Source organism: Metopolophium dirhodum, chromosome 7 (genome assembly GCF_019925205.1).
Source record: "Metopolophium dirhodum isolate CAU chromosome 7, ASM1992520v1, whole genome shotgun sequence".
NCBI classification, from domain to species: domain Eukaryota; kingdom Metazoa; phylum Arthropoda; class Insecta; order Hemiptera; family Aphididae; genus Metopolophium; species Metopolophium dirhodum.
This window is the reverse complement of record NC_083566.1, coordinates 23,537,960-23,682,138: the sequence shown is the minus strand read 5'-3', so window position 1 is coordinate 23,682,138 and position 144,179 is coordinate 23,537,960. Positions and strand designations below refer to the sequence as shown.

Below are 144,179 nucleotides of genomic sequence, written 5' to 3'. Positions count from 1 at the left end.
TACATCTTAAAATACTCATAGTACCCTTTAAAACTATAATATAATAAAAACCCTATTGCCTAGATAATAATCTTACCTTTACATTTTATAAGAGGTCAATTCACTCTAATTTTTAAATTAACTGAGCGTCAAATTTGCAATGTTCTGGACTTGTAAGACGGAGACAACAAATGTCGGTGTAACGTCTTAAGAGGCCTCTGGATGATGTGAGTAATGAATATTTTATTATAAATATATGTTTTTACATATAACATTGTATTATGCAAATCAAATCGTTAAACAAAATTATAATATAAACTATACCCCCAAATTGTTAAGAATGTGAATATATGTTTAAAAAATTTAACGTTTACCTATTTACGATTTTTTTTTTTTTAGGAAAATAAAATCATTCTTTTCGGTAGTGAGATACATTGTTTTATTGACGGTTGCAAGTAATTCAGCTTCTATCATACTCCTGACATACCGGTTCATTGTGGTATGATCATTAGTTAAGTTTTAACTATAATATTATACTGTTAATTAACTATTAGATATTACATGCTATAGACAACGTAGATATTGACGTATTGAAACCCCTTTCGATACGAAATGTTTATGAGTATACACTATTACCGCCAAGGGCGTCCGCAGGGGGGGGGGAGGAAGTAGGGACAGTTGCCCCTCCCTTGGATTTTTCTGGGTTGATTATCATATATTATTATTGATGATTTTAATGTTTTTGAAAAACTAAAAAATGCCCCAAAAATTCTAAATAGTGCACTAAATTATTTTTATTTTTAATACTAAAGATATAAATTCTAATATACATTTTAAACTTTTAAATAATTGTAGAAATGTTTAACAGACAGAACTTAACATTTAGACTACTTATGTAATCTGAAAATTAACTATTTTTTTTCCGTAACTATATAGGTTTAGACTTTAGATCATATATTTATTATAAAAATCATATAAAAACATGTGCAAATTTAAAAATAAAATTTTTAATTTAAATTTAGAAAAAACTTCAAAATGCTCTAAAAATCTTTAAATGCAAAAATGACATTAAATTTAAAATCGTCAAAAAATTCAATGTAGGTATGTTATAAAACGAGTATCGCGTAGATTTGGAAACCAATGCATAGTGCATTATAATCCCAACCTCAATCATTACCGTTGTAATATAAAATATCGCAAAATAAACGTTTTTTAAATTAAAAATAAAAAATTTTTTTTTTATTTACGGAGTGAATTTTATTACTCTCGATTCAGAGTCAGAACTAAGAACGTTGCTTTATAGATTATGAGATGTAGTGGTGGTAGTGCAATACTGCAGTGTCAACCAAGTTTTTACTTTTTTGATAAAAAAAATGAAATGTTTATATATGGCATACCTACTATATAGCTACAACTTTTCAAGTTTGTGATATCATTGACTGAATAAGCTAGAAATATTTAGTTTTATAAATTACATAAAATTCTAAAACCAACGGTAACTTTTATCTATTAAAAAATAATGTAGGTATTTGATAATTAATTAATTAAAATTAATGCTGCAATCGAAAAATTGTATATACTTTTTCATATTAGGTATATGATAAAAAAATAACATTTACATTTATTATAAATTATAAAGTTCTTTGATAGGTACTCGTATTTTTTTTAACTATCGATGAGCTAGTTACTAAACTGACGATGAAGTTATCCACGATGATTTGTTGACTACGGTAAAATATCGTATACGACAAATTGACGCTCATCTGTATAGTATAAATTATACGTCCGTATAAATATTTTATTGATTAATCATAAATTCATATGTTTTTAAACGACTGAATTACATTGTACTATTATAGGTATGCTTAAAAATGGAACCGGATATATTCCTCACCCTACTTAAGCTCGGATCAACAATTGTTTATGTTTCTATAGAGTTGTATATTTATTGTTATCTATTTGACAACATGAACCGATATGTATATTAAGATTAATATTATTGACGTAAAACGACTTGGTTTGATGGTATATTTTATTTTATACAGAGAGAATTAGTCAACTATAGCATATACTGTTGCAACTGGACCCAGATGGATTTAAAATTTAAGAAGTTGTTATTATTGGCAATGCGGATGAATGATGCTAATAATTGGGTGATAAAAGCTACACCGAAAAAGATTGTCAACCTTCAAATATTCGCTTGCGTATTAACATCATTTTGTTTATAATAGTTAAGAAATATTACTTGAACACAATAATTAAATGTCAATATTTTTTCAGATAATGTCGATGTCATACAACGTTGTTTCCGTTATGGTGAAAATAACCAATACGAAAAACAACATTTCAGAATAGATATCAAGTGAAAACTGCATTACGCCTGCACTGTGCACTTTATTGAATAAAATAATATTTACTATAGGTATTGTACGGCTAAAGAAAAGTGAGCCGCCATCATTCATCACGCACTTATCGGCCGTTTTTCATCAGAGTTATACATAGGCTATACTGCTATAGATACTCTAATTTATTGTTTCCCTGCGTAAAAATAATTATGTAGGTAGGTATTATACCTAAGAAAAAAAATAATGTGTTCTCAGATGTTGACTCTAACTAGTGACTGTAGATATTTAAAATGTGTGCGTGCTGATCCTATTTTGTATAACATGCACTACCAATATATTATGATTTAAAATTTGTGCAATTCGTGATTTAAATATTTGATATTCGGTGCAATACTGTAATGGTGTTCAAAACATCCATAGATAATCTACAAACTAGATTACCTATGTATAGATAATAATAATAATAATAATTATTATAATATATCTATATTCAATATATATACTAAATTATAAGTTACCTCTATAAAACCTTAGGTAGGCGGGTATAATATAGTTTTTATTTATATTTGTTCTTACATCTTTGCTTATTTAGTTCTTCCTAACTACCTAGTACCTATCCTTTTTGAAAAGTTCATTTGGTTTTTAGTATTATAACATAAATTTATTAGCATTGCAAATTAAAACAGTAACAGTTGTAGAATATTATAATACATAGGTGTACTAGATGCCCAGATACCCATGTGACTGTATATACAAATACAATATTCTACAACCTTCTAGGTACCTACTACCTATGTCTTATACCTATTTCCTTATTGATTATTGAAAATGTTTCAAGTCAATTACCTATTTGTAAAGAAAAAAATATGATTTCTATAATAATATTTCCTGTAGGCAGTAGGTAATATTATGTGAATTACTTATTAAGTTTTTAATTTCACAACATCACAACTAAAAACAAAAATCCATATTTGACGACTAGGTATTTATGAGGGCGTCCTACACCCCCCCCCCCCCCCACTATCACTAATTTACAACGCACGTCGAGAATCGAGATTAAACAAGAGATTATTCCATATTATCTTTACCTACGCCGCATATTTCACGTGTGTAAAGAGTTTACTGTTTCTTAACTATTAATTAGGTAGTAGTACGCACTATACATAATATATTACGTTTGTTTGATAAAATGAATAAAACTCTCCAAAAAAATGTATAATCCACAGTTCTGTGTATTAAGTACGTAGGTCTTACTATTGTAAGAGTCTATTGTTTATAGGTAGTATATAGGGCGTAAGGCAAGAAGGTACACATCGTATTATATAATATACAGAAATAATAATAGAATAATACTATTAACATCAGTTACCCCATTAAAAAGTAAGGAGTACCTAGCTATCTAGTGCCTAAATGTATCTAAAGATTTTATCTCTGCGCCTGATGTGTAAATGCGTGATGAGTGATGACTATTGACTATGATGACTAATATTATAAATATGGGTAAATATTATATAAATCTAGTCTTTCAGATTCTAATCAGAGTGCGAAGTTATCAGTCTTACGCAACGATGACGTGTTTATTTTTATTTACAAGTAATTTGTACTTAAGGGTCTCGGTGCCAGTTTTTCAAACTTTCCACAATTCAATACAATTTGAAAATTAAATATTATATTTTAGTTTCCCCCCTCAATTATAAGACTTTTCCACTAATCTAATACCCGATACCTATTTAGGGGGGGTTGATTCTACAAGGCGGTATCGTTATTCCCGCAGAGTGTATTTTTCAGGACAAAATGGCATCGGCACCGGGTGCCTTAAAAAAAAATACTTTAATTAATAGTTTGTAATATAAGTAGGTTGTGTGTATGTTATAACTTTATATATTTATGATTTTAAAGGAAGAAATTCGAGTTTATCGATACGTATCGATTCAATATTGATCGTTCAAGAAGTTAAACTTGCGGTATACCATTTATAGATGCGTCATGCGTACCGACGGTAAATTAAGGTGTTTGGAAAATTAGCTGGACCCATCCTTGAAAAATTCCTAAATACGCCACTGGTGTACCTAACCTAAATCAGCTCCCCCCCCCCCCTAGCTGTATTTCTAAACAATTTTATACTATTAAAAACAAAATTACAAAAAAAAATAATCGAAATTGCCAGAAAATTATGACTTGGCCAGGGGGGGCAATGTCTCTGGAGCCGCTCATGACCTAAATACGCCACTGGTGTACTTTTGTCAAAATTCAAACTTTAAATGCCTATAAAAAAAAATTGTGCCTATGTATTTTTAATATTTTTCAACTGCTATTGTAATAATATATCAGGAGCCTTGCTTTAAATATTCATGTTTTTTTACCCAGAAAATAACATTTTATTGATATATATAGAAAACAAAACTAAAAAAATTGAAAACTGACTATGTCCGTAAACAGTTCAAAAATAGTCAAATTATTTTCAAAATTTTATGGTGTATAGAAAATGCTAATATAAACATTCAGTGAAATTTTCAAGTATCTACAGTAATTTGTTTTTTAATTACAACAAAATAATAAAATCGTTACATGAGATATTGAGTGAATATCAAATGTTGTAAAAATATAAATTTCAGACGCTCATAAAAATTTAATTTAAGTTTCTTGTAGACATTTTTTTTTTTGGTAAAGGTAGAAAAATTTATGAGTAATCTTATATTACATTTTCAAATTTTAGATTTAAAAAGAAAAATTTTTATGAATTCTCAACTCAAAATAATATGCTAATTTTCGTGATTTTGTCAAAATTTGAACTTTAAATGCCTATAAATAAAAACTGTGACTAAGGATTTTTAATTTTTTTCATCTGCCTTTGAAACAATAGCCTTCTATTAAATTTTCAAGGTTTTTTACTCAACAGATAAAATTTTATTGATATTTATAGAAAAAAAACTAAAAAATATGGAAATTGACAATGTCCGTAAACAGCTCAAAATATTTGGAAAATGTTATGGTGTATAGGAAATGCAATTATAAACATTCAGTCAAAATTTCATGTCCCTACGGTCATTTGTTTTAGAGTTACACCAAAAGCCAAAATCTATTTTCTCGAAAACAGATTTTGCATAAAAATTCCCGTTTTTCCTTAATTTTTCTTTTGTTTTTCACGTCGCTTTTGAAAACTACTGGGAAATTTTTACATTTGACTCCCCAAGGCCCAAAGTACCAACTAGATTCACTTTCCTATCAGAAAAGTTACTGTTGAAGAAAATCCAAGCACTTTTACTGTCCTAAAAGGTGATGACAGACACAAAAAATAAAAAAAATCACATCATTGTAAAATCAATACATTCATCGCTTCGCTCAGAATCTAAAAATTGAAAACTGACAATGTCCGTAAACAGCTTAAAAAGAGTCAAATTGTTTTCAAAACCTAACCTAACCTACCTTGTACTTGCTTAATATTATAAAAATATTATCAATTAATATATTTATATATTATATCATAATTAATACTTAATAACGATCGGTAAAATATGTTAAGGGTACCTCAGAATTGAACGTAGAATTACCCTACACGATGGAAATGAAAGCGATGGGCAAGGTCAAATTCAAGGTATCTGAAGAGTCAGCACGTCAATTACATGGTGGCCTAACGACTACGGCCCAACAGATTTCGATTTGGATTGACGAGAAGAGTAGAATCGTGTTCCCAGCATCGTTAATTTTATTCAATGCAGTATATTAGAGCCTGTTGTGGGTTTAAGGAAACTTTGGCGGCCTATGGAAATGGTTGTACGGATATTGACATCTTAAATGTTATACGAGAATTTCAAGGGGATATCCGTTGAGACTAGGTATGTCCGTTACAAGACACATCCGCAGAATTCTATTAAAGAAGAATGTAAATGGTAGGTAGGTACACCAATATTTTTGAATACTATTACCTTTCCTTGAATTTACCTAAGTTTAGCGATTTATTTTTTGTAAATTAATTTCAACTGTCAATTATGAAAACAATAATTTAATGTACCTACCAAAAACATTTTTTATAGACCCATCCTTACAAAATATCTAAAAAGGAACCTAATTAAAAAAAAAATAATATAAATACATAAAACACATATTCAAAAATAAATTGGCTATATTGTATTAAAATTATAATGGTACAAGATTTGTACTCAGAGTAAATTATTATATAAATACCAAAAACATTAAGTATAAAATATCACCACAAATGCTTGGAGTATGTATGAGTATTCAATTGGTTTAAACCCAGAAACAAATTATAACAAAATTGAATATATATATATTAATTAAAAACAATTAAAAAACTATATCAAATTAAGTTTAAAATAAAAATATTATCGCCGCAAAAAAAATAAAATGTTAGTGTACACGTTAAAAAAATATAATTATGACGTGTATTTTAATCAATACAACATAGAGCAATATTATGTACTAAAAATGCTGTACATCAATTAAAAGTTTGAACAATGCATTCACATGTTTATTTTAGTATAATATTCTCATTTAAAAGGTGGTATTAAACTAATATAGTTTTTGGTAGCACACATTTCATATGTATATTCAATACAGTATAGTATTTTAGTAGTCTTCAATAGGTTTTGACTTAAAAATATATATAACAGAGATAAAATTAAAAATTATTTAATCACTAAATGCAATTAAATGTATATTGTGTGTTTATAAATTGGCCAAACTATTTCACAGCACACTTTTATTCAGCAAATTGGTCAGTAATAATGTATAAATGTTGAGCAGTTTTTTGTGATAAAGTATTTGAGTTACTCTGCATTGGGAATGTTATCACTTGCACTAAAAGGAGTACCATCATATTTTCTCAAATGTATCTGAAAAATAAGTAATTATAATATAATATTATATTGTATGAGTATCAGTGTCGGCCTGGCACACCAAAGGCCCATGGATCAGTTTTTTAAGGCGCCCAATTAATAACAGCCTTGGGCCCTGTAAAGAAAAATTGAGCCTTAAAATTACATACAGTTAAATATTTTGCAGTCTCTACTCCCTATATAGACCAGAAACAAACCAAGCAAAAAAAATATTTAAGAAATCCTAAAAAAATAAATTAAAAAGGAGAGGCCTCAGCTGTATTTGCTTTCCAGCGGCTGTAGTCAGGCCGTCATTGATGAGTATGATACAGAAATAATATCGGCAATGTATATTTACCTGCAAGTGTAAATTAACTTCATCACTGCGACTTAGGTATGGAAAATTACCGCCAGACTTGAGTTGAGCCAGTTTAGCTTCAGGATATTCCTGATAAATTTTTTCCTTAATGGGCGAACCTAAGGCATAGTCATCAAATACATCCATAAGGGTGACACTTTTTAAGCCTCTCATCAATGATGTATTAACACGGCTATTCAAACAGTTCATGGTCAAACGAGATGCTAGATCAGCCTGTGATAATGATTCAATCTAAAATATAAAAGTATAATTATTATTTTTACAATATAGTTATGTTCTATAATCTATATAGATAGAAGCTAATTACCAGTTCGACCATAAAATCTATTGAATCCATTATCCGTGTATCGTAAAATGTTTCCCTTGATGAAAAATTTGATAACACCATTTTCCTAAGCACCATTGCAGGTAAAATCCAAAATCTAGAAATTTAAAAAAATAAAATAAAATAATTTATTAACAATAACATAACAATGAGCCTAAAAGAAATAATAACAACATGGTAAACTGAAATAATTGTTTTAAGTAAGTTATAAAAAAAAAATATAATTGTAATATAATAGTTATTTAACTGTTTAAGTAATAACTGATAAAAACTTTTATTTTTAAAAAATACATCAAGTGCATTAAGTTTAAGAAGAAAAAAACTAAATTTAGGGACATATTATATTGTATACATACAATAAATTAACAAATAATGCTTATTTTACATAAAGATAAAATTAAACTTACAAAACAGCAGCATCTTTATATTTGAATATTGATGTATCAGTAAAAGAGTTGCACAAGAATAGTGATACAACTTTAGGTTGATGTACAATTGTAGAAAACTCTACAAACTTTTGAGCCAAAAATCCACCTAAGCAAAATATAAAATTACTGAAAATACATCATTTATCTAAATGGCAAACTATAAAATCTCTACATGTTTATTTGTATTTTTACTTTTAGTATCTTTTAATCTTGTTAACAATAGCAAACAGTTTCTATGCTTATCTATGCTACTGTTATGTACATAATAAAAACCAGCCACCTGCACAAAATTGGTAACTATTATATGTTCAAAAGTGTACTAACTCGTAATGTGTGATGTAACTTTTGTTTGGACACTTAAAAAATAAATGGAGACTGAAGGTTTAAAAATGAAATCTCATAAAATAGGTATAGATTCAAGAAAATTTCTTATATTCTGGTTGAGGTAAGAAATGTATACATTAAATATTAATCATTAAGTATCAAAGTAATTGATTATTTTCAATATAGATTTTTCTAAAGGGGGATTTGTTAAATAAATAAAAAAAACAGATCGATTTTATATTTTTATTCTTTTAAAATATTTAGTTATTTTATAAAACTGACCGACTATACAAAAATATTATACGGTTAATTAGTATAAATTTTAACTTTTGAAACCGTTCTGTACTAATAATAAGATGTGAATAATGTAAGGAATAGGTGTGATGTTTTTAATATATTCCATAGATTTTTTTAATTATATTATGTATGATTCAAGTATTCTATAATAATTACTATCAAAGTTTAATATAAATAATTATGATTTTGTTTTTGTTAAAGAAATATTAGACATTTAAATTTATTTTATTTTATACCAAATATTTATTGAATCTTATTAGATTTCAAATAATAATAATTTTGATTATAAAAATAAAGTATCTTAAATAAAGCATGTCATCATATTAATATTATTTTAATTAAATTGTTTAAACTGAAATTGTAATTAAAACTAATTATGTAGTAATAATTTAAATACTAAAGATAAATTATTTTCATTTATTTTAAAGTAGTTAAATAAATTAGTAGTTATATTAATTAATACCAGGGGTATCTTTTCTGATTTTTTTGAGAAAAAGAGGGTGTAAAACCATAACATAAACCTAATTTTATATTTGAAACATCTACATCATAATATGTCATATACTTAAATGTGAGTGTTAAAAATCATTATTAATTGTATTCAACATCACTGTACCAAGTTATTTTTGATAGGTTAGTTAATACCATATTTTAATTAAGTGTTGTATCTCAGCATTATCTACTCTCTTAAATTATATCTCCAATTTATACAAATAATATTCGAGAACTAAAAAAACAAGTGTATATGTATTTGCTTTGTATGCATTTACAAACAGGCATTTTTATAATTCATTGATGGCAACACTTCTGAAATTTATGCTGTACATAGCATTTATGAATAATGTATACTCATTGTATCGACACTGCCACACTGGACACAATGTAATTATGCTACATCAACAAATTACAAGCTACATTGGCTGTAATGAAATAAGATGTGAAAATAATTTCTTATGTAGTAATTTCATCCATAAAATATACATAAATTATATTTTTAATTGTTTTAGTTGTATTTAGTTATCAACAATTAACTATTGTTTTCTCATGGCGTCGTTCATATTACGGTAAAATTGCACATATTTTTTCAATTACTATAATGGTTACTGTTTAGTATAGACAAGTAGAGAGTCTTTTAAGCTTATATGTTCAAAGAATTAAACATGAATATTAAAATATAATTTTCAATCATTGGACTTATAGAGGTATTAAATATTTGTTAAAAATAAATTTAGGATTATTGATCAGTCTGATGAATAACTTATATACAGATAAGAAACAATTAGCATGTGCTATAATTTTTTAAATTATTAACTATTTAATTACCTAATGAAGCACCAAATAAATGCACTTGTTTAATATCCATATGATCCAACAGTTGCATGAATCCCTCACACCATTCAGTCACACTCCAATAAGGTGGATTTTCAGCCTGAAAAAATAACAGATAGGTAGTCCATTAAAGAATTTTTAATCAGTTAATATTAGTCAAAAACTTATTAATACCACATACTGATATGACTCGATAGCCTTTTGAACTAAGCGTTAGCAATTGTTTGAAGAAGACTTCGGCTCGTCCACTAACTGGAAGCAAGAACACTAACGGGGTTTGAACTGAACGAGGACCCGTGTCATACACTCTCCATCCCTGCAATAGTTGGATTTCATATAATAATATTGTAAATAACAAATTACAGCTTAAAAGTTATAAGCACTTATCAACATTGTTGTTTGTAACTTTTAACATGATATTGGCCGTTACCTGTCATTGTATTATAATTATATTAAAGGTGCAAGTGATATCTAACAAAACAAACCTGTGAAAAGCGGCCATAATGTATAGTAGTAGAAATAACAATGAAAAATTATAGTAATAGGAAAAAGTGAAAACCTTATTCGTGCCGGTATCGTCCAATATGATTTGTTTGAGAGGCACGTTGCACCTGAAGCTCGTGTACTCCGGTGAACGGAATATCTGACTGGAGAAGCTCATCGTGTGTCGTTTTCAACAACGATAATTATTGTTTACGTTCATCGTAACGCTATTTGGAATAAAAAATAAGAAAGTTTTTACCAATCAGTATAAAACACAAGCAACGCAAAAAAACAACCTGTTGCTCAACTCTATCGCGGCGTCGAGAATAACAATAATAATAATAGTCGAAGTTATATCTATTTTGTGGTCGAAATACGTCCTATATATAATATACTATAGTAGACAGTAACTACTAACTAGTAAGCCAAGGTGTATAAATATTATTATATACCTAATAGGTATAGTATAAAAATATAAAATATACACCTTGCCACCTTGGTATCTCTTTTTTGTAACTATTACACTATATATTTATAACGAGTTTGAAGGGGGAGGGGGAACGACTGCGATACGAGAGTACGAAAAACGTAAACAACGCGTTGTCGTGTGATAAACTATTTCCGGTGTTATCGCGTAATAATTATAATAAGCCCGTAAAACCCCGCCGTTTCCGAAAAGAGATTTATTGGAATAAATTAATAATAATAATTAAAATAATAATCATGATCGTAGAATAAAGATTGTTGACGACGGTGGTGATACAATTATTACGGTTGACTATAAATATGTAAATTCGTAAGAAAATGCCGTACGCGCGTTGACGACTCTACCTGGAAATGGTTGTGTGCAATTTATTGTTTTTAACGTCCGTTTTCGCGCTCTCGTCACCCGATCGCTGCTGATTAGAAGACGTTTTCCATTGATAAAATATTCAAATATCCATCCGAAATCCAGTCTCCACTTTCTATTATTTTCACTCGCCAGTCCTGTGCGTGTGCGGGTGAAACATGAACTTCGTCGTCGAACTGAATAACAAGACAGCCGGCCGCGACAGAGTAGCGAGGTACTATAGTCGAATCGATATAGACATAAAGTTATCAGTTATTACCGCCGTCACTTGTCACTAATTGTCAGCGATTATATGCGGGTTGTGTGTTGAAGAGAACGCACGAGGGACGACCAAAAATTATCTAGAAAACACGGTTTTTAATTAAAAAAATGATGTTTCATAGATTGCACACTCAGCATTCTTTATTTTCAACTCTTTCGGGGATGTCACTGCACTATTGTTTTCTCTCTCCGGCCAACTCACAATATAGCAAAGTTTTGTTCAGCCTTATGTTGTTAGCTGTAGACTTAGGTATTAGAGTGAACTGGCATATTTTCAAACTTTAAGTTTAGAACGTTACCTGTGTCTTTACGTTGGGTTTTCTACGATGTTCCAATGTTTATACAAGTCTTGAGTACTTGTATTCAATTTTACAATTTAAAAATGCTCATATCACTCTAAAATTGAAATATTGTAAAAAATCCAAAAAAGCTAACAAATCAAGGTTGGTTCTGCTGAACGCGAATTTACTATGTTACACGTGGATTAGAGAAAGTAAACAAATTGTATGCTGAAATCCACTTAATATAATATTATTAATTAGTTGAATAGGTTAAATATTTTTAAAAGGTGTACTTATAGTTGCTATTATAAATTTAAATTTTTAATTACTACTTCCTTTACAATATTCTCTCCTCCTTTTATGGACGTGATGTGCATACAATATTTCCAGAAATTGTTAATGTTTGTTTCTATTCAAGACATGCTTCCAGCATAGACATAAAAGTGATAATGTCATATATTATGTCAACTTCCAGTATTAGGACTGGTGATTCAAAACTGTCCACTTAACCATAGGTATGATAGTGGACGTTACTACCCCAATGTGTTTTAAGCGATTTAAATGCTGTAAATTTACAAGCAAACTTCTACTACCATGATCACTCACAAATAAATTGTTATTTTACATTTGTTGCAACTTGCAACACATGACGTATAACATTAGCCATTACAAATGTAAGGTATAATACCAATTATTATATTGGTAAATACCAAATAGTATATATTATAATTGACGATGAAGACTGCTGTGGTAATACTATGGTTTTGTGATGATGGATCACAGTATATTTGAAATGGATATTAATGTGGTTTTTTTTCAGGTTTGTACAATATGGTTCAAAAACAACATGGCATTACATGGAAAAAAATGACTTTGACGTCAAATCAATTAAAAAATTCAAACAACTCGAACAGTCCTTGGCAGCTTTTCGTAAAGGTAAATACTATTTTGCTTGATAATTTCTTTTGCTGATATGTGTAATTTCAAAAGATTTATGAATTATATTATACCTTCGACTTTTTATAAGGTGTCTTCTTACTACATATTAGGTATTATGTTAGTATTATATATATATATTAGTAAGTGTGTTTAGGTTTGGATTATAACCCGTCCAGTTCATCTTAGCCATTGGCTGACGTCACAAACTACCGTCTACCAACACAGTTGGTATTACTTTACATTATAAGATAATAATCGTAACGATCACCGCTGGCCAAGATGAACTGCACGGGTTATATTTGTAGTTATTATAACAAATTAAAATGTATTAAAATAATCAAATTTGATAAATACAACATATTTTAAATAATATATACATGACATTTTGAATTTTAACATTTTCTATAAACTTAATTGTGTATTAATTGTATGTTAGTAATTATTAATACTTACTAATAATAAATAAATCAATTTAATAATAAAAAAAGTATCTAAATTGATACATAACTAATTACTGATTAGTTACTTATATTTAAAACTTAATTTATTTTTTTATTTTTTTTTTACAGTATTAAGATTTGGCCGCTTTGTTGATTCATTGCATACTGCATTGCGGACAGTTAATCATTCAGATAAAACTATTAGGTATTGTGTGACATTTTCAAAGATAGCTCATTCATTGTATTTGTTTTGCGACCATTGCTTATGGTTGAATAGAAATAACTTTTTACAAATAAATGCACCAAGATGGGGTCAAGCAGGAAATAGATATTGGCTACTATCTATAATAATGAATCTTGTCAGAGATGTTGTGGAGTTAAACAATTTATTTAAAGCAATCCTGAAAAAAAAAATTCTTAACACTTTGAATAGAAAAGTAGCTCCTAAGAACGACTTTACTGGTGAAGCAGTCCAATTTGTTCGTAGTCATAAAGATTTGTTAATCGATACTGTAAAAAATAGCTGTGATATAATGTTACCATTGTCAAATTTAGGATTTGTTAGGTTAAGTCCAGGTACAATAGGTGTAGTTGGTATGATATCATCAGTGCTCAGTTTGTACTCACTGGTGGACCAGAAAGCCAAGTTACCTTATACGTGAACGATTTGTTGTCATTTAAATTTAATTTTTGTTAATTCAACAAATACCTATCAATACAAGATTTTAATAAAAATAAGGGTATATGTTATAACATAAGTTTAATTTGTCAAATAAAATATATTTTATTAATTTATTTGTGTATTTTATACTTGTATAAATATAATAAATAAATATCAACTTAAAAATGTATAACTTTTATATTGTGTATGAATTTTACAAAAAAAAAATCTTATTATTTTTTATTTACTTTGTTATAAATGTATAATAATATGTAATTTATAAGACGTATCATCAAGTATTTTAAATAATTAAGTGATTAACAAAGTTATAACTTTATAAGTCTGTTAGAATAATTTTAAATTGTTAAAGGTGTTCAACTTTTGGATTCTATGGTATTTGGAGGGTTTGACCTTTTAAATAATTTAATTTATGTGGAACAAATTAATCAATATAAAGTCAAAAAGTGCTGTTATACTAAAGTGTTTTCCGTTTTTATTTATTATTTATTATTTCTAATTCTTAACTCCTATTCAACCAAGAGTGCATTATATTTCTTGTGTTATGTGCTAAGTTAATTAGATGTTTTAACTTTTTGTTATTGTTTTGATAAAACCTTTATTTTTATAAAATCCATTCATGTAAGCGGTGTATTGCACCAGTTATATGATAAAATCAATGGAAACAAACAGGAACTGATTTGTTCCATATCCATAATGATTATATATTCCTTATTAATAATTTTTTGCATTTGTATTATTCTTTCCTATTTAAATAAAGGTCAGTTTTAATAAATAATAATATAATTTTTTTAATTCACTGATATTAATTCGACACCCCAGTTCAAAACTGCAACAACTCAAAATATTGGTTTATTGGGTATAATGTGTTTTCTATATTGTTTCTCTATGTAACGTAATGTAAATTATAATATTGAAAATGCTCTCTTGTGGTCAATAATTTAAGTATATTTTATTGCGTTCTTGAACTGAAATTGTCATAAGATGGTGTACAAGACTCAGATTTGTTATATCTCGAGTTGTTGCAGTTTTGAACTGAGGCGTCAAATTAATGAAACATAATTTACCATACCTACATTGTCTGATTGAGGGTCAGATTCAACAGTTAATTTGTGCTAATTTAAAAAAAAAAACCACAACACCACTAATTAACACTATTAAATGTTATATTATCACAAAATACTATTATATCCACTATTAATATTGGACTGTGAATTATTAAAATAAATTGTTGAACATTGAGTGTTTTTTGGTACCTAAATGTATTATATAAAATCTGCACCTGCAAGTACAATACGAAGAACAGTGCACAAGTGATTGAAATTCTAACTTGTTGGAAATCATCAATAATTTGCCCAGGCTTTATAAATAACTTGATGGAAGAAGCTAAATATTGGTCACGCGTGACTTTTTATCTTTTATTTATTTAGCTTAACAAGTCTACACCGTTTCCGCTTTACGACTCCTGGAGGATAATCAGGAATTATATTGATTGATAAGTCTTGGATTACCTAAGGGGTTAGTGTGAGCCCCAAGACGAGCATGGAAGTGTTGGACCACTTGAAGTCATTTTTTGCTGAAAGTTTTCATATACCTACATATATCAGAGTGAAGGGTGTGATTAAAATATGTATACATAAATTGTATTTTATACCAGACTGGATGATCCTGTACAGCGTTGTAAATTAAATGCCTGTGGATTTACATCTTAAACTCCGTTGCATGTAACGGTTTTCCTTTTGAATCTATATACGAAAATGTTATGAAAATCTGTGGATTTGCATTAGAGTCATCCGTATTAAGCCTTAGATTTTTTTATAGTAGGTACCTTTAGACTGGTGGCTGATTTTACTCGGCCTTGCCCGTGACAAATTAAATAATTCCAATTGATTTACACTGTCTTAAATTTCGTTAAAAGTAAACTACCTACGTCGTACACATATTATTTTTTACACAGTAATTTGGGCGGTTTTAATTTAATATAAAATTGATACAGTTCTAAAATTATATAGGTACAATTATTATAATAGGTATTTTATTTTCTGTAACCAGTGGGCTACTATACTGGCAACTCTATACGTCATTATACGAACAAAAACACTTGCTAATTACATCACTAAAAAAGACCGAGGAAGTTGCTCTGCTGTATAGCACCGTTTTTAGCGTAAGTGTACCTGGTCAATGAGTAGGTACTTTACCGGTATAGCGTATTATAGGTCACTTTAGATACAATGGATGTGCTAAATTTGAATTGAATGTTAAATAATAATAATTTTATAAGAAAAACTATTCTGAGCGGAGACTATACAGCTTTACATTTTTTACTAGTAACAGGTATAACCTGTATAATACCATTGATTATAAATACTATAATTTCCTATACCTTCATAATAGGTTAAACTATAATTGTTGTCAAAAACAAATTGCAATATTTGCATAGGTAGGTAATATATTGTAATATATTAATAACCACTAATTAGATATTATAATAGTAATTCATTATATTATTATAATCTATGGCTGTTATTAGGTAGGTAGGTTAGGTAACTAAAACTTATAAGTCAGTACCGGGCGTAGGTAACCTACCTATCCGTATGTATAGAACGGTGTAAAACGTGAATAGATATTCGTTGTAGATATTAGATAATATTATTTTATGGCTATAATATTGGCTAATAGCATACAATTAAACTAAATAGGTTAGGGTACCTATTTCGAAAATTGCTTTGTGTAAGTACAGTAATTGATAATAAAATAAATTGGTATAACGTAAAATCTGAGAAGCTTCAATTCTGTACAAATAATATTTTTTGAATGACAATAAAATAAAAAAAATTGTTTGAAGAGAAGTGATTATTTTACCTGCAAAATCCAATGACGTCATACAAATTGTACGTGGCTTTACGTTAAACTATATTTTTAAATTCCACTAGAAAAGCTGACATTTTTATATATCCACAAATAGCACAAAAAGAGCCTAAATATTTTGAAAATTGGATCATATGTCTAGAGAATTATAATAATATAAATACTTGATGAAAATACAAGTCTATACAGTTACTTTTTTTCAAGTCAACAAAAATCGATTTTTCATTAAAACTGCAGATTTCACGTAAAATATCATGTTTTTCACTAATCGTCATTTTTGTTTTTCCAAATTGAGGTGTTTCTATGCAAAAAGTGTTATCTCCATTTTCAGTAAAATCGAGTTATACATCGATTCTTATGGGAAAAATGGCGATAAATCGATTAAAACTGTTATTTTTTGTCAAAACGTACTATTTTCCAGCTGAAATTAGGCTTAAGCTTTTACTTTTTTTTTCAAAACGTTTTATCTCCATTAGATTTTTTTTCCAAAACGTTCTATATCCACTTTTCTTCAAAACGTGCTAATTCCTGTACTAAATCATGACATACCTACTTCTCATTTTTTCCAAAACGTAGTATATCCATAATTTAATTCATAACGTGTTATTTCCATTTTACATCAAAACGTGTTATTACCCAAATTATTGATATAGCAATTAAACTACATTCAATTAAAAACGTGCTAATGCCAAAATGGTTCAATCCTTTAAAATTAAAATTATTTCATTAATTCGTATTAAAATATGATGTTGTTTAGTACAAAACCAACAATTATAAATAGAAAAATTATATGAAAATAAAATAAAAAGTTATATGATAAGCCTATCCATATCCACATGATTGTAATTTCCCGCCAAAGTTCATGATAGCTGCTTTTGGCTTCCTTGTGAGAGTACTATGTTATGTTTTTGTGTTAATAATTAATATACATAATACATTAAATATTAATGCTATTTTTCGGATTATTTCCATGACGAAAATATATTCTTTGAAATGTAATTATATTAATTTTCATGGATATTCCAAAAATATTTGAACTATTAGAAGCTATGTTGAAATCTAAGCAAGCCAAGCTTATGGCGGATAATATACATTAATATCTATTTAGCATGATCTCATGCCCAATGCGCATCTCAAGTGTTAGCTCTTGTAATGTCAGTGATTTTTTTCAGTGGGAGCAGAGACACTACGTGTATTAGCGTAATTTACTCTATTTTTCAAGACATCGTAACTCGCAGAGAACATTTTTCCGAGGCTAGCGCCAGCCAAAGCGGTAGGTATTGAATGAACGAAAAATATTATAGGTATTCTAAACTAATCTTAACAACTTAATATTTGAAAATGTTCTCAAATAACAAATTGGCGGGTATAAGATATTTTTACGTTGCACATTTTTATTTTATAGATTGGTATTATGTGTCTGTCTTTGGGTCTCTTCGCTAGTACCTACCTATTTTATTCCAAACATCATTACGCCGTTCAGTCGTTGTGCACATTTTGATTAGTATGCCGGGTCGAGTAGGTAACTAATGTTCATTTTTTCCCGCTTGCAGTGCACCCACTGACGACGGCGTCCAGAGTCCTACAATACATAGACACATCACACATATACATATATACATGTACATGTAAAAAGTATATGATAGCATGTATATGTAGGTAGGTACATGATATACATATATTATTTTATCCTATACCTACGTAGTATTGTATAAAAGAAAACTATACTTATTATCGATACAGGCCACGCCGCGGCCACGGCCCGCTGATCGGTGGTCCCTCTCGGATTTTTGCGCCTCGACTTTTCCGATATCGCGTGGAAAACCGCATGCAGTGACCGCGTGAACTGTATAATGTGATAACTAATAGGAGACGCACGTTTTCGCTCTAACTTATATATTATTATTTTCACCTTGTGTCCCACGACCATATCCTCCCCGCTATTCCCCCGTAACAATATATTAGGTGGGTAGGTATGTAGGTGTGTACACATATTATTCCCTCCCCCGCGCGTCGGCAATGGTCGCAGAGCAATAATAATAACGGTCGCCAGCTCGTGTAAACATTAATAGCACGACTGCAGAAGTAGCGTCGTGATAGGTTTATATGCTTTATACGCGCACGTGCACGCCGAAATTATTGTACACCTATTATACCATTCAGCGTCGCCATCGGACTGGAAACTACCCGAAAACTATATTATACATCACCTGGAAAAAAATCCGGAAGCCGGCACGACCGCTATAATATATAACGGGTTGTCGCCCGTGTTATATATATCATTATGTGTGTAATAAATGTATCGCGTATATTGTACAGTCTTGCTGCATTTTATACACCAACGGTGCCGCACACTGTTTTCGAAAAAAAGAATTACGTATAATATAATAGGTACATACTTTTTAACGTGCCACGCCGTTCGCAGCAATATCTATAGGTATAGGTACGCGCCCGTGTTGTGGTACAAAATAGTAAGCATTTTAATGGATATTATTATAAATCCAATATAGTCAAAAACGAAATTTCTCGCGTACAATTTTGTACGTACCTCTGCCCCCGCAATTCGCAATTCACACTGTAAAGGCTGAGCAGTATTTACGTATAATTATTATATCATGTTATACCATTGCGCCCAAGGCCGTATCCAGAAATTTTTTCGGGGAGGGGGGTCCAAATTCCAAAACATTTATATTGTAATATTATTGAATTTAGGTTTTGATATTTGGTAAAAATAAGACATATTGAATAAACTGGACCTCCCCCCCCCCAAATCCGGCCTTGATTGCACCTCCACACACACCCACATTTTATGCAACCTCTAAATGTAATTAATATTATATTATACTGTTATTTCGTTTTCAAGGACTAAAATCCTTGAACGTTTCGTATGCACTTTCTTGAACTTAAAATGTATTATAATATTTTTATTTCATTAAAATATAATAATTTATATAAACGTTTATTTTAGAAAATTGTTTCTGCTTCTTATATTGTTATTATATTGCATTGTTGATTATTGCCTATAATATAGCTGAATAATAAACACATTTAGTCAATTTTTTTCTTGTATAATTGTGCAAAATTATCATACCGTTTTCCCGATTAAATTAATAAAATATTAAATAATAATACTTGTTTCTTTACTTTTAACTATAGGTATCTACCTAGTACCTACCTACCTATACATTTCATAAATTAATTTCACCCAAAAATGTTGCCTATTTTCGGACACGCATGACGCATTTGTGCCCACTTGTGAACTCCCTTAATATTTGACCAATTTTCTAATGCCACCTATGATAAAATATTTTAGTCATAACGTAATCACATTAAAAAAACAATATATAATTATATTATTAAACTTGTGTCGCGTCTGAAACTATTACCGTCTACCAGAACGTTGGAGTATTGTAGACGTGAAATTTATCTTCGTTTTCCCTCGGGAAAAATGGTACTGTGGTCGTGGTAGGAGGAATGAGGATGTCATCTAAGATCACAATTTAAAACTAAACGAAATTACATAAATTCCCCATGTGGTTGCGTGTCTACCTATACAATAGTACCTACCTATACTTTTACTGTAAGCCGAGCACAAACGTGAACGGGTTTCCGGGCTTGAGTGGGCACATTTGGCGTGTTAAATTTTCTAGACGATAAATAAAATAATAATAATAATTCGTATCATTTTATGTATACAGTTGCTCGGTGCACGTTTTTTGACGTTTGAGTAAAAAGCGATTTCGACAGGCGGTTCATTTTCCAATTTTGAACTGTTTTATTCAACGGCCGGCAGACCTGCAGCTGCTACTTCCACTGAGATTTTCTATCGTTTGACACGCCTGACGAGTCTCATTAAATAATATTATGAGATTTATGAGTTAAGGCAGCGATTTTATCTCTGGTCATCACATTGAATCGTTGGCTTTGGTTTACAGTCACTTCGATCGGTTGGAATGAGATACGAGAAACGGCCACACAATGAATGGTGATATTATTTTTTCGACTAAATTGAGTCATTCTACTTTAATATTTAATCAATACTTTTTTTTTAACAAACTCTGAGGGTGGTGGTCTATTGCACCAGTCGTTCACTGGTCTTATAATAATATGTATATTCATATTATGGCCACACGCCCATAATATAGGTATAATGTAGGAAATATAGCTATGGCTATAAAATCATGTCTAAATATTTAAAATTTTTAAAATAAATAAAATGTAATTTCTAAACTAGAACATCATTCACTTAGGATTTGGGTGTTTTTATAGAAGATACCATATTTTTATATATAACACAATAACACATACGTAGTTGAAAACATACGAAATAAATAAACCCTATCGCTCACACACTACTATAGGACCTGCACGCAGAAAACATACATTTTTGAATAATTATAATCTATATATTTAAATATTCATTTTGTTTCATTAATACACGATGCTGGTAGTACATTTTGCGTTATACACTTATACCAATCAATGTTTCAATATGGGTTGGATTGGCAGATAGTATTTTAAAATTTAAATCAACTGCAAATAAACCAGAATATAATATAATAAGAATTTGCTTAAATACTTATTTATTACAAGGTTTCACCCATTGGCGCAACTAGGGATATTCCGAGAGGACTTGTGCACCCCCAAGTTTAAAATGTGCACCCCCCAAAAATAAAAGACTTTTTTCATTATATTTTGATTAGGTATTTTGAAGTAAAAGTTATCAATAAATACAAAAATGTTGTACTATACCTATATATTGTATATTGAGACATAAAATATGTAGGTACTTCGCTACTATGTTCCCAGCTATAACATAATATTATGAAATAATCTTTAGCTTATTTAATGTGTTGTACAGAACATGTCACAGATACGTAGTTATTACTTATTTGTGTAACAATAGTCATAAATCATAATATTATTATATTATCGGTTGACGAAATAACTTTGAACATAGGATAACGACATTTTATTTTTATCTTTGGCAGGATGAAATACTGCCTATGAGGCTATGAATGTGAGCGCGTTAACATTGTCTCCTTGTTTATAATTTGTCATTGAAGTGCGTATTGGTTATTACTTATTAAATATACTATTCTAATAGAAACATTTTTTTTTTAATTTTTTACATACCTACGCGTCTTACAAATGGGCGCCGCACTGATGTTTAGAAAAAAATAATTTTTTAATTTTTTAAATATGATTTCGTCATGAAGGGAAGCGTCCGAACACTTCTCCAGCCCCCGAGGTATCATAAATTTGCACTTAAACCACCTGTGATCTGTATAGCTCGAAAAATATATTTCTTTAATCTCTACCACGGTCTTATGTTGTACAGGTTTTTTTTTATCTTATTAGTATTTGTGTTACAATGTACTCGATGTACCTACCTATAGGATGACTGCAGCGTCGCGTAAGTTTCCAGACCACCTATTACCTATACTCGTTAAACGACATTATATCACATCGTCCATGTTGCTTTGCTTTGCTTTGCTGGGGCATTTATACTGTACCAGGCATTTTGCCTATACCGGTGGTTTAAATTATTTGAGTAATATTATGATTACTAGTTAGCTGATGCCCATTTTAGCGGACGTTATTTCGGGGTTTCGCATCGTGCTTCACTGGGTTTGTGGCCGAGGTATCTTATATGTGGGTACTTGGAGTATGAGTTCTTGTGAAACATCGAAGATACCTTGTTGCTGATGGTTCCCCTGATGGTTTTTAAGTCTGCGGAGCTGCGAAGAATATCATTCCTGACAAACGTGGGATTGCCCGTAATGGTGCGGAGGCCAATTGTTTGTACTGCCTCAATTCTTTTCCATTGGTGCTTAGATACAAGGGGTGCCCAAGCTGCACCTGCGTATGTTAATATAGAGATGACATACATTTTTAGGATCAGGATTTTAGTTTTTAGGGGTAATGGGCTTTTCTTGTTGATTATGGGGTATAACATGCTGTCCATGTTGTTTAAAAGCATGAGGTATTACACGGTGTGACGTGGTATGTTTTTTTTATTATGTAGGCCTAATCTACATCGCAAGCGAGAACACGCGAACGCCGGCCGACTACAATAATAATGCAATTTACGTAATAGATCGTGAAAACTGCACCATACTCTTGTATAACATTTTTCGTTATTTATACATCAATAAAACATATTTTTAAATAAATAAACAAATATCAAAATTAACGTTGAATAGATTTTAATTTCAAATTTTTTATTTTTTCGCAACACGGCATTCGCCTATTTTTGGCTTACTATAGCGTTGAATTTTAGTGTGTTTCAGCCACTGGAAAGGCGAGCTAGGCGGCTGGTGTCAAGGAATTTATATTTGTCACATAGCATTATAATTCAAAAAGAAGTAAAAATACAGAAGTTTTAAATTATTAGTATGATATCCCCCGATCCTTGTTTAAAATTCAACACTGTCCTAATATTATAACTATAACTATATTATTATTACTATTATTATTATATTTATCATATTTTTATTATATATATTATTATTTATTTATTTTTATTTAGAGATTACCAAAGTCATATTTCTAAGTCTCCTACCACTCACTATTCCTACCTGACCACTTTATTCAACCTGTTTTAAATATCGTGAAACTCATTCATAATCATTTTTTTACGGTCCAGGAACAAATAGCGTTTATTTTGTGTATGTAACGTCGGCCGGCGATAGTGGGTGATGTGTTTAGTGTGGATATGAAATGGTGAGGGAACGACAATATTAAATAAATACATTTTACAAAATACTTAATATATAAAATCGTCTCTCTTGGTTTAGGCATCTATAGTTTAGCTTACTTATGTGCCGACCAAGACTTATATCAAAATAATCCCTTATCGTAACTTGGACTTAGTAACTTGCGTCTAAAAAACTTGATGGGTGATGAAAGATTGTAGGTGCATAAAGATATTTCAGTCTTCAGATACCTATGTGGCCTGAGAGATATAATCCTTCGTTAATAATTTCATTCATTGTTGATGTGTGTGCGTCTATGAATTTAAAAAATGTAACTGTTTTATGTTGAAAATAAAAAGAACTAATACTTTACAAACGAAAAGAAACTTAAAAAATTTAAAAATAATATAGGAAAACTTTTAGAAAATAAAAATTATAACAGTAATCGAAAAAATATAAATATTATGAGCGAAAGTAAAAACTGATTTATTATATTATTATACATATTATATTATTATGTATTTTGAAAAAAATTAAAACGCTAATAACATTAATAAGAAAATTAATAACTAGGCAACATATTTATTAAATATGAATAACTTATTAGTGTACGTTTGTTTATATTGTGTTTGTAGCCAACACACGATAGTACGATACAAAAAATTAATACCAAGTAGATATAGCTCTCCACTAAGGCTACCCCTGTTTACGTCCATAAAACACATGTAGTATTAAACAAAAAAAAAAAAAATACTTAACAAGAAATTAACAATCTAAGTCTTCCTGTTAAAAGCTATTCTAATTCTAGTTCAAATCAGTCAGAGTTAAAAAGTACCTAATCAACTGAATAAAAATAATATTAATGGAATTATTGATCAGAGTGTAATTGAGATAGGAGAGGTACACCACGTAGTCCAGAAGTCTGAACTAGCAGTAATTTAAATAAATACAATTCACTGGCCGAAAATAATTATGTAGTAGTCACAAATCAAAATTTAGTATTTACTGTTACTATTTCACAAAAATATTAAAACTATATAGGTAGTACATAAGTCATAAATATACATTTGAAATTGTTGTTAATAGATATATAAGAACAGTGTTAAAAGGAAATTATACTGGAAATCTTTATAATTTGTGAACCCCTAAAAATATTGGTCTAGTTGCACCTATGGTTGCACCTAGCAAAGTTCTAAGGATTTGGATGTTCTACCGGTTAAAAAAATTGCCATTCTGTTCACTTTTAAAAATTTCAGCAAATGTTATGACCGTCTATGTATTGAGGACAAAAGGGAAAATAGACGGTATAATATCCCAATTGAATTTCCTGGCAAATATTTCGGTCAATCATATGTCAATCTATAAGACCTGTGTATTAATTTAACTCTATGCCATGTCAATATAAAAATAATATTCATTACTCTATAAATAATGAAAAAAATTGTTTATAGTTGGTTGTTTCCTTTATTAGTTTAAGTTGTACATTTGTTACTATGTTTATGTTGTATTGTTGTATATTATTTGTATATTTCTCAATTAATTGTTTTATTTTATCTTTTTTTTTTCTCTCTCTTGAATTTATTATGCTTATTATATATACAAATATTTTAGTTAAAATTGTATTACTTTCGATCTCTAACACAATTTTGAAGCTATAGATTTTAGCTTAAAAGATATAGATAATCATGTATAATTTTTATAATTTATTTTTTGTATGTTATGAAAAAAAAAACAATATATAAAATATAGGTAAGCTATCAATATAATATGTAGGTTATAGGTAGGTATTATATATGTAGGTACCTATTATACAGTTTGTATACCTATTGAGTTTTTACGCGTCAGACATTATTTCTCACTTCTTTCTCTTAACGTTGTTCACGTATTAACCATTATAGTTGCTCGGAAAATTTAGTTTTAGCTGCAGGTTAGTAGGTATAAAGTTTCGATTAGGATTGCCGGGAGTTTTAACATTGTTAGAAACTTTGGGTAATAAGAAAATTCAATTATTTCTTAATAAAAAGTCCGATATACTTGGTATATACGGGATAGGCCACCATAAGTCAGCCATGTTAAAAGTTATAAATACCTATATGGTTGATTTTATACTAGGTAGTGTACTGTTTAAATTAAAAAAACAATTCATATTTCATATATTATAACATTTTTACAATATGAACTTAATAATGTAGATTGTAGAACATTTTAATCTATTATTTTAAAGTGTTTGTTACTGTCTGAAATGTACCTAACTTAATTTTACGTTTTCATCTCTAAAAACATTTTTTTAAGTATAAAAATATACCAACGAGCTTATCAATTGTTAACAATGTAAACATAATATGTTTTAAAAATATTTAGGTATATTCACCGTTGCACAATGAATGCTATTTACGTATGATATCCGTCCAATATTGATAACACTTACCTACGTCTTACACAGGTACATGCATATAATATATTGAATATGAAAATGATACTACTATATTATAGAGAACATTTTTTCAAGTAGGTATTCATTGTAACAAAACTGAATCCAATAGTTTTCTTTGAAAACAAATTTTCATCTTAAGCACTCATGGATATTTACACTTTTAATATTACATAATTACTTTATGTGATATTAAATGCTTTTCAAATTGCATAACGTACCAATGAGTAAAGATATTATTACCCAGTTTTTTAATATATATTTTTACCATTTATTACTTATTAGATATTTGATTTGAAATTCGTTGACTATATTATTACATAGCAACCATGATACAATTGAAAAATAAAGGATATTATATTGTATAATAATATTAAGCAAAACGTATGCTATATATGTAAGCTTTATAAATTATAAATGTATATCGTATAGCCGTATAGGTATATTGTACGTAAGATATTAAACTAAATTGATGTAACGAAGTTAAATGACAGATACCTACTGCAGCAATTATTCGTTTATGACATTAATACCAAGACATTAAGTGAATGTGAAAAGGGTACAAAATATGAAATTTACCCTCCTACGGATCGTTTTAGGGTATATAATATGTATACTATGTAGCCATATAGCCTCATAGGTATATTTATCATAGGTAACCGTATTCGCTAGTAACTTATTTTTTTAAAGAACTGTACCTATAGCTAGAGCAAAAATAATTTTTATAAGTGCTTGGCTTGTATAGGTATACGAGCATTATGACGTTTGACAGCGAATATAAAAACCACAAAAATATATCGCCAAAGCTAAGTTTAGGTCCGGTACTAATGAAGGATAGGGTTGTTTTACTTTGTTGCATTTATGCTACGTATTGTGTTTGTTCATATATTGTACGTCTTATTATTATTTATCACAATAGTTTTAAGACCGTTTTTAAAACTTTTAGAAAGCACAAAAGTGTTGTTTGAGTTATAAAAAGTATAAAAAAAAATGTCATATATTATGTGGTGGTAGTGGGGAGAAATATTTCAAATTGATTTTGAGGGGAGAGGACTCTTCGAAAAACTGGTGAAAAAATTCACCGACCAAAGTTTTTTTGCTATTGGTTTCATTATACTACTGTTGGGTACGAGCAGTTATTATTAAATTATAAATAAAATCTCTATAATATAATGGATGTTAAAACGCCAATATGTTATAATATGGTAGTACGAAATATTTACGTGAGATCATGTCATATCAATTTCAGTAGGAATTTTTCCCATCGAATCTCTATTATTATTACTCTGCCGTGTATTATTGTCACATGTACCTATGGCATGTGACAATACTAACTTTTGAGAGTAATATTTGAAGTTTAAATCAGGGCTTGCATTTGAAAAAAATCTCTTCTTATGTTATTTACAATTAAAACGTTAAGTACACAATTTTTGCATTTATCGTTATTTCTTAGAATTAAAACGTTATTACGAGTTTTGCATTCATCGATATTCAGAATTAAAACGTTATACAAGTTTTGCGTTTATCGTTATTTAGAATAGTGTCAATACCTATTAATATTAATTACTATTAATAGGTAACTAATGAGGGCAGGTAATAATAATTGGCCTGGATACGGAATATAATAATATAATCCATTCTAATATGTTCGTATGCATGAAATAAATATAACTATTAAATAAATGGATTTTAAATTATTACGTTTTGTGTTATGTTTTGTTTTGCGGTACCTATTTAATTATTTTTGATTATCGCTTTCCATTATAATTATCGCTTTTCATTACGTTTACACCCGAATTTAGTTAAATCAAAACTAGATAACTGATAAGTGATATTTGATTAAACAATAGATTTAACTCATTTCTAAATTGATGTCTGAATAAAATGTCATAAAAAGTTTTTATTTTGGAACATTCTGTTACGGTCGTACCAAAAGGGTTAACAATATATCAGTTTACTTCTAAATGTGTTTTGATACTATATAGGTAGTATATTAAGCCTATTCAGTATTTACCCTTTACCCATTTCAAATTGAAGGCCGTCCCACAAAAACATTTGGTTATATCTTTAACACTGAGCACCGTTGTACAGATAACCACATTATACTATATAGATATACCTACTTAAATAATGTGAGTTACAAAAAAAAAATAGACAAAGATAGTTTTTAATATAACTTAATAAACTAAAAAAACTAAAAAAAAACAATTGAGTATAGTCCAAAATCCAGATTATTATACAAAAGATTATACGAAAAGTAAAACAAAAACTAAAATAAAATAAATAGTTTGTTAAACACAAAGCATTTAATGTTTGAACGATAGTAATTATCTAATTTATAAAAATATGAAAACCACACACATAATATTTCTTTCCTATTTCCCTCATAAGTTATTATAAAATTAATATTCCGCTTTGTAGTATTTTCCTACTATAATTAGGTTTTTGGGGGGTAGGTACCTAGTATTACTTACACGGTGTTACACAACATGATAAAATTATTGATACATTGGTTTATAGAACTTTATTCCGTTAAAGAATTTAAATGGAATGTATATTGTTTTTTTGTCATGCCAATAGTTTTTACTTTTTTCTATAATGACTTTTCAAATGTACCAATTTCTCAAGTTTATAATAACATTTGTGGTGTAAAATAGTAAAATGTTGTGCTATAGTATGTGTGGGTATTATTATATGGGTACCTTACTATATAGTATACGCAATTCAGTCTTCAGTGTTATTCAATTTGTAAGGAGAAGTCTATAGTTTACATATTTTTCTTTCATTTTAGAATATTGATACCTAAGTATATTTATTTTACCTTAACGTGTTTACGTGTGTATTTTTCTTTTACTTTGTATGGATTTTTTTTAAACTTATATCTGATATTAATCATATATTCAATCTCAAATATATATAGAAATGTACAATTAGCATACGTACATTTATGGTAAGGTAATTGATTTGAACATAAATAATTACAAGTTCAAAGGAACCATCCAGCAGCAAAAAATCAAGACGTTCAGCAGCATTCAGACATATATTAAGTCATTCAATTATGTACATTTTCAGATGGATACTCGAATTAGGTTAACATAAACTTGAATAGAAAAGCAAGACTTTATGTATATATATTCGGGTAATCCGAGCTCAGTATCGTTTTTCAAATACATATTTAATTTACAATAATATATTATTATTGTTTTCAAATGATCAACCTTTAAAGATATTACAATGCATAAAAGAAATGATTGACTGTTCATAATTTTATTTTATAGAATACCTATCTACATTTTTGCCAATATACCTAATCATATTGTAAAAGTATAACTCTATGTAATTGTATACATCTAATAAATATTATTTTTTAAGTTAGGTACAACTTTAGTTTTAACATTTTTTAAATATTTTAGTAGGTACCTACATAAGTTTAAATGTAAGTCAATATACATCATAAACATTAGGTTATACGTCACGTTATACTATTGTTTACTTGTAATGGTTGTAGATTATTGGGCCAACTTTGTAGTGCCAGTTTCGCGTAGGTCAAAATACTGAATATAATATAATCATTATTCATTTTTAATTAAACTATCCCGATAACGTGGTATAATTTTTTAAAACCTGGACATAATAATATGTATAAATTACGATTAGTTAAACATTTATCATTTATTGTACGATCTCTTGCAAACTGCACAAAACAAATTATCATTAACAACGTAAAATGAAAATCGATATCAAACTATTTATTGTGCAGTGTGTTATAATTTTATTCCTGTATTATTTCCTCAGTACCAACATTTCATATAATATGGTATTTTTCGTCATTGATTATTTTGCTCTGTTTTACTGTTTACAGGAAACCATATTAAACATATTAATATATTATGCATTCGATTTCAATATAGTAACACTAATGTTATAAAATATGTGTGTACCTATTTCGGGACTTGAAATGTTGTATATATAAATATTATATTATGTACTGTAAAATAACAGAACTTATAGAATATTATAATGTATTTGTATAGAAATAAAGTCAATAATTTTAGACGTGGGTAGAGCCGGGTAGTACTCCAACTGAAGTTAAATCAATTCTAATACTCCAGGTAGTAAGATTGAATTAAAAAGGTATATTTTATGAGGGTTCGGATAGTTATTTGTATACTTTGCAGAGTTACACTATAAGACGTATCTACAGTAGGGTTGCCATACGTCCCGGTACACCGGGACATGTCACCAGTTCATGACTTCGGTCCCGGTCGTCCCGCTAGACCCTACAGAAGTCCCGGTTATGTGTAAATAATATTAGTAGAAAAATTGTTTCCTCTTATAATTCAATATATTTCCGAAACAAAAGGTATGCAATTAAAATTAATAAAGCTTAATTCTTTGGAAAATGAAACTTCAGAGACTATACTACTATAGTGAAATTTTGTATAGATACATTAAATAATTTAAATATTTCTTTACATAAACTAATCGCGTACAGTGCAGATAATACAAATACTAATTTTGGTGGGAGAGACAGACATGGAACAAACAATGTTTACTTTAAACTTCAATCCAGATTATCTAAAGATATCGAAGGCATAGGTTGTCCAGCTCATATTTTACATAATACAGCGTCTACATCCGCTGACGTACTTTCTGTTGAGTTAATTGAATATAATAAAATAAAAGACGATGCTCAGCTTTTTGTTTCGATAAAATTATTCGACGAAGAAGTTGATAATTATTACAAAACGGCACGGAAGTATTTACAACAGTGGAGTAACCCTCTTATACAATTTGAGGTCTTTTCATGGATGGATCTTACTTCTTCGCTGCAATGGCAAGAAGTTGAAAAGACAATAACTTATTTAAAAGAAAAGGGAATTGATATCACGGATAGTTGCTTTGAAGAAATATTGTATCTTAAAAACTTCATTGACAAACAGAAATTTGATGAAGATTGGAAAAAAAAAAATATGCATGACAAATGGTTACATTTCTTTCAAAAAACTGATGTATTGGAAAGAAAACGTAATTTAATTTTGATGTGCCAATACTTATATGCTATTCCTGGTCATAACGCTAAAGTTGAAAGGATATTTTCACTGATAATGGCCCAGTAGACAAAAGAACGTAACCGTCTTCAAGTAGAAACTGTAGAAAGTATCATTAAATGCAAATTTAATTTCAAAATGACTTGTTCGGAATTTCATACGTATGCTATGGGAAAACCAGAGCTATTGAAACAGGTGAAAAAGTCAGAAAAATATAATATTTCAAAATAAATAAATAATAATTCATTAATCAAATGTATCTTCTAATTTAATGTCTTTCATAATTCAATACTATTATTATTTTATTCTATATATATATATATATATATTCATTACACTGTGTTCTAAATTTTAATATTAAAAAAAAAAAAAGGTTGTTCAAATTATTTTTGTATATGTCCCGGTCAGTACCGGTCATTTCAAGTTCAAATTTCACCAAAATTGAAAATTTAAATTAAAAATAACGATTTTAGTTATATCACACTGTAATTAAAAAATATTATTCGTAGGGACTTGAAACCTTTTGTTACAACGTAAATTATTATTTATTTATTTACCTACACAATGAAATTGTCTGAATATTTAGATTAATTTTAAGCTATTTATGTACGACATACCTAATCATACCGTCCTACGGTATGTCTGTACTATGTATACGTCATGTATACGTTATTAACAGCTAGTAATATTATGTATTTATGAAACAATATTGTAATGTATGAGATTTGTTTTCGGCAAAAACTAGTTGAACTTACGATATGACTAATCAAAAAGTAAATTTGTTATAGGTTTAATAGTATTTATAATCAATGCTAATAGAAATATAGATATAATATAATAAAATATCCTTAGAACTAAAGGCTGTCAATCTGACTCCGCTCAGTTGTTTTCGTACAAAATAATTTATCTTTGAATTTAAATATTAACACATCCATTACAGTGACCTACTATCCTTTTAAAGCCGAGGTGAAATCCACATATACAATTACAATACAGTAGTTCTTTGGTTTTTTATTTTAATATTGGATCATAAGAATTACAAAAGCTGCGTATTAATATTTCTATACTTTTAACACGCTTGATCTTTAGTAGATAAAATATTACTGACATAATATGGCCATTTGAACATAACCATAGTGGCCAATTGGATTATATTCTTTCGGACAATCATATAGAGAGGAATTCACCACAGCATGCTCATCCACATTTTCTCCTTTAATAATACATTTATTCAAATTCTGATTTTTGAAATTTATAAATACCGCACTCTGAGACTATATTTACAAATTCTTAATTTTTTTTTGTAATTTTTTAAGAGGTAGTACTAGGTGGTACAAATTTCTATTTTTCAAATTATAATTCCCGTCTTTTACTCTAAATTATTTAGTGGATAATTTTTTTGAAAACGTTGAGGTGCCTAATTCAAAATTTGAATTAGTGGTTTCTCAGTTATTAAAATGTTTATATTAAAGATAATATTCTTAAAATCGGAAGTTTTATCTCCACAAAACACTCCTAAAGTAGTAAAAAAATCTCAAGAATTTGAAAGTATAGTCTTTAAGTATATTTAAACTGCTGAATTTCCCTGTTTGTTCAATTTAATAATACAAAACGCATACTATAATATTGGTATATATTATATGGGTATAGTGAGCAATTACGTAGCGTCTCGTAAAGTTATGACTATATTAAATATTATATTGTATACATTATATTGTAATTCTTCGAATAATTAATTACCTATATACTATATTCAGTAATTGTACGTTTTATAAATCATTTTTGTCGTCGATTCATAAGCAGCAATTAACGGGAAAAAATTATACTAGTGCACGAAACTTTACTGAGACTGGAAAATATCAAATATGAATGTGTGTATAACGAGAGTCGAGAATTGAGGAAAATAATAAGTTAAGAATAAAGAGAACTTGTGACTGCATTAAAATCTATTAAAATTAAAATAGGTACCATGTTAAAGATTGTTCATAAATAATTATGCGTTTGAGCTCATACATTAATCTAACACGTGTTGCTACTTTGCCGTAGATTTATTGAAACGAGAAATATATTAGTAACGTACATTATTAGCAACTCGACAAATAATACTTAATTCCCTGAACCTCGAGAAATTTCTCCTTAAAATTCATTATTTTTGTTTATATAGAAAATATTGGTAAGTACGCCCATGACCCATGCACTTAGCGCATAATTAATAATACCTACCTAATAATTTGAATATTGTTTAAACATTAATATTTATTTATGTAATAAGTATAATATGAATCTTTAATATAAAATACAATAATTAAGCATACTTTTTGATTTAAAATTGATTAATAATTTACTTTTATCATTAAATGATTTTATGTAAAAAATAATATGTGGCCTACACTATATTGTGTCTGAAATCATTCTTCTGACTGTATGACATAGGTCATCGTGTGTATTGCTCTGACTGTAGTCCACCGAGGTATCTTTGGCTAAATATCGACTAAATTAAACTAATATTTCGTTCAAGCGAACATTTTTTACTACATTTAAAGCTTAGATATTTATTTTAATAGGCAGGTACTTAGAAAATAATATACGTTATGTAATGTTAGTTACATTTTGAATGTTCAAAGATAAATTATGATATTGTACATATACGAAAATATACGTAAATATTAATATAAGGTAAAACTCATCGTGCCCCTTTCCAAATCTCCCACACTCCCGGTCTCATCACTCACACTTCCAATCACATCTTATGCATCTATTACAAACTCCAATACTAATAAAGCTCCTAGCTCTAATCTCAAACTATTACTATCCAAATTCTTTTCAGATATCACTTCCATAATTATTTTTAATCCCCTCATTTCTCTCCTCACTGCTACTTTGCAAAAACAACTCATTCCATAGTGTTCTTATTCTTTCATAATATGAAGTTATCCTAGTACCTAATAAATTATTCAAATATGCCTTCATTAATCATTATGTCAATAATAATTGTTCTATCACTAATGTATCAAACATGTTATTAAAATTATTTTTACTACCTATCGGACATTGTCTTATAACTTTAATTAATACTATCATCTCATTATGTAATATTAGATATCAACATTTTAAATTTATCAATATCAGGTATAGTGTCACCATTGGTTGATTTCTGCCCTCATGATTTTCGTCTCATTTTTGTTCTTGCTTTTATCATATACGTTTATTCTATAACTTTGTATATATTGCGTATTATCTTGTTTAAAAAAAATATATTAATACAATTATAATCCATTACTATAATAATACAAACATTTATGTTATTTTTCTTGATAAAATAATTTTCTATTTAGATATATTTTAGTAAATTAGATAGTCATAATATTATTTTTTTTTTTTTTTTATCGGGTAACCCGCGGCAACATAGGCCATTGGGTGTGGGGAGGGCACTGTAGGTTTTTTAAATTGGGTAGGTTGGTATACGTGTGTGTTGTGTTTTGGCAGAATTTCTAATGGGCACCCGTAGGTTTCTGCCGTGCCCCGGGGGGGGGGGGATGGCGGCACTTGTTCTCCGGACACCATGACTTGCCCGAAGAAAAATGCCACCCGCGGCCAAGGTATCGAACTCGGGTCGGCTGCGTCGCAGCCGACGCCTTAGTCCGCTCGGCCACTCCGTCCCCCCATAATATTATTATATTACCTTAAATTGCTATTTAATAATTTAATATAAATAAATTTATATTTGTAAAACTATTATTTGAAATGTGTATACCTAATTTAAATATTTAATAATCATGTAAAGTAAAATAGGAGTACCTACATTATAATAAAAGTTCAATACAATTATTTATTATAATTTAGGAAGTTAAAAAGAACGCAGCAGTGGCGCCAAACTTTGAAAAAACTGGTCGATCACACACGGAAATCGAAATTCAACGGTCATTATATCCAGTACCGTGTAACATGGGGTCCGAGGCAATACATTAAATATGGGTGGATGGGCATTGATAGAAGGAAAATAACACTTACCTATACAAATTCAACATTTCATACATATACTATAATTGTTCATAATTTGCCTTCTGTTATTTTATCAAAAGAGAAACAAAAAAAAAATTCACAAATTAAAACGATTAGGTGGATGACATTGATATACCCCATCAACTATATGCAAAGAAAGTTTAAGAAACCGAATCCGAGAATTACTTATAGTTTAATGTAAGTATAATAGGCAATAGTACCTATATACTAATAAAGTAATATTATACTATATAGTTTATTATACTATTTAGTATTTTGTATTTATCGAATTTATTTTGTATTGTTACATAATATTATAACCATTCATTCTCGATTCATTTCTTCAGTAAAAAAATACTTCTTAAAAAAATACAACTTGGTTGTGAGGATACTATATAGGTAGGCCAGCCTAATAACCTAATAGTAACATAACTAACGTATAGTATGTTGTGCTTAATATATTACAGTTCAAGTGAGTTAATTGGTTGAGGTAATGTATTATGATATGACTATACTATATGGGTAGGTTTTGAGCCCATGTCAAACAATTATGTGGTTAAATATTAAATATAATATAATAAAATATTTCAGTTTTTAGGTGAGTCAAATTATGTATATTAATAGACAAAATATAACTTATTATGTATTTAATTACATTCTGGCAGTTAAATTGTATTATGATATGACTATACTGTTTGATATTGCTTATGTATAGGTACGTTTAGTAAATATTGTTTTTAAATAAGTAATTGATAAACAACAATAATTAATTTAGCGGCGTCACGTCGTTATTACTATATACAGGCTTGAATATATGCGTCGGAGGGTTAGATTCTTTTGAGCATTACGGTTTAAGAGTCATAGATTTGACATAATATGTTTCAACTCGATAGGTAGGTAGGTAGGTTTAGGCGTATGTGCGGATGACTTGCGGGTCGTAGTTTCGATGCCGGTCGCCGGGATTGTCGTTAATTTGCGGCGGCCTTATTTTTTTTTCGTTATTTACCTTTTGCTATCACTTCCGCCTATATTTTTCGTAATTAACGAAAATTTTAATATTTTTTTCAAAATTCGAGTTTTACCTCCTTTTCGGACTCCGTACAGTTCCGTTGAAACCTTATTCGCGTTCCCTCCTAGATGTATAGGCCGCTCTTCGTTTGCGACGAGTCCCGGGGGCCGATTGACATCGCGGAGAGCTCCGCCGTCGTGTCGCTATTACTATCTTATACAGGCTTGAATATATGCGCCCGAAATGTTTTGAATTTATTACTTCATTTTGCGTTTTCGGCGACAGTAATGAACGCTGTCCGCGATTCGACGCAGTCGGACTGACCTGCTAGACACCCTAAAAAGACAGCGGCTATATGATTTGCATGGACGCCAGAAATATTTTGAATTTTTTTTCACGTAATTAATTTTTGTGTTCTCGGTGATAGTAATGAACGCTGTCCGCGATTCGACGCAGTCGGATTGCATACCTGACGACGTGACCCAGCCGTCGCACATTGTCCGCTATCCAACGAAGTCGGATAGCCTACCCTTATTACTACGGTGAACGTCATTCGAGCTGACTGACCTGCTAGACACTCAAAAAAAGGCGATGGCTATATGATTTGCATGGACGCCCGAAATGTTTTACATTTTTTTTTCAGTAACTTACTCAATAACGTACTTCACGTAAAACTAGTACTTCACTACTTCACCTAAAACTTACTTAACAAAATAAGAAAATCGTTACACGATAAATCGAGTGAATATCAAATGTTGTAAAAATATGAATTTCAAACGCTTATAAAAATTTAATTTGAATTTCTTGTAAACATTTTTTTTTTGATAAAAGTAGACAAACTTATGAGAAATCTTGTATTACATTTCTAAATCTTAGATTTAAAAAGAAAATTTTTATAAATTTCTAACTCAAAATAATTTGCAAATTTTCGTCATTTTTACCTTATTTAGTCAATATTTGAACTTTAAATGCTTATAAAAAAAAATTGTGACTGGATTAACAACAAATAAAATTGTATTGATATTTATAAAAAAAAACTAAATAAAATGGAAACTGAAAATGTCCGTAAACAGCTCAAAACAAGTTAAAATATTTGGAAATTGTTATGGTGTATAGAAAATGCTATTATAAACATTCAGTCAACATTTCATGTACCTACGGTCATTTATTTTAGAGTTGCACCAAAAACCAAAATCGATTGTCTCGAAAACAGATTTTGCGTAAAAATTCACGTTTTTCATAAATTTTTTTTGATTTTTCATGTCGCTTTTGAAAACTACTTGGAAATTTTTACTTTTGACCCCTCAAAGTACCAACTAGATTCACTTTCCTATCAGAAAATTTACTGTTGAAGAAAATACAAGCACTTTTACTGTCCTAAAAGGTGTTGACAGACATACAAAAAATAAAAAAATAAAATAAAAAAAAAACACACACATCATTGTCACACAAAATCAATACATCGCTTCACTCACAATCTAAAAACTGTAGTAATATGAAATATTAATGTAATAAGGTATCACTTATTTATATTGTTATGATAGGTATGGGACCTGTGCAAAATAGCTAAGCATGTACTAAACATATTTTAATGAATCAATTGTGAACTTATTAACATAATAATAAAACACAGGTAATTTACTAGCTCATGATTGGTTCATTGAGTTAAAGTAAAAATTGAATTTAGTCAGTGGGGACCAGCAGGTATGAAGTAAAATATAAATAAGATACCTACATAATATTTGTAATAGATTTTTGAATTGGTTTAATCAAGTACATTGTACAACGTACTTCAGTAGCGTGGCGAGGCGGTTTTTTTTGAGCCGTGGCTCCGTTGATTTTGGGGGTGGTGGTGGCGTTGCCCAGGCATGGACTGGTTAGGTTAGTTCACCTTTTCCATCACCCTTTTTACAGTTCATCACCTTTTCCAGTTCAACACCCTATTTCCAGTTCATCACCTTTTCCAGTTTCCATCACCTATTTTCCAGTTCTTCACATTTTTTCGTAATTTTCAATCACCTTTTCCATCACCTATTTTCCAGTTCATCACCTTTTTTCATCACCTTTTCCAGTTTCCATCACCTATTTTCCAGTTCTTCACATTTTTTCGTAATTTTCAATCACCTTTTCCATCACCTATTTTCCAGTTCATCACCTTTTTTCATCACCTTTTCCAGTTTCCATCACCTATTTTCCAGTTCCATCACCTTTTTTTCATCACCTTTTCCAGTTTCCATCACCTATTTTCCAGTTCTTCACATTTTTTCGTAATTTTCAATCACCTTTTCCATCACCTATTTTCCAGTTCATCACCATTTTTCCATCACCCTTTTTTCCAGTTCATCACCTTTTCCAGTTTCCATCATCCTTTTTCCAGTTCATCACCTTTTTTCCAACACCCTTTTTTCCAGTTCATCACCTTTTCCAGTTTCTATCGCCTATTTTCCAGTTCATCACCTTTTCCAGTTCCCATCACCTTTTCCCAGCTACTCATATCGGTATTTATATACGATATACGATATATATATATGATATACGATATATATCAGCAGACCCCCCCACGGGTCTGCTTGCCCTTAATATATTCAGCCCCCCAAAGTCAAAAGTTGAAATTGCGCCTATGTATAGCATATTATAAATATGTATTGATGTTTATTTTAAGTCTAAAACATATTAAAATACCGTCAAACGGCCGAACTTGGGGCAGTTTTTAAATTATATTGTAAATAACTTGAGGATTAATTAATCTAGACATATTTTCAATGTAATGCATTTGAATCATACAAATTATTCCTTCTATGGTTTTTTTTTATTTTACTTTTTATTTAACTTTGGGCACTATGTTAAATTTTTAAAAAGTACTAGACAATTTTCTGAATTTAACAAATATATTTTGTACCTGGTGAGTATATATTAACATATGAAAAAAAATAAAAACATTCTTGTTGACCAATTAAATAAGTACTTATTATAATAAAAAAAAAAATTAAATAAAAAAATAATAACATTTTTGTCAGGTATTAAATAATAGGCCGGTAATTTTCTTGTTTACTAATTAAATAAGTAGGTATTATAATATTATGTAAATAACATTCAAAAATCAGGGTTGAATAACAGTGGCTCAAGTTGGGCTACTTGGACGAAATAAGGAAAACGAAATTTACAGAAATGTATGCCAGATTATAATATTTTACAATATAGAGTAGTAAATTTAACACACATTCGAACATATTCTTTATTATCAATTTTTATGTAAAACGTTTAATTCAATGAGTATTAGTGTAAGTTTTTGGACCTTTTCAAAACAATAGATATCAAACTAAAAATTAATACTTTCGTTTAAAATTTGATGCTGCAGCACTACCAAAGTGAGTTTAATTATTGTTAAGATAACAACAGAATATTTGTATCACATTAATTAATTGTAAAGAGTCCGTCATGGAGGTAAAATTAAAAGATAATATTTTTGGCCCCCATGTTAAACACACGCCCCAAGGTGGCCCGTTTGACGGTATTAAAAAATTAAAGTTATTTTTAAAGAATTAGTTAGTTATTTTTCCTTATAATAATTATAACTAAAATGATCTACATACATAATAATATACATAAAATATTATATTATAAGTATAACTGTTTATTTAACAAACCCAATATTGTTTTCTAAACATAATAAAATTTGTTTTTTAAAAACCTTGAATATTCTTATAAACTATTTTGTTACATAAATTATAATGATAACATACAAAAATATATAAATATTTTTCAATTTACTATACACATAGGCTTTTACTGCTTTTAGTGATTTAAAATAATTAAAAAAGTTACCTCACTAACTCACTTACAGGGAAGTGCAGGTATATTAAAGTGGGGGGGGGGGGGGGGGGTTTGTGTGTTACATTAGGTTTTTTGCTATAGAAAACTGTCAAATCCCAAAAGTAACAGTTCAATTAATAAGTGTGCGGTGTGTCCCCTGAAATTAGATGTATTTTAGGCCCTGGTATAAATATGGTCGACGATTTACGTAATTACTATAATATATTATACTAGATGATTTCGCATAAAAAAAAGTTCATCTCTAAATATAATAGATTTACCATGTAAAAAATTATTTCTTATTCGTTTAACTGTCGTTTAAATATCTATATAATTTTTATAATTTTATATTTTATATTACAAAATAACTTTGTTGAATATCTAAAAATTATGTTCATAAATTCTTCTAAATATGTTTTTCCAGCGTAATTTTTTTCTTATTTTTTATTTCAGTTAATTTAATTTGTTAAAACTCCAAATTTATACGAGTAATGAAAACTTAAATTATTTTCTGAAGAGGGTGGAATATTTAAAAGGGCCTTGGGGATCAGTTGCTCAAAATCCGGGCTTGCGTTCGTATGTTACGTAGTGCGTACCAATGTATATTGTATAATTATGTAAATGTAATGTACGTTATACGTTCGCGGTGCTCCGACATCCTCCAAAAGCGACGCTGTGGTTCTCGGCACTCAGCTGAACCATGCCCACGAGACACTCGACCGACGGGGTTTAGTTCCTAAAGACTGCAGTCGAAAGCTCACGCCGCCTGAGGATCCATCGCGTCGCCAGTGGTTCGAGCACCCTGCGCCAATTACTGACCGATCTGGGATCCGGGATCTCGTCCGGGATCCGGGTGGTCGGAGTCATTTCACAGCCACCACCGCTGCATTCACGCAAAATCGAAGACGACACAATTACGACGACGACAGCGTCAACGATAATTGAACGCAAATTTATAAAAAAAAAAAACTATACGGAGTAGTCTTTCCATTGTGTAATAAACTAATACATAAATATAGTATTAAATGTAATTTGTTTTATTTTTAAATAGTATTAATACACCAAGTATCCATGGTTACTGCAATTGCGTCGCTGTTATGGTCTTCGTTGGCAATTACCAAGGATCAATTAAAATACTAGATTTAGGTAGGGGATTCTCAATATTGTCATCCGTTAATTTTATATTACGTATCCAAAAATGGCAAAGCCAAATCTGGTGGAGACGCACCTTAAGATAATATTTTCAATGCGTTTTAGGGGCGTTACTTCTGCGTAGCATTTGCGGAAATTTCACGCTGCGTGGATTTAGTGTGTGGCGTTTGTGAGACCTAACACAACGGCTACATAAACACGGTGGCCATATTAACATGACAGCCACACATAGTAAAAAGTGTTTAGGCCATGAGATCGTCGGACCCGGCGCCACTGGAACGCAGTCACTTTTTATGTGATCCGCACATAGTAATTTAAAAAAGTAAATTACATTTTTTTAAACTGAGTTAAGTTAATAATATATTCCAAATAATATATTTTAACTTATCGAGTTAAATGTATATGATTTGTTAACTGTTAACTTCTAATATACTTATCAATCTTTGTTCACTTAACTTGAGTAAATATGTAATATTATGTAATATTTTCATTAACTTGCCCTTGCCCACCTTCGCTTCTCGGGCCATCAGCGTCCACGCCAATTCACGTTTGTAGGTTCCTAAATACCTATTTTATAGGAGGAATGAGCAAGAAATAATAAATAAAATTGTCAATAAAAACAATATTTCGATGTGTTTACAAAATTACGAACTGCACAAATTATGTTCATTGAAATATTTAATGTTTATTTACTACCTACTCACTCATTGACACAACCAAATGTACATAGTACATGTCATATGAATTGCCTGAATATTACTCCTTAAAACTTGCTACGCTCCAGTCGAAATAGTACATAAATTGATATCATAATATTTTATATAAAAATACATTTATAAATAATCAAAAGTTGATATTTTTGGAGGGCCATTTTAGGAATTCATGAATAGTTTTCGGGGGCTACCAAAATCCAATGTACATGTTTATTCAAAGGAAGAAAAGATGAAATCAAATAATAAATTTTTAATTTAAGATTAATAAAAACTTCATTTTTAATAAATTTCTAAAAATTAACTCAGATATAAAGTTCGTTCACGTGTGGCCATTTGGTGTCCTGTTCTAAACTGTTCGTCTATAACTAAACCGCCAGCGCGAGTGCATTATAAGACAATAATATTATCATCGTCACACTCTCGTTGTTCAACGTAATTCTCTCCAGTCTCCAACGCGCTGAGGCATATGGATCCGTTCGGCACTGCAACAATCGTACGTTTCTATGATAGCTCGATAGTGATTTATTGGAATATTATCATGCGTACAACACTACAAAAACGATCGAACAGTGTTATATTATTAATAATTTTAATAGGTATACATATTATAGATCACGCAACACACTAACACCACCTTCTCGTCTGTGCCTCTCCGTCGCCGCGGCCACCGTCGTATATTGCAATCGTACAACTGCAGATAACACGAAAACGGCATCGGAATGCGGTCGAGTTACCACGAGCGGTAATAATAATAATAAACAGTAATGATAGTAATACAACTATTTATTTTGCAAGGATTTTTATTTTTCTAAAGTTGAAATCGATAAGTCCGTGTACACATAATATATAACAGTAATTATTTACCTACATATAAATGCATGTTATATTATTGTATACTATATTGTATGACATCGTATATCGTTTTGTACACGCAAAACGCACGCCCGACACGGTCCACGCCATGCACTCATACCTATTGGTCGACGACAGATTCGAGATAGCGTGGTACGAAGTCGTGAATAAAACGGAACAGTCACACAGTACAATAATGTGATCGATAGAAAAACCCCAGAGAAGTTCTGCTGTATAGTAGTTGTAGAGTGTAGGTATACCTCGTCAGTCTTCATTGAGTAGGTCACTGTAATGGGTTAAATTTGATTTCCACGATAAATCATGATACAGGAATTCGATTTCAGAGACGGCTATTTCTAATGATATTTTATAATTAATTTATGATAAGTAGATATCTATACTATAATTTATTTATTTTTCGATTGGTTATCGCACATATCGCGTTGAACTAATTTTTGCAGAAAACATTGCGTATAGAATAATTGTATTATTAATTATTATAATAATATTATATCATACATTAATGTTATTAACTCGAAATTCAACACAGCGTATAGGTAAATACTGTAGAACTGTTATAAAAATTAAATTATGTTTTACGTTTAATCAATGAATGCCTTTTAAAACTTTTAAATAATCTCTTTAAGTCAACATTTTGGTAAGACTAAGAAAATTCTGTTTCCAGTAAACTTGGACTGTCGAGGTTCCACTGGGTTTATGGTATTATGTACTATGGTGTATTATATTATCGTGTTTCGTTTTGTATACACACGCACGCACGCGTTATTATAGATAGGTACGTACTGCTGTGGTTGTGGTGGGAGGAGAAGACTTGCCTGTGGGAACCGCACCGTAGCAACCAGGGGGGTTAGGAACACACGCTCGTAAACACTACTATGGTTTAGGTTTTACGCGCATTAAAATACTACCACGAAAATAACAACAATAATATATCCGCATCCCCACCACCACTACAATACACCTACATATAATATCATTATACGTCGGGTGCGTGTGAGAGAGAACGACGGACAATATACCTCTGTGGCTCTGTATAGTTCTATATAATATTCTATCGTAGTATTATAGTATAGTAGTAGTAGTAGTAGTAGTATTCTTATTATAATGTATACCTACATAATATACGAGTTTTGGGTATGCGTGCGCGCGCTTGCGTTTCTTTCACTCCGTCGTCGACCGCCACAGTGTTATTATTATTATTCATCGTCGTCGTCGTCGAAGGCCATTGCCGCCGCCGCCGCCGCCTCTGTCCGGCCCGAGAGTTCGTATATTCCGGTTGCACACGGTCGACCGCCGACGCCACTCATTCGTCCGGTCAGTATCAAGTCGGTAGAACGTATCCCGCGCGCGCGCAAACGATGGTTCGACGCGGACGCGATTGATCGAACAGTTATTCATTTATAATTCAGTTCTTATTCTCGCGTAAACGTGTGTGTGGTTTTTTATTTATTCGTTTGTTTTCCATCAACAAGTTGAAAGTTGGACTGTTGGACGACTTTAATAGTCTTGACGATTTGCCCGCAAGGACAATACTATATAGTGCAACGCCACTAAGATACTATACGCGACACTTCATCTACGCACAGGTTAGTTTTGCAAGTGTCAGGCTATAATAATAATGGGTATTAAAATAATATGAATATTGACGAAACTGGCACGTGCTGTCACCCCGCCCGTCGGTTTCTAAAAAGGACTGTTCGATATTGGTTTATTTTCGTAACATATAACCCATATTTGGGTTGACCGTTCGCGAGACACCATTTCGTATACAATAGTAATAATAATATAATATAGATACCTATACAATTGCAATCATTATGCTACGTGTGACTTCAAAAGGATAATATAAGTTATAAGTAATACTTGTTGATTATATAGCTTAAATATAATATAATCGAGTTATGTATTACGAGTTTACGAATAATAATAATAATAATAATAATAGATAATATAATATTATTGTAGGTAGGTATGTGTATTTTATTTCATAGTTTTCAATTACACCGCACGTGTTTGGCGAGACATGATAATTTGATTTTGTAAAATTGAATGTACAGTATAATACATTAATACTTATTATTATAATATGACGATGCGAATTTCGAACGAACAAGCAGTTGTCAGCCGAGCGGGTAAAGCGTTAAAGTCTCCCGCAGACTCCGCGCAGTCGGCGGTGGGACGAGATGAGATATTGAGATTTGTTGTCAATCGATAACTTTATGGTGATAGTTAAACGACTATCTAGTATTATTGTAAATTGTAATTTATAGATCAATAAACGGGCGGGTCGATGTTTGACGAATGGTTTTATCAACTCTACCTGCACCATTATACAATAGATACGAGTTTCGTAAGCCTATATGTATATATAAAATATATTCGCGTTATTACAACTTTTAGTAGGTATAGCTAACATAATTACTAATGTTAGATTAGGTCATTGATAACATAATAATAACTCAATAGTTGTGGATAATTAATATTACCAGTTTGCTAAGTGAAAATCTAAAACGATATTACCTTTTTTTACGTAACCGCAGTATAGGGGTGCAAAACTTTCGTAAGACTTATCCCTATGCAACATAATTTATTGGAGTAAGCGATGTTCATCATTACGTGTTTTTTTGGTTTCGAAGTCTATACATACGGAAAAGAAATCAAAATGGTCAATTGCGTGCTATGAAAATAGTTAGATTACCTACCTAACTAATAACTAGTAACTATAAATACTAAATTGTTTTAAATTACAATTATTACCTACAGACAAGTTACTTTTAACATTAAAAGATCCTATACCTATATCAAATCATTAAAATTGTAACATATCATGTTACTGTGTTGAATTTCTAAAAAATAATTTAATTAAATTCCATATTTTCAATTCACTTAAGTCATTCTTAAATGATTACGATTTTACTCATATATGTTTATAATTAAATGTAAATCTATTTAGATATCACAACTCAATTTTAACTCCCCAACACAAGCTATGCTTATAGGGGAGTTGCTAATCTTTTTATTATTTTTATATATATTATAATTTTGTTTTGTTTGTTGATTTTTTAAATAAATATATTATATTATTATTATTTATTACTATAGGTAATATAATTATGTCATTTATTATGACTGTTAGAGCATACATATTTTTAAGTACACCAAAACAATATGTAATATAGCATATATTTAGAAAATAGGTATATGAAGCTATAAAATTACGATTTTCTTAAAAATAACAAATTAAATTAACACTTAAAAATGTTGTTAACTATCGTTTGTCAATGGCGCGTAAATATATTTATTAAAATGCATTAACAGGTTTTAAAATGCATCCGAATTGACTTTTATAATTAAGTTATGCTCTATTTAATACTTCGTCGTCGAACTTTTTCTGTTCGGTATTGATTTTAAAAACTATTAGAAAAATGTCATTGACTTCACAAACCGTGGTGTCTCCGAGTCGTTTTTATTGGAACAAAATTACACAAGTAATTCAATAGTTAATATAGATTAATACTTCATGGCATTATTCAAATAGTAAATTATGACGACAGACATTTCGTGGTATTGAGTATTTAAAGTATTAACCACAGTCCATAATATAAATTAAAATCGAGAATGTCGTACGTCCTTATAATTTCCGTACGTTCACTAAAATCAATTAGATTGGAATTTTAATATTATATAAGTTTGCAGACATACTTTATACTATAATTCCACTATAGTAGGTAATTATAGTCGTTATAAAGAGAGGTCTCTTAATCATGGAGTTCTAATTATACATTTTTTTATAAGCATAGCTGATATAATGGAGTATTTCGGCTACAATCATTTTATAGGCAATTTAATTTTTAAATTTTTGAAAAAAATGTTTTTTTATAATTGAAACTTTGACTGCATACAACACTTAGTTTTACAAAAAAATAATTTTTTTACTTTTTATAGTGGTTTTATTTTTTAGTAACCTATATTATCAATTTTAAAATTTGAAGTAGAATAGATTTCTTAAAATATTGATGTATGAATATCAAAATAGATATTGAATAAATACATTTTTATTTCTATTAATTAAGATTCATAGTTAAGACGAGCGGAGTAAAATGATAAGGATAGTACTCCGCAAAAGTCGGAAATAGAAATATAATCAATAGGTACTTAGTAAAATATACGATTTTTTTTTTTGTAAAATGTAATGTTATTTACTAACAAAGTTATAAATGTACATTTAAACAAAAACTTTTTTCAAAAATATAAAAATTGACATAGGAAATAAGTAATGTAGTCAGTTAAATGGATTGTTCTGAACAATAACAAATAACATAGTAGTTATCAGCATTTAAGTATTTGAGTATAATTTCAGAAATATAATATTGTAGTGTTTAACATAAGATTACAGCGCAGGTACACGTTTCAACATGCAATAAATTGTATTATAATAATTTTATAATTTAATAATTTAATAGATACACGCTACGTCTTATGAGATACCGCTCGTCAAGTCTGACTCGATATAAAAAAAATAATGTGTATCACGTTAAGCAATAAGCATCACTAGTCGGGTGACTATACATACTATACATACTATACTATACTATACATATACTATAATATGTTCGTGGTCGGGTGCATCAAATTCCATTAGTTCGATTGAAAACGATAGATACCACTCGGGTTTTAGACTACCTTTGGAAAATGAATGCACATTACCGACTTGCTCTATATATAATATACAAGTAGTATTTAAATATTGAAGTCTTTATAGTTTTTCCATTATTTTGGATCTTTTTAAAAATACTTAGTCGTCTTATTGAATCATACCAAAGATGATATCATATTGTATTTCTAAACACAGTAACGAATTAAAAAAAATAAAATAATTTATTGATACGCAAGTTTATATTTACTGTATAGTTTTATATTATGGCCTGTATCAAAATCGTATACGATTTATGGTGATGTTATAAAAAAATAAAGCCAAACTGCCAATCCCTCTCGCACCGGAGATGTATGTCAGACGTAGGTCAATTATTATTATTATTATGATTATTATGAAATCAAAAATAAATATTCATAATATAATATCCTTATAATCATCGAACTAAATAATTGTTAGTGGCGAACCTCGATTAGGATAGCCGCTCCCGCTGACGTTTTTGAAAATTGTTGGACCGTATAATAATATGTGAACAGCGTTATTATTCTTTTTATGTAGGTGTTTGTGAAAAACATGATATTATTATTTAATAATATTTACTATCATACAGTTGATTACTAACACGAGACTTTAAATTTTAATATTATACTTTTTCAGAGACTTTTGATAATATTTTGTAATGTACCACTGTACCATCAACCAGCTATATTACCTATATTGGCGATGATCAGGGTCGGGGTTTACAACACTTATATTATAATCATAAAAATAAACGCTGAAAAAAGCACTTAAAAATATTTAAAAAGCAAAAAAACTATCAACACAATTTTTTCTATATTATCGTTAAGTTTTTATATTTAACGTAAAAAAATGTCATTATTAAAAAAATTTAAAACTTTTTTTTTTTAAATTAAATCAATTAAAATTCCTAGATTTTTGTTAGTGGCACGTGTTATAAATCATAATTAAGCAGAGATCTGCAAGAAAGCAAAAATAATCAGAAAAACTGGAAAAAAGCATATTTTAAAAAAAATCGTTGAAGAACTTTAAAATTTCATAATAGCACGTATTGTAACATGACATACACTTCTATAGAACTCTGCTACATTTTATGTCAAACCATAAAAATAAGCAAATGCTATAAGTTCCGAGCCCTGGCGATGATCAAAGAAAAAGTATTTCGATTCGGTGAAACTCGCCGGCGTGTTAATGAACTATACTAGTATTATACGACTGCAGTGAAATGCCTTTATAAATAAGTACCTATATATATTATAATATTCTGTTCATATGGACGGTATGTGCTTCCTATATGAATAATAATATTAAACGATGGCACTTCCTTGAATATTTTAATCGGCGGAACGGGTTTTATTATTTTTCCATCCAACACGTATCATTGCCCGTCGGCTAGGTATGCGTAAAAAACGCATAGCATTATAATATTTTACACATCTATTGCCGTCCGTTTCGGATTGCAGGCCGCATCACGACAACTGATCGAACAACATTTTGATAACGGTGCGTGTTACTAATGAGTGGTTATAGCACGACGATACATACCTATGAAAAAAAAAACATATTTTGGCTATCGTGGAATTTTTTATCAATCAAACGAATTTCGAGCTACAATTAATGGATTTAAATATTTAATATTATGTTGTTATTAATTTCAGCATATCGCATATTACATTGGTGTAGCTACTACATGAACTAAACCACTTGAATTTAATATACAGTACCCACGTGTTCACGTGTCTATATAGGTCATCGAATACTAGGTTTAATATAAGTCGACGGGTCAGTCGATTTTACCTTACGATTTTTATAAGATACTGTAATATATATTCGTGTTTGTTTGAGTCTTAAAGAAATTAAAAAAATCGTTTCGTAGATTTATTTTACGGCGTGGTTCAATGTATTTCTTATATACGTATTTTTTTTTTAGTTTCGTCTATTATAGGTAATTGATTTTTTGAACAAACATCAAAACATCATATTATAATTTATTTTATTTTTTGTTATTCGCTAACGCAATTATTAATTCAACAGTTAAAAACTTAAAATAGGCAACTGAAACTAAAATTTTTCATTTTTCTCAAATTTACATTTTCACAATAGTCATCTGATACCTATTAATTATATAATATCGTAGTTGGGTTTTTTTAAAATTAAAATCGGTAAGTGATTCGTGTTATGAAAATCAAAATATATTTCAATGTCTTCCTTTTTTCCATATTTCACCACAAGTAATAAAATGCAAATTAATAGGTATTTACTAAGTACCTATATATTTTCAATGTCAATGAATTGTAAACAAATAAAAATACATAGGTGGTTAGTAATTTTTTTTTATTAAAACAACTTTGAAATTTATATTGTGGAAGTACTATCAAACGAAAGTGTCACTAATGGGTGGCTGCTCTCTTCATATGTTTATCACTATATGTGTAATCTATTGTAAACTGTTCTTTTTTTTTATGTTTCAATACCTTATATTTTGTCATTCCTGTATCATATTTACTAATTACGCCTTACTGTACAGATTGTAAATTTTCTTATAAAAATAAAAATGAAATAAATATCGTGGACGTTTTACTATTAGTAAAGTAAAAATATAATAATATTATTTTAATAAATATCAATAATACTTAATCAATAGGTACATTTTGTAAATACAATTTAGTAACAATTAAATTCGTGGCAGTAAAATCGTTTTTTTTTGTGTTCAAAAGTAAAATGTACCTATCATGATTATTATTATGAATCGCGAATAACATTTTTATTACTTTTCGACAATACGGGGTTGTCGTTAGTGTTAGCGTTATATATTGGCGTATTTCATATTTATACATCAGCATGAAGTGTCCGAGATAATATAAAAACTACAGAGTTTCTTTCGTTCTGTATTTATTTTTTCTCATATCCGAATGGGCATAGTTATTGTATCGGTTTTCCAGATTTTGAGTGTAGGTAAAATATGTTTATTCATTACGAGGTTAATGGCCGTTTCACAAAAAAAACGGTCTTAATATGTATACATATACATAATATAATATGGCAATTATTATATTTAATTACGGATATAGGGTAAGAAAATCGATATAAAATTTAAACGAATGACAATAATTAGGTACCTATAATAACCGTAAGTATTCTAAATGGAAGTGCGTGTCGTGTGTGATGATGTATTGATGTGCTACCGAAACACCGTGGTGCCATTAAGATAATATATTAATAATGGTAATTTGTTATTCGCCCGATGATTTGTGACCGAACGATTAGTCTCGCGACTCGCGAGGGACCTTGGACGTCGACGTGGACGCGTCTTGTCCGACCATATGGTGTACTTCGTCAGTCGTATTGTTTGCGGGACGTTTATTGTGGCATAACAGCAGCTATAGCTATGGTGAGAAACTTCCGCAGAGGCGCGGATTATTGTGTGGCACTATGGTACCTTCTACGCGCACGGTATCTGCTGACGCGGCTTGCTGATGCTGCTAAAACAGTTAAATAATATATTCTAGGGTCGAATGAGACGAGAGAGACGGAAAGCCCTACAGGTCTGGACAGTCACCTATGACGTGTGCGTGACTAATCGAAATGGACGTGACGTAATTTTATCTAGACCAGTCCGATCAGGTATAACAATAATATAGAATAGTATAGAATAATATAAAATGTTATTATTATTATAGTGGTCAAGTAAACGCGCGGAGTAAGTTTTTGACAAGCTATATTGATAGACCGTGCCGATACCTGCTCTCTATTGTTTGAATTTTCTTGGATCTGTGTTTATATTATAAATTATAATATATAAATCATGTATTGTTGTATATTAATGTCGTAGTATAGTATATGGTACCTACAGTGTACACTGTAGTACTGTACACTGCAGGGGGATATATTTTTTCTTTTCTTTTTTTTTACTAAAAACAATTGTTTTTTATTTCAATTTTACTTAATCACAACAATAGAGTTTGTTTACCTACTATTTTTCATCGTGATGGTTTTTTATATAAAATATTTTTTTTTATATAGAAACCAATCTCGTTAATTTCATTCACTGAGATAGAAATATAGAATTATTTTTATTTATTAACTATTTACATTGAATATTGGACCGTATTTAAGAATTTAAAGTTTAGAGGAGTATGCATATTGCACAGTAAACATTTCGATAAAGCTTTTAAGTAACTCCTTTATTAAACTTTAAATGCTTGTATAAATAATAAATTATTTGTTCAATATTCAATATTTATTTCGAGAATCAAAGTTTCCAGTAAAATTATATTTTACTTCAATACACGAAATTATTTCAAACAAGTATGGTGGTTGTAGTTTGAAAACTTTAAATTTATATTAAGTGTACCTATTTAAAACGTAAGGTTAACGGGTAAGGGTTAAAATATGTTGGTTTAAAACTGAAATGTATTACATGATTATAGGTACTTATGTTATATGTGGAATGTTTACCAACAAGAAAAATATAAATTCCATTTACTTAATATTTTTTCAACTTTAAAAAATATGGCCACATCAATACATCATAGACATATCAATATCGAAGTTGATAGTTGATAGTATAAAGAATCTAAGTATTTGAAAATAATAATTATGATATTCAAAATTTAAATATACTTACAAATCCTAAAAATCAGAGTTTAAATATATCCATTATCAAAGAGAAAAATGGTGCTTAATGTGCTTGGTGAATCACCCTGATTAATTAAATATATAATAATTACTAGGTACCTATATTTATAAATGATAATATATTATTTTATATGTGGCTTAAATATACTCATACGTTCCTCGACTGTGGGTTTTCATAATACGTAAAAGCTGAAAAGCTTATATAGTGTGTTATATTACCCATCGAAAATATTAAAATAAACAGTTTTCAACATCATATTAAATATGAGATATTATAGACATTTAGGTCGTTCATTTTATCTCAGAGAAGATAATATTTTATACATTTTAATTATTATAATTACTAATAGCCAATAGGTACAATGGTACATAGTACAATGTTTTACTATAAAAGTGATTGATAATACATATTTTTGTTTTAATAATTAATATATTATTACATTTTTAAATGTTAGATGTTATATTTGACGTTATCATAATAAGATCGTTTATAAAAAAAATAAATATATTACATTTTCCTTAATCGTGGTTGGTTGTTGAACACTAGGAATGTTTTCATTTTCTAGTTTTTCTCCCATGGTTGTATGCACTATATGTACATAAAAGTAGCTGCGTGTAGTCGATTTTTAATAAGAGCTTGAATGCTAAAAACGTTTTTATCCGAACATACTAATTTTGTTTAAACGTTCTATTCGCATACGGGGTCTTATATATATTATTATACACTATTATTATTATACAGTCCTAAAAATATTCTATATCGTAGTTTGGTCGGTTTCAAAATATTATCATTTTTTTTTTCAATATGCCATTCAACCCATTGTGGTCGACACAAACGTACGCCATTATAGAACAGAGAAGTTTTTTCACCAGTCCTAATGTGTTTTTTTTTATTCCCATCGCAATATTATTTTCTGATGGCATAATTTTTCTCTTTTATTAATGTACAGTATATTATACATATATATATATATATATATTATTTTTGTCACAGCTGTTATTATATGTTTCGCACAATTTGGTGAGCTGAAAATATAACCTCGGAGTTTGGCAGTAAAAACGTACTGTTATGGTTGTGTAAAAAAATGATAAAAAAAAAACGAGTAGGTACCCATACTGAACGCGCGTATATACCGTCCGTATCAAACCGTAGCGTATAATAATACACATATTATACATACATACTTGAATCGGATATAAGAAACAATGAGAGAGAGAGAGAGAGAGAGTTTCAACCTAATGTTTGCATAGATAAATCGTTAAATTTTTCAGATTCTGTATGCGTAGGTACGTTTTACGTTTGTGCTATTTTTTTTGGTCCTGCGACGAAGACGCATATCATAGAACGAACCGTTGGTCTTCGACAATAATATAATATTATTATCATTATTATTATTATTATTACACGTACTATAATTTATAACATTACAGTTTCCTTCTCACGTCTATTTTTTTCCACGTTCTAGAGACTTATTACACTTTAATCTATTGCTTTATACTCAAACACACACACACACACATACACACACACGGTAACCGCATACGTCATAATAATATGTGCCGAGTGTGTGTGATATTTTTATTACTCGCAATAATATTATACGGATATAAAATAAAAGAACGATTCCGAATTTTGGCAAAGTATGGCAATATATTAAAAAATATATTTCGGTCCGATTTATTTTTCACCACACGTTTTTTTTCTTTATTCGTTTGTAAACATTCTTTTGTCCTTTTTCCCCCGTCATAATCGTTTGTCACTGCAGAATTAGTTTTTCATTTTTTTTTAAATTTTATAATTAGTTAGATTTTTTTTAAAATCTTTTGATATGCTTTAAGTATTATAAAATATATTAATCATATACATCGTACATTACTTTAAACTATAATTTATAGTCTAAAAAAATTACACTAAAAAAGGGGATGTTCGCATAGAAAAACAAGTTTGAACTGCCACAGGACACTTTTATTAAATAGCATAAAAATCTAAGTACTTTAAAAAACAGTGTCTTATATTATAAAATTCCAAAAATCAGAATTACGAATTTATTCGTTACTAAAGGAATAATGGAAGTAGCATTCCTGGTGAATCACTCTGTATAATAAATGGTTTGACGCAACAAGGATGCGGGGTCCGCATGAAAAAAATAATTCAAGCGTTTCAAACAAATCACACCCGATCGAATGATTTGCGAGTTACGATGTACAGATAGATAGATGAATTATAATGACCGTGAATATATATTATATGTATTGCGTAGGTACAAGGTGCATTGGTTTTACTCCTTCGAATTCTATTCGCATAATAGGTGATGGAAACGGAATTGAAAAAAAAAAAAATGATTCGCCATAATCATGCTCACTCCCGTTTTTCTTAAATAATACATATTTTGTTTAAATTCTTATTTTGTAATTCTAAAGTATACTTTCTTTTTGGGTACGTTTTTATTTAATTTATAACATTTTAGAATAATAAGCATATAATAGTATACAGACATACAATTACAAGACAGGTGGACCTGAGAACGGAATCCGGCCATTTGAATTACAACTAGATTACAACTACAACGAGGAGTGAGTTGTCGACAATATTATTTATTATTATTGTTTTTAAATATGTATATATAATTAACATATTTTCAATAAGGTATTTAAATTACTATACCTTTTCAGGATAAGAAGTGCCTTTCGATGATACAAACGTATTTTTATCAAAATCCGATAATACTTATCTTTTTACTTTACATTTTTAAGAAGTTGATTTTTTTTTATGTTGATATGTATCTAAATACAAATTCTAACAAGTAGTTTTTGAGTTATTCAAATGTCTATACTGAGTGTATACTGTATACTGTAATGTTGTATATTATATACAACATTAAAGTATTACTATATATAGTATATTATTATGCATATTAGGGATACCTTAAAATTAGTTTTACAATAAAATATAAAATTTAATTTTTGAAAAAAAAAATGTTATCGCCACGAGTCCTTAAATGGTAAAAAAAATACAATGATTTAAAATATGGTCCTTGTTACTTACAAGTTTTAAAAATCAGAATTTGAATAAATGTATTATTAATTGCAAAAATGAGGATGAGCGTGCTTAGTAGTATATCATTAAGCTTAATCATTTTATTTTTTATGTAAACTATACAATTAAATTATGCGTATATTGATATTCAAGCTTTTTTGATGACAAAAACTAAAATTATTTATAACAAACTGTTTTTTTTTTTTTTTTTTGAACGCAAATAAATCTGGGAAATGATCATGTAATTATGTAATTAATTCAACATAACATGTATAATAATGAATATTAATATGTCATATTGTAATCTGTACACTACATAGCACTACAATATGTTTATGCGTAATGCGTTTTTAACGACAATGGAAGATTGAATTTCTAGAGTTGCACCCCTCAGAGGACACTGATTTTACCGTATTACACATTATGGGGAGATAACACACTCATTGACCACCTATTTGCACCTCACACAAAAATATTTACCGTGTAGTATTTTACAGGGAGATTTCACAAATTTTACCCACAAATTCTTTGCTTACATAAAATATTTACCATATTTTAAAATTACAGGGAGATATGCACACTCAAAATCGGTTTTTCCGCTTACTCGAAAATATTTTGTGTACACACGCCAAAATTGTTTTCCTTGATTTTTTTCACCAAACCTATATTATTATAAAACTGAAATAATTATTTCAAGTGAAGAATACAATTAATTATTAAATAAAACATTTTTCTTATTGTTATAGATTAATTTATTATTGATTATATTTACAATTTTCTTACTTCTCTAGTAAAAAGTATATATTCTACAATACGATCATGAGTTAATAAACAATAAGCAGTTGCACCTGTAAGCGATTCTGATGTTTCAATATCCAATTGAACAACCACTGCAGAGGCTGTGGTTGAAAAAAAAATTGGTGTGTACCTATGCGATAAACATTTTCGAGTAAGGAGAAAAACCAATTTTTAGTGTGCAATTATCCCGTAATTTTAAAATAGGTAAATATTTTATGTACGCGGAGAATTCGTGGACAAAAATTGTGAAATCTCCCTGTAAAATGCTATAAGGTAAATATTTTTGTGTGAGCGGCAAATAGGTGGACAACGAGTGTGTAATCTCCCCATGATGTGTAATACAGTAAAATCAGTGTCCTCCGAGGCGGACATTTCATTTTGTACATGGTGTGATTAACACGGAGAAAAAAACGAGCTGGCTCAGAACATATAAATGTATACTACTCGCAACCATTCGTAACCACAAACTTGGAATTCATAATTTGATTTTCATCATGGAAAATTATTTTTCACAGCATATAATATTTTATGAACCGGTATTGTTTACTGTTAAACATCATATTTAAGAATTCTTCTCATCATCGCAAGTGTCGTTTTTATTATTGTATACAACAGCGACTTTCTGAAATAACTATAAGTGATTACATAATAATTATCTCACAAGGGTCAGTGGTCATATTTTTAAATTTAAATATTTTCATAAGACAAAAGTGTTTTAAATTTAGTTTGCGTCGCGGTCCCGTGATGTTTTTGGTCCATTTAATCATGACAAATCGTTTTCGTGAAATAAATAAACCACAAACATTTGGAAATCTCATAATAATTTTTATATATTTTGCATGTAACGTTCGCGTTGAAGTGGACGTCGGCCCATTAGTCATTTATATTTAGTCCAGTATGCTGAAGTGATCATTAGTCATTTTTAGAATACGACTACCTATTATAATTTATTATGCAGGTAATACTCTAACACATTACATCGTAGTTTTTAATTCGGCAAAATGTACATAATATTATAATATATTATGTCATATACGAAATAATTTTTTCGACACAATATAAGCTTATTTATTTTGTGAATACACATAAGTAGTGAGTTTTGAGTATGTTGAAAAACAAACACTAAGCACAATAATTCCTACATAGTAAAACGATAATAATATAAGTAAATCAGACGCCCTAAACGAATGGTTTGCCATTTTTCACTTGTATAAGTATAATATTTAAAATATTAAAATTCAAAGTACTTATATACTTACGTGGAATGGAAAAGTAGTCCACACGCGATGGAAATAAAAACGCATAGCTTGTCGTCTACGATAATATATAATATTATATACGCCTTATTATCGTTAGTCTGTTTTGGTTTTCGAGTGTAGATATTTATTTTGTTCTAGTCATTCTAGTATTACTCTATAGCTACAGCCAATGTCTATATACCTATACTCTGTAGAGCACTTTTTTCGGCTGTAAGAGGGATTAATATTCTCATTTGTCATAGAAATTGTCAAAACTCCGTACTTATATAATAATGTATATTAATTTAACCTATTTCTATTATCTATGACCTACCTATTACAGTGGAACCTCGGTATCTCGAAGTTTATGTATATAGAATTTTTTTTCAGTCTCGATTCATTCACATATTGTTTTAAATTATCTCGGTAACTTGAAGTTTCCGATAGGTCGAATATTTTTATTTAGTCCCTTGAGACTTCGTGATACAGAGGTTCCACTGTATTATTAATTATTATAATAATTTAGTGTTTGTTGCGGTCTTGACTCTTGACCCGCATTTGCATAGTGCATCATCGCATAGCTCGACCAGAAAGATTTCCTTAACAATTTTCGGACTGCTTAAAACGCTTGGCATAATAATATTGTCGGATGTATTATTATTATTATACTAATATTATTCTATACTCGTAACTATAGATAAAATAGGAATTGTTATCACACCGCGCGTCCCATCACTATGACGTGTCGAAGGGTATTGTTTATCTTGTATTATTTCGTTTTCTTTCACGATTATGGACGTATTTAGAAATTTCGTATTTATTATATTTACTATTTACCAGACAATTATGTTGTGTCGTTGTCAACACAACATGTTTTTATGCTTTTAATCTCGTCTTATATTTTTATCGTGGGCTTTAAAACAGGGAAAAATCATGTGTTTCCCATGTAATGATTAATGAATAATCTATTCTATATAGATTTATGTGACGTAATATAGTGGGAATGGTATTTACTTTTAGTCATATAATTTATTATTATCAGTGAAATATCATGTAGTATAGGTAGCCAGGTAGGTAACCTTTAGATAAATTAATAATATTTGGCTACGGGAACCAAATTTGAACAATAATTATGTTACTATTAGCTTAAAACATACATATTTAAATGATAGATAACTAAAGAATAACAAATTATTTTTATTATTTTAATAATTTATTATGTATAATTATTTTAACGACAAAAAAAATATATTTAGTATTTTTGCAAACAGGTTTAAAATAAATTTGGGTGCAGTCAAAAGATTTTAAATGATGATTTGCATAAAATTATATGTACGTACTTATACTTGTATTATTGACAATCAAGCAATTTTTTTAAATTATTTTTTATATTGAATGCGCAGCATAATATGGTTGAATACTTGAATGTTCTACTTTATACCTACGATTGTACATATTTCGTTTCAACGAAATTGTAAATAACAATATTTAAATATTACATATTATTATGTGTGAATTAGTGTAATAATGAATATATATTAGTGTTTTATAGTATAGGGGTGAATCCTCGTCCGAGGAATAATATCAGGGCACAAATTATAAAATACCCATATTATATTTTTTGTATTTCCTGTTCGTAGCCACACGCATATAAAAGTGACAAAATATAAAAATTAACAACGTGCTGACTGCGACATTGTTACTGTATTATTATACAACTACTGTCGAGTGTATATAGAACGTGTACCGACTCCGTATTACACTTGTATTCCTGCTGTGTATACAATTTACAGTCCCGTTACCTGTAACATTTACTTTTAACATTAATGCATACCCTGTGTGGTTTTCCGTAGCAAACAGCCAATGGAATATATTGTATATTATTAATTATATTCGATCTGGGAATTCAAACATTTGAATTATAATATTATCTAGGTAATTACTAATTTGTATTCTACTTTTGGAACTCACACACACACACACACACACACACACACACACACACACACACACACACACACACACACACACACACACACACACACACACACACACACACACACACACACACACACACACACACACACACACACACACACACACACACACACACACACACACACACACACACACACACACACACACACACACACACACACACACACACACACACACACACACACACACACACACACACACACACACACACACACACACACACACACACACATTTCATGTTATGTATGGTTATGAAGGAATTCGGACTAATCTACATTACTTTATTTTCTTCAACGGATGCCTTTACCTAGTATGTATAAGGTATTCACATTCACCCGTTTTTCTGTCGTTGCATAATTTAATATGTTTTTGCACATTAATCTTGTATAAATAAAAATGAAAAAAAAAGTAAGCTGCAGCTGGTATCTTACTAAAACAAACATGACGATTCAAATATTCAGCAGAGAAGTACATTATATATAGTAAAAAATTAAATTTCGAGTACTCTAGAAATGTAAACCATAAAACATGCATTATATATGTGTTTCGAGTGGTTTATGGACGGTATTTCGGTATATACATATTTAAATGAATACATTGGAGTGTAGTGGCGTAGGTATCAATAATGAATTGAATAGTTTCAATTGATAATAAATATCTAGTAGTCAACATTAGCTGGATTTAGACGGAGATGATTTAGTAGAGTTTTGGAACGTACTGTTGTTTCATAATCTTGTCTACGCATTAAAAACGTTGAGTGTTAATAAAATTGAAATTATTAGGGAAACGATAAAAAAAATTCATATACCTAGTTCTTAAAAAATGACAATCATAAATCATAAGTGATGGATTGCACGTCTAAATGTGTTCATTGCTTGCTTTTATATTTTGAATAAAAATTAAGAGGACGGCAAATAATTTGTTGCCAAATTCTACAATTTAAACACCTACATCGTCTTTCTAATAGTTGCAATTACCTACTTAGCTATGTAGGTAATATTATACAATACCCCATGTTCAGTGTTTAACCAAATACAAAAATTAATCATACAATTTTGTTTAGTCCGTAATGACGTTACCGTAATATTATAAAATTTATATTTTATACGAAGTTGTAGGCCATAACAAAAATAACGCATATTTATATAGGTAACAGAGAAATTCGTCAAATAGAATTACAAATAATCGGTTCAAATTTGGTTTAAGTCTCAATGATATTTTGTTAAATGTGGAAGTTTCATAGTATATTAGTAAAACTTGAATAACATAGGACTTTTATTATAGTGGTATAATATACAATATGCAAATCATCGCTACTTATTTAGAAATATTCTCGATATCGAAATATATATTATTTAATAAATGTATAAGCCACGTCAGCGTCCGTGATAGTTCAACGTTATTTGACTAGAATTAGGTTTTAAAATGATAACGACTCATGTCGAAAATAACAAGTGTGTCCTGCGGTTGGATATGATTTTTCTGTATAGTTTTAACATTTATTAGTACCGTAGGTACAATAGTATTATTATATACATCGAGTCGTCTACATAAACGGGCGAAGAGTTCGTCATCTTGCGATGGCTGGTTTTAGCTCTCACATACGCTTTTCTCTATACACGCATAATATTATTAATATTATTTACAATCCGTCGAGCTGCAGTATAATATACATAATAAGGCGTCCGTACAGTCCATATTATATATTATTATTATATTATGTTATGTAGGTATGACGTAAATATTATAATATTATTATAAATTATAATATTGCGTTACGCGGGCATACAATAATAATAATATGATGTAGAGTCACACAAACACTGTGGCGGCTCAGGGATAAAATAATGGCGTTTGAGTGTTTAAAAACTCGTATATTTTTTCTCCTCGAAAAAAAAAATGCCAAACAGACGACGGCGCATTATTCAGACTAAAACCGCCGTATAACGTTTAGCAGGGTTCGTTGGTTCCGTGTTCCAGCGGGGAGATATGGGTTGTATACTTTTATACGTTGTAGAGACGAAATTTCGGACGGGACGCGCGTGAGAATAATAACATTATGCGCGTCTGCAGCGGCGGCATAGTCAGCGGTAGGTGTGTTTATTTTATTTTATCATTTTTTCTAGACACACGCGTGGAATGAAACCGAGGAAAAAAAGAAACGAAAAGAAACGTTTCGCAATGGCCGTCGACGCACATTCCCATATCGCAGTAATGTTGTGTTATTATCGCCACGTGTGTGAGTGTGTGTGTGTGTGTGTGTGTGTGTACATAGTCTTGCGGAAAAAAAGAGAATAGTAAAAAAAAAAAAAAAACCAAAGGTACGCTAGCATTAATAATACGTACGCGTACGCGGCCGCGGGGAAACCTGCACCGTCGTCGCCGCCACAGCGGCAGCAGCAGTCGCGGATAGTCGTTGTCCGGAGGAGGTGCAATTAACGTGGTCCGGGTCCCATGACCGTGGCACATATTATTATTATTGTCGGCCTCATGTACGACTCTACGTATGCGCAATAATTATCATCGCAGTATACACATATACCTACACACACTAATGCTGTTGGCAGTAGTTTTTACTATATGAGTATATATAGCGTTTAGGTATACATTTAATACCCGTACGGTACCGACCAGTGGGAAACGGCGGCGAAGGGAAGAGACTGACCACACGATAAATTAATGTAATATTTTATGCATACCGATCGGCGGTATTATAGTTCGGTGTACTACCTGCTGGCTGCTGTGCTACCCCCGATGTACGTCTTGCAAAGTGCCGTGACAATAATCTGTATATATCTGATATATTGCTCGCCGTCGCGGGGGTGAGAAGAATATTTTCGAAATTGCGCGAACCGCAACATCGACGTCTGTGACTGTGGCTGTATGTGTACTTGTGTTATATATATATATCGTGTTCTAAATACATGCATATCTATACACGTAATATTATATGTATTATATACATTATGGTGTCGTCAAGTTACTTGCACTCAATGCGTGTGATATGTCGTCTATCACAGCTGCAAGTCCGTCTGTTCACAGTGTGCCAACATATATATAATATATGATGATTCGAAAGTTTTGTCACCGTTTCCTTTTGATAATATATAAAAAATGCATCAGGTATTATTTATTATATATGGGCAAATCTGACGTCTTCTCCGTACTACGGTCGTCGAGCTACTTTATTGTTATTTTTTTTCTCCGTAAGAACTCGCGATTCGTCTTTTATAACATCATAGGTTTGTATATGTATAACGTTGGTATATAATATACATTATCCATACTATTATAGTGTATACCTAAAATATAATTTCTTGTCTTTTTGTTTTTGTATATCGGGAAATTTTTTTGTAAGTGTTTTTTTGCATAATTTGAAGTTTTTAAATAAAACGACATTTTCGAAAAGAATTGAAGTTTTTACTATTTTTTATCGTAATTTTTTTTAGGTTTTTACTTTTTTTAAGTATCTATAATAACTATAGGTACCTATCACGATTAAAGATAGTAGTATCTTTAATCGTGGTACCTACTTATTTGCTTGTTGTATGTTTTTTGCAGTTTAAAATCTAATCAAATGGATATTAATTGCATAGTATGGTTTCTGTATAAACTATATTATTATAGTCTCGAGTGTAAAATCAAATGAAACGGGTCTCAATACAATCTCGTATAGACGTCAAACGAGGAATCATATGTAATTTTAGTATTTTACTTCTATAGCAGGCTGTCGCACACCGTAAACAAAATATATTACGATTTGTATTTTTACATCTAAAAATAATATACTGAGTGCGTAGATATGTACAATCGATTTGTAGTTGACTGGGAACCCGCTAGGTCGCTAGGCGATTCATTATTATTTCATTAACGATTACGTCGACGTATATAACAGTTAATACAACGCGTTGTCGTTATGTCATATCCAATCGTTGAATTGTTAGTTCATATATTATAATGTAATTAAAATAATGTAGTATGACATTATGTGACCCTCTGCTTAAAATGTAGTCTCGCGAACATTGCACGGACGATTCTCTCTGTACACGACTAAACGTCATTATATTGAGATTTCAAAAATATACAGTGATTCACAGAGCATTTTCGTTATTGCTCATTTCGTTATTCTTCAACAATGCAGTTATTCAAAATCTGATTTTGTAATTTTTAAATATACTTAAAAACTATATTTTTAAATCGTTCAGATTTTTTGTACTGTTTAAGGAATAAGGAGCGTCATTTGGATATACAAACTTCTGTTTTTCAAATGAGAACCTCCTTTTTTACTGGGAATTATATTTTATATTATATTCTTTATAAATCATTTTTACTAAAACGGGGGTTCTCATCTGAAAAACAGAAGTTTGAATCAGTACACTCCTTAAGTAGGAAATGTAAAAATTTCATAAATCAGATTTTGAATTAATTCAATGAAAAAATGGGGATGAGCTACCCTGTACAGAAAATAATTTAAAAACATATCAAAAGGTATGAAAAAAGATCACAAATCATAATCCGGGAAAAAGAAAGACGTGTAAATTATATTGCAAAGTTTTAAGTTTATCATTTTCTCCGAAACAATACTTGGATTTTTACACGCAGAGACAGCCATAATATTGTAATTAAGTTTATACTGTACCTATACAATAGTGCACACACGCAGTGTAGAAGTACGAAATCGTACGCTTCTAGTCGGCGACATCCATAATATAAACATACATAACATAATAAGATCGTGGTATTATACTATACACATTGCATACAATATTATACAGTATACTGTATAACTACGAGAAATACTACTAGAGCTTTTGATCGAACATTTCGTATAAGTAGAATTGTCAAACTTCAGTAGATTCCGGTCGGGCGAACTCCTAAACGTTCGGCGATGTGTCACATAGACAAGTATAGTGTATAATATAAACCACGTGAATCCTCCTTATCTCACTACACGTAAATATTAGAAACGCTACTAGAACGACAAAATCATGAAGGCACGAACATTAAGAAAGTCCTCTAGTGTTTATGGAAAAACCAAATTTTAGATTCCTCGGTCTCATCAGCGTTAGGATCAATCAATAATAATAATATCACTGAGTGGGAAAACAACCTGTATTATGTCTCAATGTTTTATTATTATGTCTATAATATTACATTTAAAGATATAATATGTATTTATATATTGTTCATTTGTACATTGTGGAACTGGAACCTATGGACTTACAGGGTCATAGGCACTCATAGCAATATACTATACCATTCGAAGAGCAATACAGCAATATTATTGTTCGCTATAAAATAGATTAATTTACCTAAACATACTCGTAGAATACAATTATAGGTAGTACTTAAATAATTTAAATAAATTTAAAAATCACTACCTATTTATGGAGTATAATGTGTATAGTTTTAATTGTATTAATTATATATCTGAAAAACAAGTAGGTATTGTAGTTTTTCATTATTATTAGAAGGTATAATCTGTATAGTGATAATATTATATTTTATACGATTTCGATTTTTATATCACCGTGCATAGTATGGTACTTTTATAATATTGTCATTTGACGACGTATAGGCAGGTCGCAGGTGTATAGTACGTTATGGTTATTATATAATACAACAGGTACGGCATATTATATTGCTGTTAAGGGTTGTGTCGCGCAAACGTTTATCGCCATACCATTTGCGGACGACTAATGGTTTTAAGACGATCCAAAAATATTAGGTATAAGTAATCGTTATTCCGGCCGTCGTCTTCATCTTTAATATTGTCGGAGCCCGGCGAAACAAGAGAGACACGCGCACATACGCGAGACGACGTCGATTATTATTATTACTGTTATTTACAACCACCGCCACGTCATATCCTTTTCCGTGAAAACGTCCTATATACATACAATATCCATACATTTATAGGTAGTTTCTAATTTATATTATTATTATGAAAGCTTTTGTTGTGTCACGTGCGAGGGATAAAATGCGTGGGCGTTTGGGTATACGCAATTCGCTCAAATCTCGTTTTCGTTGACGAATAATTGATACTAGCGTATTACAATATGTTTATATATATATATATATTATACATACACATAATCGTGCGTAGTGTGTACATATTATACAGACCGCATGCATTGTATTCTGTAAGCGAAAACGGTGTAACAATTATCATTGCCGCGTCTTCGTGGCGGAGGCTGTGTGTACAAACAAACACACACACACACACACATTCACTAACCGATTTGGTAATCCGACGACGCCAAGGGTGTAGGTTTTTAATTATTTTTTAACATTTTTTTTTTTATCACTATACGTGTGTCGGTTTTAAAAACCTAATATTATAATATTATTGTTATCATTATTTGACGAGTATTCTAGCTTAGGTCGTCTACAACCTGCAGCTATCCCTGCTATCTCGTATAATACCAAAATTATTCGAGTATAATATTATAATATATTATGTGTGGCACCGTTGTCGTCGTCGCCTAAACGTGACATTTAATACAGGTAGGTACTTCAATGAACCGACGTAATATTATACTATTAAATTAAAGTATTGCGATAGTTACGTGTGCATAGTTATTACAATGTGCATTGTACTGTCATAATTACGCGGTGCGATAATCGGAATTTATTTTATTCGCACGCAAGACCACCACGACTATTGTTCGTATATTATATTATTATTGCATTATTTCGGAGAGCTTTTCGTTTTTTTGTTGTAGTGTACCTACGTACTACAACGGTCCCAGACCGTTAACGCGGTTACGTTTTTTCACCGGCTTTTAGATTTCCTCTCTGCAGTCCAATATTGTATAATCATTATATAGTCACTACACCACAAGCATATAACATATAATTTATAGCGCGAAAAGAGTTTTCGCCGAGTGAGTAAACAGTAAACACCAAAATCGTTTCGACGTCGAGTCCTATTATTGAAGTATAGAACACGTTCAACTGTGTACGCTTCTCGACGATGGGAAATACAATCATTGGTACTTATATTTTTGTTCGTCAAAGTTTGACAGCACACCACTATAGCTGTATAATAATAATAATATTATGTATAGTATATATACACGCAGGGTTTCGACCGCGTAGGGGCGATTGTCTCTATTCACTGCGTATATATAATATACACTAATATACATCACTGCATGACCGCTGTACGGCAGCTAACTTATCCGTTTAGGCGAGGCAGCGTTGAATTTAAAAGCACTTACCCCCGTGGGCACGGCATATGGCGTAGGGTAGTCTTGATATTATTATTAATCGGCTGCTGGATATACGCGCAATTCGGTTCGACCGGCGGCTATTGAGTTTTGCAGCGGACATTGCGGGTTGCCAGACTGCGTCTACCCGCTTCTACGTCTCGAGTGTCGGCAAACTTCTTTACCGCCCATCGTATAATATAGTAGACAGCCCGACCATTCGATATCAATCAGAAGAGAGAACTAATATCTCTATATCTCTGAATTTTAGCGCCGAAAAAGCGATGAAAAATATATATACTTCCGCACATCGCAGCTGTCTTACTCGGATGTATTAATATGATATTATCCATGCTTACAAAATGGTTCGAAATATTTTGCTAGACTATATTATGATTGAGTATAATATGTATAATACAGTCGTGTGCTTTATATTATATGATTTATATAAAAGTAATAACCTCTTGAACAGTAAAACTGAATTAAATTTATCGTCCATTCAACGTTGTGAATAAAACGTTTTGAACTGAAGACTTAAATAATTATCGTCTTTAATACCATATAAATCGTTAAACAATAAATGGGAGTTGTTGTTATTTTGAAAAAAAATTCTATTTTTATAATTGTTTTTTGTTTTTTTAAAATTTTTTGTATTTAATTTCATAAATATTTTCGTAGTATTTTGATATTTTGAATGAGTATTTAATTGGTTATAACTTATAACTTATAAACTTATAGCTATAGCCTATAGGTATTTAAAGTTTAGATGGACGGAGTTGAATGACTCAAGAGTATGGCAAAATGATGGTCCATTCATTTGTCCACTCATAATACTTTTGACAATAGATAATATAAGAATGGATAGGACATGCCTATACCAGTTTCATATAGGACCGTGTTTAACCTTATTTTCTATTTACATTATAATAACCCATTATAAATTTGTATTTTATTTTATTTTATTTTAATTAATTTATTACTATTTTATTTCCACTAGGCCACTATCACTATGTTACTGTTGCATTATAATAAGTAATATGTTAAGAATATTTGCTTTGAATTTGGATGGCCCCCGAATATTTTCAAAATTCCCAATGTGGCACTCCAAAAATATGAATTGGTGACCCCTGTTGTACACTGTGACTGGAAGGGTTCCTCTTTAGCCATAATAATCTATTATTAAAGATTTTCTCAAACTTCTTGAAAGACTTATGCATATAAGTAATCAGTAAACATTTGATGAATCACGATTTAGTGGGCCATGATTGTTCATTAAATTTTAGTAAGTTATTAAATTAATTAATTTTTATGCAACTCATCGGCATCAATATGTTAGGTATAAATGTTACTAATAGTATGTTATTATTATAAGCTATGTTACGTACATAATAGTTAGTTATTAGTTTATACTTATGTTAAATTTTACTCGATTTAAAACTTATAAACCGATAAAAATAGTTATTTATAATTTTTTAACGTAGGAGTTTAATTAATGAATGTGTTTAAGACACCAAACAACCCTGAACAAAGATACCGGAAGGAGTTATTATTTTATGCAACATCACATGGACAGAAATTACTCGATGGATTATGAACGGGCTGTCAACGTAGATTTTGAATAAAATAATATTAATGACGAATTTCACATTGTGGCGTAGTAAAAAAAAAAACGTGATAAATACAACTACCTAAACCTAGTTTCTACCTATAAGTATCTGTAGATAGGTAGGTACAATGTTCAAGTATATAACAATAATTGAGTATCTGAGTAGGTCGCGACCACACGACTAATAAAACAAACATTAAACCTGTTTAAAATCTAATGATCAATATTATATTATAGCGATGAAAAATGAATGAAGACCGTGAAAGTACAATTTATACAACGTGTGTTTATTTCACATGTCAAGTAATAAAAATGTTTTCGATTTGTCGTCTGCTCGTTCGTAATGTTTCCATAATGCAGTATGCTACATACACACACATATATATATAATGATACAATTTCTTCTACAACTGTTATTAATAGTATTATTTTTATTGTTATGGTTATTGTTATTATTACTCTTGTAAGCTTCAAATAGTTTTATTTAGTGTATACGCTGTTAGTTAGTGCCAAGCAGAATAACACTTTTTTAAAGCAATATACAATTAAATGTAATGTCGGCCGGAACGAAAGCCTGCGAGCAAGATAAGATTTTCACATTTTAATTAATAAACTGAGTATTATATTGTTTTAATCTGTTAGCGTTTTGAAATATTAACATTATTATTCATTTTAGCTATCAAGCGCGTATTACACAGTTCCTGTTTTTCTACAAATATAAAAAAACGTTATGGTCCGTTTTTTTCGAATTAAAAAAAAAGAATATTGTGAGTAGGTACCTATATTTATATGCAAACTATCATTATTGAGGTAACTATCTTATAAGTGGATATTTAATTGTGTCTTTAAAAAAGGTGGGTAAGTTGATGTCGCTCTGCTGTACAGTATGTTACAAGTGGGTCAATGTGATGGATGGTGTTAAATTTGAATTCAATGATATAATAACATTGTATAAGAAAAACGATTCTGAGCGAAAACGGCCAGTCAACCTATGATATTACCAAGTATATTTGATGATATTATTGTGAATAAAGTAATTTATAAAATACCTATTTACGTAAAGACTTATTTTCAATTTTCAATCCTTAGATATAAAAATTGAACATTTTATAAATTTTAACTACAAAATAATTATTAAATTATAAATTTGATAAATTTTGTCAACATTTGAACTTTAAATGCTTATAAAAAAAAATTGTGCCTATGTATTTTTAATATTTTTCAACTGCTATTAGAAAAATATATCAGGAGCCTTGCATTAAATTTTCACGCTTTTTTACCCAACAAATAAAATTTTATTGATATTTATAGAAAAAAAATTGAAAACTGACAGTGTCCGTAAACAGCTCAAAAAGAGCCAAAATATTTTCAAAATGTTATGGTGTATAAAAATGCTAATTTAAACATTCAGTGAAATTTTCAAGTACCACAGTCATACGTTTTTTAATTACAACAAAATAAGAAAATCGTTACATGAGATATCGAGTGAATATCAAATGGTGTAAAAATATGAATTTCAAACGCTCATAAAAATTTAATTTGACTTTCTTGTAGACATTTTTTTTTTGATAAAGGTAGAAAAACTTATGGATAATCTTGTATTACATTTTCAAATCTTAGATTTAAAAAGAAAAATTTTTATGAATTCTCAACTCAAAATAATTTGCTAATTTTCGTGATTTTTCCGTATTTTGTCAATATTTGAACTTTAAATGCTTATAAATAAAAACCATGACTTAGGATTTTTAATTTTTTTCATCTGCCTTTGAAGCAATAACCTAGGAGCCTTCTATTTAGTTTTCAAGCCTTTTTACCCAACAGATACAATTTTATTGATATTTATAGAAAAAAAAACTAAAAGAAATGGAAACTGAAAATGTCCGTAAACAGCTCAAAATAAGTCAAAATATTTGGAATATGTTATGGTGTATAGAAAATGCTAATATAAATATTCAGTCAAAATTGAATGCACCTACGGTCATTTGTTTTAGAGTTGCACCAAAAACCAAAATCGATTTTCTCGAAAACAGATTTTGCGTAAAAATTCCCGTTTTTCCTTAATTTTTCTTTTGTTTTTCACGTCGCTTTTGAACTACTGGGAAATTTTTACTTTTGACCCCCCCAAAGTAACAACTAGATACACTTTCCTATCAGAAAAGTTACTGTTGAAGATAATCCAAGCACTTTTACTGTCCTAAAAGGTGATGACAGACACAAAAAAAAAAAAAAACACTTCATTGTATAATCAATACATTCATCGCTTCGCTCAGAATCTAAAATCAAATAATAATACTTACGTACTAATTTTTAGATGAAAAAAATCAGCAACGGCTTATAGGTATGTTAATAATTAATATGATATACTATGATCTTGGAAACCGTAAAACTCTGATAGTCTGATTAAATTTGTTGTACCAATTCCTGTATACTTTAAAGATATTCAATCAAAATTTATTTTTAAATATACATGATGATTCACCAGCATTCCCAGTTACTCACCATAATTTAAATTCTGATTTTTGGAATTTTAATGTACATCAACTTAAGAACCTTATTATTTCTAATTATTTACAATTTGTATACCATTTAAGGAGTGATGATTGATTTATATTTATTACCAACACTTTCAAATTATCACTGTCACCATATCTTTCAAACTCATTATTGTAGACCTAAATCCTTACACAAAGTTACAAACTTAAGAACTACTAGTTCAAACTCCTATTTAAATACAACAAAACTTTATAAAATCATCTGTCATACAGTTTACAGGGATAAAGGTCAGGACGCTCTTTAAATTTTATAAAAAATCTAAGGATTTAAAAATATATCCTCAAGTATTAAAATAATCCATAAATCAGTAATTGAATAAATAAATTGAAAAAGATGGAAAGCATGCTTGGTGAATAAAATATAAATATAAATAAAATATAAATTGTATACTCTATATAAAATGTGTTTTTTTAATTAAACTAAGTTGCAAGATTTTTGGTTCATATAGCTCAGGATCATATTATATTAACCCAACCTATATATTGTACCTAATACACTTAAATATTGTATATGCGGTATTATGGGCTATAGCTATATACTATAATAATGTGGTAAGATAATTTATATACGTTTGTGTATGACCCATAATATATTATTAGTCATTACATTCTATCTTTAAGTAATTGTAAGCTGACAACAGACTGTGCAGGCAAATAGCGGCTAACGTTAAATCTCCAAACTGAGACCATATTTAGTGTAATAAGATCTACGAATACGATACGATTCATCGTAGATAAGAATTTATTGGTAAATATTTTGTGATCATACCTAGGTTTATAGGCACGTCATTTAAAAAAAAATATAATAATAGGTACAATATCTATGGATTATGATTGATTAAAATTATTGTTCGTAGTTTTACTAGTCAATTTCTCATATTGTAGAGTTATTATAAACTGCTCTGCAGGATATTGATTATTTTTTGTGCACAATATGTATAATATAGGATCTAAAATGAAATTATAAAAACGTTAGATTTTAAAATAGCGGAAGTTCGTAAAAAATATAACTCCTCATTTTTTCCTACAGATAAAATACCCAAGTGAATACTGAAAACATTAGGTTCAATGCAATAATTATTGCTGTCAGGTTCCCACGGTTACATTTTGTGGAATTGAGCAACAAAGTATATTTATTGTTGTTTGATTGGATACACTTATATAGGTGTGGAACTATGGAAGACATGTTTGATCAGTGCTATAAGAGCAAAATAACATTCTTTGTTAACCTTGTGCAGCATGGTAGGTTGTAGGTACTATCTAAATTTTACAACAAAAGCGAAAATCATTTTAAATAATGGCATATTTGTTTTTAACACTTCTCAAATATTTAGGAGATTACGCACCTATAATTTAGCTACACATCTACTTTAGTAGGTATCTATCATACTATATAAGTAAATCTATCCGAAATATATATTATTTGAAATTGAACACATGAATAAAATAATAATATTATAATATAATAATAAAATTATAATGGTTTTTAAATAGCTATTAAAATACATCTTAAAGTCATTATGATCTATAGGTACCTACACCGCATGGAGAGTTTAAATACACAATGTTACGACTTTTACCTACATATGATTTTAGTATTTTACATATTATATTATGCACATTATTTTCACTTTTTCAAGGCGTATAATTAGAAAACAATATGAATAATAATGATATATGGTAAAACAAAAACATTATCATTAAGCAAGACGTCGTCGTTTTACTTCGTTGCGTTCGTTATGTTTTCAGACTTTCAGTATAGTTGCTGGTATTACGGTACCCACACACTCGATAGTTACTATAATATAAATTACCTGATTAAAATTATGAAATATTATATTATATTACGGCGTATACAATTTAACCGTAATTTCGTTCTTATCTCGCATAACAATGTATAAGAGATAACAAAAAAAAAGATGCATTTTGTCGATAAGACTTATGAATATAATATGGTTTCATATCACGAGTACCATATAATATTATATACCTAGCTATGTAGTAGGCTACATCGATCACTGCGTCCAACAGTGTCGAAGGCTGCTGCTGATAGTGATATATAATAGGTGTACATAAATATTGTCAGTGCCTAATATACGTTTTTCTACAGTTCATAGACATCTGAGAGTACTGAGGCGAGGTCACAGCGACATTGGATACATTTTTGTTTATCGTAATCTACATTAGGTATAATATCATCTGAAAGACATTAACGCCCGGGGAATAGAATCTCATTTATACCGGGACCCACGGCGACGTCGTTTCTGTCGCAGGCTTATCCACCGTCGTCTATAATATACCATACATATTAGTATATTCCACGCTTCGTTTTACCCGATGACACCTTCATCCTTCTTTGATTAGGCAAAACCTTTTTCTATTCGGTATAAAATATTACACGCAGAGTTCACGCACCGGCACGTTGCGCTCCCGACAAAGCTGGCGGCGGGTTTATCGTGGTGATGTTCGATTTCAATATTATTTTGTACAAACAAAAATAACTATCGTTTTAAGGCGGCTGTGGATTTCTTCGCACTTCGGAATTCAACGAGTTATAACGATATTATTACGTTGGGTGAGCGCTCGATAAATAACTCGCCAGACGTCGTGTACGCATGATCCAGAATATTATTATCTATAAAGCACGCCGTCATACAGAGCTGCCGGGATTATTGTTTCAGAAACAGAAAACCGAATGAAACCGGCAACTATACGACCACTCGTCTACAACACTATCTGCACTCGTTACGCCTTGATATTATAATATAATTATTATTATAACATACACATATTACGTGTTTTCGTATTTTCGCAAAAACAAACATGCAAGTCATTACGAAAGTGAAATTAAATTCGTACTATAATTATTATTTGAATACGACCTTGAGGCGTCCCCGTCGCCAACTAGTTTTATTTATTTTTTTTTTGTCGACATACACTATGAATACGATCAAATAATGACAACGCCAACACGCCGTCCTATACGACCTATTTACTCGATGATACAGTGGCTATATTTAAGGTGTGGGGATCAAGGGGACTGATACCATTCCTTTTAATTGAGATCAAACATAATATACCTACATATTTTGATACATTTATAATTTTTTTCGTTAAATGAAATTCCATCCTCCACCGTTTGAAAAATATTCTGATCTGTGACTCTGTGGTGAAACCGACGTATTTAATATCATAATTAGGTGTACTTATACTATTTAACGCATACAATGAACTGCAGAACACTTAGAAACAGTTTAATATGAATTGAATTGCGTACGCAGGCAAGAAATTGTATAAAGAATATATTATTATATAGCAAATGGCTGAGGCGATTTTTTGGCTCTATATTTTTTTTTACACTCCACCAATAATGTTATCAAAATCACTAATAATTATAAAAAATAATAATAAATACGATGCACTTTAATCGAACCCGCCTCTCCAAATCTCAAATGATATTTTCTCTGTTAATAATGAACACATATACAAATATAATACTTGTACTGGCACTACTGTATACTTGTATAAATGATAAATTATAAAATATTAAATTTCATATAAAGTACTTATCTTACTGCAATTATTCAATTAAACATTAGCTGTTGTAATATACGGTACATAATGCATGCGTATAATTATTTTACTCACTAATATAGGTCTATACCTCCTGCACAGTGATATGCACACGTGATGACGGCTCTCGGCGTGCAAATCTCCCCGGTCGTCGCGTATATAAAGATAATAATAATAATTAACGTCTCGTACGCGTACATTATGATGCGACGAGTAACGATAAACGGGCCCGAGCGGAGCAAATCAATCATAATAAATAATCATAATTCAACTATAAATTGAACTATAGGTACGTACACTCGTGTATTATTATATTATTTACAATTTTATATACCGTTCCTGCTACCGAAGTGCCGAACTACTCTGTATACCTAACCCACCCGATGCCGTGTCCTAGACTTCTATGGCTTTATATTATGACGGCGGGGTGCCCTTTTGCTTTCGCAGGTCGGTTTAAAAACTTACACAACAGTACGTTTTGATCTCGTTAATCCCGGGTTGCCTGTCGTTCGCGATACTCGCAGGGAAAATCACCCGGAAAATAGGACGCGCACTATGCTTACAGCACGCATATACGGTTGAGCATACGCCGTACACTATAGACTATAATATTACCGGCTACTGCAATTATTTAGATATCGTCATCATCTGTATTATGTCATCTTCACAAAACACGGTCCGTTTAACACGTCGAGTCGTCGGAAAGACGAAGTTTTACGATTTGAACATAATAATAATATTATTATTCGCGTTTTACCCGTATGGCCATGTAGGTAGGTATATAGTAGGTACGCGTACCGGCGAGCGCGGCGACCAGTTTGATGAGTGTGTACGTTGGAAGAATTATTAATATTATATTGCAATATCATAATATTCATAATAATATAGATAACATAATATTATATTTTAATATTACAATGGGTAAACACGCTTATTAAATAAACCTTGAAACGACGCCTAGCTTAAATATATTATATTATTAGGTATATGTGTATAAGTACATGATATTATTTTATCTGTTTAATGACGTTTTTAATAATACGCGCGCCGTTTTCAATTTGGTCGTATGTAGGCGTACGCGAGTTTTATAATGATAATAATAATATTTACGAATGCAATCACGAGCGAATGACCGATGTCAAATGTTCGTGTCGTACTGTTTTAGTGATATGCTCTTAAGGAATTACAGTAACATAATTAGGCAAATCGCCGTCACGTAACTATATTGTCGTAACTAGGTATGACACTTCATTGTTGTTGGCCGTTTGTGCTCTGGACCGATAACATCTTCAAACGCTAATCCAACGAAAATAACAATAACAATTAACGATAGACGATAGTAATAATAAAAATAATAATATTAATATACGTACAGAATACAGATAATATTATAATATTAACATTATAATGGCATTGCCGTAAAAGGCGCGAGTGGAGGTCAAATTAGACAAAAAAAAAAATCCACGCTGTAGGATTTATGGATAATAACATAATGTACCTAAACGTGCAGCCTCCCCAGCCACAGCTGTAGAGCTGTACATTTTCATGAACATTTTTTTAGTTGCAAAAATATTTTTTTTGGTATGGAATTTGTAAATATATTTTTTTTTAATTTAGGCCATTTGTTAATTATTCATTTAATCATTTACTCACAAAACATTTACTGACTTACTTATAAAATAAAAATGTTAACTGTTTAATATAGGTACTTTATTACTTAAAAATGAAGGTGTTATAAATTTAAAAAAAATTTTTAGAATTTAGAATTAATTGAATCTTTATTAGGTACATGGTACATCAGTACATGAATTGTATAATACATTATTTATATTATATTAAAAAAAATGTTGGTATTTGCTTAAATCATCTGAAAATGTATATAGTTCTCTTCTTTCTATAGTTTGTGTACTTAAAATACATTTTATTTCATCAGCATTTATTGATGATGTTTCTTCAATGAATGGAAAAATGAAAGAAATAGTGGACTTTTTTTTCATAAGCTACACCCAGTACTCGGAACAAGAAACTTTTTGTTCAATCAAACAAATGTATTGCTTAGTTATTATTTTTTAGGACATTTCAATCACTATAAAATCTCTTTTTTTTAATGCGATCATCAGTGAAATCCATTTCTTATATCACACTATATTATCATTTATCATTTATCAGTATTATCACTATCGTTATTATTATTAAACACGTACAATTACAAATTTTTCGAAAATTTTCAATCTTACAGCTCTAGACAGCTGTATTGCTACCCAGCGCCTTTTAATCATTGCACATTTGTATAAAATTAATTATTTCACTCAGAAAATTCTCAGATATGTGCAAGCTTTAGTCAATCCGTTCTGTATTATTTATCAATAATAATAATTATAATATTATATTGTTGTTGTGCGAGTGCAAATTGTAGGTACCTCAGTACCTATATGTTTCATCTTTGTACTTTGATGATTCAAACGTATTTGCAGTATCAGTGTACAATGTGTACTTGCTATAATATATACACAGATGTAGAGGCGCAAAAGCATATTATATATAGCTACGCCGACTCGATTCGTTTGCGGTCCTATAATAATAATAATAATAATAATAATAATAATATATTCGCTATGTAAATTCCATGCATTTTAAGTGGGTTCGTTTTTGCAAACGAGGTCGAAACACGGTGACGACGACCCATTATATGGGTTTTAACGCGAAAACACAACGTGCCAGCCGCCAGGTGTATAATAATATTAAATATACAACATGCACGTGCGAAAAACATACCTATACGTAAAACATATTAGTAGGTACGCGGAAAAAAAAAGACCCATTAAAATATTTTATAAATTGTATTATATTTTATATTATAGTTGCATTCGCATTATAATAATTATCAAAAACAAACGTAGATATTACTCCAACGATGGTGAGAGTAATAGAGTATAAAATATGGGTTTAGCAAACGTCCGCCAGACCGCCAATGGATAACACTTGAGCACAGTCTGTGTGACGACTGTACGATGACCGACGAGATAATACAACACCATACACACCTGTAGGCTGTAATTGTAAATTGAAATATTATTATGGTATTATTATCTATTAAATTATTATTTCATCGTGTGTAAAGTATATTGTACAGACAATAGACATAATCCACCGTACGATAAACATCTCTCCAAAATAATAAAAATTATCAAAGACCCCCGCGCGGGGGGGGGGGGGCACTGATTTATTACTCAGCGTTTATTTTTTTTGTGTAAGAATCCTGAGCGGCAAAAATGACTTTTGATATTTTAATAATGGGTAAAAATCACGAGCAATAAACACGAGAGTATTATAATACAACATGCTCGACCGAGTCGGTCTGCGCATACGTATTTAATAAGCCTTTCTTAATAAAAATACTACGTGTGGTGAAAAAACTTTCCCAGAAAAATATATTACCTACCTAGCTGCTTCTTATAAGTATACCCTTCGCCCGACAGCATAAACTATAATTAGTACTATACTTACCTACTTATGACTTGTACACTACAAACGATATTTCGTGTGATGCGTAGTGGTTTTGGTGGAATGCTCTCTATACACTCTCGTCGCATAAAGTACCTATATCCACCAATCGGTCGAACGGCGTTTCGTACTCGCCAGTCGCCGCGACGGTTACATTGCGAATATTGTTTATAACGACGAGACTTTGTTCAATTCGAAACAAACTCTCCATTTTTCGTGGGAACACTAATATAATAACAATAATATACGAGTAAAAATAAATCACCACAATATAGTCAACTCCAAACTGCAAACCTCGTACAAAATGTTACATATATATAATATTATATGTAATATGTATGCGCTAAGTTGACGACCCGTCGTCATTTATCATCGTCGGATGATCTCGGGGCGGCAGCAGTAATCCTTCGCCGGCGGCGGCTACGAAATATTTTACGACCACGGCGCGTGACCCTGTGAATCCAAATTTAGAGAAGCCCGATCCTTATCAAATAATAACGCGCACACGACTCTTTAAGGCGGCAGTAGAGGCACTTTTTATCTCTTGTTTTTTTCCCGTCCTTGACCGTTCGAGGAAATTACTACGACGACGACGACGATAATAATATAATGGCAACGACTTTTTCGCGACAAATACGACGGCAATGCCCCCCCCCCCCCCGGGTATGTACCACCCTTCCCCGGAGGGTGATTGCGACGACGCTGCAATATTCGTGTGTTTAAAACGTACTATATTATATTATTATTACATTACATAGTCGCGTGGTAATAACACTATTATATTGTATAATATCGTGATCTCCGCGATTAGTCACGACTCCGGTGACGGTTAAACGATAAAACGTTTGGCAAAAGAAAAGGAAAAAAAAATAAATAACTAGCGTTTTATTATTGTATTAGATACACGGAAGCGAACCGATGAAGGTCACCTTTGCATAATATACATATGTTGCTCTAGCAATAATTATCGCCAGCATCGCGTATTGCATATTATAATATGTACAATACTTTGTGTTTATAATATTATATAGTACCGGTATAATAATAATAATAATAATAATAATAATATTTAATAAAGATACCAAGCTTTAATATTATTATGACGTATTATGGGTATATGTTTATATCCGCGCACGCGACCAAGGTTCGAGTGCGGGCCACATATTATTGTAGCTTATAATTTATTATAACTTTATTATCTATATAATATTACAATAATATACGTTTATTATAATAGGCGTCGGCGTTGGATAACGCGATGTGTTATATTCTCAGCTTCCTGGGGGCGAGCAGCAGCTGTAGGTATTGCTACAATCGCGTATTGTATGCGATATAATAATAATATTATTATCTATCGTTTCGGGCTCGCAATTATTTCCGTTTCGGTATTATCACCACCGTCGTCGTTATATTACTGTTAAATGTCAGACTCTCCGGGCGGGCTTGTCCGCTGCGTAACTCCTGCGCGTATATAGTGGATTATATATATATATTATATATAAGTATATAACACTCATAGGTGCGCACTACATACGTAGGTGCAGAACAGTCGTTGATTCGAACCTCCATTATTCTCCTAACGACTTCATTTGGTCCAAAGGTTATCCCGGAAAACACGCGCTTTCGGGGCTTTTTTTCCACGGCGAGAACGCGCGGGGCTTTTCCTTTTTGTGTTTACTCGTCACGTCTATCGAACATTGGGATTTATATTGATATTATATTATATTGTTTTGTATCATAAACGACAGTCTTCGCCCGCAGAAAGTCGTCCATGCACCCTCCTACTCAGAGCAATTATTTAATCCTACGTAAAACATTTCGTAAAATGATTACGATTCGAAGGACTTGTGCTTGACTCCGTGCTTTTATTTTTTTGGTAATATAATAATAAAATATTAATATTGTTATGAATCGATAAAACGCCGCGAGTTGACGACGGGACCAGCGGAGAGTGGGCCAGTCTACGTCCGTGTCACGCAAAAAAGTTAAATGTACATTTACGCGATGACTTTGGATTCTTTAAAACTTTCCAGGCCATTGTCGTAAACTTTTACATAATACGATATAAGTTTATAACCAAATTGAAAAAAATCTAGTTTTCAAAAAGGGTTACAAAATATTATTAATTACAATTTTTGTAACCGCAGAATAGTGATCCCATTATACGATTATTTATTTGTTTTCCTGTAATTTTCCTAAATGGCTTAGCCTGAAATTAATGGGCTCGAATGTTTGTTTGATTTATCTTTTGAGTTTGTGTGGGAAAACGATAACTGCCAAAAACCGACAATCCATATCGAATCTAAAAATGTACCTATTGAAATATTGAATGTATTCATTTAAGTACCAACAGTAAGGTTAGTACTTATAGATATTAGTACCTACATAATAATATAATATCTATAGTTATTATACATATAAATAAATAAGCTATTTATAATTAATTACGATAATTGTAAACCTATTTGATAGAGGTTATTATGTATATTTTATTTTTTAAAAAGACTATAGTAAAATATTACATATTTATTAACAACCAATGTTGCTATTAAAACCTTGAATGTCATATAAAATCGATATTAATTAGCATCTATGTGGTTGCTGCAGTGGTTGCTTGATTTTTTTCTCGATATAAGTAAACCAAAAATCATTTTTTTCCAACTAATAACAATTATTATTATTATTTTAAATTTTCGTCAAATAGGTCATTCGCAACGCTAGAAAAATTTTACTCAATTCGTTTATAAATATTGCAACACGAGAATAAGGTTGTAAAAATAGATTATTAGTCATACCGTCCAATTTAAGTATATAATTTATGCGATTCCAACTTAAATCGACGTGATTTTCAGTAAAAACTTACCGAGAAAAAAATCACAGGCAAACATGTATCTTGACAATGATTATAAAATTATTCAAATCCGTTTTTCTCCGTAATTCGAGTGCTTTCGAGTGTTGAATACTTTAAAAATTCAATTCTAAAAACATCTCGAGTACAATAATAGTATTGATAAGATACAAAACAAATAGACGCGTTGAACATAGTATAAAAGTAAAAAAAAAATCAGAAAAAACTAAAATAAATTGCTTAAATTATATTAATATAACAAAGGCGTTCGAAATATTTCATATCCACGCATAATAGTATACTATATTATGTATTTTTGTGAAATATTTATGAATCCTTTTTATTATTGCCAACGAAAGTTCGGTTTGGAATTTAAATGGCGTAAAGTAGGATAAAGAGATCAGTGCCAAACATTTATCGAAGTATATAATATTTTAGCGATTTGTAGTTGCTGTATTATGAATAAGTATACCTACATATTATTATGCACTGCATTATCTCGTTTACTGCAATGCGCGTGTTAAGTTAAAACAGCATATATTATTATTATTTATTTTCGTTACTAGCATAATATGGTACTATAAATATACATACCAACTATGATGTGCGCAGTGTAATATTTTTAAATTTTAGTTTTTGTCGTATGCAGTAATTCTGCATGTATACTATAGTCCTGAAATCTAAAACAAACGACTATAAAAACCTAAACGGTTCTTGTAATTTGTGTCTTTCACCTGTGCACAGAGCCGTCCAGAAAAACAACCCAAGGAGGGAGCCTAGATTAATTAATTTCCCAACTAAAAAAAAAAAATTGTCCCGTTTCGCACGAGTGGTTATTATTATAAACGTCGGAATACATATTTAGGATTTATTAACCTTGCACACATAAAGTGAGAGGAATTTTTTTGGTATTGAGTCAGTGTACTCGGAACTTATAAGTACCTACTATAATAGTAGACGCGGTTGGGTATTATAAAAACTTACAAGATGCAAATTCATGGCATCATTTTTGGTGATAAATATAATTAATAATATAATAATATGGACCTTAACTGGCTGAACTTCTAAAAACATTGAAACTGTTTCTTCAATTAAATATACAAATACAATTATTTTATAGTAATAACATAAGACATTTATTAAGTATATAATATTATAATACAATTTATTATTAGGTACCTAATTTAATACTAATTAATAAATAATGAGTATGCGTTGGACATTATTTTGCTGTGAAACATTTTGAACAAAAAATTGTAAATACGTACGTCTACGGTATCATTTCCCGTTTGTACAAATTTCGTAAGGTTGCAGTTGCACTTTCAAATGGATTTATAATATTTGCCCGTTTTCGGCAATATAATTTTTCTTCATGAATATTTTTATTTTAAACCATCATTAAAGTTGAATTTACTTTTACCCGTTTTCTTCTTATTTTATTTACGTCACTCATTTTTGTTTTTTGTAAAATATAACGAGAACGATAAGTATAAATAATATAAAAGGATAAATAATAATAAATAGTATTAAATACTTTACTAATTTGCATAGGTTATATATACGTACGCTAGGATTTAGGAAAGATAATAATTTAATGTATTTCTTATTAATATGTTTTTTGCGTTGAGTGCGTTCGTTATGATTTAGGATTATGATCAAGGAAACGAAATTAAAAATGGGAGAAATGTAGGTATAACTGCTTTGCTGTACTAAAGAAGTTGTCGAGTGTATCTCGCCACTGAGTAAGTCACTGTAATAGTGTAATATATGTGTTAAATTTGAATTCAAAGATAAATCATTGGATAAGAAAACGGAAAAAAGATTCTGTGCGAAAACTGTCTACCAGCCTATATTGCTAAGTATATTTTATGGTATATTTATTTTGGTATTATATGGTTATTTATTTTGTTATTAGTAATACGGTATGTTGAAATAATGTTCGCAGAAAACATGGCATTCATTATATTATTATTAGTATTAAATTATTGTAATAGTATATATTCGTAACATATTATAATATAATTATTAACTTTTGAGTCGATACCGATTACCGACTTACCGTTGATTACACCGATTATAGATATAATGATTAGGTTTAATAATCCAAATGTTTGGAAAATTTCATTGTAGATATAATATATAATATACGTATAAGTTTCAAGTACCACGAATGGTATTTTTGAATTATAACAATATATAATTAAAATTCTTCGTTTAAATATTTAATTTCGCCTAAATTAATTTAAAATGTCCATAAAATATTGAAATCATTTATTTTTTTAGCTTATTTGTTTCAAGTACCTATGAAGTACTTGTGAGGATTCTCGTTTTAAAATTCCAGGGCTCAGCTATAAAAATTAAATATTAAATATGAATTACTAAATTACAAAAAAAAATCGCAAACTTCCGTGACTGACAAATTTAGTCATGATTTAAACTTCAGATGCTTATTAAAAAAAAAAAATGTGTCAAATGTCCATGTATATTTAATAGTTTTGAATATAGTATAATATATTAGCGACTTACGAGGATCGTCCCGAGCCTACAGCCCTGCCTGTGCACCTCCGCCATAATTTATTTTAGTGCATGCTTACAAACTGTATTCAAAAATAAGGAAAGATTTGTAGTTTGTAATTTCTATGTACACTGTACACGCTGTATACAATAAATACCGCTATAACTTGTTGTATCTAAGTAGCTTCTGCACGTTTATAGGTAATTAACATAATGATACCTATAGGTGTATAATATCGTACTTTTGCATTTTGTTTATTTTCGTACCATTGCCTACACGAGTTGAATGCCATTTTGAATGGGTTATAAATTAATATTGTTGTCGTATCGTCTGCCAGGATAGCCCGTCGGTAAGTACTGTAATAGTACCTATGTGTTTATTTATTGATGAACAATAATATAACGGGGTTATTGTTCGTCCGCGAAAAGAGTAGACCACCCCACCTGTATTTGTGCCCGCGCTAAGAGATGCGATTTTTTGGAAAGAACACGTTTTTCAGCCGATCGATTTTTTCATTAATAAAATATAATGTAGCTTACAAAATATTATTTAACATAGTAAATCGTGATCGTGTTCTGTGGGACGAACATATTGCCTGTATATGGCGGTAATTGCAGTGGAATGGTGTGTTTTGTGAGGGGAGGGGGGGGGGAAATGTGTTTAGCGAATAGGCAAATGTATTTTATATTGTCATACCAGGAACACGTTTCGGCGAAACCCCGCATAAATTAATCGCATGACACTGTTGACATGTTCACCGTGACTCATTCCGGAATGGGATTTATGCGATTTGCTTAATCCATATTATATTAATGTGTTGTACACTTGTACGCGTATACTATACACATCGTGAAAACCAATGAATATACCTGGTATATGGTTGCTGTACGCGCACCTCTATTCGGCTATACGTAATAATAACGTGACGTGTTAATTGCAATTGGACTGTATGAGTCTATATATTATGTTGGTGTCTGGTATCCTGGTATTATTATAGTATTATACACCTAATGATATTATAATTCCGACGGTGACGCCGCAGCAATAAAGGTTTAATTTAAAACATTCGCGCTTTATAAAATATAATAATATCGTTCGTCTTTGTCTTTGTATTAATGATCATAAATAATATTAACAATATACCGTCGCGGGGCACGGCGCGCTTTTTTTTTTTGCAACAGTTTTTACTGCACCGATAAATACGTGCATTGAGTTTACCCAGGCAGGAAGTGTGTGTCGGCACGAAAACTGAATTTTCGCAATAAATTTACGCAAAATTAATATTATGAACGGTAAGCGCGTGCGTTTATTAATATTGTTATCACTCAGCGGTGGGAAAATGAAAATAACTAATAACACATTGTTATTGCATTAACGTGTGCGTGAGTGTGCTGGAATGTCTGGGAATAATTTACCGTGAAATTCGCAGTCGGGTGCCAAAAAGCAACGGTTAATGGAATTTGTACTTGATCATTGAATATCGGAAGTGGAAAAAAAATTCGACACAAGTGTTCCTAAACGGAAATTAAAATAGAATTAATATAGGTACAACCAATCTATGATAAAATAGCGTTGTAAATATATAGAATTTTAAAATAATATTATTTACATAAAGTAAAGTGAAGACGTTATCTTTTTTCGGGGTTGCTAGGTGATGGTGTGTGGCTAGGGGTTTTAGTTCAGAAAGGCTAAAATTGAGGTTAAAATTGAAATAAAATTCATTAATTACACGTACGTGGAATGAAAATAAACCGTCGTTAGTTTTACGTTAAGTTACGTATCTGATAGAATTTCGGGGCGTAGAGGGGGGGGGGGGGTGAACCATTTACTCTCCACCAGTTACGGTCTTGCAGCCGCCAACCATAAATAATAAATACAATAATCTGCATCAGTGGTTTTTTTTTTACAGTTTGGTCGTTATTGGCGTATAGTTAAGACTTATAACTTTATATGTATTTGCGCATAATAAAGTTACATAATAATATGGTACAATGACATTTTTGTGATACTCAGCGGTTACGTGTGGAGTTATCATTAATATACATTATACATAGTTCAAGTGGTCCTGTTGATATAATTCAATCTTAAGACTTTAGGTCCGTTTCACAGTATCCACGCGAACCTATCATATAGTATAGGACATAAGTACGAGCGCGTTTCAGTTTACATTGTTTTTAGTTCTTACGCTGTACACGCGAAATGCGCCATTCTGAGTATCGATTTATAGTATTTTATAAAATTAGAAATTATTTTTGAAGTCTGGTGATAATAATGTTTTAAGATGTGCTATCCCTTAATTATGGCCCCTTGGCGCTTATTAATGAAGGGCCCCGTGCCCCTGTAGTACAAGGGCCTACCATCCTACAGGACTAGCCAGTCCACCCCTGCATATTATCCATAATATAAGTGCTCGCCGTAAGTATACATTGTGTCTTCGTGCGCATATTATTGTCATCCACTATAGCAGAAAGGTCGATACTCAAACTCTCTGTATATAGTTAATGGCGAGTGAATAAATCTACTTGCAGAAAACGTTTTGAACGTGACTTATTTAAAAACGCAGTCAACTATAGAATTTTCGAAAAAATAATTTTTAAAAAATGTGTCAATGTCTGGGACGAATGTATGGCGGAACACCCTGTATAATATTATAGGCTGTAGCGTACGATTGGTTGTTTTCGAAAACTCGTCGTCATTGGCATATTTTGACAACGGTATAGGTAGGTAATTATAATAATATTATATCAATTAAGATTCAACAGTAACAGTACCTATACCTATCTAATATTCGTCAGACCGAAAAAGCATGTCGTCCGCCGTCGCACGTTCGAATTTATCATTTATTTTATACATAATCCGACATTGCGACCAACCCGACCAGTGATCAATATCAATAGTATTATATTATAATGTTCGATGTTTACCGTATAATATTTCGATATCATATTATAATTATTATCCCACATACCTACTATATTGCGTAAATATTTTTTTCGCACATTTACTCAAGTTTTTCGTCTGTGAACTGTTTACAGCGTACATAATATAATATTCTTCTTCGTGACACATCGCGGCCTGCTGCATTGCGCGATGAATACCAGCCGGCACGCGGTCGCCGCCGTCGCCGCCCTGGCGGTCGTCTGCTGTTCGATGCTCGCTGTCCGCGGCTACGAGTCCGGCGCGCCGGTGCTCACGTGTCGCACCATGATCCCGGGTCATGGCAAGGCGGCCCAGGTGTCTGCCGCCCCGTACAGGATCGTACCGTCGGAGAACGTCACGTCGTCGAGGATCCGCGTCACCCTAACCGCGCCGCGGCCCAACGACTACTTCATCGGGTTCCTGATCGAGGCCCGAGCGCCCGGAACCGGCGAGGATGCCGTCGGGTCGTTCATCCAGGTGCCGCAGGACTCGCAGACGCTCGACTGCAACGAAGTGACCGTGAGTGATATTATTACACACCAGTCTGCTGTTATGTATTTAAAATATTGTGCAATATTATAATGTTTGTGGGTCATGGGACTGACCGTGGTCACCACACATCTAGTTCAATTAAAGCCGACGATACATAATATATGTAAATCTGTAGGTACAATTTGAATAATATTGTAGCAACGTACATATTATACTGATTTTTTGACCAGTAAAACATATATAATCTTTTTAGCAACATCGAAACCCAATTTTTCACTGTAAGTAGAGCAAATTTTGCTACACTGAATGTAACACATTTTCCAGGAATTTATATTTTCCGACTAGATACCTAATGCAAAAGAAAAAACTTTTAGAGTATCCATATTGCTGATGGATTTTTCTATTCCTTGATATGATTTTGATTGTAAATCCATATTTCAATCTTCTCATTTGACTTTTGAAGTAAATACGTATGTTGTGCAGAGAATGCGAATTTAAATGCGAATACCATTTTAAGGACAATCATTTAGATCATTATACTCGCATCAGTTTTACACGTCTATAGAAAAGAAGGTAACTACACAGAACAAACTGAAACGCAATTGAAGAAACAGTCGTAATACAAACTAGTTGCATACCATTTTATACTATATACATATCCTTTTATATTGTTGTACAGTAGGTGTTGTAAAATAGTGAAAATTATGGCTGAATTGTACAGTACCTACTTGTTTTCTTGTTATAATAACGCTGGATTATCGCAATAATGCGTTCTCACGAGTCACGAGCGAGATGTGTAGACCAAGGTTAATCTAGTTGATTCCAAAATAGTATAATAAAAGTAGGTTGCATCTTGTTGAAATAATAGTAGGTACCTAATACAGAATTGAAACAACTTTCGGACATTATTTTCACAATTTTTTTGTACAAAATGTGTGGATTTTATTTTGTATAGGTACCTAATCATATTTAAACATGGTTTCTCGTATACACAAAACAATTACAGCAAAGAGATAATAATTCAATTTTGCTATTAGTTTTGATTTTTGAACTACGATTGTCATTTAAAAATAACATGTGTAAATTACAGCGATTTTCCTAATGAATTCGATATTAATATTTAGAGTTCGGGCGTGACGCATAGTAGCAACACGAAAAAGAAATCTGTAGAATTTGATTGGCAAGCACCGGAAAACTTTAACGGACCAGTGAATTTCGTGTAAGTTTTAACTATTTGATTAACACGTATAACGTTTAGTAATTCTGAATCCAACAATAGGTACTACGTTATGTTACGTAAAATGAACATCATAATATAAAACAATTATAATTTAATATTTTTTTTTATGCAGGGCAACGGTGTTACTTGATTACGCGACATTTTGGGTGGGCATTACTTCGACTCCAGTTCAGGTTAGCAGCGCAAAAGGTGGGCCTTCGATGGCCGGACCTACCGAAATCAGCAGATCAGAAAACGTATGATCAGTTTTTAAAATATTAATATTATATATTATAATTACTATTGTTATCGTATAACCAACGGAGATAAACCTATTAAGCTATGTCGTGCAAATGTTATATAGGGTCTCAAAGAAATCGAGGCAAACATTTACGATGGTTGTGGAAAAACTAAAAACTGCGTCGGAGCCCCTCTTGGTTGCATCCAAAGTATGAACTGCCGAGCAGTTGTCGCCTTGATGCCCTGGAATGACAAATATCAATTTGAAATGATGGCCCGTGACAGCCAATACGTGGCTTTTGGACTTTCAGACGACAACAAAATGGTATGTAATTTAAATGTCTATTCGGTTCAAAACGATATATGTATATAATAATATTTCCGTCAGATATATTCGTAATTGTCGGATTGATATACATAATATATTACCTATCCTTAGAAAAAGATTACTCTAAAAACAATCACTTCATACATTGTAATAATAGTACTATTTTTAATGCACAAAACATCTCCAATAAGTAGCGTGAGTCGTAAGCCAATTTTGATAGGTAAGCCCATCAAGTCAATATAAATTCCTGTCTGCTAAGTGTTTCTAAAGAATTTAATTATAAAACTTTTCTTCATTCTATCGGGTACCAATATACAAACACTCGTTTTAATAGTTCAACATTTAATATTGAATCTTAGACTTTAAACAAAACTTAAAACACTCTCAAGTTAAACGTGCAAAGTAATCAATTATGCGATGATTAATTATTGAACTTTATGGTTTCATGTGGTGACTTCTTGGTAATCTATAAAACCAAAAGAGCGAATAGTTGTTTAAATTTGTTGCAAAGCAAAATTAGTCCAAACACCAATGAGTTATTATAATAATATTTATATTACATGTTACACGCGGTATTTTTCAGAATAATATTAAACTTATCTAAGGTAAACACATAATATTGTTGTGTAAGATTTGAATTTTTATACCTATATTATTAAATTAATCAAAAGCAGTAGCGAGGCGTGAGGTTTTTGGTTAGGGAGACGCTGAAAAAAAAAATGACACTAATACAATAACAAATGTACACATTTTTTTTTGTATGAGTAGTTAATAATTCCTTCGTTAAAAATGGCATTAATTAAATCATCAGCCATGGCCCATGAGGACAAATTCAGTATAAAACAATAAATATTAAGAAACACGTAGATACAACGTACCTATCACGATTGCGTGACAATGCGACGACAACGTCGGTAATAAATATTGAGGACTGAGGTAATAACGAACGGCGAGACTTGTCTCATATAGCGTAGATAGTAAACCCCACTGACATTAGCATTCCCCCTGTACCCGCACGCCTATAATTTCGAGACTCATAACTAATAACTAATAACTAATACCTTATAAATAATTATAATTCGATATAATACCATATTTGGAATGATTCGTATGGCCGTATCGCGCACATCTACACATTTTAAGAATTATACAACTGTACAACGAAAAACCGATTCTAACAAATATTGAAACATAATATATCATATTTATAATATAAAATAAAATTCATATTTATAAATATTTTTTTAAACAAAATAATTATTTATTCGTCCCGTGTTCTAATTTCTAAGTGGAGAGACGTTGTCTTTTTGTCTCCTATGACGCTTCGCCACTGATCAAAAGTATATCGGGCTATTAAAAATATGCACACTTCACCTAATATCATTGATAGTTCTGCAGTAGTGCGCGTTCGTTTACTTAACTCTAAGTTGTCCAACTTATTAACTTATTAACTATATGCTTTGGTGTTCGTCAGGGAGGCGACGGCGTCGTTGAATGTGTTCACGAAGAGAGTGGTCGGAGCAATAGCGTGAGTGCTTACAAATCGTGGAACGTGCCCAATCGGAAGCAAAACCGACGCGTCGAGGACTTGTCGGGTGTAAATTTAGATAGCGCCTCGATCATCGACGGTGCTATTTACTGTAAGGTCGTCGTGGATCCCGTTTTAAAAGTTGAAGACAGCACATATGACCTGGACAACAACGACTATTTTGTCCTCCTAGCCGCCGGTGCCTCGTTGAAAAGTACGAAAATTGTAATGAAATAAAAATAAACATTCGGTTGTAATAAAAAAAATATTTTTTTTAACTTCCGTGCAGCGTTCAGCGTTGGTTACCACGACGTAGCGTTCATAAGTAGCGCCGACAAGAGGAAACTCGGTCAGCTGAGAGCGGCTCGTGTAATGGACCCGTTTTACGACAACTGTGGTCAGACGAAAACGTGCTTCGGGTCGCCTGATGGTTGCTTGTCGACCCAGGACTGCGCTGCAGTGACGGCCGTCAAAGTCGAAGGGACCCGGTACATGTTTGAAATGAAAGCTAGGAACGCTGCCTATGTGGCCGTCGGTATCTCGGACGATCAGAAGATGGTGAGTGAGCATCACACGCATTGTAATTTGTAATGTGTAATGTATGTGTAAATTTTCATGAAATTTTTTTTTGTGAAAACTTTCGTGAAAATTTCATAATTAATGGCTGCCAAGTAAGTTTATAACATCAAACCTAACATTTTATGTTAGGTGCCTTAGTACCTAGTACCTCTGTAGGCTTCAGACAACTTAAGTGTAAGTCAGTGTAGTCAGTGTAACCAACTGTTATACAATTATTACAAAATAAATTATTTTTAAAAATAAACATAGAAATCAAAATTTCAGTGAAAAAAAGCTTACATCCCTAGTAATATATAATTAATTATTATTTTTAAGGAAATTATGTGACACTTATTCGTATATAATATTTAATTAATCTAATATTATTAGATACTATTATGTATTTTCAATAATTATATTTAAAACAAATGTACAAATTAAACAAAAAAGTGATGAAACTTTAACAATACATTATATAACTAAACATTAAATCAACTGATTTAAACCATAAATTAAAATTGTCCTGATTAATAACTAAAAAAATATAATAACATGCAGAAATGTTGCACCGAGAATAGTGCTAATTATTACGGTTCTAAAGATAAGAAAATTGGGCTACATATGATATACTTTTGTTTTTTTTTGTATTTTACAGAAGACTGGTGTGCCTAATAAAATGATTCATAATTTTTTAATTTTTATTAGATTCACTTGTAAATTAATTATTATAATTTAATTATGATAACTAGTGAAAAAAAATAATACTTGTAAGTGAAAACTTGTTTTAATAAAAAAATTAATATGTCGTAATTAGGGTTTGGGACTTATAGCACTTGAAATCATCAAAATAAGAGCTGAAAAAAGCTCTTGGATACTTCATAATAGCACTCAAATAAGCACTTAAAAATATTAAACTTTTACTGGCTTATCAACGATATAGTATACACACATTGTCGAAGCCAATAATTTCGCGCAATTATTTTGGTGTCGTTGTGAACGGTAATTTCCCTCTGAAATATTGCCATTTACCTCTGAGATTTTTCTTAAATAGAGGGCTGGGTGGTAACCGGTGGGTCCCCTAGTACATTTAATATGATATACTCAATAGGTAGTCAATAATGATCTGAAATATAATTAGTTATTAGTTGGGATATTTGTAACTTGCCTCTGGAAAATGTTTAGTTCGCCACGCCACCGTTGGTGTGTCCAAAGCGTATACAAATAATTGTTACCGTAACACTTTGCCCCGTGCACCACTATGCCCCATGATCCCTACATTATATTTTTTCAATGTTAGAAACAACAAAGCTCTTTGACTATTTTAAGTGAGAAGATAAAATAATAGATGTTGAAGGTCAAAAGTATATTATTCATAGTGCAGTGCGAACAAAGCGGAATAGTTACGACAAAAATTTAAAGAATGGAATGAAATACGTTAATGGCCAAGGCACAGTTAAGTAAAATATGGACGACTTGTTATTGAGGATCAGGTTAAATTTTGGTTGTGGATCCGAGGACAACATAAATAGATAGTGGCTTTTTTGTGGTCGTTCATGGTTATTGTTATTATTATATTTTATTAAAATGTACCTATTAATACTGTCTTAGTGTATGGATATAACAATAGTCACGTACATGACGGCGTAAAAAATCGAACGAATTTTGTAATACAATGCGAATGGCTATATTATAATGACGTTAAATATATTTTTTTTTTTTTATTCCTCTCAGGGAGGAGACAGCGTTATGGAATGCGTTCACGAAAACGTTGGCACGAACCTGGTCAAAGCTTACATGTCATGGAATGTTCCTAATCAAAAGAGCAACAAACGGTTGACGGTGAGCAGCATATTTTTATCTCTTAACGGGGTGCGCTGAGATGCTATAAAAAAGGTTTTCATACCCATTCTGTGTTTTTGTAGAGCCAAAATGGACTTACACTGTTAAATTCTTCGTTTATCGACGGCACGATTTACTGTAACGTTGTCCGGGACGCCGTCACAAGAGTGGAAGGAGTTAATTACGATCTGATGAGAAACAAATACTTTTTACTGATCGCCGCCGGCACATCGTTAAAAGGTAAAACAGATAAGACATACCGTCAACAATAATAATAAAGATAATATTATGATAATGACAAAAAAATATATCATAATATAATAACATTAGAAAAAATTGAAACGAATACAATTAGAACGGTAATTTATTAAACGAATGTGTGATGTGTGTGTCCCAGAACGGAGTGTAGGCTACCATGACTTGGCCTATACCTCAACCGCGGAGGCGAGTGCGCTGTCGGAAATAAAGTCACTGAGAACCTCGTCAAAGTTGCTTTTGAGGTTACACGGTTCGTTTATGATTGTCGCATGGATTGGAGCGGCCAGCATAGGTATAGTCGTCGCTCGATATTACAAACAGACGTGGGTCGGAGGTTCGTGTTGTTCCAAGGACTTGTGGTTTGGGGTAAGCCGCTGGAAAGCGTTTTGTACTAACAATTAAATCGATAATGTACTGTAGTAGATAATAATATGTACTGCAGTATATGTATAGTGTTATATTGTGTCGAAAATCCTCATTTCGTATGGTTTTGATAAAACAGGGATTATAAACTGATCCCGCAATTATTTTGATTAATTATTATCTGTTTTAGTATTTATTCTACCCACATGTTTGAAATAACTATTATTTGATCACATTTTTATCGTTAAAATAATATTATTCCATTTGGACTGATTGCCAAAAATATAGTTAAAAGTTTAGTCTATTACCAATGAAATATATTTTTGTACCTACTCTAAAATGCAAATAAATATAAAATTTGTAAAATTTTACTAATATGAATTAACAATTTATTGATACTAACAAATAGTAACCGTACTTCATATTAAATTTTATTTTATTTCAGCGCACCACACAATAAGTGTACTGGGTAACTATACTTTCATATTATATTGTTACCTAGTTATTTGTTTCCCTACATTTTTAAAACAACCAAATATTAATAAGTATTAATAAACGTAACTTTTTTAATCAATATTGATATTATCGATTTTATTCACGCATATCATATTTTGTCTTTTAACAATTTGTAAAAAGCTCTAAGATTTTGGAGAAATATTTGTACTAAATTATTATCAACATTGATTTTTTTTAAACATTGGTATTAAACTAAGAATTAAGATATAAAACCATGGTTAAGAACAATATTCTGATATATTGTATGTTAAAGGAAAATGGCAATACAGTTATTATTATTTTTTATGTCATACGTATTAATTTTTAATTATTTCATACTTATTTTCTTAATAAATCATTATATCAGTTTAAAATAATTATTATATTGTGTGACGATTAAGATTAGATTAAAATATGATTAAAGTAGAAATAAATTGATCAAAGTAGAATAAACAGCAAAATACGAATTTGGATGTCCTCGGAAAATTTGATTTTCTAATACCTATGTAAAATTAAACTATTATGTTGTTAATTACTGTACACAATAAAATAAGTTATTCTAATTTCCAACCCGCAGTGGCATCGTTTGTTGATGATGTTCACTTGGATCCTTTCGTTGGCCGGGTCGGCTTGCATATTCGTGGAACTCGGCGAATGGGTGTCCGGTCCCAGTCAAACTCACGCCCTTTTGGGAGTCGTCACCACCGTGTTGACGTTCTTCCAGCCGATTTTCGCAGCGTTCCGGCCGCATCCTGACTCGTCGAAGAGACCGATTTTCAACTGGATCCATTGGCTGGTCGGAAACGCCGCCCACATATTCGCCAGTGAGTAGCCTACCAGTCGTATTTTTTTTAATCCCCGTCGATTTTCGTCTCTCATATTATACGCAACCGTGGTTCTGTTTTATGTCCATAGTTTTAACCATATTTTTCGCCGTCACCCTCAGCAAAGCCGAACTCCCAGCATGGATGGATTGGATACTAGTGGCTTACGTAGGTTTCTACGTCATCATCCATTTAATATTGTCGGTAAGTGCAAACCGCACTCGATGTGCACTATAATATTATTTACACTGTGTTTCTCTTACCTGTTTATCTGTACATATACACTTATTAATCATTCACCGATTAAACATTGTGGTTTAGATATCGGGTTGCTTGAGTGAAAAATCGGGAAGTATGCGCATAAACACGTTCCCCATGAAAGATCTTCACAACGGAAGGAGTCCGATGAGTTACGAACAACACAAAGATGCACCGGTAAGTTAAATTCCAAGTCAAATATATACTTCTGTAGTGTCGTGTACCAGCGTACTACGCAAAATAATTAACACCACAATACTTATATTATTTTGATATTATAATAAATTTTTTTTTTTTAGCATTCTGGATTCCGGAAATTCTGGCTGTTCATTCACGTGTTGTTTATTGTCTTAATAACATCAGTCTTAGTATTGATTGTTATTTTTGCCCCTATTGACACCAAGTTAAATTCTCTTCGGGAACAGTTCAGCTAAGAGCTATCAAAAGCTTTTGTAATATTTGTATTATAAATTTAATTTACTTTTTAATTGATTTATTTTTTATATTATTATTTATTAAACCAAAATAATTGTTTTAAATACAGGATATTACATATTCCTTGAATAAAATGTACAGATATTCCAATTATCAATTCACATAAGCATTTGATTATGTTGTAGTAACCTACCAAACCTAAAACCGCAGGTAGTTCGAAGCTCGTTTTAAATTATGTACCATGTCTACGCATGACGTCATGTAAATCCTTTTTGTAATATTCATTGACTATTGTACACCAATTTATTCGTCTATTTAGATTTACAACATTATACGTAAATAGAGGTTAAATGGATTTATTGGTATTATGGAATATATATTTATTTTAAAACAAAGGTATACTAATACAACATAATATTATTATTTATTACATAGATGGTTGATGTAACAATGTAATTAATTACTGTGCAATAAAATGTGAAATTTAAGTAATGTCAAAATTAATCTACAGAGATTTTGAATAGGACAGGTATCTACCTAAAAACTACAATGATTATTTAAAAACTTATATTTTATAAGTTATAAATAATAGTCATATTATAATGTCTATTCGGTTAGAGCGTTGTGCGTATGATATAAATAAGTTACTTTCAATTTTATACAAAAGTTTATAAAATGCTGCCACAATTTTTTTTTAAAAAACGTAACTTTCTTTAAACCTAATATTAACACAATAATAATCTGTAAATAATCAAAAATAATCATTTTCATACAACTTTTTTCTGTTGTATTCGTAATTGTCATGTCCAGGTTTGTATGAAAGATTATTTTATGAAAATCCACCGCAAACATAGGAAACTGGATGGAAAAAATACAACAGTGGTGCCAGCTGAACAGCAGAAAAAATAAACTAAATAATATAATCGAACGTGTCCTGACTGACTCATTGACTGATCAACATAGATCCTAAATAATGATAACTATTGAGGTATAGCAATATAGATTATAGCTATATCAACGAAGTACACGGGCCTCAGTAGGTAATAACAAATAAAAATAATTTTATACGGTAGGTATTATGTAGTGTGCATTTTTTAGTATATTTTAATGTAACTATACAGCAGTTGACGATATAATATATTTATGTCATTGTATCATGTCCATGTATTCATCAGGGGATTTGTAGTACACTGTCAAAAAGTTATTACATTGTATTATTGAAGTTATTACGGTTTTAAAATTTTATTAGACAAATAATTTATTGTCTTTATGAAATATTAAAAATAAAAAAAACTTATCAATAAATTCATGTTGAAGTTGATAAAAAATGAAGTTGAAGTTGAGCAATTTCGTTTATATTATCAAAATGTTGGTATGTGGGTTCGCGTATTTTATTGAAATTATAGTTGTTTGAATGCATACAATTAGAGGAGAGTTTTGCCTGTGTGTCTGGAAAGAGGGGTGTGTAACGAGACATTTTTAGATTTGGTTAACACCGTGTGTTTTATTTGATTGTGTGTGGTCTGCTAATGACCGGACATTCGGACGGTTTGCCGCTTTATTATTGTAGTTAATTGTATGATAAAGGGGAATTCATGTAATAGGCATATTACCCATACATAATGATCCAGCGTTGATTTGCTATCGATAGCCAGCTATAAATACGCACTCGCGTTAACGGTAGAACTCGTGCAATGGTAAGACACGTATTGGATTAAGCTTATTATTCAAATGTGTGTTATAAAACCAATGACGTAAATAAAAGGATATGTAAAAATAAAATAAATTATAATGACTGTTAAAGTGGTCTCGCTACAACTATTATTTATGGGGCAACATTTAGGCAATTTCTAATCTCGTCTTAGCCGCCCGGGATCTATGTGTTAGTTGTACATAATAATTATTAGTGTGAGTGAAACTCAACGTGGGTACCACTCTCGTACGCGCATGTACATCTCACTAACACGATAACAAAACAAAATTCACTATACGAATTTATTTTACGACAATTATTAACTTATTATTTTGAAAAAAATTTAAGTTGTCTGATTTTGATTCTGAAAAAAATTTGAACTCAAGAAAAATTTCAGTAAATCGTACTGAAAAATTTCTGTTTTTAATTTTAATTGAGATTTGAAAAAAACATATTTTCAGGTTACAGTTCGCAATAATATAAGATTTAATTTTTACAAAGTATTTTTACATAAACTAGCTTTAATTTTGTCAAAACTTTTGAGCAAAAATTGACGGCAGTATAGTGAGGCCCATATTAATACTATATTATATACTGCAGTATTTATGTGTTGGGGAAACCAATATAGGTATGCAATAGAAATAGTAACTAGATATTACTATATTAGGTATATGAAAATGTGGAATATTTTACAGCTTTTAATCCAACGTTTTAAATCAAATCGCAATTTTGCTATAAAAAACTTAAACTATTAAGTATTAATAAGTAATTTTAACCCTGTAATTTCTCAGTTATCTATAATGGTATTCAATTATAAGTACATACCATTATATTATATATACTTTTCACTGGTATATTATATTATCTTTATATGGTTTACTAATTTCACCTTACTAATACAAAATACTTATTCAGCTATATAAAACTTCAATTTTGATATACTTTATAACAAACCATACTAACTTTAAATGTATTCTTAATACGTATATCGTATAACGTAGGAATACGATAATATAATATTGGAATAGTGGATCCATGATGGTGGTGTAGCTAAATTGCCTATCCGGGATGCCGTGTAATCATAATATTAGTATTGAATAAACGCCCACAAATTTACAGAACGATTTTCTAAGGAAATATAATTTACATTTATTAATGAGCGTCTGAATTATAACACAGTAAATTATGATACCATTATATTATTATTATGAATCAATTGATGTTTTATTTATATTATACGATTTTGAATAATTAACTCTAATTACGGAATTTTTGTTTTTTGCTTTAAGAAGCTAATGGGGCCCCACTGAACAATTTCGTGTGAAGACCAGCACAAGTTTTAAAACAACAATAAAATATGTAATTATATGTAAAGTTTTAAAATTACAAGGAAAGTACATTAAAAAATTGTAGAAATAAATAAAAACAAAATAACTACCTTAGTATACCTTAGTAGGTATACTAAGTTAACAAAACAACAATTATAACAATAGTAAAACATATAAATATTTATATTTTGTTCTTTCAGTAGGTAGCTAAAGAGAAATGTTGTTGTCAAAAATCGTAGGTGAATTATAAGTTAAACGTCTCATATTAAATGTCTCCCAATCTTCGGACCTATACACATATATAAGACAGCGGATTTTGTTTTCTATACGTAAAACATACATTGATATTTGATAACTGCCTAGTATTATATAAGTACCTACGTATTTTAATTTTATATTATAAATTAGATTGTGTTTGATAATAATACAAAGTACTGGAAATTCAATAAAACATAGGTTCCTCATAAATTGATATAATAGCAGTTCAAAAATATTAAAGATAGTACAAAGTTATGATTTTTTTTTATATGCATTTAAAGTTCAAATGTTGACAAAATTCATCAAAATCTCGAACATTTTTAAACCATTTTGTAGTTTAAGTGTTAAACATTTATGAAATATTTAATTTTCGTAACTAAGGGTTTCAAATTTAAAACAAGATTTCTCAAGTAATTAATACTGTAACTAAACAAAATAAAAAATATATTGATAGTTTTTTTTCTATAGATATCTTTCTTTAAGCTAAAATTTGAATAAAATTAGATTGGTTAAACGAAGAATCACTATTTTATTTATTTTGTTGTAATTTTAAAATATTATTAGAAGGTACTTGAAACCTTTAAAGTATATTATTATATTTTAAACATACAATGACATTTTCAAATTTAGTTTTTCAGGCAAAAATTAATTCAACCCTATTAATACCTAGTAAAACAAATTACTTTAATAGCAATAATATCATAAAATACCAATAATATATAGGCTGACAGACCGTCTCTGTTCATAGCTTTTTCGTATACAATGATTTTTATAATTTAATTCAAATTTGACACATCCATTACAGCACAGCGGTAGACCACCCACTTGCCCAGGTTTTTTAGCTTCTTCTGAGCGGAGTGATGAATGTATTGATTTTACAATGATGTGTGCTTTTATATTTTTTTTTTAAATTTTTTTTTGTGTCTGTCTTCACCTTTTATACTCTCTTTGACAGTATCTTTTCTGATAGTAAATTGAATCTAGTTGGTACATTGTGGGGGTTAAAAGTTGAAATTTCCCAGTAGTTTTTAAAAGCGCCGTGAAAAATAAAATAAAAAAACATCCTGCGACTAGCAACGGCAAACAGCCTGGAATAGTTGAATAGGCGAGAGCCGTTCTACCGAGTAAAATAAAAATTAAGGATAAACGGGAATTTTTACGTAAAATCGATTTTGGTTTTTGGTGTAACTTTAAAACAAATGACCGTAATTTTCACTGGTTGTTTATATAAGCATTTTTTATCCACAATACAATTTTCAAAATATTTTCATATATTTTGAAATGTTTACGAATATTTTCAGTTTCTAGTTTTTTTTTCTATAAATGTCAATACAATTTAATTTGTTGGGTAAAAAAGCTTGAAACCTAATACCAAGCTCCTTAATATATTGTTATAATGATATTTGAAATCGATTGTCACAATTTTTTTTAATAAGCATTTATAAAGTTCGATTTTTGACAATATTTATCAAATTTAAAATTTAAAAATGACTGTAGTTAATGTTCAAATTTTATAGCTATGGATTGAAAATTTAAAACAAGGTTCCACGTAAATAAGTTTTATATAAATTACTTTATTCACAATAATATTATATCATTAAATTTAAATTTAAAACGATCCATTACAGTGATTCACTTGTAGCCTACTGTACAGTAGAGTTACACCCACTTGACAACCTTTCATATAATATGATGTCTCCGTGGTGTAAACTAATCCACAAAGAAGAGAATAGTAGAAAGCCGGTCGACTTATATTAAGTAAAATAGTAATTTTCTCATGCATTTATAATTTATATGAACCTAAATTAATGTTTCCCGCCTTTACCGACCGACATTAATTGTAGCTCATCTAGCTATTCACCTCGACCAGTGTTAAATTCAAGAAAAGTACACTGAAGTTCCTGAAATTGGTTTTTTACCCCTAATTTTGGATTTATGAATTAATATAAATTAAAATTGTATTTTTTTTCAACGAACACAGTAGTATGTCTTTTAAAAATAGATACAGGTCGTCCCATATAAGATTTACTAATTTAAAACGGTCGGTCAATGAAATTTATAAAATATCATACTAATCTGTATTAATGAATACTGCTGGAACTTGCCTTCAGTATAATATAAAACAAATTAAATAATAAAAATGCTCATAGACTACACATATGTATTCAACACTGCACGTATTAACTATGTATATACTTGTAAGTTGTAAGTGCTAGCAACGGCTACACTTCTATTGTAATATAAAATAACTAATATATTATATTATTATTTAGTATATTTATTATATATATTATATCAAAACCAGCTACGTATTACATAATTATAATTCATTAATTATAAACAATATTGCATAAAATAACATAGCTATAATATTTAAAGATATAGATATAATATAATCTATCTATGTATATTATAAAAATGAATGTTTGTCTGTCTGTCTATCTTTTATGCATTCTTAAACGGCTTGACCGATTTTGGTGACATTTTTTGTGTGTTATAGCAGTTTCTGAGATGATTTAGATTCATGATTGGGCCCGGTAGGTCCAACCTGAGGAGGTGCTTGAACAGGGATTTTGAGATTTACGATGGAAATGTAAAATTTTAAAATAAACTCAACTTCACTGATACTTGCCATTGATCAAAGTAGATAAGTAAACATGTTATAATAATTCTATTGCATTATATTTATTTATTTTTTGTACAATTAATAAATTACCCTATTATACTTATTCAGTTTACATGTTACATATGAAAAACACAGTACATAACAAATAGATGCGCTTGTCGGAAAATAAGTTAAATGGTTATTACCTATTATAATATTATAATGATTGTAGTTCTTAAAATCCCTAAATGCTGTTAATCCGTATGCAATAAGCCTGAAAAACAGCAGACCAGCCAAACAGGTTACCCCATTGCAAAGAACCTTTCTTTTCGTAAAAAGACTAATTTTCCAAATGGTCTACGACATATATAACAATAACTATATTCTTAAAAGTGCTCAAAATAACTGTTTAATAAATAATAATATTTATAGACACAGTAAATAATAGTAAAATTTTTTTTTTTTTTTTTTTAAACGATCAGGTATAATATATATTTTCGTTTTAGGAAATATTCCTATTTACAATGCATTTAATAGTACCAGCTATTGTAAATAGTATAGGTATTTTTTTGTATAAACAATTACCAGAAAGATGTACCAACACATAACGACTTTTTTGTAATATATTTTTAATTTTTAATTTCAGTTGCCTTACCTACTACCAACTGTGACAAAACAGAATATTATCAGTTTCTTTTGTTCAGAAAATATTATTTCAAAGCAGAAAAATGCTTTGATAATCTTTTGAATTTCTCATAAAAGTATTATTAAAATATTTTCAACAGATCTGTGTAATATCTATTCCAGTGTTATTCACATCATTATAATATATCTTTATATATATAAAATATGTAGGTTATAGCTAAAAAAATAATTATAACAACTATCTAGAAACACCACGTTCTGGGTTTCTATAGAATGGTAGAGGCGTATATTATTATATGTTTCTATAAAGGTAGTGTTATATAATGTTTTTTTTTTTATTATTATTTTTTAATTAAATAATACCACATTTGAAGAAGTACTACAGTCCATTATTTTTATTGTTAAAATTATTCATAAACTCACCAAGCCTCGGTAATTAAGCCATTTCAATACGATAATTCAATATAATATAATATTATTGTTCCGCTGCAGGAGCCTGCAGGGGACTAATAATAATTGCTCACGACAACTCGATCTAGTGGCATATATGGCTTCCACTGCTGCAGTATCCAGTATTATAGCGTATATACTATTATGTTTAAATTGTTTAGCTCGGAGCTCCGGTTCCAAATAATTATAGTCCGACGGGCGGCCGAGTTTAGGGTAAATAATACCACTATTGTAGGTAGATAGATACCCATCACCGCCCGCCAACAATCCAATTGGCTCTATACCATGAAAAGCACGCGCTGTATTCGCATTATGATAATGTATTCCGTATAATGTGTTTTAGTGGGCATGTGGTATTAACGTCCTGTTAACATACCTAGGTACTTGTAGTTTTTTGGTAACTGTACCTGTCTGTATGGCGCGGTTTCGCTCTTACACGAACAGCATTAGTATATTTTGCTGTCGAATTAATTGAAAACCTCTCAACAATTTAGAAAATTGGAAAATTGGCCAACTACGTATCATGTATACAATTTTAAATCAATACTAAGAAATTTTAAAAAAAATATTGGATTCCAAAAAAAATCCTATCATTAAAACCATTTATTTTTTACCTAATATCCAAGGTTGGTAAAATCATTTAAATTTATAACCTACAGGTAGTTTACTTATATAATATTAAACGTTTGACAAGCCACAAGTGAATCATTTTTCATAGTGATATATTATCCAGTCAATTATTTTTTTTACCAGAAGGGGCAACCTAGTAAAGATAATATTATAAAATACATAGTTTTAGATAAATTGATCGTGACAATTTGAATGATTGTAAAAAAAATTCATATAAGTAAAGCAATTAACATTCAATAAAGCCTCATTAAAATCGTCAATAGTGTAGTAAATTGGACACGCGTGTGTCTTATACTTCCATACTCATCATAAGTTTTATGTATCACACTATCACGTACCTAATTCATAAAAACAATTTTTTGCAACAGAAACAATGCTAATTAACATAGTATATACAATTAATTAATACATTATGCAAAATTCATACATAGGTAATGTAATCAAGGAAGATGATTATTTTGTGTAACCTTTTTTTTAATGTAATTGATGATGTAATTGGGCTGTATAATATTAGTCCAAGAATCTAGGTTAACTCCACTAGAGCCAATGGGAGGCATGTAAGAATTTTAGTATAAATACTGTAAGCAAACTTTCAATATACATCAGTGTATTTTTTCTGTTTATTTTGTAAACAAAGATTTATATTCATCTCGTCTACAATTTAAGTGTTCAATATTTTCAAAATGGCTATTAAGGTAAGATTATTAATTTTTTGTTAAATAAATTGTCATTTTAAATTCTGAGCGGAGCGATGAATGTATTGATTTTACAATGATGTGTTTTTTTATTTAATTTCAATTTTTTTAATTTGTGTCTGTGTACACGATAAGTAGTCGAAATAAATGCTTCGACTTTCAATTTCAATATCTTTTTCGATGGGAAAGCGAATGGAGTTGTTGTTTGGAGGAGGCCAAAATTAAAAATTCCCAGTAATTTTCAAAAGCGCGGGAAAAAAAAAGATTAAGGAAAAACGGGAATTTTTACGCAAAATTGGTTTTTGACAAAATCGATTTTGGTTTTTGGTGTAACTCTAAAATAAATGACCGTAAATACAAGAAATTTTCACTGAATGTTTATATTAGCATTTGCTGTACACCATACAATTTGGACCTGTTTTAAGCTGTTTACGGAAATTTTCAGTTTCCGATTTTTTTTGATTTTTTTTCTATGGATGTCAATAAAATGTTATTTAATGGGTCAAAAAGCTTTAAAATTTAATGCAATAAGGCTCCTGATATATTATAACAGTAGAAGTTTAAAAATACTTAGACACAATTTTTTTTATAGGTAAAATTAAAAATTAATTTTGTAGTTAAAAATGTACTTATAAAATGTTCAACTTTTATAGCTAAGCATTATTTAAGAATTATAGCTAAAGAAATTTAAAATAAGGTCCAACGTAAATAGGTAATATATAAATTACTTTATTCACAATAATATCATCAAAATAATATATTTAGTAATATCATAGGTTGTCTGATCGTCTTCGCTCAGAATCGTTTTTCTTATACAATGCTATTATATAATTGAATTCAAATTTAACACGATCCATTACATAAACCCACAAGTAACCAAGTGTACAGCACAGCGACACCCACCAGTTCACCTTTTTTTTGTATTCATTTTAATTAACATTTTATAAATATTTTATTTATGTCTCAATTTTAAATGTTCATTATAGGCATATTATTTTGTCTTCTTTCTGAAAACAAACACGATACAGCTTTTAAAACAATTAATACAATAATTATTATATAAGTATTAAGTAGGTAGTTAACTTAGATGGCTCATAAAATTAAATAATTAGATATTTATGATTAAGGAGAAGAGTGGACCAAATTAGATAAAGGGATGTGGATAAGGACAGAATAACGTGAGAGACGAGAGGGAATTTAAAAAAGAATTTGAGATAGTAAAATAGGAGAGTCTACTTTACCATTTATTAAATTATTAATAAAAGTTAAGTAAGCCGCATGCCAACGGTCAGATAAAGAATCCATACGTATAGATGTACCAAAATAGGAATATAAGCACGAGGACGGCAATCAATTTTAAGTAAATAATTGGAAAACTTTAGGAATTTTCATATTATTTATATTATCATTTATAGATTATAAACGGTGTAGTGCTTATTAACATTTTTAAAATAATATTTTATGATAGTAAAGAGGTGATTTCCTCGTAAAATTATATTAAATATTATAATAAAATTAAATTATATATCATGGTGATATAATATAGGTTAATATAGGTTAGGAATGTAGGTTATGCGTATAATATTACATTATTATACGCACTTTAAAAAGAAAATAATTTCAAAAATGTACGAAAATATCTCCGGAATTAGTGTGATGGTATCAATTTATCATAATACATGGTGTATATTTTACTTCTAATTGATCAATACAACACTCCAAATAATAAAATATATTGTTATTTTAAAATAAATTTATGAAAAAGCCAGCGATTTTGGGTACCTGTAATTAATAGTTGTGAGATAATTTAAAAGTAAAATTATATCCAAGCATACCATACTATTCAATAAAAGGTTCTGAATGGAGTGATGAATGCGTATTGATTTTACGGTGATGTGTTTTTTTGTTTTCCTGTCATGCCGTTTTGGAATAGTAAAAATACTTCAACTTTAAGAGTGGACTCTGGAAGAGAATTGAGCCTATTTAAAATTTTTTTTTCTGGAGGGGGGGTGTCAAGACCAAAAAATCCACTTTTCATTACTATTTTAATATATTTTTATCTCAACAGTCAGTATACCCAATGGCGTCATTTTAGTTTTCAACAGAAGAGGGCAAAAGTTTTGAACCCAAATGGGTAACTTAAAAAAACCGTTCGCAATCACATGTCTACTTACATTTTTATCAAGTTATCATTCCCACCTCCCATATTTTATAATTAAAATATTTTTTACCCTAATAAGTGCATCCCTTTTTATTAACTTGGTAGCAACATAATTTGCAAATATAAGGTAGCAAATATTTTACAAAAACAATTGTAGGTACATACAAAGTAAAACTCTGCATTGTAAACAAATATTATTTCAAGTTAAAATAATATATTATTTTTATTGCTTGCTTAGTGCTCACTTATTAGAAATTGTTTGCGATTCTTGAGCGATTTTGCACTAACTTAAATTTTTTGGCACGTCTATTTTTGGCCACACCACCCAATTCTTTTTTTTAAGACATTTGTCCATAAGTATTATTGAGTATTATTGTGTATTATAAAAATAATGGAAACACGTCGGAAACATTAAATTAATATACTAATACTAACACCATACACGCGACTGTCACAAAGTTATCTAAAGTCTGAAATCAATGAGAAATAAGAATGCCGATTGATTGTTGCTTTTAAAATGTATATTAATTTTAGATTTTTAAGTTTTAACTAGATGAGATTATGATATTAATTATTATAATTGTTGTACATACCTACAACAATTTTACTGAGCAATATATTTCTTTCCTTTCGTAGAACACACACACACCACTTTTATGCACGTCCACGCATGCATCTAAATATAAATACATTCCAACAATTAATTATTTATTAACAATTTTTCCAACGTACAGCCAAAATTATTAAGTATGATAGAGACTTGTTATTTTCATATGTATGGGTGCACCGAAAGAATTTTTACGAAATTTACGTTTTAAAGAGGATCTGACAAAGAGTTTCATTAGTTCAAGAAAAACGAACATTGTTTTGTTTATATTGGTTACAGAAAATAGAATGGTTATAATATTATGATTGGATATAATTTTAGACCTGTACTTTAATTAAAATTGGTCATAACCACCAACATACCAGTGTATATAAAAAATCTATGTGCCTACCAGCCTACCTATCTTATGTTTAGCGGAGTTCAAAACCCGTTAAATCCACGGGTATTATTTAATTTGCAGTCACGGGATCAGCTACACCTAGTATTAAAATACAGTCAAGTATCGATAACTCGAATCTCAGGGGGAATACAAATAAATTCAACTTATGTATTTTTCGAGTTAAATTACCTCTTAAACACAACTTAAAAACGTTACAAGGCAGCTAGGGCCGTCCTTAGGATTTGCGAGGTCCAGGGCCAAAACTGATTTTACCACTTATTTATTGAGGCCTCCAAATTCAAGCAAAAAGCGCGCCCCCTCCCCCCGCCGCTAAGGACGGCCCTGCTACGAGGCCAAGGAACAATACGTGTATCGAGATTGTATAATATCGAAATGTTCAATGTTTATTATTTTGTTTAGTCGATCGTAGTGTTCGCCACCGTCGCCACTCTGTTCGGGCGTATGACCTTTGCTTACCCGCCGGAGTACAAGAATTACTACGACGAGGACGACAGCTACGACGGTACAGGTCATCATCTGCAGTACCAGCACGGCGGTTACGCGCCGCCCGCCGCCCCATACCACTTCGAGTACGGCGTGAAGGACCTGCACACGCACGACATCAAGAGCCAACAAGAAGTGAGCGACGGCCACGGTAACGTCAAGGGATCGTACAGTCTGGTGGAACCCGATGGCTCCACCCGGGTGGTCGAGTACACGGCCGACCACGAGCACGGGTTCAACGCCGTGGTCAAGAAAATCGAAGCGCCCAAAGACAACAATAATAACTATTACCATCAGTCGCACGCGGACGTTGACTACTACCACCAACAGCCGTCGAATTACCACAAGTACTATTGATCAATGACCATCCCGAAGCATAATAATGACGTGTAACATTATTATCGTCGTTATATTACTTATAATCATTTGCCAATAAATTGTGCTGCGGCTATTGTTGTTGTTGTCGCCGTTGGCCATACGTAATGATAATGATAATACAATCATACAACTTTGTATAGGTGATTTTTGACATAAAATAGATCTTAATATGGTTACTAGCCTCTATTGCTGTATGGATCATAATATTATATTATGCAACAATTAATTACCTAACTTGTTCGTTGAATAAAACATTTGTCATTGTAGCAGAATAGAATATTATATTATAATATTTACCTATAGTTGTTGTCTCGTTTTCAAACTAATAAAATAATAATAATACATTACTGGCAAGTAGGTAACCTGCCTACCTTGTAAAAAAAACTATCCTTCATTCGTCCTTTATATTAAAAAATAGAAACTCGGTTGAGGAATCACACTTAACAATTTCGTCTTGGTAGCAATGTATATCGTATATTATATATCTGACTATATGAGTATGCGACACACGTTATAGTACCTAACTTATTACAGTGAACACTGAACTGTTCGAACTACGAACTGCACATTTAAAATATTTAACCGAACCACACATGCCTAGTATTTTATTAGCTATATAGTTAAATTAAATTATATTAAATTTACTATATATTTTGATTACTATAAGGCGGATGATATCACAGAATAGATTAAACTGAAAGTAATAAAATACTACAATTTCATCAATTTTTTATGATTTCACATAGGAAATTTAAATTTTTAAATCAAAAAATACTATTTTAAAATAATTTAGGTACAATAATAATTTGTCATGTGTTTGTACAATTTTAGTTTTGAGAAATTACTAAATAAAAGATTGGTAAAAACATGCTCACTCAGATTGACTAAATATCAGCCCAAATTATTTTAGAGAAAAAAACCTGTTAGCATTGCATTTTGTAGATACAAATATTATCATGCCTTGATATTTTATTTTTTAGTTTTACTTTTGAAATATTTGATAGGTATCTATTTTAATTTTTTAGATTAAAGTATTACTTTAATCTTTTTTTAAATAAAAAAAAGCAGATAGTTATAACAATTTAAAAATTGAATGTTTAAAAGTAAGCATAAATAATATATGATTGACTCTCTCATTGAACTTCAATGCATTTTTTTTGAAACAAAAACGCAATAATAATTATTTGCATTTATTTAATATGTTAAAGAAAACAATAAAAAGCAATATCTAAAATATAGTCGTACAATGTTTAACTAATAAGAAGAATATAACACAATAATATAACATAATTATATAATAATATTATAGTTAAATACATAATATTGACATTGTACTGAATTAATAATTCAACTACTATTATAGGTACCTACCTAATACGTGCGTCGTGCAACTGAGCAAGTTTCTCCACCAACTTAGTACATTAAACGACAAATGCATATCTGTATCGTGTTTAATTAACTGAGGTATTACAAGTATCGCATTTTTTTTTACTGTGGTATAAATGTATAATCTCCGAAATTTAGGTTAGTCTCGCTAAAACTCAAAAACGGCTCGACCGATTCGAATAATTTTTGTTTTTGTTCTGTTCGTAATTGCCAAGGCAATGTTTGTATGAAATAACATTTTTGAAAAGTCTACGGAATTTTTTAATGATATCTGATATTTGAACTCGATATCGTTGAATTAATATTATAAACGTTGTCTTCATAATATAATACTCTATGGACAGACGTCCAATACTGGAGACCAATATTATAGTAGATATACTATGTGCTATATTATTTTTTTTGCTCGACCGATTAGACTGATTTTTTTTCTGTTGTACCTATTCGTAATTGTCAGGACCCGGTTTATATCAAAGACAATTTACCGGAAAAGTAAGAAACTGGATGGAAAAAGTACGACAGTGGCGCCAGCTGCCCAGTAACAAAAATAAACTAAATAATAATATATTTTTAATTTTTATTTATTGTAAGGCGTATTGGTTATGATTGAATATCATTTTGGACCTTTACCTATATAATTTAGTAAACATGGTATTCCCAAGGCTAATTTTTCGACCGTTGTCCCGGGAACCTACACATGCACATCATAAACAACGTGTTAATAAAACATTTGAAATTACATATGCACCTCGTGGGGCCTGCAATCCACCGCAGCTCGCAGGTCGATTGCCTACCTGAAAATATACTACCTACTCCCATAATCACAATCGTGTCTCACGGGGCCAGATGTCTATATTCTATAATATAATATAATGAAACGTGTCCTGGCTGACTCACTGACTGATCAACGATGATCTTAAATAATATGATAGCTTGAGGCTTACAATTTTCCCGGTACTTTCGTTCCACCGTGTAAGCGTGCACTAAGATGGCATCTTCCAAAATTGGTATTTTTAAGTGGTGCTTGCACAAGTATTTTGAGATTCAAGATGATCGATGACAATTTTTAAGTTTTGAACATCATACATCGATTATTAAATAAGCCAATTGAACAAAGTTGGAATCGTATATAGAGTTGGCACTTTTAACGGACAACGATGTATACGGATTCAGCTAGTATAAGATAAAACTTAAAAGTAGTTAATAAACTTTAATATATTAAATATATTTTATATTAGTAAAGATTACTAACTAATCTAAAACTAAAGAATAATTAAATCACAACAAGTTCATTTTTTTTAACTATCGTTACACGCAATGAGAAGTAATTTACGCGTATATTCTATCCACCGTTCTTATAGCTGCTAATCCTTTTGTCCTTTTTAAATACAATATATAATATATTATACTACTTTCATAGTGCACCAATATGAATATCCAAAACATCAAATTGACCCAAGTCTAAACATGATGTTATTTTAGAGGATTATTAAAAGAAAAGAAAAATTTAAAAAAATGTATACCTTGGTAAAGTTATGTCGTTATACTATGACAAAAAACTTATAACTGCATTTTTACATGTATAAAATTTAAAAACAGTCGATAAATACCCATAATAAAACAAAGATTGAACAGGTATTAATAATTGAATATTCTCATTATAATAATGCAAGAATCTAATATTGTAGCCAACACAATATTAAAATGATTTCAGCCATCTTTCCCATTTCACCAATATTATATTAGTTACTAAAATATAAATACAATTATTTATTGATACAAATATTAGGAAGGTATAATATATTTTTATTAAAAAAAAAGAAATATGTAATTTTACGTTTTATAATTCACATGCTCACATAAGATATTAAATTTGCATAGTCATGGTCATGTAATGAAATAATTTCAAATTGTCACCTTTGATTTAGCTATGTTTTCGGAAGACGAGGTGGTTAGGTTTAAAATACCTAATAATAATAATAAAAATAACGATAACACACTTCTCGCAGTCTACTATAGATATCAATACCTATCGTACGGAATTTGCGATACATAGACGTTTAATACAACTTCTAAAATCGAGTTTTATCGAAGTCTAATACAACCTTACGTTTTTCAAATAAAATATAATACAATCGAAATCCGAGACTATTTCACGAAGCATGAAATTTTTTCCTGTGAGGCAAAGTTTTGTAGTAAAAACGCGTCTCTTCCGAAAACCCTTAATATTCTATTTTTGTTGGAATCTGACGGCTATAAAATGGTGTGAAGGTGCATCATTTCTCCGAAATACCATACCCACAAAATGTTTTTGTCATTCTTATAGTCCTCACGCCTCTGCGGATATAAATGAATATATCCTACAAAATCGAACATACTTTATAATATGTAAGTACGATGCGCACTAAAACATTAAAAAAAAAACACTGCGGTTGTTTCCATAATAGATTATGTAAGTATGTTTACATCACTAAAAAATATATATATATATATGTATTATATACATATATATATATATATATAATAATACTAAAAGTAAAATAACAGTTTCGGTCGTAAACAAACCATAATATCATATCGTCTTGCGCTTTTTTCAAGCCAAAAACTAACGTTGTTTTATCGTGAAATTATGCGCGTTACATTGTAAATCTCCACGGACTTTCATATTTCTGGAAAAAGGCCAAAGAGTAAGTATTGTAATGTTCACGCGAGCGGATTTTCCTCGTAGATTAATCACGTCCACCGTTTCGGTGCAAACTAATTTCGTACATACACGTGTTGTTGCTATTTATTATTATGTATAATATTATAGAAGTAAACGTATAACGCATTTTACAGCTCAAGACTGCAACTAAGTCCCATTACATGATCGATCCCATTAAAAGGCACTTGCGAGTGGCGGTTAGTACAATAATAGGTATCTAATGTCTATTTAATACTTTAATAGTAATAATAATATACAATTCTCTTTTCGCCGTCGCCCGTCGTCTGCAGACTGCAATGCGTTTCTTCACGCACGTCTCTTCCCAAAACCTTATAAAATAGATACATTTCGATGATTTGTACAGAGTCCATCTGAGGAAAATTTATATCCGGCACGCATTACAACATATTATTGTCATTTAGGTAGGAACCGGCTCAAGTCTACATTATTTCGTTTATGATCATTATTATAATACCTAATAGAAGGACATGTCTTCGTCGTATTCATTGCTCCATCGGATAATAATGTACGTCCGTTTTATTAACTTCAATCAAATCGCGTATAAGTAACTATAATAGCGTATTTAAGGCTCGACCATGGGGCGCGGGTGGTGATTCAAATATTTATAGTACAACTCTTGATAGTAAGGGAGGCATACCCTCTCACCACTAATTAATAAACCACTGCATTAAATTGTTTTGTTAACTTAAATTAATTATTTGATAGTTTTATTATTATTATTTATAAATATAATTATAAATACATATTAAAAAATGTAAATAAAGGCCCTCTCCTAAAAGGACTAATAAGGTGGCGATATCCGCCAATAGCCCCATCAAATGCGTGCTCATACTTTTTATAGTCTATGTAACACAAAATATTCAAACATTGTTGTAGCACCGTATAGTAAGTTATGAAATGTGATTTAAAATAAAATTTTCAATAGAACGATGGGAACATTTTTCAGGATTTACACATGGGTATGTTAATTTCATTATTTGCTGTATATGTAGATTGTAGGTAATATGCACTAGGTAGGTTTATAATATTCTTAAAAAAGAAAGTAATAACTAATAGGTAAGCAAACAAAAAAACTAACGGATTTGATTGTTATTGTAATGTATAAAGTATAATATTATTTAATATGAAGTGACATTGTATTATATATTATAGCAAATATAAAGTAAAAGTAATAAATTACACATTTTATTCCTAAAACACTTTGATACAAAAGGATGTGACTATGTGTGTAAGAGTAAGAGTATAACTACTAATTATATACCTATATTAGGTTAGGTTAGCTAGCCTTAATTATATTCTTTGTATAAGTTAATAGGAATTTTGTCATGGTTAGCTTAGCCTATAACTAATAATACATCTATATAACTGATATAACTTATCTAAATCAGAAAGTTTTCTAAGAGATTGTTAACACAATATATGAAATAAAATATTGTGTAGTATTAAGTACTACATGGCCACATGGGTACTTTAATGTTTATATAATAGTCTATATTATTGTGTAATATTCAATAATTGTTAGTTAATACAATTGTGTGTACTGTGTGTTATAAAAATAGTTACTTATATATTTTTAACCCAAGTTTAATATAATATTTAAAAGGTGGCAGATAAAAATAATAGTAAAAACTCAAAATGTTTATAAGACAAACAATTTTTCATAGGTACCTATTATTATTAATATTATTATGGATATTGTTCATCATTGTGTCCACTGCCCAATAGAAAATAACTAAAATAAATACAATTTGAATGTGATTTCAAGGTGATGCTTTTGATTCTAATAACAATAATATTGTTGTTTAAAAATATACTAATTTAAATTTAACAATAATTTCTGCACTTTTACTCAAAAATCAATGGTCATACCATTTGTTTTATTTAATACAGGGTATGGCAGTTGGTCTTGATAAATTTTGATGTAAGTTTATGAACATTATAGAAAAAGTAATAAAGCAAATAATTTTTTATTCAAGAAAAGTATAATAATAATTGTTATTAAAAGGTCAAATTTAAAAATTTGTTGTAATAAAGTTATTATAGATTCTGACTTCGGAATGGGAAATGACATGTTGATGCACAGGCTAAGTGGTGTCCATGACTACTGATAATATTATAAAACTAAACATCATGAATTTTAATTGAGAAACAAACCATCCTATCTCATCTATTTCAGTATATGACCACAGCGTTCTATCAGAACCCACAGCCTAGTATTATAGAATCGTTACACGTTATATAGTTAAACACGAGGTTAAACATTACATCTTATATTCACTATGCAAAGTGTATTCTTCAAAGAGTATAAAATGTTGCATTATCCATACCATTAAATTATGATAATGTTTACTCTTTTAATCGTCTATAGGTATTCTCAAGGTAATTTTTTTAATTTCTTTAATGATTTAATAAATAACTAGTAGCTTTGCTAATTCATTTCAAATTTAGTTTTTAAATAGGAATATAATAATAGGTAGGTTCTAATTATTATTTAAGAATTTCATATTTTTATTTTTTTAAAGATTTCTTAAAATTAATTATTTGAATAAAATAAATTACTGTTGAACCTAAATTTAATCAGTATGCTTTTATAAAAAGTTTAGATTCTGAGCGGAGCGAGGAAGTTAGTGGTTTTACAATGGCATTTATTTATTTATTTATTTTTGTTATCCTATATACAAAATTTCTAACAAAAGGAGTATTTCGATTTCATCATATAGTATCTTTTAGCAAACTGAATCAAGAATCAAGATGGTACTTTGGAGAGGTAATTTTTCGATTTTCTCAATAGTTATTTAATGCCATAGGGATAAACCACCAACAAATTATGAAAAACCGCTAAAAACGGGATTTTAATTTCTAACGCTTTTTTTTATCATCATAGAAACGAATAAAAAATAATAATATTATAATATTAATTCAACTTAGACTATAATAAATAATAACAATATAAAATTCCAGACTAACAAACTGTCTCCGCTAAGAATCGTTTTCTTATACAATGATATTATATCATTGAATTAAAGTTTAATACAATCCATTATACAATGACCCACTTGTAACCTACTGTACAGCAGAGCGACATCCACTTATCGGCTTTTTAAAATTGTTTATTGTTAATATTTTGTGTCCAAAATAATAGATGTACCTCTACCATATATTTATATTAAGAATTAAAAGTAAGTAATACTACATTTTTAAACACCATAATACATTATTTAATGTGCACAGAGTTTTGGATTTTTGGAAGGATTCTTAAATATTATTTGTTTCACCTCTATTTCAAGCATTGTTATAACCACCACTCGATTAAAATTAATTAATAAGTAAAAAATATTTTTTAGTCATGTTTTTAAATTTGGTAATGATCACCGATCAGTTCATTTTATTTTTAAGTGTTGATAACACATATTATTTAATCTAGAATATAATAATATGGCTATATTATCAACAAATAAAAATGTTATGGATAGTTTATAAATCATATTATGATAACAAAAATAATAATATAACCAAGAAGAATATTTTGCAACATTCGGCAGATGACATAAGGTATGGACCACTCTCCCGCATTGAAAAAATTCTGATTGCACTACCACATAGACCCATTAATAAATTATGTTAGAGCTCTAGGTATGAGTATCTATTTAAGAAAGAAATAAATATTTAATAAACCAAATTAGAAAATATAAGGTCCATACAAAAAATGAACAAAAATTTAAAACGATTTTTGAACTATTTTAGAAGTCCATTTTATTTTAATATCCATGATAGAGAAGTTTAAAAATATTTAGTTACATTAATTTTAAAGTAAACTAAAATAAGTCAAAGATCAATTTTAAATAAATAATTGTTGTTTTTTTACAAATTTTTTTTTATAAAATCATCTTGAAATATTTTTATTTATACTTAGGTATTATGTATTTAATACAACTATTTTTGAAAAAAAACAACTGTCTAATGCAAAAAACAAAATTATGTTTTATAAATATGTATTTGTAATTCAAATCAAACACTATATAACAAACAAAACATATTATGTGTAATGTATTAAAACTAAATAAATTGTAAACTCACATACTTATTCATTATTACAAACTGCTGTTGGTATATTCTTATTTATTCCTGTCGTTCTTCAGCAGCTATCCATCCTTTTGGTCGGTTTTCATATAAAGTCCAATTATTGTATGGTGTTCTGAAATCTCCGTGTATGGGTTTACGAGTTTTAGGATAAGTGGGGTAGAATTCGTAATTGTTAAGCTTTGAATGCTTCTTAGCTGCACCAATACATGCTAACGAAACTGCCATCCAAAAACCAACCATTTTTTGATTTATAAGTAATCCCGTCAGTATGCCGGTGGAGAAACCGCCAATGGCATAGTTCACCATGTCATCTTTTCCACGTACGTTGGTGGCAATGTGCGTCACCAAGCAGAACGTCGAGGTGGCGGCAAACATTGGTCCCATCAACTGGCCATATCTGAAAATCAATCGTTGTGCAATCTTAAGATACATGCTGTCGTTGGCAAAAACGAATGCATTGTAGCAATGTCAAAAGCAATAATTATTACCTGTACGCAGTGTTCAGATATCCAAAAGGTTTGCTGACCAGGATGATTTCTGATGTCGCCAGTCCAAACCCAATGATGGACACTTGTTTGTTGGTGTAGAATAGTTTTTTTATGAGGTCCTTACCGTCCGGAGTATCGTAATACGTGTACCTGAATAACGACATGGTGGCTGATGGTTCGGTTGGCGTAGGTAAGAGATGATCGCGCGTCCGCAATGAAGGATCGAAGGTACAGTAGTTTGAGTGACAGAAGATCCGATCAAGAAGAATACGATACCGTTTTCGAGTTTTCGACGGATCTTTTTAGTTTTTTCTACGTACGAAATATGAATCCGGTCGTGATAACCCGAACATATGTTATGCGTTCCGAACGATAAGCGGAATATGTATGTATATAATATTCACTTTGATCAATTGAAATCACGAAAATACACTCGTGATGGAAACACATATATATTCTATATAATAGATATCTGTGGATGGAAATAGTAGTAAATACGCTTATCACGGTTGATAATATTTAATATTATCATATTATCACAGAACAATTTATTTTGAAGGGCATCAGTGAGTGGAGTGCTACCAACATCACCGTAAAACGACATAGCGATTGCCGCTACCGTCATCAATGTCCAAGATTTGATTAATAATAAATCCATTGTTCCTATAATAATAATTAGATATAGTCCGTGAATAGGACAATAGGTATATTATATTATGATCTTTTTTATCACGAGTAATATAAATCCGGTAATATAAATCATTTACCTATTATAATATATTATTCTTACACATTTGTCAGTTACAATGAAAACATTGAAAACTAAAAGTTCCAGTACAGTGGGCATGGAAAAGTAAAATACTCTAAATATTTTAGGCTCGGATAAAAGTTTGAACATTTAATTCAAAGTCTTAAATCACACATAAATTGTTCTTATAGCATTTAAAAGTTTAGTTTATCATTGAATTCAAATTTAAGGCCCCTGCAAATGTGTCATTTTTAAGGAGTTGTGTTAGGCAATTATTTCGTTCCTGCGATTACTGATCGTCTTTGGGTGTGTAGTAAATGATCATTAGTGTGTGTATACTCCCCAACCATCACTCGCGACCTGCATCAATTTACACTTCATTGTTATTTCTTATCTGGTTTATGGTCGCATGCACGCACATGCACAAGTCATTTAAATTCATTAGAAAACCAATTATTGGATATAAAATAGCCGTCGCACTGACAAAAATTAAGGTTTTAGATTTAGGTTGACAATTTACTTTTAGATTCTGAGATACAAGACTCTCCTGATATATTGCCTAAATAGCAGTTAAAAAATATTAAAAATACAAAGGCACAATTTTTTTTATGAGCATTTAAAGTTCGATTTTTGACAAAATTTATCAAATTTAAAATGTAATAATTATTTTGTAGTCAAAAATGTATAAAATGTTCAACTTTTATAGCTAAAGGATTGAACTTTTAAACAAGGTTCCACGTAAATAGGTTATATATAAATTACTTTGTTCACAATTATATCATCAAATGTAATATCGTAGGCCGTCTTCGCTCAGAATCGTTTTTCTTATATACAACGATATTATATCATTATTGACAAGCCCAGATTAAGGATCAATTGGGCCCCGGGACACCATACACTTAGTGGGCCCCCTTTCAAATTTAACGTCAAAATAATTGTATCATTACATATTAACGACTTTATATTATTGTATAATTTTTTACTATACAAAAAACATACAGAGTGTATCCTATGTCATTGTATGCAGGTTTTTTTTAACAATTATTCATCGATGATATAGAGTTTCGTTAAAATAAAAAAAGACGGGTGTTTCTTTATTTTTAACAGGCAATTTTCAAAATTACAAGAGTTAAATAATTTTTTTTTTGAAAACTATTGGACGCGTTAAAAAAATATATTTTGGGGATAAAGATGGGCCCCCAAAATCAATGGGACCCTGGACCATGTCCCCCTTGCCCCCCTCCCCTTAATCCGGGCTTGATCACTGAACTCAAATTTAATACAATCCATTACAGTGACCCACTTGTAACCTACAGTAGAGAATAGCTTCACCCACTTGCCAACCTTTTTTTAAATGAATTTTAGCAGTACTGAAGTAGATCCGGGAAAGTTTTCATGCTCCCGTCAGGTAGTACTGAAGCAGTCTCGGGAGGGATTACATTTTCCAGTCAGGTAGCATTGGAGTAAACCCGGGAGGATTTACAGGTCATTAAAATCGGGAGCGTTTACAATCGCCCCGCCGATCGACTATAATAGTAATTAATTGGTTATAAAGATTGGTATAGCGAAAACTGTACTTCTCGCGTACAACTTACATGCATCTTTAATATCAATTATCAATAAAACATATAATATAAATATAAAATAAATATCCAATGACATATTGAATTGGTCTTAATTATAATTTTTAATTTTGTTACAGCACGGCATTCTTCCATTCTCAGCTTAGATACTTACTTGTGTTGAATTTAAGTGTATATCAGAGTGATTCACACTGTTTAATGGACTTGTACACTACTGCATAAAAAAAAAAATAAAAAATAATCATAAACACAACAATAATATTTAAATAATACAAAACGAATAATTCAGTAAAAGTCATTAATGTGTATATTGTAATGTGTTTGTGTGTGTGATACCAACCGACGATAGTCTGTGATGTATTTGACAGGCAAATGAAGACGTGGTGACACGTGAAGGTACAACAATATATTAAAATATAAAATAATAGGTAGGTACTACAATCATAATTTTACCCAATACGAATAATACGGGGACGATGCACCGTGAATAATTTTATTTTCATTCCCATCTACAACTCGATTGCTGAAATCCTCTGGTCACTGAATTATCATCAGTCACAATCACAGTTAGGTAATCAATATCTCTCTAAGCGTTAATTTATCAAATAAATGTAAAGCTATTGTACTTAACTACTTAGATATTATACTGTCTAGCTAAATATCTCGGCTTCGCCAGTGTGCAGTTTTTTTTGTGGCAAATCCTATATAGTTATAGTATACCTGTTCGCTAAACAGGTGTACCTTGGTTTGAGTATATTTCAGTTTTAGTGTACCTCAGGTTACGGAAAAATCGGCGTCAGCGTACACTAGTTTTGTGAAATAATTTTACCTAAATGGGCAACCGGAAGCCGTGGATAGGATTTAGCACTTGGTTCATTTTTAATGTGGGTTTAACTACTTACTCTCTTAACTTTTCTGACATATCTAAAAACAATCTCTGAGATTTTTGTCAAATTCAATTGTGTAGCTTTTGAGTACCTACATATAAGCTACACACATACATTTGCAGGTTATAACTTTTATGATATAGGTAGTTTCTTTATTCGAAACCATCATAAGCGCGACAATTTGATGCATGCTTGTACCGGATCTGCCCGAGTAACCAATCAATGGCTGCCATTAATATACAAAAATTAGTTTCAATTTCAACAGTGTATCCTTTCTTACTGTACATCTATATTCTATATTATCACAAGAACCAGGTATTTAAAATTTAAAATTCATACATTTATACAATTGTTTATACAATTAAGATACATTTTTCATTTTATACCTAGCAAATGAAGAAACATTTATAGATTATACTACTATAATAAATACTAAAAATACTTAAGCAAATCTATTACAATAAACTCTTGTTATATCGAAGATCAATGGAAACAGAGAAAATTTCGATGTATGAAAAAGGTTGATTAATCTAGTTTTATTATAAAAGTCATTATTTAAAGAGGATTTCAATTGAGTTCGATATTACGAAAAATTGAAGATATTGACGTCAACATAATAAGAATCTACTGAAGTAGGTACCTACTGTATATACATATATTTACAAAATATATAAAATTGTCTTAGATACTTACTAGTTACATGGCTTAGGTACATAGTTTAACCTATCTGAGCTGACCAACACTTATATCAAAATTATTTCTTACTATGACGTGGACTCAATAACTTTTCCATAATGTTTAACAGTTATGAAACATTGAGGTACATAAAACTAATTCGGATCTGTGTTCTGATAAATAAAAGTCTTTGTTTATTTAAAATCGCATTAATTGTTGATGATCTAAATAACGATGAATGGTTTTGTATTGAAAATACAAAGAACAATATTAATCTTTCACAAATAAAAGAAACTATGAAAAATAAGAAATAATTTTGGAAAAACTTTAGAAATTAAAAATTAAAACAGAAATCGGAAAAATATAAATGTTATTCATGAAAGTAAAAACTGAGGCATATTATTTAAATGTTTTTTGAACAAAATTGAATCAATATATTAACACGTTAGCCGCCGTGTGCCCGCCGGCGGTCATACGGCGGTCGTTTATTGATACGCCAAGTGTGTTTTCCCAAGTTATTACTAATTTGTATGTATTTATATCTTTGGTTCTAGTGTAGCTATTAAATCGATTCCAAGAGTAAAATTATCAGCGATAAGTACTAATTTTAAACAGTGTTATAACTTTGTATGGTCGCCGGCGACCATGTGGCGTGGTGTCGTGGTGATAATACGATTTTACTTCTGACGCCATTTGCCCGCCGGCGACCAAACGGCAAACATACTATTATTTTCCATATTGTGTTTGTTTTAATTTTTTGTAAATGAAGTTATCAAAATGGCTAGCTCAAGCAGGCCAAAGAGGCAGCGTATCAATGATTGCATTAATGATGATGAAATAGTTAACGAACTTTTTTGTGATGAATTGAGTGATTTTAGTGATTTTAGTGAAATTGACGATTCAGATGCTGATCGTGATTATTTTCCTTCTGAATCAGAGAATTCAGTAGTAGATTCGACTAATATAGGTAATGAAACTTTATTAATTTTTATTTAATATTTATTATTCATTTTTATTTTAATTTTTTTAAAATTTAAATTATTATTTTTACTTTATTTTATTTTATTGTATTTTACAATACGGACGTTTATAATTATTATTTGGGCTGGGACATATTTTTTATCACAGAATTTTTTATTCATAATTTTAAATCAAATATTTTAATATAGTTGACATATTATTTTAAATTATAGGGAATAATCAGGATTTCAATATTGAAAATAATCATAATACATCTTCTACCGTTTGGTTCGATGTATCAGGAACATACCAAAAACCACTTATCTTCAATAAGACTCCGGGTTTCAAAATTGATATTCCTGATAATGCCTCAGCTTTAAATTATTTTAAGTTATTCTGTAGTACAGATATTTTTGAGCTTATGGTAGTAGAAACTAATCGTAACGCTGAACAGTTTCTTTCAAAGAGCAGGCTAACTAAGTCCAGTAGATTCTCTAAATGGTCACCAACAAACGTCGATGAAATTGAAAAGTTTATGGGCTTACTCTTGTGGTTTGGTTTAGTTCAAATGCCGAGTTTAGAAAGCTATTGGAGTACCAAAATTAGATACAAAAATAATGTTGCTCCTAAAATAATGTCTCGAAATCGATTTGAATTACTCTTAAGATTTTGGCATTTTGCGGATAACGAGGAAACCCCTGACAATGATCGTATCTATAAAGTTCGTGATTTGCTCGAACGTGTTGTAAAAAATTATCAAAATGTCATGGAACCAGATGAGTACTTAGCAATAGATGAGTCAATGGTTCCATTCCGTGGTCGATTGAAATTCAAGCAATACATACCCGGGAAGGCGCATAAATATGGAGTAAAGCTATTTAAAATATGTGAAAAAAATGGATATACACATGATTTACAAGTATATGCTGGTAAAAATCAGGTAGATGGTAAAGGTCTAGCACTTAGAGTTGTAATGGAGTTAATTAGACCTTATTTAAATGTAGGACGTACTGTAGTTACAGATAACTTTTATACATCCATGCCATTGGCTCGTGAATTATTGAAGAACAACACACATCTGGTAGGAACATTGAGAACAAATCGTGTTAAGTTACCTGAAGTGTTAAAAACAAAATTGAAAAAAGGACAAATAATTGGAAAAGAAAGTACAGATGGGGTAGTAGTCGCGAAATGGCACGACAAACGAGATGTTGCAATGTTGTCTACCAAACATGGTATTAAAATGATCGATACAGGCAAAAAGAATCGAAATGATGAACCGATTTTAAAACCACAAAAGCAAAAAAGATGCTTACACTGTTACTCACATAAAACCACAGTTTTAGGTTCAAAGTCAGCTGCACTTGCAACCAAAAAGGTAAATACGCTTTGTTCAACATGTAAAATGTATACATGCATTGATTGTTTTAATAAAAATCATGTAAATTAATTATTAGATAAAATTATTATCTTTATTTTATATAATATAATCATATGTTTTATTTAAACTAAAATTTAATTGTATTTAATTTATCAGCTAAGCAACAATTATTTATTTTTAAACATTTTTAAATACTTTTTAATAATAACTAAAATACTTTTGTAATATTATTATTTTATTTATTTACAATAAAATAAACATTAACAAGTTATAAAAAATGACAGTATTTTAGTTGTGTCAATGTTTCATAAGCACCAATTTATTTCCAAATTTAACTATGAAAATGATATGTTTGTTATAACAAAATAATCGTTAAAATTAAAAATATATTGTGTTTTTTTATACCATTAGAATCGTCATGTTCTTCTCTACGCCATAGTACTATTTAAAAATGCATTATCGTAACGCCACAAAAATTATAAGCATTTGTTCAAATATGAATTTATGGTCGCCGGCGGGTCATGTGGCGTGGTAGTAATGATCAACTATGGGCGCCGGCGGACATAAAAGTATAGAATTTGAACGTTGCCGTATGACCGCCGGCGGGCATATGGCGGTTAACGTGTTAAAAATCAATTAGAAATAAATAGTTTTAATAGGTTAGTTTCTTCTACCGATTATAAGATAATAATTAATAAGAAATATTATTTAGCCAGCATTATAATATTATAATAGTGATGTATTAAATTACATGTAAAGCTTCATACGAATTTCGGTGAGTCACAAATTAAGCAGAAATATTTTCCTGTGCCTTCTGATGCATCAAGAATATCAAGTCCACCATTCCCGTCTCGTACATACTCCATAACACGAGTCGTTGATCCTAGTCTTAGTTAAAAGACTCTTCTAAAACCTCTACATAAACTTCCAGTCCAGTGCATCGACATGATGTCTTTATCAACAATATCGTTTCAGTCATGTTCCGGTTAAAATATCCTAAGCTGTTTGAAGATTTTGTTTTTAATAGTTACACATAATATTATATCCTCAAGTGAATTTAAGTGCTTTATTGAAAATGTTTTCCGAATATTATACATCTAGTCCAGCTTATCTCTGCGTGCACTGAAAAATATGCCTTCGCTCATCTTCTCACTTATATTTTCGTTAAAATGACAACGGCTGAGAGTCATACCTTACGTTATATAGTATATAATATATTGCAGTCTTTGCTATATTACTATTAGGTACCACCCACGTATAATACCATGATACCGACTACACATCATTATATTTAAGTTATTTAACACGCCCCGATATGCATCTACAATTAGGAATTATTTAAATGTATTATGTATAGGTAATATTATAGGTAGATACCTCTTACAACTGTTCACAATAACAGGTAATCGTAAATTATATTAGTAATAAAATAAATTTAAAAAAAATAATTTCTCACGACATTGTAATATACAATTGAAATTGTTGTTAAATCGTAGGGGAATGCGGAGCATAACGGAGAAACTAATGTCTCAGTCAGTATCAAAATCTATAATTCACTCAAAAGTTGTGATATTGATTTGAACCTTGAGCCATGTACTTTATAAATTATAGGATACTGTTATAAATATGTTAAAATGTTTTAAACATTCAGTTAAGTCACATACAGTTCAAGGCTAAAATATGTATCATTTGAACCGTTGGGGACGTTATACGAATATTATCCAATCCACATAATTATTAATACCTTTTAATTTTATTTTTATGCAATTAAATTAGTCAACTTGACCTTATTTTAATTGAAATAACTTGTATACACACAATATATATATATATATTTACAGAGAAAATTAATATACCTAATAATTGCGAAATAAAAAGGTGGATAAGTGGATGTCGCTCCACTACAGTAGGTTACAAGTGGGTCACTGTATAATGGATGGTATTAAATTTGAATTCAATGATATAATATCATTGTATACGAAAAACTAGAGAGCCTAGATGATAAGAGAGAGGTCACCTGAATAGATATTAGCCATGTTTCGTCCAATAAATTCCCGCGTTTTTTGAAACCTAAAATGTATAAAATAGGAAATAGAATAATTTACTAGTCAATTTATAAAATATTAAAGAAATATGCTTAGGTACTGCATAACAGCAACTAAAATAATAAATTATTGTATAATATAATATGAAATATAGGTGTAATAACTAGGTATGTATACGTATACATAATTGAATATATTAATATTTTCAAAATATTTTTAGAAGGTGTCCTGTCAAATATTTGAATGCAAATATTGTTGAATTAGCTTCAAAATATGTGGTCACCAAATATTTGAAATCAAATATTATTAAAATCTTTTCAAAACGATTTGTATCATATATTATAATATTATTTTTCATCAAATATCTTCAAAATATTTGGTCACCAATTATTTGAAATCAAATATTACTAAAACCTTTTCAAAACGATTTGTATCAAATATTATAATATTATTTTTCATCAAATATCTTCAAAATATTTGGTCACCAATTATTTGAAATCAAATATTACTAAAACCTTTTCAAAACGATTTGTATCAAATATTATAATATTATTTTTCATCAAATATCTTCAAAATATTTGGTCACCAATTATTTGAAATCAAATATTATTAAAACCTATTTAAAACGATTTGTATCAAATATTATAATATTATTTTTCATCAAATATCTTCAAAATATACGGTCATCATATTATATTATTATTATACTTGAAAACTCACAATATTTATATTTCCATTTATCGCCGTATTCATATTTGATATTTTGATAAACATACATTAGATATATATGAGTACATGACATACTAGTACTAGACATCCCTATAACGGCGCGGCTGTCCCTTTGCCAAAATGTTGTTTTTCCTCTATAATTATACCATTTTAGTGGTTGAATTTTCAAAAATCCTTTCTCGGCGGATGCCTACGTCATAATTATATTAGGTATATTAATATAAGGCAGATGTACTTACGCCAAATTTTAGCTGGTCCATCTAGTGGCTTGAGTTATGCGTAGGTATAGATAATCGGTCACTGGTAATAGTCAGCTATAGTCAGTCACGTTTTATTTTAAATATATTATATCATTATTATAACATTTACTATTTACAACGAATGTGATAAACTGAGCCAATATGTTTGTGCGAGTTTCCAGAATTTCTGAGCGTATTAATTATACCTATATCAATTTTGGCATATTTCACATAACAATAATATGATTATCAATATAACATTTAAATACTATTACGCTGTTCATCAACTTTCATTATGCAACGAAGTATTTTTTATAAATCTTCGTTTAATGTATTTAATAGTTTTCACCTGAACTTAAAAAAATGAATACCTATATATATCCCAGCAAACATGTCAATGTTTATTAGATATCACTTGTTAGATCGAAATATATCGGTTTTTAATGTTTAATAGATTATATTATTTTTACGTTCCAAAATAAGTCTAAAAGAGACAGTTATTTAAAGTCTAAATAATGAATATTGTTAATAATATACATCTTTAAGACTGTATTTTATTGATATACAAACTAGCATTTGAAATGTATAGAATGAATCCATTATTTGTATAAAATGATAATTACATCATACATGAATAACTATTATAGCCATATAGGTAATTAAATATATAATATCATACTATAATTTTAATGTTTACCATTATCGAAAAATAAGTGCACTTATTTAATATTAAAAATGTTGGGGTAATGGCTTCTACACATTTACAGTTGGATAGGAATTATAATAAATGTAATTCAATTTGTATCCAAAAACAAGAGTTAATACACTAAATTAATTAATTTTAATAGGCATAAATAAATAATTGACAATAAATTGATAATACATATAAAGGTACCCATAATATACAGTCCTGTAAAGAATACTTTTAAAAAGTATTTGAGTAAATACTTAAATACATTTTTTTTTAAGTATTTAAGGTACTACTCAAATACTTTAATTGTATAGTATTTCAAATACTACTCAAATACTTTGAAAATGTATTTGGAATCCTTTTCAAATACTTTTGGTTTTTAAAGTAGGTTTCTGATTTTGTAAAAAAAACTTATCGTCTATTATTCGTAGCACTTTAAAATATTTGGAGTAATTAGACCATATGGTAAACAACAATTTAGCAGATAAATAGTCGAAAGAGATGCATTATATGCGGTACCGCTGCACTTTCATCATCAGTATTATGGCTAGAATTACTCATATTAGAACTAAAAGTAATTAATTTACTGAGTAGCTACCTATTTAATTACCTCAAATATATCATAAAAAGTATTGTTATATACTATCTGTAAGAGTATTCGAACACTGTCAATAAACTTTGACTTGAGCTTAAATATATTATGAATAAAGGTTTGGCTATCAAGGACAAAACAATACGTACAATAATATAATGCATTATTTATTGAATCAAAAACAAACAAAAAACATTAGGTAGGTATATCAGTATTAAATTCATGTTGTGCGTCGAAACTAGAAACGAATGACACCATTATACGAAGAATCGATTGATTCGAATACGATCGGTTTGTAAACGCGATTTTGAAGTGTTTGAAAAGACAAAATGAATCGAGAATCACAAAAAAACGATAATAACGATCGACGGCCGACGTCTAGAATTGAAGCGATTGGGAAGGCTATGAACCGATTTCGCATACATAATATGTATATATATATATTATATTGCATATCGGCGGCTTCAAAAACAAATTAACTACTCGAATAAAGTAGTAACAGAGGTGAAAAATGGTGTAAAAAGAGTAACATTTTCAAAAAACGTTAAAATATTATAAAAAAAAAATTAAACAGAACTGATAACAGTGATGACAAAATAATTTGAAGTGGGTTTTTCCATTTTCATCAATTTCGTGCCGCCGCTATTCGCTAAAAACAAAACAAACACAATAGCCGCTGCGCGTCTCGTCGTCAGCTCCTACTAACATTATTACACAATTCACTATCATAGTCATTCACCACTCGCTCACTCTTCTGTTCTCACTTTCTCAGTCCTCGCCACTCTTAAGTCCTCACTATAGAAAATAATTTCAATTTTGACTTTCGAGTGCTATTCTACATTGCAAGGTATGTATGTTACTTTAATTAATTATAATATATACATTAAGTATAAACAATCAGGAGCGTAGCTAGGATTTCTTTTATACTGTGTTTTAAATTTGATATTAAAATACCTTATATTACTTGTGAGCAGAGGCTCATTTAAGGTTGTGAGCATTAAAGATTTAAACCTGAAATTATGTTTTGCCTCTAAAGCCCCGTCCAGACGAAAGAAAAATTTGCTGGAAACATGTGTTTTTGACATTGTCGTTGACTGTGTCAGAAGCATGTTTCCGAAAAAATTAAAGTTTCTTGGGCTAAACTGGGCTTAACACCTAGGTGTATTGATATATATAATATTATATATGTGACTATGTGAGTATGAATAACCGTTAAAAATTGTCTACGTTACGCTTCATATCTCTGTTGTTTATTTCTATTTCATATATAATAATATCATGCATACAAATAATTATATTAATCTTATATTATTTGGTACAATTAAGTCTTGTTTTAATTTTTCAATTGTAATATTACTATTATACTAGAATTAAGTAGGTGGGTTTATTTAAAATATGTTAAGAAATGTTCATTATATAGACTTAAAACTAAAAGATAATTGGAGATTCTACATTAGATTTAATTCTTGATAAAGTTAACCTAATAAATAATAACTAATAACTAATATACCTACCTATAATTGTATTATAGTATAATATTATTATAAGTTTATTATAGTCTAGTATTTCATTTTTTAGTTACAGTGGTTAATGATTTTGTTATTAAATAACAAGAGGTGGGCAATATTTCAAATACCTACCTATAATTGTATATTGTATTAAGTTTTTACTGGGTGTTCTTCTTAAGTATTTTGTATATTGTATTTAAACACTAATTTTATTTAATGTAATTAGTATTTTAAGTAACAAAATAATTAAAGTAAATACTTAATATTTTTTACACCAGTCGACTGTGAAATTACAATCCATGTAAATAGATGCAGACTGTTATACTGACACTTATTGGATGTATTATATAATTCTATTTCTATAGTTTAATTTTTTTATAAATATTTTTAGTATTTTGTATTTTGTATTTACTTATTGAAATTTAGCATTATTTTCTGTACTTTGTTTAGTTAAAATATTAACTATAGGTAAGATAAAACTTTATGCAGGTATTTACTATTTAGTATTTAAACATAATTTTAAATGTATTAAATCTGTATTACTCTGTAAGTAGTATATACAAAATACCTCTAATTATCAACTTTATAAGTTTATTAAACTATACTATATATATTCGGTTGGAATTATGTATTTTTAATTTGAACTACATTTTACAATTTAACCTATTTGAATGTATACTATAATGTAGCTTTATACATTATCAGATTTTTATACAATAATAAACATGAATAATCCTGTTGTTATACATAAACTATTGTAATGTAGTTAAAATTACACTTATAATTAACTAGAAAAAAGGAAAAATAAATTTTTTCAGTTGAAAATGTTTAATTCGTCAAGCTATAGAACAAAACGCAGACGAATCAACAATGAATTGCTTGCTTTAGAAAGTTCTGATGATGATGATAATGAATTGAGTACACAAAATGCGACCGATACTTTTGTTTTGAATTCCATTGAACCTTCAAAAATTAGTCATAATAACTTTCAACGACAACCTCGTATACCTGCTTGCGAGGAAAACATTTTGGAAGTCATTGGATCAACCCAATCCACACTTATTAATTCTATTGAAAATACAAATTCTAAACTACAAGATAATGTTAATGAAAGTCTTAGGAAGTGGGCTACTGATTTCAATATTCCACAAAATGCTCTTAATGCTCTGCTTAAAGTGCTTAAATATGATGCTGGTCTTTCGTTTTTACCAAAAGATTCTCGTACATTACTTCAGTGTAAATCTACAAAAATAACAAATTTAAGAAATGTAGAGCCAGGAGGTTATTACTATCATTTTGGTTTAAGTGCTGGTATAATAAAATATTCATCTATTCTGTCTTTGCCTGATGTTATTAAACTAGCTGTGGGAGTTGACGGATTGCCTTTATCGAAAAGCAGTTCAAGCCAATTTTGGCCCATATTAGCTTACATAGTTCCTCATCATGAACATGTCTTTCCTGTTGGAATATATCACGGTCATCAGAAACCACAGAATAGTGATGACTTTTTAAAAGATTTTGTTTCAGAAGCTGTTTTCCTTACATCTGATGGTATTTATATTAATAATATAAAGAAAAATGTTGTTATAGAAGTGATATGTTGTGATGCACCTGCGAAGGCCTTCCTCATGAAAGTTAAAAGTCATTCAGGGTTTTTTTCTTGTACACGCTGTACAATTGAAGGTGAATATCAACAAAGCCGTGTTTGTTTTCCTTACTTAGAAAATGGTAGCACTATTAGAACACATGATGACTATGAACAAATGAAACATGAAGAACATCATACATCCATTACAACTTCAAGTATTTGTTCAATTTCAAATGTAGATATAGTTCAATCATTTTCCATGGATTATATGCATTTAGTGTGCCTAGGTGTTATGCGTAAATTAATTAATTTATGGATGGGTAATACTAAAGGACCCATGAATGTACGAATACCTAGCTGGAAAATAAATCAAATAAACAATGCACTTAATAATATCAAGATAAACAGTATAACAAAAGATTTCTCTCGCAAACCACGAGCTCTTGTAGAAATAAACCGCTGGAAAGCAACTGAGCTTCGTCAGTTTTTACTATATACTGGTATGGTTGTGTTAAAAAATGTGTTAGCTGATGATTGTTATCAAAACTTTTTAATACTTTCTATCAGTATGAGAATTCTTTTAAGCCCCAATCATAAAAAATTTGTTAACTATGCTCAAAAGTTACTAGACCATTTTGTCAAAACATTTGAGCAGTTATATGGATCACACTTAGTTTCTCACAACGTACACGGGTTATTACACTTAACTGAAGACTATAAAAGATATGGACCATTGGACAACTGCAGTACTTTCCCGTTTGAGAACTATATGAAGAATCTTAAAAGAATGCTTCGTAAGCATGATAAACCGCTACAACAAGTTGTGAAACGGTACGAAGAACAATCCCCTAGTAATACCAATGATCAAAATGAAACTAAAAACAAACTAAATTTGACTTCAAAAAAGCCTGATTGCTATATTTTAACCAAAGAAGGTGATGTGGTTCAAATTGATTCAATTATTAAATCAAACGATCATAATTTAGAGGCTATTACTGGACGAAGGTACTTGATCAAGGACGACTTATTTGAAACTCCGCTGCAATCATCTAAAATCGACATTTTTCTGGTCAAGAATCTTTCGGAAAATACAAAAGAGTGGAAAATATCAGATATAAAAAATAAATTATTGTTCTTTGAATTTGAAAACCAACAAAATATAACAATGTCTATTCTGCATAATTAATATAGTTATAACTTATAATGTATGATAAATAAAATTGAAATAATTATTATAATTTAAATATTAACAAATATTAGTACTCATTTAAATTATTTTATCATATATTTAGATATATTATACAAGTATTATGTGGTATAAAATTTATTTTAATATAAATATTCATCTCGGTATTCATTATTTCTATATTGAATGTATGCTGTATATATTTCTTTATTATTAAATATCTTTTTAAAAAAATGGACTTATTTTAAAATCTTTCATTTTATAGTATGTGGACTGTTGTGAATTTTGAAGCTGATAATACGGTAGACGTTGTACCAAACTTTTGGTTCAAGAACGGTTTATGTGAATGGCCTAATAAAACCAATAGAATGGATACCAAAACAACAATTAAACGTAGGATTAAACCTGATGAAATACATTTTAAAAAATATAAGGCAAGGGTTATGTTGACCAACATTGGTAAGTATTATTTAGTAAAATTACAAAAAAAACTATAATAATCTATACTTAATATAATATAGATAATAATAATAGCAAATTTATAATTTTATTAGCTAGCTTTGAAGAAGCTGAATCCAAAGCAACCAAGGCACAAGTAACTTCAGAATTGTCATCTAATGAAGATCATATTATTAAGGCTACAAAAAGTGTCAAAAAAACCAAAAATAACATACCCACAGAAACAGTTGTATCAAAATTACCAAATCCTCCAATATACTTAGAAGAGTCTGATAACGGTTTGTATTGAAACTTTCTTAGCATTTATAATTTATGTGTTATGTCTTAGTGGTGATTTATTTTATTTTAATCTCTTCAATGTATGAACTTTTGTCCAATATACAATATATAACTATAATATAACATTAGATGATATATTAATAATATAATGATAATAATGATAGAAGTAATATAATTTAACTTTCTATCTATTCAAGAGTAGGTATACAATATAAAGAAGATAAGAAAACAAAATTATTTATTTTATTATTATAATAAAAAATAATATCTTTATATCTATATATCTTTTATTTGTCTTTCATCTAAGCATAACTTTAAAACATTTTAAAGAATTGGTGATTTCTAAACAGTATTTTATTTCAGAATCAACAGCAGATGATTCTGATAAGGATATAAGTTATAGACCAGGAAATATATCTGACACAACATTGTCACATGATTCAAATAATCAATCTCTTGAAAATGAAACTGAAACCACTGGTAATGGGGAAATTGATTTAGAGACCATTGATATTCCTGAATTTTCTGGATCAGCACAAAAAAGAATGAAAATGTATTACAAAAATGATCATTCATTATCGACCCAGGAAAACCACATTCCAGAACATGGCTTATTTATTTCACCATCAACTGCTGCAGAAAATGAAACTGATCAATGTATGTATTATAATTATTACTGTTTATTGATTAATATATACTGAAGAAAAAGTTCACTTAAAGTAACCAAATTATTTCTTTAATTGAGTACATATATTTAATGTACTTTAAAAAAATGTAATTCTTATAAACCAGTGGAACCATAATAGTAATTTTACTTAGAACTGATAATTTGTAGACACTAGTGAATAGCTATTCTTACATTGGAAAATAATAAGCTATATTGACTAACATAAATAAAAGGATCCCACATTTTGGGGTGAATATATCTATACATTTTAAGTATTTGATATACTATAAAAATAAAAGTAAAAAAAATATTCAATACATAATTATATTATACTGTTTTTTAAGAACTATTTTTTTATTATTAAACATAAGATTTGCGTACTTATTATTTCAGCTTTCAAAAAATTCATAAAAAGATCTCTTACAACTCTAAAATATGATGTTGAAAGTATACATAAACGTATGGATGTTTTTGAAATATTACTGGAAAAAATTGATGACAAGCTTTCAGCAAAGTCAAACAGTTTTGCTGAAACTTTTGCCACTCATGAAGACATTAATATAATAGAAACTGACTTCGATCTTAGTCAAATGGAAAACAAATTAACTAATGATTCCTTGTACAGATCTTCTGTGGTATGTAGTTTATTAAAATGTTAATAAATAAAAAAATCATTATGATATGCTACATCTAATATACACAAGTATTATTTTTAATATGTAATAATTCAATACAATCATTGTTAAAATGCTTTTATGTATAGGTACCTAATCATTTTTTTGTATTACATTATTTCTTTTTTCTATCAGTAATTATTTTCTTTAAATAATATAAGATATTAAAGAAGTTCAGCTAAAATTTAACATTTAAATAAGTTAGATAAAATGCACCTTGGTAATTAAATAAATTAGATTTATTAAAAATAATACTTATATGTATCACATAATTATACTAATGCATAACACGGTTCTATAGAATAAATTATGTTTTATAGGTCAAAACTTTATCTCGATTTTTGAGCAACTCTCTGCCAGAAACCATCCGCAAAATGATGCAAACATTGTTTAGTGACACATTTCTCATGAATTACTCTTACATTGGTTTCAAGGGAAAAAATCAATTTTCAACTTTACAAAGTTGCAGTATTATATTTGGTAAGTAAAAACATAAAAATACATACAAAAATTTGTCTAGAACTAGTGTTGTAAGTGAGCTTTACCAAGGTTAACTAAATAGTGACACAATACAATATTATCTATTTACTATTAATACTATTGAGTGAACTTTTGATTGTTTTTAACTTTAAATGGTGTTAACATATAGTTACTACACTAAATTATAGGGTTTAATTATTAACATCATTGGATCATATTATACCTATATGTATACTTGGTCAATTATTTGAATTGTACGATTAAATATACTGCAAGTTGTTTACTGGGATTTACACAACTTGGTTGTATCATTAACTTTTTGTCTACCTTAATATATATTATAATACATATGTGGCTACTGCTGGTTTGCACCCTGCTTTAATGTATTAGTATTACGGTTTACCAATGTTTTGTGTTCTATTTACTTCATCTACTATAACCACATTATTTCATTATTTTTATATATCTTGTCTTTATATTTTCTATTGATACAAGTTTCAAATGTATGTATCTAAAATAATAAAATATATTTATACTTTTCTTACTAAAAATCACTATATTTATATATTTAAACACGTTAAGATACTTTAGAACATTTCATTAGATTGGGAAATGTATAAATAAGTAGGTGAAAACTGAAAAATAATTTTTTTATGGTGTTAACAATATTGGTCTGTTACAATTTTAGATTCTGAATGAAGCATAGAAGGCGAGAAGTTAGAATATTTCCAATGGTTTTTATTTCATTAACTTTTTTGAGTAGAAATATAGTTCCAACATTTTTAGCCAGCATTTTTATAGATTTGAAATTGCATGAAAAATTTACTTTAGAGAGTTAGTTTCCAAAATTTTCATTGGTGTTTCCAAAATTTGACTAGCATTATAGCTGATAGAGTTTAAATTAAATTGAAATTAATGAAAGCGTTTATTTAATTTATTATTTATATAAGGATGATATATTTTATGTATGTATTTTTTATGGATGCTATTTTTTAATATACATTATATACTTACTATATTTTTATATATTTATAATATCTATTTGTAAAAATTAAAAATGTAATATAATATAACATTATAATTAATTTTTATTAATTTATTATTTTGAATTTTAGAAGCAGTCCGCTCTATAAAAAAATTTGCAGACATTCCAAATATGGAAGTAGAGAAACCATTGAAGAATTGGATGGCTCAAGCTGCACAGCGAGAAAAACTAAAAAAACAAAAAAATGATCAAAAATGAACATGCCATTAATTAAAAAAATTAATAAATCCATTGATTAATTATAATTGAATGATATTTTTTTTTTTTTGAACTTAATTAAATCTTCTACTCATTTCTTCTTCCTTATCATATATTCTTTTCATCATAATACAACATAGGTAGTATATACATATGTGATATGTTATATACAAGTCATATTAGAATATTGGTTAATTGGTTAAAGTTTATTTGTCTGCAAATAGTTTAAAAGTATCATGGATGAATCATGTAAAAACATTTGATCCTAAACATTTTTAAAATATATTTAATTAATTATATAAGAAACATTTGGTTACAAACATTTTTAAAAATATTTTTCTAAAAAATTTTAGAAACATTTTATGGCAAATATTTTGAAAATGTGTGAATTCGATTATTTTAGAAATATTATGTCCCATATATTTTGAAAATATATAAATCAAACAATGTAAAAATATTTTGCTAAAATATTGTGAAAACGTTTTTTCTCCTGCCAAAAAATGTTTTCTATATGTTTTCACAATATTTTAAAACATTGTGATGAATAGAATAAAATATTTTGATTTTGTTTTTCTATATTTTAACAATATTTTGAAAATATTATTTTGCTATGTGGGGCATATATCTTAATTTATAATACATAACTACAGTGGCGTCATTTGGGGGGGGGGGCAAGGTGGGCATTTGCCCCTGTCTGATTTTAAAAGCAGCCCTATGGGCCGGTGTCCAGTTGTTGCCGTTTTACCATTATTATATTTTATTAGTGCAAAAACGTGCCTATAATAATGTTATAATAATATTTTTAGTCAAACATTTGCTGTCTGGGAATTTTATAATATTTTCAGAAAATATTATAGTATGTACTAAGAAATTATTGTCACAATGATACATTTTTACTAATTGATAGTTCGAATATATTTAGACGTATGCGGGGACGTACACATTGTATGTATGTATTTATGTATGTTTGTTTGTGTGAGTGTGTTTTGTGAAGGAAAATGAACAGTTAGTATCATAATCTCGTATAGTTTAATTTCTAAAATCTAAAATGATTACAAATTCTAAAAACAACAACCGATTGACGCTCTTATTATTTATCATTGATCACGGACTTCATAACTTGCGACAGTCGTGTATGATTCAACTATTCTGCGTATTGTGTTAATTTAGTTGAGTACCTAAATTAAAATTAATTTTTTTCGAGACGCATGTTTACATTAATCTTTTAATTTGGGAAAAATATGATCTAAAAAAAAATAGATGGGTGGTTAAGTGGTGCGACTAAAAATATAAAATTACCGCAAACTGCTCGAAAAGTATCGAAAATAATTTCTAGCATGTTAATAAACAGACAAAACTTGAGCCGGTAAGCAAGCAATAAAAAAAAAATATATTATAATTTAACATAATATTAATTTGTAAATATATCATATACTTATATAAGATATATATATATTATATAATATATACTTATATACTTATAATGAATCAGGTAAAATTGATTTATAGATAATGCTGTTAATAGATTTTCAAAAATAAAAAAAAGAAGATATCTTAATAAACTACTAATATTTTTGCGGTTTTTTTTTACCCATTCGGGCCGGTCTAAACCTTTGCCCCCCTCTATTGAAAACTGAAATGACGCCACTGCATAACTATAGTCTACGATACAAAATATGAATACAGGTATTATATAATTATGCAACAAAACAAAAAATATTAATAGTTACATATTATTAAAATTACATTGTAGTGTAAAAACAATTGGCAATTAATATATTTTACATTGGTAAGATATATACAAATTTGGACGAAAAATGGCGTCCATTATCAATGATTACAGACAGCCAATAGAAAATGTTTACCGAGTTAGCCATTCTCTTATATATAAAGGCTCTCTACGAAAAACGATTCTAAGCGGTGACGGTTTGTCAGTGTGGATATATTTAATAATATTATATTTATATATATGTATTTTTTTTCGTTAATTTGGCAATTTGGCCATTGGGTGGTTTTTTTTTAATTGTGGGGGAGGGTACTGTAGGTCTTAAACACGTGTATTTGGTTTGGCAGAATTTTCATGTGGGCACCCGTCGGTATCTGCCATGCCCGGGTGGGGGCACCGTGACTGCCCGAAGAGAAGAGCAGCCTGTGGCCGAGATTCAAACCGGCGATGGTGCGCGTCACAACCGACGCCTTAGTCCGCTCGGCCACTCCGTTCCCCTACATCTATATTGTTATTGCTTATTACTTTATAATTTTATTAATTCGGTAGCTGGTAAGTTGAATTAATATTATAAAATCATATACTTTAAATGCTTATAAAAATAAAAATAGTGCCTATGCATTTTTAATATTTTTCAACTGTTATATAAGCAATATATTACATTTTGACGCTTTTTGGCCAAACAAATAAAATTTTATTGATATTTATAGAAAAAAAAACTAAAAAAATTGGAAACTGAAAATTTCCGTAAACAGTTCAAGACAAATCCAATTTGAAAATTTTATCGTATATAGAAAATACTAATTCAAACAACTAGTGTAAATTACAAGTATCTACAATCATTTGTTTTAGAGTTACACCAAAAAACCAAAATCAATTTTGTCAAAAACCGATTTAGGGTAAAAATTCCAGGTTTACCTTAATTTTGGATTTAAAATGATTTGTTTAATCGTTTTTGAACACTAATGGGAATATGTGATTTTTACCTCCCCAATGCACCAACTAGATTCACATTCCAATCGAACAAGATCGTGGAGTTGAAAATTGAAGCATTATTTCGACTACTTGTCGTGTACATGGAAATCGGTTTTATTTTTTTGGTGTTACTCAAAAATTAATAACTGGAGACCATTGAAATTTTCACCAAATATTTATACTAGCATTTCACATAAATGGTAACATTTTCATAATATTTTGACTCTTTTTGGGATACTTATAGGCTATAGCCTTGAGAAATTTTCAGAAATTTGTAATTTTTTTTAAACTATCCTCGATACAATTTAAAACAAGATTCCTTATAAGTTTCATAAATGTGAGTTCAAAAAAATCCGAAATACATAGGTACAATTTTTTTTTATATGCAATTGAAGTTCAAATTTTGACATAATTCAATAAAATATCGAACATTTTTCAGTTAGAAATTCATAAATGGTTTATTTTTCAAAGCTTACATTATACATGTTGAAAAAAGACTCCTCCCAAATTTACTTACCTTAGTTAAAAAAAAAAGTTTACTGAAAAGCAACATTAATTTCTTATTAGTGTTTGAATTTAAATTTTTACGATATTGTATTTTCATAAATCAATTTTTGATATTTGGTTGTAACTTAAAAAAGAATGAACCTAGGTACTTGAAATTTTTACCAAATGTTAAAACGACCTTTGTCCTGCATGTATGGTAATATTTTCAAACAATTTTGAAACTTTTTCTGCTTTAATAGCCATGTGAAATTGTTTAAATGTTGTAAATTATTATTTAGTTAGAAATTCATAAACGTTTTTCTTTTCATACCTATGATTGAAAATTTTAATAGAATATGTTGTATAAGTTTTCCTACCTATCACAAACAAAAAACAAAAACTTAAACGGGACATTACTTTTTTATGAGCTTTTGAACTTATAATATTTTGATATTTGATATTCAGCAGTAAATTATTGATTGATTTTTGATACTTTATAGTATTTCCAAAATTAATAACCGTAGACCCATGAAATGTTCACCAAAGATTTATATCAGTATTTCGAAATTTCGCATTTTGCATTTTGAGCTATTTAAAGCAATGATAATTTTTCAAATTGTGTAAACAATTTTTCAGTTAGAAATTCATAAAAGTTTTTTTTTCATAGCTACGATAAGAAATTTTAATAAAAGGTTCCCAACAAAATTTTCTACTTATAACAAAACAATTAAGTTTAGCGTTAAGCTACAATATTTGTTTAGGAGCATTTTAATAAGCGCTAAAGTCAGTTGATTTTTGTCCCAATTTTGGAGTCTATGCGATTAGCTTTGCTGTAGTGTGATGTAGGTTGTAGCTGCGATGATTATAATATTCAGTGTTGGTGTGTACGGTACATTAAGTAGGTACCTACAACTTTTATAAGCTGAAACAATTGTTGTCCACAATATTGCTGGCGTTAGCTAAAAAAATAAGAAAAATTTGCTTTTATAACGATATTTATTTATTGAATATATATTCAACGGGCAATAGCCCTTTACAAAGTATATAATATAACAATATGACAACAATCAAAATATATTCTTCTTAACCCTCAAATATGCATACCTAACTAGATTGAATTAGGCCCGGATTATTGGGGGGGGGGGGGGGGTCAAAGGGGGCACGGTCCCGGGGCCCATTGATTTTGAAGGCCCATCTTTATCCCCAAAATATATTTTTTTAACGCGTCCAATATAGTTTTCAAAAAAAAAATTATTATTTAAGTAAGTAGGTATAGTAGGTAAATTATTAAATTGAATTATATAATATAATTTAATTATTTAATTATAAAATACAATTGTTCTCTATTTTATACCACGAAAAATTACTATAAATAATGAATTATGTTTGCCAAAAATTTTGTTGTTTTTTTTTTTTTTTGAGCATTTAAGATTACCGATTTAACTATTTAAGTATACAGAAAAGTAGTTATAAGAAATAAATATTTAGCTCTTGTAAATTAGGTATTTCAGTTAAAAGTATTAATGCATATTAAACTAAACTTTAGAGGACCATAGTTAATAACCTAGCGAACCAAAATTGATCATTAAATGATGTCAAATTTTGACTGTCAAAATATTCAGGAAAAAAGTTTTACCAGAATCCATCAAAAAATATAGTGGCTTCCATTTGAAAAAATAAAGTCAATTTTATTATTGGTACAACTGCGTGTTTAAAAATTTTGAAAATGTAAAAAAAAATTGCCCGTTAAAAATGAAGAAACACGTCTTTTTTTGTTTTAACGAAATTCCATATCATTGATTCATAATATTGTTAAAAAAAATCCGCGTACAATGGTATACCTAATTATGATACACTCTGTATATTTTTTGTATAGTAAAAAATTATACAATAATATAAAGTCGTTAATATGTAATGATACAATTATTTAGAAGTTAAAGATGAAAGGGGGCCTACTAAGTGTAAGGTGTCCCGGGGCCCAATTGATCCTTAATCCGGACTTGGATTAAATACCTAGAATTATTGGATTAATCACTTAAAATTGGGCTAAATTTTGATAATGGAACTTTACATTTCATCAGTTGAATTTCTTTTATAAAAAATGTTGGCTCAATCTTAGACGTTGACTTAATACGACGAACACATTTTTTTCCAGGAGAACACATTATTTTGTGGAATTTAGTATGTCGCTATGGCCTTTGGTAAAGAAAACTCACTATTGTTGAGTACATTTAATTTTAGGTTAAAGTAATAAACCAAAATCAATATGTTTATAAACATCTGAAGTATTGCTAGGTATTAAAATTAAACACTACCACAGAGTATTTTAAAAATTGCTTTTTGTTTTTTAAAAAAAAGCAAATTAATAAATAGTGTTTGGGAAAATTGAACCTACTGTGAACGTTTGAAATTAACATTAAATATTATCTTATACAAAATAAAACAAATACATTCTTTCTTATTTTATAAAAAATCACAAATTTGCTGCATAACCATGAAAATTAAAAACCATTGAGTTCAAAACATTAATGATACATTCTATACAAAAAATTTAGATCTGGTCACTGACCCATTCACACTAACCTAACCACATAAATATAATAACTCATTCATAATACATTTGTATATTTCACAATACTTATAATTTAATACATTTTTATGTTTTACCATTATTTCACTTGTATTCACATTGATAACATAACAATATATCAGCATGGTATTTGTTTACACGAATAAAGCATAATAGTTTCGTCTTTTTTTTCCTGGTTATTATTTTAACATTATAATCCATTATACTTTATAGTAATATTCACATTGATAACATAACAATATATCAGCATGGTATAAGTTTATACGAATAAAGCATAATGTTTTTCGTCTTTTTTTCCTGGTTATTATTTTAACATTATAATTCATTATAATTTATATTAATATCATTATTTAAATGAGAACTGAATAAAGCGTGGCCAGCACAAAGCGGTCGAACAGACACACACACAACAATACAGTACAATGTTAAAAAAAAACAACTCAAAACGTTCTATATTTTTATTTAGACGAATAATATTATTAGTAAGTAATGCACAATATGAAGTATATTTTTCTTATAATACTAAACCGTATGTAATTTTTTTTTTATGAACAATTACAAATTTATCGATGTACCTATAAATAAATATTATAACTGGTATATTTAAGTATTTGTATACACACAAGTGTTTATAATACAGTACGTACCGTCGTACTTACTAAGTAAAATTTGTATATTCAGTTTCAAATACGCTGCAGGTATATCGTATATCATTTGAATGTAGGAGATCACATTTTGTGACAATGAGAAATTACCAGTGGTCAGGAGTACAGCGCTAATTGTAGAGACGCTACAGTAGCACGCTACTTTATTTGTAGCGATAGACGTAGCGTCGCTAGATTATGCCTTAGATAGCGAAATACTATACCGCACTAAACATTTCCGGTTAGCGTAGCGAAAATGATCATTATTTTGTCGCTACCTTCAATCTAATTGGTGATTATTAAAATATCAATTATGATTATATTTGTTTATTTATATTATGATAATGATTAGTGTATTAGTGAAGTTTTTGTCCTGGGTCCTGTCCAGTGACCAAATATCAAATCAGTACAGTAATTTATATAATATAACCTATTTACGTGGAGCCTTGTTTTAAATTTTCAATCCTTAGCCATAAAAATCAAACATTTTATACATTTTTAACTACAAAATAATTAATAAATTATAAATTTGATAAATGTTGTCAAAATTTGAACTTTAAATGCTTATAAAAAAAAATTGCGCCTATGTATTTTTAATATTTTTCAACTGCTATTGGAACGATATATCAGGAGCCTTATATTAAATTTTCACGCTTTTTTACCCAACAAATAAAATTTTGTTGATATTTATAGAAAAAAAAAACTAAAAAAATGGAAAATTGACAATGTCCGTAAACAGCTTTAAAAAGAGTCAAAATATTTTAAAATTTTTATGGTGTATAGAAAATGCTAATATAAACATTAAGTGAAATTTTCAAGGATCTACAGTCATTTGTTTTTTAATTACAATAAAATAAGAAAATTGTTACATAAGAAATCGAGTGAATATCAAATGTTGTAAAAATATTAATTTCAGACGCTCATAAAAATTTAATTTAAGTTTCTTGTAGACATTTTTTTTTTTTTTTGATAAAGGTAGACAAATTTATGAGTAATCTTATATTACATTTTAAAATCTTAGATTTAAAAAGAAAAATTTTTATGAATTCTCAACTCAAAATAATTTTGTTAATTTTCGTGATTTTTCCGTATTTTGTCAAAATTTGAACTTTAAAGGCTTATAAATAAAAACTGTGACTAAAAATTTTTAATTTTTTTCAGAAATCCCACGCGTATATTAAGATCTTCAAGCCATTTTACAGCTGTTGGTTCATCTTTGTATAGTTTTGTTAATCCTTCTTCAGACATTGTAATGGGACACGTCTCAACTATATATGTTTGGTTGTCTGTATTTCTCCACATTCGCAAAGTATAAGTATCCACATTTATCGAGTAGGTAGTTGCATTTTCCTTGTCCCGTTCTTATTCGATTGAGCGTTGTCCATTTAGCCCTTGTGCTATCCCAACCAGGGACTTTAATAAATTATTCCCTATTTCCGGTTTCTGACTGTTCCCAGCGTCTCATCCATAGGTACCTACTCAGTTTCACTACAGGTTCACTTAGAGGTTCTGCATGCCATATGGGCGCTCTAGATTTAAGGAGTAATGGTGGATGCTCAATATTGATTTAATTAAATAAAAACTAAAACAAAATCGCTTTGATAGTTATATGTGTTATATGCTAAAAATTGAACTATTGTAAAAAAACAACATACGAACACAGATAATGCTCTTCCCATCAAGTATAATAATAGGTCGATTCACACTAATTTTTAAAGTAACGGAGCCAAACGTGATCTGCAGAGCGTAAATTTGCTATGTTACGCACTCGTAAGACGGAGACAACACATGCGGGTGTGGCGTCCTCTTAAGCGAATGTGAGTGGCCAGTATATAGGGAATATAACATTGTGTATAGTTATAATGGGTGGGTATAGACGAGGACAAATACGGTGGCCACCTTGTGTATTATTTACACGTCATCACGTTGTATTCTCACGAGGCAAAATATTATTAAAACATAGTCTGCCCCTTCAACAGTGATATTGTGTCGTCTGCACCCATATAAATTATAGCGGTATGGGAGGCAGTGAATGATACGCATTTTCGGTGGATAAATCCGTTTTATATTATAATCATTAATGGTTTTAAAATTGAATGAAATTTATTTTCTTGAAATATTTTATGAAATATTTTAAAACTCATAAAAGAAAATGTTTGATATTTTTTATTTATTAATTATTAATTTAGATACTTAAAAGTTATACTATTGGAAATTCAAAATTGTTTCATAATAATTATTTAAAACTATATTATATTTATACAATAATGATTTATAAATTACAGTAGTGCAGTTATAACTTTATACCTTCATAAGTTTATAAAAAAGTAATAAGTATGTAACAATATAAATTATATTACTGTATTACTTAATTGTATAAGATGATTGCTTTTTAATTACCTAAGATTCTAGTTTTTCTGATATGATATATAAATTATAATAAAATAAATACCAATATAATACCATATTTTAGAGGTTACGAAATTATTATAGAAAGTTGTGACATTCGCTCAATCGCTTACCCATTTCATTGATAGGTACTGATATTGATTATTTTGCCATACAATATTTTAAAATAAGTACTTCTAGTAGTGTCTACTCACTTTTTTTTAACAATTTGGAATAAAACCATCAAACAAACTTTTAGTGTGATCGTGTGTCCCTACCTATGGAAAATGTATTATACGGACGTGATAATATATTTATAATACTGCAACATACAATGTTATACAAACTGTATTGAAAAAAATAGTGACTTTATTTAAAATGCACAATCCATACAAATTACTAATTAGCACAATAACTATTAATTAAGAAGTATATATTGTGATGATGATGTAGTCGCATTACAAACTTGAGTAGCGTGAGTAAGAAGCCACTTATTAGTGACACTCTATTTGGGTTACTATTAATATCATAGAATTATAACTTTGGGGACTGTTGAGGTTGTAATACTTTTTGATACCCCACCATATACAATAAATACGCAACTATATAATATGATATGTATTTATTTATACATATGATTTATACAATTAGTTATAATTAACTCAGGTTACCTCAGGTAAGTTATTAGTTGTACATATATAACTATCAAAGCGATTTTGTTTTAGTTTTTATTTAATTAAATCAATATTGAGCATCCACCATTACTCCTTAAATCTAGAGCGCCCATATGGCATGAAGAACCTCTAAGTGAACCTGTAGAGTAGGTACCTATACCTATAGAACGGGACAAGGAAAATGCAACTACCTACTCGATAAATGTGGATACTTATACTTTGCGAATGTGGAGAAATACAGACAACCAAACATATAGTTGAGACGTGTCCCATTACAATGTCTGAAGAAGGATTAACAAAACTATACAAAGGTGAACCAACAGCTGTAAAATGGCTT

General features: G+C 29.7%; 8 protein-coding genes across 12 annotated transcripts in view; 6 read left to right on the top strand and 2 right to left on the bottom strand.

Moving 5' to 3' along the window:
* Positions 1–2,725, top strand: part of LOC132949713 (uncharacterized) — a 4,973-nt gene extending 2,248 nt beyond the window's left edge. The window contains exons 4-6 of the mRNA XM_061020734.1: positions 379–478; positions 2,025–2,183; positions 2,260–2,725. Of these exons, the coding sequence (XP_060876717.1) occupies positions 379–478; positions 2,025–2,183; positions 2,260–2,334 (334 nt within the window). The 3' untranslated portion in view covers positions 2,335–2,725. The remainder of the gene's footprint in view (positions 1–378; positions 479–2,024; positions 2,184–2,259) is intronic.
* A 4,233-nt stretch (positions 2,726–6,958) lies between these two features.
* Positions 6,959–11,694, bottom strand: LOC132949714 (maspardin-like). Of its 3 annotated transcripts, none has more exons than XM_061020737.1 (8): positions 11,556–11,694; positions 10,801–10,951; positions 10,423–10,557; positions 10,236–10,341; positions 8,271–8,397; positions 7,846–7,960; positions 7,518–7,769; positions 6,959–7,177 (listed from the first exon to the last, which is right to left on the bottom strand). In XM_061020737.1, exons 2-8 carry the CDS (start codon positions 10,900–10,902, stop codon positions 7,112–7,114), a joined length of 903 nt encoding a protein of 300 aa, XP_060876720.1. In that variant the 5' UTR covers positions 10,903–10,951; positions 11,556–11,694; the 3' UTR covers positions 6,959–7,111. The 3 variants fall into 3 exon arrangements, with proteins under 3 accessions (XP_060876720.1, XP_060876718.1, XP_060876719.1); XM_061020735.1 differs by lacking the exon at positions 11,556–11,694 and adding an exon at positions 11,021–11,190; XM_061020736.1 differs by lacking the exon at positions 11,556–11,694 and having other exon boundaries at positions 10,801–11,193.
* On the top strand, positions 8,601–14,978 carry LOC132949715 (peroxisomal membrane protein 11B). Of its 3 annotated transcripts, none has more exons than XM_061020738.1 (3): positions 8,601–8,736; positions 12,937–13,052; positions 13,625–14,978. In XM_061020738.1, the coding sequence occupies exons 1-3, from the start codon at positions 8,660–8,662 to the stop codon at positions 14,155–14,157; spliced, it is 726 nt and encodes a 241-aa protein (XP_060876721.1). In that variant the 5' UTR covers positions 8,601–8,659; the 3' UTR covers positions 14,158–14,978. The 3 variants fall into 3 exon arrangements, with proteins under 3 accessions (XP_060876721.1, XP_060876723.1, XP_060876722.1); XM_061020740.1 differs by lacking the exon at positions 8,601–8,736 and adding an exon at positions 9,714–9,976 and having other exon boundaries at positions 13,625–14,966; XM_061020739.1 differs by lacking the exon at positions 8,601–8,736 and adding an exon at positions 11,651–11,788 and having other exon boundaries at positions 13,625–14,956.
* A 28,973-nt stretch (positions 14,979–43,951) lies between these two features.
* On the top strand, positions 43,952–94,887 carry LOC132948872 (putative ferric-chelate reductase 1 homolog). Its single transcript, XM_061019548.1, has 14 exons — positions 43,952–44,370; positions 86,010–86,412; positions 87,510–87,604; positions 87,738–87,861; positions 87,969–88,169; positions 89,647–89,914; positions 89,990–90,258; positions 91,990–92,097; positions 92,181–92,337; positions 92,495–92,721; positions 93,791–94,037; positions 94,129–94,241; positions 94,359–94,472; positions 94,595–94,887. The coding sequence occupies exons 2-14, from the start codon at positions 86,065–86,067 to the stop codon at positions 94,727–94,729; spliced, it is 2,406 nt and encodes an 801-aa protein (XP_060875531.1). The 5' UTR covers positions 43,952–44,370; positions 86,010–86,064; the 3' UTR covers positions 94,730–94,887.
* A 7,986-nt stretch (positions 94,888–102,873) lies between these two features.
* LOC132949622 (cuticle protein 8-like) lies at positions 102,874–107,329 on the top strand. Its single transcript, XM_061020601.1, has 2 exons — positions 102,874–103,034; positions 106,602–107,329. Exons 1-2 carry the CDS (start codon positions 103,023–103,025, stop codon positions 107,040–107,042), a joined length of 453 nt encoding a protein of 150 aa, XP_060876584.1. The 5' UTR covers positions 102,874–103,022; the 3' UTR covers positions 107,043–107,329.
* A 7,820-nt stretch (positions 107,330–115,149) lies between these two features.
* On the bottom strand, positions 115,150–116,207 carry LOC132949546 (uncharacterized). Its single transcript, XM_061020489.1, has 2 exons — positions 115,746–116,207; positions 115,150–115,654 (listed from the first exon to the last, which is right to left on the bottom strand). The coding sequence occupies exons 1-2, from the start codon at positions 115,907–115,909 to the stop codon at positions 115,294–115,296; spliced, it is 525 nt and encodes a 174-aa protein (XP_060876472.1). The 5' UTR covers positions 115,910–116,207; the 3' UTR covers positions 115,150–115,293.
* A 4,208-nt stretch (positions 116,208–120,415) lies between these two features.
* Positions 120,416–122,876, top strand: LOC132949127 (piggyBac transposable element-derived protein 4-like). The gene is made up of 3 exons (XM_061019909.1): positions 120,416–120,605; positions 120,832–121,976; positions 122,739–122,876. The coding sequence occupies exons 1-3, from the start codon at positions 120,416–120,418 to the stop codon at positions 122,874–122,876; spliced, it is 1,473 nt and encodes a 490-aa protein (XP_060875892.1).
* Positions 122,877–126,880: 4,004 nt separating this feature from the next.
* On the top strand, positions 126,881–134,383 carry LOC132949407 (uncharacterized). Its single transcript, XM_061020281.1, has 7 exons — positions 126,881–127,122; positions 130,823–131,016; positions 131,112–131,294; positions 131,659–131,952; positions 132,356–132,597; positions 132,957–133,116; positions 134,232–134,383. Exons 2-7 carry the CDS (start codon positions 130,824–130,826, stop codon positions 134,357–134,359), a joined length of 1,200 nt encoding a protein of 399 aa, XP_060876264.1. The 5' UTR covers positions 126,881–127,122; position 130,823; the 3' UTR covers positions 134,360–134,383.
* Positions 134,384–144,179: the final 9,796 nt, after the last annotated feature.

Bases quoted from the DNA above. Each gene is read 5' to 3' on its own strand.
- LOC132949714 (XM_061020737.1), bottom strand. From the start codon at position 10,902: ATGAGCTTCTCCAGTCAGATATTCCGTTCACCGGAGTACACGAGCTTC. The intron at 8,398-10,235 runs GTAATTAAATAG...TATTTTGCTTAG, and splicing joins TTTATTTGGTGCTTCATTAG to GTGGATTTTTGGCTCAAAAG. The intron at 7,770-7,845 runs GTAATTAGCTTC...TTTATATTTTAG, and splicing joins TAGATTTTATGGTCGAACTG to ATTGAATCATTATCACAGGC.
- LOC132949407 (XM_061020281.1), top strand. From the start codon at position 130,824: ATGTGGACTGTTGTGAATTTTGAAGCTGATAATACGGTAGACGTTGTA. The intron at 132,598-132,956 runs GTATGTAGTTTA...TATGTTTTATAG, and splicing joins CCTTGTACAGATCTTCTGTG to GTCAAAACTTTATCTCGATT. The intron at 133,117-134,231 runs GTAAGTAAAAAC...TTTGAATTTTAG, and splicing joins AAGTTGCAGTATTATATTTG to AAGCAGTCCGCTCTATAAAA.
- LOC132948872 (XM_061019548.1), top strand. From the start codon at position 86,065: ATGAATACCAGCCGGCACGCGGTCGCCGCCGTCGCCGCCCTGGCGGTC. The intron at 90,259-91,989 runs GTGAGTGAGCAT...TATTCCTCTCAG, and splicing joins TCTCGGACGATCAGAAGATG to GGAGGAGACAGCGTTATGGA. The intron at 92,098-92,180 runs GTGAGCAGCATA...GTGTTTTTGTAG, and splicing joins AGAGCAACAAACGGTTGACG to AGCCAAAATGGACTTACACT.
- LOC132949127 (XM_061019909.1), top strand. From the start codon at position 120,416: ATGGCTAGCTCAAGCAGGCCAAAGAGGCAGCGTATCAATGATTGCATT. The intron at 120,606-120,831 runs GTAATGAAACTT...TTTAAATTATAG, and splicing joins AGTAGATTCGACTAATATAG to GGAATAATCAGGATTTCAAT. The intron at 121,977-122,738 runs GTAAATACGCTT...TTACATGTAAAG, and splicing joins CTGCACTTGCAACCAAAAAG to CTTCATACGAATTTCGGTGA.
- LOC132949715 (XM_061020738.1), top strand. From the start codon at position 8,660: ATGGAGACTGAAGGTTTAAAAATGAAATCTCATAAAATAGGTATAGAT. The intron at 8,737-12,936 runs GTAAGAAATGTA...GTTTTTTTTCAG, and splicing joins TTTCTTATATTCTGGTTGAG to GTTTGTACAATATGGTTCAA. The intron at 13,053-13,624 runs GTAAATACTATT...TTTTTTTTACAG, and splicing joins CTTGGCAGCTTTTCGTAAAG to TATTAAGATTTGGCCGCTTT.
- LOC132949546 (XM_061020489.1), bottom strand. From the start codon at position 115,909: ATGTCGTTATTCAGGTACACGTATTACGATACTCCGGACGGTAAGGAC. The intron at 115,655-115,745 runs GTAATAATTATT...ATTGATTTTCAG, and splicing joins TATCTGAACACTGCGTACAG to ATATGGCCAGTTGATGGGAC.